Here is a 143,810-nt window from a genome sequence, read left to right as displayed (position 1 = left end):
TGTCCTGTGTGATACTGTCTGCTGAGCCGTGTATCTAATCCTATCCTGTGTGATACTGTCTGCTGAGCCATGTATCTAATCCTATCCTGTGTGATACTGTCTGCTGAGCCAAGTATCTAATCCTATCCTGTGTGATACTGTCTGCTGAGCTGTGTATCTAATCTTCTTCTTTGTGATACTGTCTGCTGAGCCGTGTATCTATTCCTATTCTGTGTGATACTGTCTGCTGTGCCGTGTATCTAATCCTATCCTGTGTGATACTGTCTGCTGAGCCGTGTATCTAATCCTATGCTGTGTGATACTGTCTGCTGAGCCGTGTATCTAATCCTATCCTGTGTGATACTGTCTGCTGAGCCGTGTATCTAATCCTATCCTGTGTGATACTGTCTGCTGAGCCGTGTATCTAATCCTATCCTGTGTGATACTGTCTGCTGAGCCATGTATCTAATCCTATCCTGTGTGATACCGTCTGCTGAACCGTGTATCTAATTCTATTCTGTGTGATACTGTCTGCTGAGCCGTGTGTCTAATCCTATCCTGTGTGATACTGTCTGCTGAGCCATGTATCTAATCCTATCCTGTGTGATACCGTCTGCTGAACCGTGTATCTAATCCTATCCTGTGTGATACTGTGTGCTGAGCCGTGTATCTAATTCTATCCTGTGTGATACCGTCTGCTGAGCAGTGTATCTAATTCTATTCTGTGTGATACTGTCTGCAGAGCTGTGTATCTAATCCTATCCTGTGTGATACCGTCTGCTGAGCCGTGTATCTAATCCTCTCCTGTGTGATACTGTCTGCTGAGCTGTGAATCTAATCCTATCCTATGTGATACTTTCTGCTGAGCCATGTATCTAATCCTATCCTGTGTGATACTATCTGCTGAGCCGTGTATCTAATCCTGCCCTGTGTGATACTGTATGCTGAGCCGTGTATCTAATCCTATCCTGTGTGATATTGTATGTTGAGGCGTGTATCTAATCTTATTCTGTGTGATACCATCTGCTGAGCTGTGTATCTAACCCTTTCATGTGTGATACTGTCTGGTGAGCAGTGTATCTAATTCTATTCTGTGTGATACTGTCTGCAGAGCTGTGTATCTAATCCTATCCTGTGTGATACTGTCTGCTGAGCCGTGTATCTAACCCTCTCCTGTGTGATACTGTCTGCTGAGCCGTGTATCTAATCCTATCCTGTGTGATACTGTCTGCTGAGCCATGTATCTAATCCTATCCTGTGTGATACTGTCTGCTGAGCCGTATATCTAACCCTCTACTGTGTGATACTGTCTGCTGAGCCGTGTATCTAACCCTCTCCTGTGTGATACTGTCTGCTGAGCCGTGTATCTAATCCTATGCTGTGTGATACTGTCTGCTGAGCCTTGTATCTAATCCTCTCCTGTCTGATACTGTCTGCTGAGCCGTGTATCTAATCCTCTCCTGTGTGATACTAACTGCTGAGCCGTGTATCTAATCCTATCCTGTGTGATACTGTATGCTGAGCCATGTATCTAATCCCTTCCTGTGTGATACTGTCTGGTGAGCCGTGTATCTAATCCTATCCTGTCTGATACTGTCTGCTGAGCCGTGTATCTAATCCTATGATGTGTGATACTGTCTGCTCAGCCGTGTATCTAACCCTCTCCTGTGTGATACTATCTGCTGAGCCATGTATCTAACCCTATGCTTTGTGATACCGTCTGCTGAGCTGTGTATCTAATCCTATGCTGTGTGATACTGTCTGCTGAGCTGTGTATCTAATCCTGTCCTGTGTGATACTGTCTGCTGAGCCGTGTATCTAATTCTATCCTGTGTGATACTGTCTGCTGAGCCGTGTATCTAATCCTATCCTGTGTGATACTGTCTGCTGAGCCGTGTATCTAATCTTATCCTGTGTGATACTGTCTGCTGAGCCGTGTATCTAATCCTATCCTGTGTGATACTGTCTGCTGAGCTGTGTATCTAATCCTATCCTGTGTGATACTGTGTGCTGAGTCGTGTATCTAATTCTATCCTGTGTGATACCGTCTGCTGAGCAGTGTATCTAATTCTATTCTGTGTGATACTGTCTGCAGAGCTGTGTATCTAATCCTATCCTGTGTGATACTATCTGCTGGGCCGTGTATCTAATCCTATCCTGTGTGATACTCTCTGCTGAGCCGTGTATCTAATCCTATCCTGTGTGATACTAACTGCTTAGCCGTGTATCTAATCCCTTCCTGTGTGATACTGTCTGCTGAGCCTTGTATCTAATCCCTTCCTGTGTGATACTGTCTGCTGAGCCGTGTATCTAATCCCATCCTGTTTGATACTGTATGCTGAGCCGTGTATCTAATCCTCTTCGGTGTAATACGGTCTGCTGAGCTGTGTATCTAATCCTCTTCTGTGTGATACTGTCTGCTGAGCTGTGTATCTAATCCTCTCCTGTGTGATACTGTCTGCTGAGCTGTGTATCTAATACTATCCTGTGTGATACTGTCTGCTGAGCTGTGTATCTAATCCTCTCCTGTGTGATACTGTCTGCTGAGCCGTGTATCTAATCCTCTCCTGTGTGATACTGTCTGCTGAGCCGTGTATCTAATCCTCTCCTGTGTGATACCGTCTGCTGAGCTGTGTATCTAATCCTATGCTGTGTGATACTGTCTGCTGAGCTGTGTATCTAATCCTCTCCTGTGTGATCCTGTCTGCTGAGCCATGTATCTAATCCTGTCCTGTGTGATACTGTATGCTGAGCAATGTATCTAATCCTCTTCTGTGTGATACTGTCGGCTGAGCCGTGTATCTAACCCTCTCCTGTGTGATACTGTCTGCTGAGCTGTGTATCTAATCCTATCCTGTGTGATACTGTCTGCTGAGCCGTGTATCTAATCCTATCCTGTGTGATACTGTCTGCTGAGCCGTGTATCTAACCCTCTCCTGTGTGATACTGTCTGCTGAGCAATGTATCTAATCCCATGCTGTGTGATACTGTCTGCTGAGCCGTGTATCTAATTCTATTCTGTGTGACTCTATCTGCTGAGCCGTGTATCTAATCCTATACTGTGTGATACCGTCTGCTGAGCTGTGTATCTAATCCTGTCCTTTGTGATACTGTCTGCGGAGCCGTGTATCTAATCCTATCCTGTGTGATACTGTATGCTGAGCCATGTATCTAATCCTCTTCTGTGTGATATTGTCTGCTTAGCTGTGTATCTAATCCTCTTCTGTGTGATACTGTCTGCTCAGCCGTGTATCTAATCCTATCCTGTGTAATACCAACTGCTTAGCCGTGTATCTAATCCTGTCCTGTGTGATACTGTATGCTGAGCCGTGTATCTAATCCAGTCCTGTGTGATACTGTCTGCTGAGCCATGTATCTAATTCTATGCTGTGTGATACTATCTGCTGAGCCGTGTATCTAATCCTGTCCTGTGTGATATTGTATGTTGAGGCGTGTATCTAATCCTATTCTGTGTGATACCATCAGCTGAGCTGTGTATCTAACCCTCTCATGTGTGATACTGTCTGCTGAGCCGTGTATCTAATCCTCTCCTGTGTGATACTAACTGCTGAGCCGTGTATCTAATCCTCTCCTATGTGATACTGTCTGCTGAGCCGTGTATCTAATCCTATCCTGTGTGATACTGTCTGCTGAGCTGTGTATCTAATCCTATCCTGTGTGATACTGTATGCTGAGCCATGTATCTAATCCTATCCTGTGTGATACTATCTGCTGAGCCGTGTATCTAATCCTGCCCTGTGTGATACTGTCTGCTGAGCCGTGTATCTAATCCTGTCCTGTGTGATATTGCATGTTGAGGCGTGTATCTAATCCTATTCTGTGTGATACCATCAGCTGAGCTGTGTATCTAACCCTTTCAGGTGTGATACTGTCTGCTGAGCCTTGTATCTAATCCTATCCTGTGTGATACTGTCTGCTGAGCCGTGTATCTAATTCTATCCTGTGTGATACTGTCTGCTGAGCCGTGTATCTAATCCTATCCTGTGTGATACTGTCTGCTGAGCTGTGTATCTAATCCTATCCTGTGTGATACTGTCTGCTGAGCCGTGTATCTAATCCTCTCCTGTGTGATACTGTCTGCTGAGCTGTGTATCTAATCCTATCCTGTGTGATACTGTCTGCTGAGCCGTGTATCTAATTCTATCCTGTGTGATACTGTCTGCTGAGCCGTGTATCTAATCCTATCCTGTGTGATACTGTCTGCTGAGCCTTGTATCTAATCCTATCCTGTGTGATACTGTCTGCTGAGCCGTGTATCTAATTCTATCCTGTGTGATACTGTCTGCTGAGCCGTGTATCTAATCCTATCCTGTGTGATACTGTCTGCTGAGCCGTGTATTTAATCCTATGCTGTGTGATACCATCTGCTGAGCCGTGTATCTAATCCTATCCTGTGTGATACTGTCTGCTGTGCCATGTATCTAATCCTGTCCTGTGTGATACTGTCTGCTGTGCCATGTATCTAATCCTCTCCTGTGTGATACTATCTGCTGAGCTGTGTATCTAATCCTATGCTGTGTGATACCGTCTGCTGAGCTGTGTATCTAATCCTATGCTGTGTGATACTGTCTGCTGAGCCGTGTATCTAATCCTATCCTGTGTGATACCGTCTGCTGAGCCGTGTATCTAATCCTCTTCTGTGTGATACTGTCAGCTGATCCGTGTATCTAATCCTATTCTGTGTGATACTATCTGCTGAGCCATGTATCTAACCCTATGCTTTGTGATACCGTCTGCTGAGCTGTGTATCTAATCCTATGCCATGTGATACTGTCTGCTGAGCTGTGTATCTAATCCTGTCCTGTGTGATACTGTCTGCTGAGCTGTGTATCTAACCCTCTCCTGTGTGATACTGTCTGCTGAGCCGTGTATCTAATTCTATCCTGTGTGATACTGTCTGCTGAGCCGTGTATCTAATCCTATCCTGTGTGATACTGTCTGCTGAGCTGTGTATCTAATCCTATCCTGTGTGATACTGTCTGCTGAGCCGTGTATCTAATCCTATCCTGTGTGATACTGTATGCTGAGCCGTGTATCTAATCCTATCCTGTGTGATACTGTCTGCTGAGCCGTGTATTTAATCCTATGCTGTGTGATACCATCTGCTGAGCCGTGTATCTAATCCTATCCTGTGTGATACTGTCTGTTGAGCTGTGTATCTAATCCTATGCTGTGTGATACTGTCTGCTGAGCCGTGTATCTAATCCTATGCTGTGTGATACTGTCTGCTGAGCCGTGTATCTAATCCTATCCTGTGTGAAACTAACTGCTGAGCTGTGTATCTAATCCTGTCCTGTGTGATACTGTCTGCTGAGCTGTGTATCTAATCCTATCCTGTGTGATACTGTCTGCTGAGCCGTGTATCTAATCCTATCCTGTGTGATACTGTATGCTGAGCCGTGTATCTAATCCTATCCTGTGTGATACTGTCTGCTGAGCCGTGTATCTAACCCTCTCCTGTGTGATACTGTCTGCTGAGCCGTGTATCTAATCCTATCCTGTGTGATACTGTCTGCTGAGCCATGTATCTAATCCTATCCTGTGTGATACTGTCTGCTGAGCTGTGTATCTAATCCTATGCTGTGATACTATCTGCTGAGCCGTGTATCTAATCATATGCTGTGATACTGTCTGCTGAGCTGTGTATCTAATCCTATGCTGTGATACTATCTGCTGAGCCGTGTATCTAATCATATGTTGTGATGCTGTCTGCTGAGCAGTGTATCTAATCCACTCCTGTGTGATACTGTCTGTTGAGCTGTGTATCTAATCCTATGCTGTGTGATACTATCTGCTGAGCCGTGTATCTAATCCTATGCTGTGATACTGTCTGTTGAGCCGTGTATCTAATCCTATGCTGTGTGATACCATCTGCTGAGCCGTGTATCTAATCCTATGCTGTGATACTGTCTGCTGAGCCGTGTATCTAATCCTATGCTGTGATACTGTCTGCTGAGCTGTGTATCTAATCCTATGCTGTGTGATACCATCTGCTGAGCTGTATCTAATCCTATGCTGTGTGATACCATCTGCTGAGCTGTATCTAATCCTATGATGTGTGATACCATCTGCTGAGCCGTGTATCTAATCCTATGCTGTGTGATACCATCTGCTGAGCCGTGTATCTAATCCTATGCTGTGATACTGTCTGCTGAGCCGTGTATCTAATCCTATGCTGTGTGATACCATCTGCTGAGCTGTATCTAATCCTATGCTGTGTGATACCATCTGCTGAGCTGTATCTAATCCTATGCTGTGTGATACCATCTGCTGAGCTGTATCTAATCCTATGCTGTGTGATACCATATGATAATTCCTGTTAATTATGAGTTGTCATTTATATATTATTCAGTGTTTTTTGTAGGAGGTGAGAAATCTTACAATCATCTTTATGATACAGAAATATTCTCCACAATTTCAATGTCTTTTTGTTATTTTATTGTGGTTATATATTCTTTTTACCCTCGATAATATTTTTACCTTATTTTATTAATTCTTTTAATATTTTTTATGTTTATTTTATTGTGGTGTTTTTGTGATTTTTTTTTTTTTTTACAGAAATAGAGAAACACATCTCGTCTGATAAAATGATCACAGGACCCCAGAGTTTTGCTCCTTAGATTTATTGACTGATGTCTCCGGCCGCATTATGTTGGATTCACTATTGTTTTCGTCCATCTGAAAGCGTTGAGGGGCTTGAGTAGTGGCGTGGATGCGGGGGGACATCGTCTTCACTCCTTTCGTCCTCTGACTTTACTCTGCATGCCGGCGACGTCTGCGTCTGTGACCTGAGAGGAGAATAAGGTGAGCACACGACTGTCCGCGCCTCTGCCTTATCGTGAGTACATACTATTACCTGCCCTGAGGCCGGCATGGTGTTTCAGGGGGCTCACTTTACACTGCATGCCAGCGACGTCTGCGTCTGTGACCTGAGAAGAGAATAAGGTGAGCACACGACTGTCCACGCTTCTGCCTTATCGTGAATACATACTATTACCTGTCCTGCGGCCGGCATGGTGTTTCAGGGGGCTCACTTTACACTGCATTCCGGCGACGTCTGCGTCTGTGACCTGAGAGGAGAATAAGGTGAGCACACGACTGTCCGCGCCTCTGCCTTATCGTGAATACATACTATTACCTGTCCTGCGGCCGACATGGTGTTTCAGGGGGCTCACTTTACACTGCATGCCGGCGACGTTTGCGTCTGTCACCTGGGAGGAGAATAAGGTGAGCACACGACTGTCCGCGCCTCTGCCTTATCATGAATACATACTGTTACCTGTCCTGCGGCCGGCATGGTGTTTCAGGGGGCTCACTTTACTCTGCATGACGTCGACGTCTGCGTCTGTGACCTGAGAGGAGAATAAGGTGAGCACACGACTGTCCGCGCCTCTGCCTTATCGTGAATACATACTATTACCAGTCCTGAGGCCGGCATGGTGCTTCAGGGGGCTCACTTTACACTGTATGCCGGCGACGTCTGAGTCTGTGACCTGAGAGGAGAATAAGGTGAGCACATAACTGTCCGCGCCTCTGCCTTATCTTGAATACATACTATTACCTGTCCTGCGGCCGGCATGGTGTTTCAGGGGACTCACTTTACACTGCATGCCGGCGACGTCTGCGTCTTTGACCTGGGAGGAGAATAAGGTGAGCACACGACTGTCCGCGCCTCTGCCTTATCGTGAATACATACTATTACCTGTCCTGCGGCCAACATGGTGTTTCAGGGGGCTCACTTTACACTGCATGCCAGCGACGTCTGCGTCTGTGACCTGGGAGGAGAATAAGGAGAGTACACGACTGTCCGCGCCTCTGCCTTATCTTGAATACATACTATTACCTGTCCTGCGGCCGGCATGGTGTTTCAGGGGACTCACTTTACTCTGCATGCCGGCGACGTCTGGGCCTGTGACCTGAGAGGAGAATAAGGTGAGCACACGACTGTCCGCGCCTCTGCCTTATCGTGAATACATACTATTACCTGTCCTGAGGCTGGCATGGTGTTTCAGGGGGCTCACTTTACACTGCATGCCAGCGACGTCTGCGTCTGTGACCTGAGAAGAGAATAAGGTGAGCACACGACTGTCCACACCTCTGCCTTATCGTGAATACATACTATTACCTGTCCTGCGGCCGGCATGGTGTTTCAGGGGGCTCACTTTACACTGCATTCCGGCGACGTCTGCGTCTGTGACCTGAGAGGAGAATAAGGTGAGCACACGACTGTCCGCGCCTCTGCCTTATCGTGAATACATACTATTACCTGTCCTGCGGCCGGCATGGTGTTTCAGGGGGCTCACTTTACACTGCATGCCGGCAACGTCTGCGTCTGTGACCTGGGAGGAGAATAAGGTGAGCACACGACTGTCCGCGCCTCTGCCTTATCGCGAATACATATTATTACCTGTCCTGCGGCCGGCATGGTGTTTCAGGCGGCTCACTTTACACTGCATGCCGGCGACATCTGCGTCTGTGACCTGAGAGGAGAATAAGGTGAGCACACGACTGTCCGCGCCTCTGCCTTATCGTGAATACATACTATTACCTGTCCTGCGGCCGGCATGGTGTTTCAGGGGGCTCACTGTACACTGCATGCCGGCAACGTCTGCGTCTGTGACCTGGGAGGAGAATAAGGTGAGCACACGACTGTCCGCGCCTCTGCCTTATCGCGAATACATACTACCACCTGTCCTGCGGCCGGCATGGTGTTTCAGGGGGCTCACTTTACTCTGCATGCCGGCAACGTCTGCGTCTGTGACCTGGGAGGAGAATAAGGTGAGCACACGACTGTCTGCGCCTCTGCCTTATTGCGAATACATACTATTACCTGTGCGGCGACCGGCATGGTGTTTCAGGGGGCTCACTTTACACTGCATGCCAGCGACGTCTGAGTCTGTGACCTGGGAGGAGAATAAGGAGAGTACACGACTGTCCGCGCCTCTGCCTTATCTTGAATACATACTATTACCTGTCCTGCGGCCGGCATGGTGTTTCAGGGGACTCACTTTACTCTGCATGCCGGCGACGTCTGGGCCTGTGACCTGAGAGGAGAATAAGGTGAGCACACGACTGTCCGCGCCTCTGCCTTATCGTGAATACATACTATTACCTGTCCTGAGGCTGGCATGGTGTTTCAGGGGGCTCACTTTACACTGCATGCCAGCGACGTCTGCGTCTGTGACCTGAGAAGAGAATAAGGTGAGCACACGACTGTCCACACCTCTGCCTTATCGTGAATACATACTATTACCTGTCCTGCGGCCGGCATGGTGTTTCAGGGGGCTCACTTTACACTGCATTCCGGCGACGTCTGCGTCTGTGACCTGAGAGGAGAATAAGGTGAGCACACGACTGTCCGCGCCTCTGCCTTATCGTGAATACATACTATTACCTGTCCTGCGGCCGGCATGGTGTTTCAGGGGGCTCACTTTACACTGCATGCCGGCAACGTCTGCGTCTGTGACCTGGGAGGAGAATAAGGTGAGCACACGACTGTCCGCGCCTCTGCCTTATCGCGAATACATATTATTACCTGTCCTGCGGCCGGCATGGTGTTTCAGGCGGCTCACTTTACACTGCATACCGGCGACATCTGCGTCTGTGACCTGAGAGGAGAATAAGGTGAGCACACGACTGTCCGCGCCTCTGCCTTATCGTGAATACATACTATTACCTGTCCTGCGGCTGGCATGGTGTTTCAGGGGGCTCACTGTACACTGCATGCCGGCAACGTCTGCGTCTGTGACCTGGGAGGAGAATAAGGTGAGCACACGACTGTCCGCGCCTCTGCCTGATCGCGAATACATACTATTACCTGTGCGGCGACCGGCATGGTGTTTCAGGGGGCTCACTTTACACTACATGCCGGCGACGTCTGCGTCTGTGACCTGAGAGGAGAATAAGGTGAGCACACGACTGTCCGTGCCTCTGACTTATCGTGAGTACATACTATTACCTGTCCTGAGGCCGGCATGGTGTTTCAGGGCGCTCACTTTACTCTGCATGCCGGCAACGTCTGCGTCTGTGACCTGAGAGGAGAATAAGGTGAGCACACGACTGTCCGCGCCTCTGCCTTATCGCGAATACATACTATTACCTGTCCTGCGGCCGGCATGGTGTTTCAGGGGGCTCATTTCCGGTGACTACCTCTTGAAGCTCATCAAGAGAATGCCAAGAGTGTGCAAAGCAGTCATCAAAGCAAAAGGTGGCTACTGTGAAGAACCTAGAATATAAGACATATTTTCCGTTGTTTCACACTTTTTTGTTAAGTATATAATTCCACATGTGGTAATTCATAGTTTTGATGCCTTCAGTGTGAATGTACAATTTTCATAGTCAATAAAATACAGAAAAATCTTTAAATGAGAAGGTGTGTCCAAACTTTTGGTCGGTACTGTACGTCCGCTGTGTTCCGTCTTTCATGATGGCAATACTTACATCCGGTCCAGGAGCAGGATAAGTGATGGCCCAGGGCTCCAGGGGGGATTTTTATAGCCCCTTACTGTTGTCATGCCATAATTCAATGACATAGCGAGTGGGTTTGGCCCCTTTGTTTAGTCAGAGGGTGTGGTCGGGTGTGGTCTAAGCGATTTGCATATTCCGCTCCGGATTTCGGAAAAGGAACATTGTGATATCAACATGGCGTCTAGAAGGAGATACAGACGCGCCCAGACGTCACCGCAGACTTATGCCATAAACAGAATGGTCTTGTTGCCCATAGCAACCAGCCACAATGCAGCATTCCGAGCCACTTTAGAAGTAAAAGCTGAGCTGTGATTGGTTGCTACGGGCAACAAGTTTATCTTAGTGAACCCACTTTGTCCTGTGTGGAGTCGCCTTTAAGAGACGGCTGAACAGAATGTGTAACATTTCAGGATATTTCTAGATTTTGAGTGGAAATGATCCAGAGGCAGAACCTGATCTCATGTTTATCTGTTCACAGACGCAGGCAGCGCCATTATTAAAGCCGACCGGTGAGAAGGGGACGTCTCCCGCTAGCGATGGCTCCGTACTAACGTCCAGACGTGCACGAGCGTCACCATAAAAAAATAAAACCGTTACAGATAACTAGAGCAGAATCCGGTGTCCTGTGATTACTTGATGACGTGGCGTTTGCTACCTTATATTCAGGCTGAATCCCCCTTATATAATCCTCAGTGACGGACGTGCACCCACCATACACAAGCAGCAATGGATGCCGGGATTAGGGCTCGTACCACGCTGGACATCGCGCCAGAGCTCATGATACCATCAGATCTAGCGCCTAATGCAAGAGTTAAATGTCGCTGTCAGAAATATTTTATGCCACTTGGGATTTCTTTTAGTTTTTCACTTCATTACGTGGTAAAATTAATGGCGTCACAGAAAAAAAATTACAATAAAAATTAAATGCTCGGTCCTTAAGGCGATGGTCACACGTTCAGTATTTTACATCACTTATTTGGAAGCCAAAACCAGGAGTGGGTGAAAAATACAGATGTAAAATACGGACCGTGTGCACATGGCCTGAGGCTTCATTCACACAATGAATTTTCGATGCTGCGTTTTTTCCCCCAAAAAATTCAGGTAACCTGTTTTACTTATTGGGTGCAGAAAATCTGCAACATCAAAAAGCCACCAAAAAACTCATCATGGGAACTTAACCTAAGACGGTTAGGGTCTGTGCACACATTGCAGATTGGTCACAAAACCTGCAGGGTTTCCTGATGCCAGCAAAGTGAATGAGGATTCTGAAGTCTCATGCACACGTTGCATATTTCTGACCTCCAGATTTAAATCTGCAGCATGTCAATCGTTTCAGCACTTTTGATGCAAAAAATCCGCACCAAAAACGCATAAAAAAAGTATTGTACGCTGCGTTTTTCCTGCCAAGAGAAATGGTGCAGAAATTTCTGCACCCAACACTTAACGTGTGCACATACCCTTAAAGAAGATGACAATACACTATACAGATGTGAATGCAGTATAATTAATGTACAAATGATCATATGCTCCAAGGGGAACAATTAACCAGTTTAAAACTTTTTTTAATTAAAAAAAATATATATAATTAATCCTCCCCCTGTATTGGACCAGACCTCCTCCTGTACTGTGCACCCCCCCCTGTACTGGACCAGACCTCCTCCTGTACTGTGCACCCCCCTGTACTGGACCAGACCTCCTCCTGTACTGTGCACCCCCCTGTACTGGACAAGACCTCCCCCTATACTGTGCACCCCCCCCTGTACTGGACCAGACCTCCCCCTGTACTGTGCACCCCCCCCCCTGTACTGGACCAGACCTCCCCCTGTACTGTGCAACCCCCCCCCCCTGTACTGGACCAGACCTCCCCCTGTACTGTGCGCCCCCCCCCCCTGTACTGGACCAGACCTCCCCCTGTACTGAGCAACACCCCCCCCCCCTGTACTGGACCAGACCCCCCCCCTGTACTGTGCATTCCCCCCCCTGTACTGGACCAGACCTCCTCCTGTACTGTGCACCCCCCTGTACTGGACAAGACCTCCCCCTATACTGTGCACCCCCCCCTGTACTGGACCAGACCTCCCCCTGTACTGTGCACCCCCCCCCCCCTGTACTGGACCAGACCTCCCCCTGTACTGTGCACCCCCCCCCTCCCTGTACTGGACCAGACCTCCCCCTGTACTGTGCACCCCCCCCCCTGTACTGGACCAGACCTCCTCCTGTACTGTGAACTCCCCTGACTCCCCTGTACTGTGCACCCCCCTGTACTGGACCAGACCTCCTCCTGTACTGTGCACCCCGCTGTACTGGACAAGACCTCCCCCTATACTGTGCACCCCCCCTGTACTGGACCAGACCTCCCCCTGTACTGTGCAACCCCCCCCCCCTGTACTGGACCAGACCTCCCCCTGTACTGTGCGCCCCCCCCCCTGTACTGGACCAGACCTCCCCCTGTACTGTGCATTTTCCCCCCTGTACTGGACCAGACCTCCTCCTGTACTGTGCACCCCCCTGTACTGGACAAGACCTCCCCCTATACTGTGCACCCCCCCCTGTACTGGACCAGACCTCCCCCTGTACTGTGCACCCCCCCCCCTGTACTGGACCAGACCTCCCCCTGTACTGTGCACCCCCCCCCTGTACTGGACCAGACCTCCCCCTGTACTGTGCACCCCCACCCCCTGTACTGGACCAGACCTCCCCCTGTACTGTGCAACACCCCCCCCCCCTGTACTGGACCAGACCTCCCCCTGTACTGTGCACTCCCCCCCTGTACTGGACAAGACCTCCCCCTGTTCTGTGCACCCTCCCCCCTCCCTGTACTGGACCAGACCTCCCCCTGTACTGTGCACCCCCCTGTACTGGACCAGACCTCCTCCTGTACGGTGCACCCCCCTGTACTGGACAAGACCTCCCCCTGTACTGTGCACCCCCCCCCTGTACTGGACCAGACCTCCCCCTGTACTGTGCACCCCCCTGACCCCCCTGTACTGTGCACCCCCCTGTACTGGACCAGACCTCCTCCTGTACTGTGCACCCCCCTGTACTGGACAAGACCTCCCCCTATACTGTGCACCCCCCCCTGTACTGGACCAGACCTCCCCCTGTACTGTGCACCTCCCCCCCCTGTACTGGACCAGACCTCCCCCTGTACTGTGCACCCCCCCCCCTGTACTGGACCAGACCTCCCCCTGTACTGTGCACCCCCCCCCTGTACTGGACCAGACCTCCCCCTGTACTGTGCAACACCCCCCACCCTGTACTGGACCAGACCTCCCCCTGTACTGTGCATTCCCCCCCCTGTACTGGACCAGACCTCCTCCTGTACTGTGCACCACCCTGTACTGTGAACAGACCTCCTCCTGTACTGTGCACCCCCCTGTACTGGACAAGACCCCCCCCCTTGTACTGTGCACCCCCCCCCATACTGGACCAGACCTCCCCCTGCACTGTGCACCCCACCCCTGTACTGGACCAGACCTCCCACACCTCCCCCTGTACTGGACCAGACCTCCTCCTGTACTGGACCAGACCTCCCTCTGTACTGTGCTCCCCCCTGTACTGTGAACAGACCTCCCCCTGTACTGGACCAGTCATCCTCCTGTTCTGTGCACCCCCCTGTACTGGACCAGACCTCCTCCTGTACTGTGCACCCCCCCTGTACTGTGAACACACCTCCCCCTGTACTGTGCACCCCCCTGTACTGGACCAGACCTCCTCCTGTACTGTGAAACCCCCCTGTACTGTGAACACACCTCCCCCTGTACTGGAACAGACCTCCTCCTGTATTGTGCAACCCCCCTCTACTGTGAACACACCTCCCCCTGTACTGGACCAGACCTCCTCCTGTACTGGACCAGACCTCCCCCTGTACTGTGCACCCCCTTGTACAGGACCATACCTCCTCCTGTACTGTGCACCCCCCTGTACGGGACAAGACCTCCCCCTGTACTGTGCACCCCCCTGTACTGGACCAGACCTACTCCTGCACTGTGCACCCCCCTGTACTGGACCAGACCTCCCCCTGTACTGTGCACCCCCCCCTGTACTGGATCAGACCTCCCCCTGTACTGTGCACCCCCCCCCCCTGTACTGTACCAGACCTCCCCCTGTACTGTGCACCCCCCCTGTACTGGACCAGACCTCCCTCTGTACTGTGAACAGACCTCCTCCTGTACTGTGCACCCCCCTGTACTGTGAACAGACCTCCTCCTGTACTGTGCACCCGACTGTACTGGACAAGACCCCCCCGCCCCCGTACTGGACCAGACCTCCCCCTGCACTGTGCACCCCACCCCTGTACTGGACCAGACCTCCCACACTTCCCCCTGTACTGCACCAGACCTCCTCCTGTACTGGACCAGACCTCCCTCTGTACTGTGCACCCCCCTGTACAGGACCAGACCTCCCCCTGTTCTGTGCACCCCCCTGTACTGGACCAGACCTCCTCCTGTACTGTGCACCCCCCCTGTACTGGACCAGACCTCCCCCTGTACTGTGCACCCCCCTGTACTGGACCAGACCTCCCTCTGTACTGTGCACCCCCTGTACTGTGAACAGACCTCCCCCTGTACTGGACCAGTCATCCTCCTGTTCTGTGCACCCCCCTGTACTGGACCAGACCTCCTCCTGTACTGTGCACCCCCCCTGTACTGTGAACACACCTCCCCCTGTACTGTGCACCCCCCTGTACTGGACCAGACCTCCTCCTGTACTGTCCAACCCCCCTGTACTGTGAACACACCTCCCCCTGTACTGGACCAGACCTCCTCCTGTACTGTGCAACCCCCCTCTACTGTGAACACACCTCCCCCTGTACTGGACCAGACCTCCTCCTGTACTGGACCAGACCTCCCCCTGTACTGTGCACCCCCCTGTACTGGACCAGACCTCCTCCTGTACTGTGCACCCCCCTGTACTGGACCAGACCTCCTCCTGTACTGTGCACCCCCCTGTACTGGACCAGACCTCCTCCTGTACTGTGCACCCCCCTGTACTGGACCAGACCTCCTCCTGTACTGTGCACCCCCCCTGTACTGTGAACACACCTCCCCCTGTACTGTGCACCCCCCTGTACTGGACCAGACCTCCCCCTGTACTGTGCACCCCCTGTACTGTGAACACACCTCCCCCTGTACTGTGCACCCCCCTGTACTGGACCAGACCTCCTCCTGTACTGTGCAACCCCCCTGTACTGTGAACACACCTCCCCCTGTACTGGACCAGACCTCCTCCTGTACTGTGCAACCCCCCTCTACTGTGAACACACCTCCCCCTGTACTGGACCAGACCTCCTCCTGTACTGGACCAGACCTCCCCCTGTACTGTGCACCCCCCTGTACTGGACCAGACCTCCTCCTGTACTGTGCACCCCCTGTACTGGACCAGACCTCCCCCTGTACTGGACAAGACCTCCCCCTGTACTGTGCACCCCCCTGTACTGGACCAGACCTCCCTCTGTTCTGTGCACCCCCCTGTACTGGACCAGACCTCCTCCTGTACTGGACCAGACCACCTCCTGTTCTGTGCACCCCCTGTACTGGACCAGACCTCCTCCTGTACTGGACCAGACCTCCCCCTGTACTGTGCACCCCCCTAATCACTGGAATTCTAACACAAAGTAGAAGTCATTGTACTTTACATTGTCTCAGCTTTATTAGCTCCCTGGTTCATCCTTTTAACAGTCACTGCAGAGATTTAAAGGGGCAGCACATTGTAGATAAAGGAAAAGTTTCATCATTCACAAAAATCTGTAGACTGTGCGGTGTCACATGCACTGAGGTAATGGAAACATAGGGCACTGAAGGGAACAGAAAAGTCTGGAGGAGGACAGAGGAGTCTGGAGGAGGACAAAGAAGTCTGAAAGCGACAGGGGAGTCTAAAGGAGAACAGTGGGGTCTGGAGAGGAATAGAAGAGTTTGGAGGGGAACATAAGAGTCTGGAGGGGAACAGAGGAGTCTGGAGGGGAACAGTGGGGTCTGGAGAAGAAGAGGGGGGTCTTGAGAGGAACAGAGGAGTCTGGAGGGGAACAGACGGGTATGGAGAAGAACACAAGTGTATGGAGGAGAACAGAGGAGTCTGGAGAGGACATAGGAGTCTGAAGGAGAAAGAGGAGTCTAGAGGAGACAGAGGAGTCTGAAGGGGATAGAGGAGTCTGGAGAGGAGCAGAGGAGTCTGGAGGACATCAGAGGAGTCTGGAGAGCACAGGAGGAGTCTGGAGGGGACAGAGGAGTCTGGAGGAGAACAGAAGAGTCTGGAGGGGAACAGAAGAGTCTGGAGGGGAACAGAGGGGTCTGGAGAGGAACAGAGGAGTCTGGAGGGGACACAGGAGTCTGGAGGGGACACAGGAGTCTGGAGGGGACACAGGAGTCTGGAGGGGAAGAGAGAAGTTTGGAGAAGAACAGAGGAGTCTGGAGGAGAAGAGAGGAGTCTGGAGGAGAAGACAGGAGTCTGGAGGAGAAGAGAGGAGTCTGGAGGAGAAGAGAGGAGTCTGGAGGAGAAGAGAGCAGTCTGGAGGGGAACAGAAGAGTCTGGAGGGGAACAGAAGAGTCTGGAGGGGAACAAAAGAGTCTGGAGGGGAACAAAAGAGTCTGGAGGAGGACAGAGAAGTTTGGAGGGGAAGAGAGAAGTTTGGAGGGGAACAGAGGAGTCTGGAGGGCAACAGAGGAGTCTGGAAAGCAACAGAGGAGTCTGGAGGGCAACAGAGGAGTCTGGAGAAGACAGGAGTCTGGAGAAGACAGAGGAGTCTGGAGGAGAAGAGAGGCGTCTGGAGAGGAACAGAGGAGTCTGGAGGGCAACAGAGGAGTCTGGAGGGCAACAGAGGAGTCTGGAGGGCAACAGAGAAGTCTGGAGGAAGACATAGGAGTCTGAAGGAGAACAGTTGGGCCTGGAGAGGAACAGAGGAGTCTGGAGAGGAACAGAGGAGTCTGGAGAGGAAAAGAGGAGTCTGCTGAGCCGTGTATCTAATCCTATGCTGTGTGATACTGTCTGCTGAGCCTTGTATCTAATCCTCTCCTGTCTGATACTGTCTGCTGAGCCGTGTATCTAATCCTCTCCTGTGTGATACTAACTGCTGAGCCGTGTATCTAATCCTATCCTGTGTGATACTGTATGCTGAGCCATGTATCTAATCCTATCCTGTGTGATACTTACTGCTTAGCCTTGTATCTAATCCCTTCCTGTGTGATACTGTCTGCTGAGCCGTGTATCTAATCCTATGATGTGTGATACTGTCTGCTCAGCCGTGTATCTAACCCTCTCCTGTGTGATACTGTCTGCTGAGCCGTGTATCTAATCCTCTCCTGTGTGATACTAACTGCTGAGCCGTGTATCTAATCCTCTCCTGTGTGATACCGTTTGCTGAGCCGTGTATCTAATCCTATCCTGTGTGATACTGTGTGCTGAGCCTTGTATCTAATCCTATCCTGTCTGATACTGTCTGCTGAGCCGTGTATCTAATCCTCTCCTGTGTGATACTAACTGCTGAGCCGTGTATCTAATCCTCTCCTATGTGATACTGTCTGCTGAGCCATGTATCTAATCCTATCCTGTGTGATACTGTATGCTGAGCCATGTATCTAATCCTATCCTGTGTGATACTAACTGCTTAGCCGTGTATCTAATCCCTTCCTGTGTGATACTGTCTGCTGAGCCTTGTATCTAATCCCTTCCTGTGTGATACTGTCTGCTGAGCCGTGTATCTAATCCTCTTCGGTGTGATACTGTCTGCTGAGCTGTGTATCTAATCCTCTTCTGTGTGATACTGTCTGAGGAGCTGTGTATCTAATCCTCTCCTGTGTGATACTGTCTGCTGAGCCGTGTATCTAATCCTTTCCTGTGTGATACTGTCTGCTGATCCGGGTATCTAATACTATCCTGTGTGATACTGTCTGCTGAGCCGTGTATCTAATCCTTTCCTGTGTGATACTGTCTGCTGAGCCATGTATCTAATCCTCTCCTGTGTGATACTGTCTGCTGAGCCGTGTATCTAATCCTCTCCTGTGTGATACTGTCTGCTGAGCTGTGTATCTAATCCTATGCTGTGTGATACCGTCTGCTGAGCCGTGTATCTAATCCTATGCTGTGCGATACTGTCTGCTGAGCCGTGTATCTAATCCCATGCTGTGTGATACTGTCTGCTGAGCCGTGTATCTAATCCTATTCTGTGTGATACTATCTGCTGAGCCATGTATCTAATCCTATGCTTTGTGATACCGCCTGCTGAGCTGTGTATCTAATCCTATGCTGTGTGATACTGTCTGCTGAGCTGTGTATCTAATCCTCTCCTGTGTGATCCTGACTGCTGAGCCATGTATCTAATCCTGTCCTGTGTGATACTGTATGCTGAGCCATGTATCTAATCCTCTTCTGTGTGATACTGTCGGCTGAGCCGTGTATCTAATCCTATCCTGTGTGATACTGTCTGCTGAGCCGTGTATCTAATCCCTTCCTGTGTGATACTGTCTGCTGAGCCGTGTATCTAACCCTCTCCTGTGTGATACTGTCTGCTGAGCAATGTATCTAATCCCATGCTGTGTGATACTGTCTGCTGAGCCGTGTATCTAATTCTATTCTGTGTGACTCTATCTGCTGAGCCATGTATCTAATCCTATACTGTGTGATACCGTCTGCTGAGCTGTGTATCTAATCCTGTCCTTTGTGATACTGTATGCTGAGCCGTGTATCTAATCATATCCTGTGTGATACTGTCTGCTGAGCCGTGTATCTAATCCTATCCTGTGTGATACTGTATGCTGAGCCATGTATCTAATCCTCTTCTGTGTGATATTGTCTGCTGAGCCGTGTATCTAATCCTATCCTGTGTAATACCAACTGCTTAGCCGTGTATCTAATCCTGTCCTGTGTGATACCAACTGCTTAGCCGTGTATCTAATCCTCTTCTGTGTGATACTGTCTGCTGAGCCGTGTATCTAATCCTATCCTGTGTAATACCAACTGCTTAGCCGTGTATCTAATCCTGTCCTGTGTGATAATGTATGCTGAGCCGTGTATCTAATCCAGTCCTGTGTGATACTGCATGCTGAGCCGTGTATCTAATCCTGTCCTGTGTGATATTGTATGTTGAGGCGTGTATCTAATCCTATTCTGTGTGATACCATCAGCTGAGCTGTGTATCTAACCCTCTCATGTGTGATACTGTCTGCTGAGCCGTGTATCTAATCCTCTCCTGTGTGATACTAACTGCTGAGCCGTGTATCTAATCCTCTCCTATGTGATACTGTCTGCTGAGCCATGTATCTAATCCTATCCTGTGTGATACTGTATGCTGAGCCATGTATCTAATCCTATCCTGTGTGATACTAACTGCTTAGCCGTGTATCTAATCCCTTCCTGTGTGATACTGTCTGCTGAGCCTTGTATCTAATCCCTTCCTGTGTGATACTGTCTGCTGAGCCGTGTATCTAATCCTCTTCGGTGTGATACTGTCTGCTGAGCTGTGTATCTAATCCTCTTCTGTGTGATACTGTCTGAGGAGCTGTGTATCTAATCCTCTCCTGTGTGATACTGTCTGCTGAGCCGTGTATCTAATCCTTTCCTGTGTGATACTGTCTGCTGATCCGGGTATCTAATACTATCCTGTGTGATACTGTCTGCTGAGCCGTGTATCTAATCCTTTCCTGTGTGATACTGTCTGCTGAGCCATGTATCTAATCCTCTCCTGTGTGATACTGTCTGCTGAGCCGTGTATCTAATCCTCTCCTGTGTGATACTGTCTGCTGAGCTGTGTATCTAATCCTATGCTGTGTGATACCGTCTGCTGAGCCGTGTATCTAATCCTATGCTGTGCGATACTGTCTGCTGAGCCGTGTATCTAATCCCATGCTGTGTGATACTGTCTGCTGAGCCGTGTATCTAATCCTATTCTGTGTGATACTATCTGCTGAGCCATGTATCTAATCCTATGCTTTGTGATACCGCCTGCTGAGCTGTGTATCTAATCCTATGCTGTGTGATACTGTCTGCTGAGCTGTGTATCTAATCCTCTCCTGTGTGATCCTGACTGCTGAGCCATGTATCTAATCCTGTCCTGTGTGATACTGTATGCTGAGCCATGTATCTAATCCTCTTCTGTGTGATACTGTCGGCTGAGCCGTGTATCTAATCCTATCCTGTGTGATACTGTCTGCTGAGCCGTGTATCTAATCCCTTCCTGTGTGATACTGTCTGCTGAGCCGTGTATCTAACCCTCTCCTGTGTGATACTGTCTGCTGAGCAATGTATCTAATCCCATGCTGTGTGATACTGTCTGCTGAGCCGTGTATCTAATTCTATTCTGTGTGACTCTATCTGCTGAGCTGTGTATCTAATCCTATACTGTGTGATACTGTATGCTGAGCCGTGTATCTAATCATATCCTGTGTGATACTGTCTGCTGAGCCGTGTATCTAATCCTATCCTGTGTGATACTGTATGCTGAGCCATGTATCTAATCCTCTTCTGTGTGATATTGTCTGCTGAGCCGTGTATCTAATCCTATCCTGTGTAATACCAACTGCTTAGCCGTGTATCTAATCCTGTCCTGTGTGATACCAACTGCTTAGCCGTGTATCTAATCCTCTTCTGTGTGATACTGTCTGCTGAGCCGTGTATCTAATCCTATCCTGTGTAATACCAACTGCTTAGCCGTGTATCTAATCCTGTCCTGTGTGATAATGTATGCTGAGCCGTGTATCTAATCCAGTCCTGTGTGATACTGCATGCTGAGCCGTGTATCTAATCCTGTCCTGTGTGATATTGTATGTTGAGGCGTGTATCTAATCCTATTCTGTGTGATACCATCAGCTGAGCTGTGTATCTAACCCTCTCATGTGTGGTACTGTCTGCTGAGCCGTGTATCTAATCCTCTCCTGTGTGATACTAACTGCTGAGCCGTGTATCTAATCCTCTCCTATGTGATACTGTCTGCTGAGCCGTGTATCTAATCCTATCCTGTGTGATACTGTCTGCTGAGCTGTGTATCTAATCCTATCCTGTGTGATACTGTATGCTGAGCCATGTATCTAATCCTATCCTGTGTGATACTATCTGCTGAGCCGTGTATCTAATCCTGCCCTGTGTGATACTGTCTGCTGAGCCGTGTATCTAATCCTGTCCTGTGTGATATTGTATGTTGAGGCGTGTATCTAATCCTTTTCTGTGTGATACCATCAGCTGAGCTGTGTATCTAACCCTTTCATGTGTGATACTGTCTGCTGAGCCATGTATCTAATCGTATCCTGTGTGATACTGTCTGCTGTGCCATGTATCTAATCCTGTCCTGTGTGATACTGTCTGCTGTGCCATGTATCTAATCCTCTCCTGTGTGATACTATCTGCTGAGCTGTGTATCTAATCCTATGCTGTGTGATACCGTCTGCTGAGCCGTGTATCTAATCCTATGCTGTGCGATACTGTCTGCTGAGCCGTGTATCTAATCCCATGCTTTGTGATACTGTCTGCTGAGCCGTGTATCTAATCCTATTCTGTGTGGTACTATCTGCTGAGCCATGTATCTAATCCTATGCTTTGTGATACCGTCTGCTGAGCTGTGTATCTAATCCTCTCCTGTGTGATACTGTCTGTTGAGCCGTGTATCTAATCCTATGCTGTGTGATACTGTCTGCTGAGCCGTGTATCTAATCCTATCCTCTGTGATACCGTCTGCTGAGCCGTGTATCTAATCCTCTTCTGTGTGATACTGTCGGCTGATCCGTGTATCTAATCCTATTCTGTGTGATACTATCTGCTGAGCCATGTATCTAATCCTATGCTTTGTGATACCGTCTGCTGAGCTGTGTATCTAATCCTATGCTGTGTGATACTGTCTGCTGAGCTGTGCATCTAATCCTGTCCTGTGTGATACTGTCTGCTGAGCCGTGTATCTAATTCTATCCTGTGTGATACTGTCTGCTGAGCCGTGTATCTAATCCTATCCTGTGTGATACTGTCTGCTGAGCTGTGTATCTAATCCTCTTCTGTGTGATACTGTCTGCTGAGCCGTGTATCTAATCCTCTCCTGTGTTATACTGTCTGCTGAGCCGTGTATCTAATCCTATCCTGTGTGATACTGTCTGCTGAGCTGTGTATCTAATCCTTTCCTGTGTGATACTGTCTGCTGAGCTGTGTATCTAATCCTGTCCAGTGTGATACTGTCTGCTGAGCCATGTATCTAATCCTGTCCTGTGTGATACTGTCTGCTGAGCCGTGTATCTAATCCTGTCCTGTGTGATACTGTCTGCTGAGCTGTGTATCTAATCCTATCCTGTGTGATACTGTCTGCTGAGCCAAGTATCTAATCCTATCCTGTGTGATACTGTCTGCTGAGCTGTGTATCTAATCCTGTCCTGTGTGATACTTTCTGCTGAGCCGTGTATCTAATCTTATCCTGTGTGATACTGTCTGCTGAGCCGGGTATCTAATCCTATCCTGTGTGATACTGTTTGCTGAGCCGTGTATCTAATCCTCTCCTGTGTGATACTGTCTGCTGAGCCGTGTATCTAATCCTATCCTGTGTGATACTGTCTGCTGAGCTGTGTATCTAATCCTTTCCTGTGTGATACTGTCTGCTGAGCTGTGTATCTAATCCTCTCCTGTGTGATACTGTCTGCTGAGCTGTGTATCTAATCCTATCCTGTGTGATACTGTCTGCTGAGCTGTGTATCTAATCCTCTCCTGTGTGATACTGTCTGCTGAGCCGTGTATCTAATCCTATCCTGTGTGATACTGTCTGCTGAGCTGTGTATCTAATCCTTTCCTGTGTGATACTGTCTGCTGAGCTGTGTATCTAATCCTGTCCTGTGTGATACTGTCTGCTGAGCCGTGTATCTAATCCTATCCTGTGTGATACTGTCTGCTGAGCTGTGTATCTAATCTTCTCCTTTGTGATACTGTCTGCTGAGCCGTGTATCTAATCCTATTCTGTGTGATACTGTCTGCTGTGCCGTGTATCTAATCCTATCCTGTGTGATACTGTCTGCTGAGCCGTGTATCTAATCCTATGCTGTGTGATACTGTCTGCTGAGCCGTGTATCTAATCTTATCCTGTGTGATACTGTCTGCTGAGCCGTGTATCTAATCCTATCCTGTGTGATACTGTCTGCTGAGCCATGTATCTAATCCTATCCTGTGTGATACCGTCTGCTGAACCGTGTATCTAATCCTATCCTGTGTGATACTGTGTGCTGAGTCGTGTATCTAATTCTATCCTGTGTGATACCGTCTGCTGAGCAGTGTATCTAATTCTATTCTGTGTGATACTGTCTGCAGAGCTGTGTATCTAATCCTATCCTGTGTGATACTATCTGCTGGGCCGTGTATCTAATCCTATCCTGTGTGATACTCTCTGCTGAGCCGTGTATCTAATCCTATCCTGTGTGATACTAACTGCTTAGCCGTGTATCTAATCCCTTCCTGTGTGATACTGTCTGCTGAGCCTTGTATCTAATCCCTTCCTGTGTGATACTGTCTGCTGAGCCGTGTATCTAATCCCATCCTGTTTGATACTGTATGCTGAGCCGTGTATCTAATCCTCTTCGGTGTAATACGGTCTGCTGAGCTGTGTATCTAATCCTCTTCTGTGTGATACTGTCTGCTGAGCTGTGTATCTAATCCTCTCCTGTGTGATACTGTCTGCTGAGCTGTGTATCTAATACTATCCTGTGTGATACTGTCTGCTGAGCTGTGTATCTAATCCTCTCCTGTGTGATACTGTCTGCTGAGCCGTGTATCTAATCCTCTCCTGTGTGATACTGTCTGCTGAGCCGGGTATCTAATACTATCCTGTGTGATACTGTCTGCTGAGCCGTGTATCTAATCCTCTCCTGTGTGATACTGTCTGCTGAGCCGTGTATATAATCCTGTCACGTGTGATACTGTCTGCTGAGCCGTGTATCTAATCCTCTCCTGTGTGATACTATCTACTGAGCTGTGTATCTAATCCTATGCTTTGTGATACCGTCTGCTGAGCTGTGTATCTAATCCTATGCTGTGTGATACTGTCTGCTGAGCCGTGTATCTAATCCTGTCCTGTGTGATACTGTATGCTGAGCCATGTATCTAATCCTCTTCTGTGTGATACTGTCGGCTGAGCCGTGTATCTAACCCTCTCCTGTGTGATACTGTCTGCTGAGCTGTGTATCTAATCCTATGCTGTGTGATACTGTCTGCTGAGCCGTGTATCTAATCCTATCCTGTGTGATACTGTCTGCTGAGCCGTGTATCTAATCCTCTCCTGTGTGATACTATCTACTGAGCTGTGTATCTAATCCTATGCTTTGTGATACCGTCTGCTGAGCTGTGTATCTAATCCTATGCTGTGTGATACTGTCTGCTGAGCCGTGTATCTAATCCTGTCCTGTGTGATACTGTATGCTGAGCCATGTATCTAATCCTCTTCTGTGTGATACTGTCGGCTGAGCCGTGTATCTAACCCTCTCCTGTGTGATACTGTCTGCTGAGCTGTGTATCTAATCCTATCCTGTGTGATACTGTCTGCTGAGCCGTGTATCTAATCCTATCCTGTGTGATACTGTCTGCTGAGCCGTGTATCTAACCCTCTCCTGTGTGATACTGTCTGCTGAGCAATGTATCTAATCCCATGCTGTGTGATACTGTCTGCTGAGCCGTGTATCTAATCCTGTCCTGTGTGATACTGTATGCTGAGCCATGTATCTAATCCTCTTCTGTGTGATACTGTCGGCTGAGCCGTGTATCTAACCCTCTCCTGTGTGATACTGTCTGCTGAGCTGTGTATCTAATCCTATCCTGTGTGATACTGTCTGCTGAGCCGTGTATCTAATCCTCTCCTGTGTGATACTGTCTGCTGAGCAATGTATCTAATCCCATGCTGTGTGATACTGTCTGCTGAGCCGTGTATCTAATTCTATTCTGTGTGACTCTATCTGCTGAGCCGTGTATCTAATCCTATACTGTGTGATACCGTCTGCTGAGCTGTGTATCTAATCCTGTCCTTTGTGATACTGTCTGCTGAGCCGTGTATCTAATCCTATCCTGTGTGATACTGTATGCTGAGCCATGTATCTAATCCTCTTCTGTGTGATATTGTCTGCTTAGCTGTGTATCTAATCCTATCCTGTGTAATACCAACTGCTTAGCCGTGTATCTAATCCTGTCCTGTGTGATACTGTATGCTGAGCCGTGTATCTAATCCAGTCCTGTGTGATACTGCATGCTGAGCCGTGTATCTAATCCTGTCCTGTGTGATATTGTATGTTGAGGCGTGTATCTAATCCTATTCTGTGTGATACCATCAGCTGAGCTGTGTATCTAATCCTCTCCTGTGTGATACTAACTGCTGAGCCGTGTATCTAATCCTCTCCTATGTGATACTGTCTGCTGAGCCGTGTATCTAATCCTATCCTGTGTGATACTGTCTGCTGAGCTGTGTATCTAATCCTATCCTGTGTGATACTGTATGCTGAGCCATGTATCTAATCCTATCCTGTGTGATACTATCTGCTGAGCCGTGTATCTAATCCTGCCCTGTGTGATACTGTCTGCTGAGCCGTGTATCTAATCCTGTCCTGTGTGATATTGTATGTTGAGGCGTGTATCTAATCCTATTCTGTGTGATACCATCAGCTGAGCTGTGTATCTAACCCTTTCATGTGTGATACTGTCTGCTGAGCCTTGTATCTAATCCTATCCTGTGTGATACTGTCTGCTGAGCCGTGTATCTAACCCTATCCTGTGTGACACTGTCTGCTGAGCCGTGTATCTAATCCTTTCCTGTGTGATACTGTCTGCTGAGCTGTGTATCTAATCCTGTCCTATGTGATACTGTCTGCTGAGCTGTGTATCTAATCCTGTCCTGTGTGATACTGTCTGCTGAGCCGTGTATCTAATCCTTTCCTGTGTGATACTGTCTGCTGAGCCATGTATCTAATCCTGTCCTGTGTGATACTGTCTGCTGAGCCGTGTATCTAATCCTGTCCTGTGTGATACTGTCTGCTGAGCCGGGTATCTAATTCTATCTTGTGTGATACTGTCTGCTGAGCCATGTATCTAATCGTATCCTGTGTGATACTGTCTGCTGTGCCATGTATCTAATCCTCTCCTGTGTGATACTATCTGCTGAGCTGTGTATCTAATCCTATGCTGTGTGATACCGTCTGCTGAGCCGTGTATCTAATCCTATGCTGTGCGATACTGTCTGCTGAGCCGTGTATCTAATCCCATGCTGTGTGATACTGTCTGCTGAGCCGTGTATCTAATCCTATTCTGTGTGGTACTGTCTGCTGAGCCGTGTATCTAATCCTATCCTGTGTGATACCGTCTGCTGAGCCGTGTATCTAATCCTCTTCTGTGTGATACTGTCAGCTGATCCGTGTATCTAATCCTATCCTGTGTGATACCGTCTGCTGAGCCGTGTATCTAATCCTCTTCTGTGTGATACCGTCTGCTGAGCTGTGTATCTAATCCTATGCTGTGTGATACTGTCTGCTGAGCTGTGTATCTAATCCTGTCCTGTGTGATACTGTCTGCTGAGCCGTGTATCTAATTCTATCCTGTGTGATACTGTCTGCTGAGCCGTGTATCTAATCCTATCCTGAGTGATACTGTCTGCTGAGCCGTGTATCTAATCCTATCCTGTGTGAAACTAACTGCTGAGCTGTGTATCTAATCCTGTCCTGTGTGATACTGTCTGCTGAGCTGTGTATCTAATCCTATCCTGTGTGATACTGTCTGCTGAGCCGTGTATCTAATCCTATCCTGTGTGATACTGTATGCTGAGCCGTGTATCTAATCCTATCCTGAGTGATACTGTCTGCTGAGCCGTGTATCTAATCCTATCCTGTGTGAAACTAACTGCTGAGCCGTGTATCTAATCCTATCCTGTGTGATACTGTCTGCTGAGCTGTGTATCTAATCCTATCCTGTGTGATACTGTCTGCTGAGCCGTGTATCTAATCCTATCCTGTGTGATACTGTATGCTGAGCCGTGTATCTAATCCTATCCTGTGTGATACCATCTGCTGAGCCGTGTATGTAATCCTATCCTGTGTGATACTGTCTGTTGAGCTGTGTATCTAATCCTATGCTGTGTGATACTGTCTGCTGAGCCGTGTATCTAATCCTATGCTGTGTGATACTGTCTGCTGAGCCGTGTATCTAATCCTATCCTGTGTGAAACTAACTGCTGAGCTGTGTATCTAATCCTGTCCTGTGTGATACTGTCTGCTGAGCTGTGTATCTAATCCTATCCTGTGTGATACTGTCTGCTGAGCCGTGTATCTAATCCTATCCTGTGTGATACTGTATGCTGAGCCGTGTATCTAATCCTATCCTGTGTGATACTGTCTGCTGAGCCGTGTATCTAACCCTCTCCTGTGTGATACTGTCTGCTGAGCCATGTATCTAATCCTATCCTGTGTGATACTGTCTGCTGAGCCGTGTATCTAATCCTATCCTGTGTGATACTGTCTGCTGAGCTGTGTATCTAATCCTATGCTGTGATACTATCTGCTGAGCCGTGTATCTAATCATATGCTGTGATACTGTCTGCTGAGCTGTGTATCTAATCCTATGCTGTGTGATACCATCTGCTGAGCTGTGTATCTAATCCTATGCTGTGATACTATCTGCTGAGCCGTGTATCTAATCATATGCTGTGATACTGTCTGCTGAGCAGTGTATCTAATCCTCTCCTGTGTGATACTGTCTGTTGAGCTGTGTATCTAATCCTATGCTGTGTGATACTATCTGCTGAGCCGTGTATCTAATCCTATGCTGTGATACTGTCTGCTGAGCCGTGTATCTAATCCTATGCTGTGTGATACCATCTGCTGAGCCGTGTATCTAATCCTATGCTGTGATACTGTCTGCTGAGCCGTGTATCTAATCCTATGCTGTGATACTGTCTGCTGAGCTGTGTATCTAATCCTATGCTGTGTGATACCATCTGCTGAGCTGTATCTAATCCTATGCTGTGTGATACCATCTGCTGAGCTGTATCTAATCCTATGATGTGTGATACCATCTGCTGAGCCGTGTATCTAATCCTATGCTGTGTGATACCATCTGCTGAGCCGTGTATCTAATCCTATGCTGTGATACTGTCTGCTGAGCCGTGTATCTAATCCTATGCTGTGTGATACCATCTGCTGAGCTGTATCTAATCCTATGCTGTGTGATACCATCTGCTGAGCTGTATCTAATCCTATGCTGTGTGATACCATCTGCTGAGCTGTATCTAATCCTATGCTGTGATACTGTCTGCTGAGCCGTGTATCTAATCCTATGCTGTGTGATACCATCTGCTGAGCTGTATCTAATCCTATGCTGTGTGATACCATATGATAATTCCTGTTAATTATGAGTTGTCATTTATATATTATTCAGTGTTTTTTGTAGGAGGTGAGAAATCTTACAATCATCTCTATGATACAGAAATATTCTCCACAATTTCAATGTCTTTTTGTTATTTTATTGTGGTTATATATTCTTTTTACCCTCGATAATATTTTTACCTTATTTTATTAATTCTTTTTATATTTTTTATGTTTATTTTATTGTGGTGTTTTTGTGATTTTTTTTTTTTTTTACAGAAATAGAGAAACACATCTCGTCTGATAAAATGATCACAGGACCCCAGAGTTTTGCTCCTTAGATTTATTGACTGATGTCTCCGGCCGCATTATGTTGGATTCACTATTGTTTTCGTCCATCTGAAAGCGTTGAGGGGCTTGAGTAGTGGCGTGGATGCGGGGGGACATCGTCTTCACTCCTTTCGTCCTCTGACTTTACTCTGCATGCCGGCGACGTCTGCGTCTGTGACCTGAGAGGAGAATAAGGTGAGCACACGACTGTCCGCGCCTCTGCCTTATCGTGAGTACATACTATTACCTGCCCTGAGGCCGGCATGGTGTTTCAGGGGGCTCACTTTACACTGCATGCCAGCGACGTCTGCGTCTGTGACCTGAGAAGAGAATAAGGTGAGCACACGACTGTCCACGCCTCTGCCTTATCGTGAGTACATACTATTACCTGTCCTGCGGCCGGCATGGTGTTTCAGGGGGCTCACTTTACACTGCATTCCGGCGACGTCTGCGTCTGTGACCTGAGAGGAGAATAAGGTGAGCACACGACTGTCCGCGCCTCTGCCTTATCGTGAATACATACTATTACCTGTCCTGCGGCCGACATGGTGTTTCAGGGGGCTCACTTCACACTGCATGCCGGCGACGTCTGAGTCTGTGACCTGAGAGGAGAATAAGGTGAGCACATAACTGTCCGCGCCTCTGCCTTATCATGAATACATACTATTACCTGTCCTGCGGCCGGCATGGTGTTTCAGGGGACTCACTTTACACTGCATGCCGGCGACGTCTGCGTCTTTGACCTGGGAGGAGAATAAGGTGAGCACACGACTGTCCGCGCCTCTGCCTTATCGTGAATACATACTATTACCTGTCCTGCGGCCGACATGGTGTTTCAGGGGCCTCACTTTACACTGCATGCCAGCGACGTCTGCGTCTGTGACCTGGGAGGAGAATAAGGAGAGTACACGACTGTCCGCGCCTCTGCCTTATCTTGAATACATACTATTACCTGTCCTGCAGCCGGCATGGTGTTTCAGGGGACTCACTTTACTCTGCATGCCGGCGACGTCTGGGCCTGTGACCTGAGAGGAGAATAAGGTGAGCACACGACTGTCCGCGCCTCTGCCTTATCGTGAATACATACTATTACCTGTCCTGCGGCCGGCATGGTGTTTCAGGGGGCTCACTTTACACTGCATTCCGGCGACGTCTGCGTCTGTGACCTGAGAGGAGAATAAGGTGAGCACACGACTGTCCGCGCCTCTGCCTTATCGTGAATACATACTATTACCTGTCCTGCGGCCGGCATGGTGTTTCAGGGGGCTCACTTTACACTGCATGCCGGCAACGTCTGCGTCTGTGACCTGGGAGGAGAATAAGGTGAGCACACGACTGTCCGCGCCTCTGCCTTATCGCGAATACATATTATTACCTGTCCTGCGGCCGGCATGGTGTTTCAGGCGGCTCACTTTACACTGCATGCCGGCGACATCTGCGTCTGTGACCTGAGAGGAGAATAAGGTGAGCACACGACTGTCCGCGCCTCTGCCTTATCGTGAATACATACTATTACCTGTCCTGCGGCCGGCATGGTGTTTCAGGGGGCTCACTTTACACTGCATGCCGGCAACGTCTGCGTCTGTGACCTGGGAGGAGAATAAGGTGAGCAATCGACTGTCCGCGCCTCTGCCTTATCGCGAATACATACTACTACCCGTCCTGCGGCCGGCATGGTGTTTCAAGGGGCTCACTTTACTCTGCATGCCGGCAACGTCTGCGTCTGTGACCTGGGAGGAGAATAAGGTGAGCACACGACTGTCTGCGCCTCTGCCTTATTGCGAATACATACTATTACCTGTGCGGCGACCGGCATGGTGTTTCAGGGGGCTCACTTTACACTGCATGCCAGCGACGTCTGCGTCTGTGACCTGGGAGGAGAATAAGGAGAGTACACGACTGTCCGCGCCTCTGCCTTATCTTGAATACATACTATTACCTGTCCTGCGGCCGGCATGGTGTTTCAGGGGACTCACTTTACTCTGCATGCCGGCGACGTCTGGGCCTGTGACCTGAGAGGAGAATAAGGTGAGCACACGACTGTCCGCGCCTCTGCCTTATCGTGAATACATACTATTACCTGTCCTGAGGCTGGCATGGTGTTTCAGGGGGCTCACTTTACACTGCATGCCAGCGACGTCTGCGTCTGTGACCTGAGAAGAGAATAAGGTGAGCACACGACTGTCCACACCTCTGCCTTATCGTGAATACATACTATTACCTGTCCTGCGGCCGGCATGGTGTTTCAGGGGGCTCACTTTACACTGCATTCCGGCGACGTCTGCGTCTGTGACCTGAGAGGAGAATAAGGTGAGCACACGACTGTCCGCGCCTCTGCCTTATCGTGAATACATACTATTACCTGTCCTGCGGCCGGCATGGTGTTTCAGGGGGCTCACTTTACACTGCATGCCGGCAACGTCTGCGTCTGTGACCTGGGAGGAGAATAAGGTGAGCACACGACTGTCCGCGCCTCTGCCTTATCGCGAATACATATTATTACCTGTCCTGCGGCCGGCATGGTGTTTCAGGCGGCTCACTTTACACTGCATGCCGGCGACATCTGCGTCTGTGACCTGAGAGGAGAATAAGGTGAGCACACGACTGTCCGCACCTCTGCCTTATCGTGAATACATACTATTACCTGTCCTGCGGCCGGCATGGTGTTTCAGGGGGCTCATTTCCGGTGACTACCTCTTGAAGCTCATCAAGAGAATGCCAAGAGTGTGCAAAGCAATCATCAAAGCAAAAGGTGGCTACTGTGAAGAACCTAGAATATAAGACATATTTTCCGTTGTTTCACACTTTTTTGTTAAGTATATAATTCCACATGTGGTAATTCATAGTTTTGATGCCTTCAGTGTGAATGTACAATTTTCATAGTCCTGAAAATACAGAAAAATCTTTAAATGAGAAGGTGTGTCCAAACTTTTGGTCGGTACTGTACGTCCGCTGTGTTCCGTCTTTCATGATGGCAATACTTACATCCGGTCCAGGAGCAGGATAAGTGATGGCCCAGGGCTCCAGGGGGGATTTTTATAGCCCCTTACTGTTGTCATGCCATAATTCAATGACATAGCGAGTGGGTTTGGCCCCTTTGTTTAGTCAGAGGGTGTGGTCGGGTGTGGTCTAAGCGATTTGCATATTTCGCTCCGGATTTCGGAAAAGGAACATTGTGATATCAACATGGCGTCTAGAAGGAGATACAGACGCGCCCAGACGTCACCGCAGACTTATGCCATAAACAGAATGGTCTTGTTGCCCATAGCAACCAGCCACAATGCAGCATTCCGAGCCACTTTAGAAGTAAAAGCTGAGCTGTGATTGGTTGCTACGGGCAACAAGTTTATCTTAGTGAACCCACTTTGTCCTGTGTGGAGTCGCCTTTAAGAGACGGCTGAACAGAATGTGTAACATTTCAGGATATTTCTAGATTTTGAGTGGAAATGATCCAGAGGCAGAACCTGATCTCATGTTTATCTGTTCACAGACGCAGGCAGCGCCATTATTAAAGCCGACCGGTGAGAAGGGGACGTCTCCCGCTAGCGATGGCTCCGTACTAACGTCCAGACGTGCACGAGCGTCACCATAAAAAAATAAAACCGTTACAGATAACTAGAGCAGAATCCGGTGTCCTGTGATTACTTGATGACGTGGCGTTTGCTACCTTATATTCAGGCTGAATCCCCCTTATATAATCCTCAGTGACGGACGTGCACCCACCATACACAAGCAGCAATGGATGCCGGGATTAGGGCTCGTACCACGCTGGACATCGCGCCAGAGCTCATGATACCATCAGATCTAGCGCCTAATGCAAGAGTTAAATGTCGCTGTCAGAAATATTTTATGCCACTTGGGATTTCTTTTAGTTTTTCACTTCATTACGTGGTAAAATTAATGGCGTCACAGAAAAAAAATTACAATAAAAATTAAATGCTCGGTCCTTAAGGCGATGGTCACACGTTCAGTATTTTACATCACTTATTTGGAAGCCAAAACCAGGAGTGGGTGAAAAATACAGATGTAAAATACGGACCGTGTGCACATGGCCTGAGGCTTCATTCACACAATGAATTTTCGATGCTGCGTTTTTTCCCCCAAAAAATTCAGGTAACCTGTTTTACTTATTGGGTGCAGAAAATCTGCAACATCAAAAAGCCACCAAAAAACTCATCATGGGAACTTAACCTAAGACGGTTAGGGTCTGTGCACACATTGCAGATTGGTCACAAAACCTGCAGGGTTTCCTGATGCCAGCAAAGTGAATGAGGATTCTGAAGTCTCATGCACACGTTGCATATTTCTGACCTCCAGATTTAAATCTGCAGCATGTCAATCGTTTCAGCACTTTTGATGCAAAAAATCCGCACCAAAAACGCATAAAAAAAAGTATTGTACGCTGCGTTTTTCCTGCCAAGAGAAATGGTGCAGAAATTTCTGCACCCAACACTTAACGTGTGCACATACCCTTAAAGAAGATGACAATACACTATACAGTTGTGAATGCAGTATAATTAATGTACAAATGATCACATGCTCCAAGGGGAACAATTAACCAGTTTAAAACTTTTTTTAATTAAAAAAAATATATATAATTAATCCTCCCCCTGTATTGGACCAGACCTCCTCCTGTACTGTGCACCCCCCCCTGTACTGGACCAGACCTCCTCCTGTACTGTGCACCCCCCTGTACTGGACCAGACCTCCTCCTGTACTGTGCACCCCCCTGTACTGGACAAGACCTCCCCCTATACTGTGCACCCCCCCCTGTACTGGACCAGACCTCCCCCTGTACTGTGCACCCCCCCCCCTGTACTGGACCAGACCTCCCCCTGTACTGTGCAACCCCCCCCCCTGTACTGGACCAGACCTCCCCCTGTACTGTGCGCCCCCCCCCCCCCTGTACTGGACCAGACCTCCCCCTGTACTGAGCAACACCCCCCCCCCCCTGTACTGGACCAGACCCCCCCCCTGTACTGTGCATTCCCCCCCCTGTACTGGACCAGACCTCCTCCTGTACTGTGCACCCCCCTGTACTGGACAAGACCTCCCCCTATACTGTGCACCCCCCCCTGTACTGGACCAGACCTCCCCCTGTACTGTGCACCCCCCCCCCCTGTACTGGACCAGACCTCCCCCTGTACTGTGCACCCCCCCCCTCCCTGTACTGGACCAGACCTCCCCCTGTACTGTGCACCCCCCCCCCTGTACTGGACCAGACCTCCTCCTGTACTGTGAACTCCCCTGACTCCCCTGTACTGTGCACCCCCCTGTACTGGACCAGACCTCCTCCTGTACTGTGCACCCCGCTGTACTGGACAAGACCTCCCCCTATACTGTGCACCCCCCCTGTACTGGACCAGACCTCCCCCTGTACTGTGCAACCCCCCCCCCCTGTACTGGACCAGACCTCCCCCTGTACTGTGCGCCCCCCCCCCTGTACTGGACCAGACCTCCCCCTGTACTGTGCATTTTCCCCCCTGTACTGGACCAGACCTCCTCCTGTACTGTGCACCCCCCTGTACTGGACAAGACCTCCCCCTATACTGTGCACCCCCCCTGTACTGGACCAGACCTCCCCCTGTACTGTGCACCCCCCCCCCTGTACTGGACCAGACCTCCCCCTGTACTGTGCACCCCCCCCCTGTACTGGACCAGACCTCCCCCTGTACTGTGCACCCCCACCCCCTGTACTGGACCAGACCTCCCCCTGTACTGTGCAACACCCCCCCCCCCTGTACTGGACCAGACCTCCCCCTGTACTGTGCACTCCCCCCCTGTACTGGACAAGACCTCCCCCTGTTCTGTGCACCCTCCCCCCTCCCTGTACTGGACCAGACCTCCCCCTGTACTGTGCACCCCCCTGTACTGGACCAGACCTCCTCCTGTACGGTGCACCCCCCTGTACTGGACAAGACCTCCCCCTGTACTGTGCACCCCCCCCCTGTACTGGACCAGACCTCCCCCTGTACTGTGCACCCCCCTGACCCCCCTGTACTGTGCACCCCCCTGTACTGGACCAGACCTCCTCCTGTACTGTGCACCCCCCTGTACTGGACAAGACCTCCCCCTATACTGTGCACCCCCCCCTGTACTGGACCAGACCTCCCCCTGTACTGTGCACCTCCCCCCCCTGTACTGGACCAGACCTCCCCCTGTACTGTGCACCCCCCCCCCTGTACTGGACCAGACCTCCCCCTGTACTGTGCACCCCCCCCCTGTACTGGACCAGACCTCCCCCTGTACTGTGCAACACCCCCCACCCTGTACTGGACCAGACCTCCCCCTGTACTGTGCATTCCCCCCCCTGTACTGGACCAGACCTCCTCCTGTACTGTGCACCACCCTGTACTGTGAACAGACCTCCTCCTGTACTGTGCACCCCCCTGTACTGGACAAGACCCCCCCCCTTGTACTGTGCACCCCCCCCCATACTGGACCAGACCTCCCCCTGCACTGTGCACCCCACCCCTGTACTGGACCAGACCTCCCACACCTCCCCCTGTACTGGACCAGACCTCCTCCTGTACTGGACCAGACCTCTCTCTGTACTGTGCTCCCCCCTGTACTGTGAACAGACCTCCCCCTGTACTGGACCAGTCATCCTCCTGTTCTGTGCACCCCCCTGTACTGGACCAGACCTCCTCCTGTACTGTGCACCCCCCCTGTACTGTGAACACACCTCCCCCTGTACTGTGCACCCCCCTGTACTGGACCAGACCTCCTCCTGTACTGTGAAACCCCCCTGTACTGTGAACACACCTCCCCCTGTACTGGAACAGACCTCCTCCTGTATTGTGCAACCCCCCTCTACTGTGAACACACCTCCCCCTGTACTGGACCAGACCTCCTCCTGTACTGGACCAGACCTCCCCCTGTACTGTGCACCCCCTTGTACAGGACCATACCTCCTCCTGTACTGTGCACCCCCCTGTACGGGACAAGACCTCCCCCTGTACTGTGCACCCCCCTGTACTGGACCAGACCTACTCCTGCACTGTGCACCCCCCTGTACTGGACCAGACCTCCCCCTGTACTGTGCACCCCCCCCTGTACTGGATCAGACCTCCCCCTGTACTGTGCACCCCCCCCCCCTGTACTGTACCAGACCTCCCCCTGTACTGTGCACCCCCCCTGTACTGGACCAGACCTCCCTCTGTACTGTGAACAGACCTCCTCCTGTACTGTGCACCCCCCTGTACTGTGAACAGACCTCCTCCTGTACTGTGCACCCGACTGTACTGGACAAGACCCCCCCGCCCCCGTACTGGACCAGACCTCCCCCTGCACTGTGCACCCCACCCCTGTACTGGACCAGACCTCCCCCACCTCCCCCTGTACTGCACCAGACCTCCTCCTGTACTGGACCAGACCTCCCTCTGTACTGTGCACCCCCCTGTACAGGACCAGACCTCCCCCTGTTCTGTGCACCCCCCTGTACTGGACCAGACCTCCTCCTGTACTGTGCACCCCCCCTGTACTGGACCAGACCTCCCCCTGTACTGTGCACCCCCCTGTACTGGACCAGACCTCCCTCTGTACTGTGCACCCCCTGTACTGTGAACAGACCTCCCCCTGTACTGGACCAGTCATCCTCCTGTTCTGTGCACCCCCCTGTACTGGACCAGACCTCCTCCTGTACTGTGCACCCCCCCTGTACTGTGAACACACCTCCCCCTGTACTGTGCACCCCCCTGTACTGGACCAGACCTCCTCCTGTACTGTCCAACCCCCCTGTACTGTGAACACACCTCCCCCTGTACTGGACCAGACCTCCTCCTGTACTGTGCAACCCCCCTCTACTGTGAACACACCTCCCCCTGTACTGGACCAGACCTCCTCCTGTACTGGACCAGACCTCCCCCTGTACTGTGCACCCCCCTGTACTGGACCAGACCTCCTCCTGTACTGTGCACCCCCCTGTACTGGACCAGACCTCCTCCTGTACTGTGCACCCCCCTGTACTGGACCAGACCTCCTCCTGTACTGTGCACCCCCCTGTACTGGACCAGACCTCCTCCTGTACTGTGCACCCCCCCTGTACTGTGAACACACCTCCCCCTGTACTGTGCACCCCCCTGTACTGGACCAGACCTCCTCCTGTACTGTGCAACCCCCCTGTACTGTGAACACACCTCCCCCTGTACTGGACCAGACCTCCTCCTGTACTGTGCAACCCCCCTCTACTGTGAACACACCTCCCCCTGTACTGGACCAGACCTCCTCCTGTACTGGACCAGACCTCCCCCTGTACTGTGCACCCCCCTGTACTGGACCAGACCTCCTCCTGTACTGTGCACCCCCTGTACTGGACCAGACCTCCCCCTGTACTGGACAAGACCTCCCCCTGTACTGTGCACCCCCCTGTACTGGACCAGACCTCCCTCTGTTCTGTGCACCCCCCTGTACTGGACCAGACCTCCTCCTGTACTGGACCAGACCACCTCCTGTTCTGTGCACCCCCTGTACTGGACCAGACCTCCTCCTGTACTGGACCAGACCTCCCCCTGTACTGTGCACCCCCCTAATCACTGGAATTCTAACACAAAGTAGAAGTCATTGTACTTTACATTGTCTCAGCTTTATTAGCTCCCTGGTTCATCCTTTTAACAGTCACTGCAGAGATTTAAAGGGGCAGCACATTGTAGATAAAGGAAAAGTTTCATCATTCACAAAAATCTGTAGACTGTGCGGTGTCACATGCACTGAGGTAATGGAAACATAGGGCACTGAAGGGAACAGAAAAGTCTGGAGGAGGACAGAGGAGTCTGGAGGAGGACAAAGAAGTCTGAAAGCGACAGGGGAGTCTAAAGGAGAACAGTGGGGTCTGGAGAGGAATAGAAGAGTTTGGAGGGGAACATAAGAGTCTGGAGGGGAACAGAGGAGTCTGGAGGGGAACAGTGGGGTCTGGAGAAGAAGAGGGGGGTCTTGAGAGGAACAGAGGAGTCTGGAGGGGAACAGACGGGTATGGAGAAGAACACAAGTGTATGGAGGAGAACAGAGGAGTCTGGAGAGGACATAGGAGTCTGAAGGAGAAAGAGGAGTCTAGAGGAGACAGAGGAGTCTGAAGGGGATAGAGGAGTCTGGAGAGGAGCAGAGGAGTCTGGAGGACATCAGAGGAGTCTGGAGAGCACAGGAGGAGTCTGGAGGGGACAGAGGAGTCTGGACGAGAACAGAAGAGTCTGGAGGAGAACAGAGGGGTCTGGAGGAGAACAGAAGAGTCTGGAGGGGAACAGAAGAGTCTGGAGGGGAACAGAGGGGTCTGGAGAGGAACAGAGGAGTCTGGAGGGGACACAGGAGTCTGGAGGGGACACAGGAGTCTGGAGGGGACACAGGAGTCTGGAGGGGAAGAGAGAAGTTTGGAGAAGAACAGAGGAGTCTGGAGGAGAAGAGAGGAGTCTGGAGGAGAAGACAGGAGTCTGGAGGAGAAGAGAGGAGTCTGGAGGAGAAGAGAGGAGTCTGGAGGAGAAGAGAGCAGTCTGGAGGGGAACAGAAGAGTCTGGAGGGGAACAGAAGAGTCTGGAGGGGAACAAAAGAGTCTGGAGGGGAACAAAAGAGTCTGGAGGAGGACAGAGAAGTTTGGAGGGGAAGAGAGAAGTTTGGAGGGGAACAGAGAAGTCTGGAGGGCAACAGAGGAGTCTGGAGAAGACAGGAGTCTGGAGAAGACAGAGGAGTCTGGAGGAGAAGAGAGGCGTCTGGAGAGGAACAGAGGAGTCTGGAGGGCAACAGAGGAGTCTGGAGGGCAACAGAGGAGTCTGGAGGGCAACAGAGAAGTCTGGAGGAAGACATAGGAGTCTGAAGGAGAACAGTTGGGCCTGGAGAGGAACAGAGGAGTCTGGAGAGGAACAGAGGAGTCTGGAGAGGAAAAGAGGAGTCTGGAGAGGAAAAGAGGAGTCTGGAGAGGAAGAAAAGGGTCTGGAGAGGAACAGAGGAGTCTGGAGAGGAACAGAAGAGTCTGGAGGGGAATAGAAGAGTATGGAGGGGAACAGAGGGGTCTGGAGAGGAACAGAGTAGTCTGGAGGAGAACAGAGGAGGCTGGAGGGGACACAGGAGTCTGGAGGGGACACAGGAGTCTGGAGGGGAACAAAAGAGTATGGAGAAGAACAGAGGAGTCTGGAGGAGAAGAGAGGAGTCTGGAGGAGAAGACAGGAGTCTGGAGGAGAAGAGAGGAGTCTGGCGGAGAAGAGAGGAGTCTGGAGGAGAAGAGAGGAGTCTGGAGGAGAAGAGAGGAGTCTGGAGGGGAACAGAGCAGTCTGGAGGGGAACAGAGCAGTGTGGAGGGGAACAGAGCAGTCTGGAGGGGAACAGAAGTGTCTGGAGGGGAACAGAAGTGTCTGGAGGGGAACAGAAGAGTCTGGAGGGGAACAGAAGAGTCTGGAGGGGAACAAAAGAGTCTGGAGGGGAACAGATGAGTCTGGAGGGCGACAGAGGAGTCTGGAGGGGGACAGAGAAGTTTGGAGGGGAAGAGAGAAGTTTGGAGGGGAACAGAGGAGTCTGGAGGGCAACAGAGGAGTCTGGAGGGCAACAGAGGAGTCTGGAAAGCAACAGAGGAGTCTGGAGAAGACAGGAGTCTTGAGATCTGGAGAAGACAGAGGAGTCTGGAGGAGAAGAGAGGCGTCTGGAGAGGAACAGAGGAGTCTGGAGGGCAATAGAGGAGTCTGGATGGCAACAGAGAATTCTGGAGGAAGACATAGGAGTCTGAAGGAGAACAGTTGGGTCTGGAGAGGAACAGAGGAGTCTGGAGAGGAACAGAGGAGTCTGGAGAGGAAGAAAAGGGTCTGGAGAGGAACAGAGGAGTCTGGAGAGGAACAGAAGAGTCTGGAGAGGAACAGAAGAGTATGGAGAGGAACAGAGGAATCTGGAGGGGAATAGGGGTGTATGGAGGGGAACAGAGGAGTATGGTGGGGAACAGAGAAGTCTGGAGGGGACTGCGGAGTCTGGAGAGGAACAGAGGGGTCTGGAGGAAACAGAGGAGACAGAGGAGTCTGGAGGGGAACAGAGGAATCTGGAGAGCACAGAGGAGTCTGGAGGGGACAGAGGAGTCTGAAGGAGAACAGAGGCATCTGAAGGAGAACAGAGGCATCTGAAGGAGAACAGAAAGGTCTGGATGGGAACAAAAAGGTCTGGATGGGAACAGAAGAATATGGAGGAGAACAGGGGAGTATGGAGGGGAACAGGGGAGTATGGAGGGGAACAGAGGAGTCTGGAGGGGAACAGAGGAGTCTGGAGGGGAACAGAGGAGTCGGGGGGGATTAAGGAGTCTGGAGGGGACTAAGGAGTCTGGAGGGGACAGAGGAGTCTGGAGGGGATTAACGAATCTGGAGGGGACAGAAGAGTCTGGAGGAGACAGAGGAATGTGGAGGGGAATAGAGGAGTCTGTAGGGGAAAAGAGGAGTCTGAAGAGGACAGTGGAGTCTGGCGAGGAACAGTGGAGTCTGGAGGAGACAGAGGAGTCTATAGGGGACAGAGGAGTTTGGAGGGGAACAGAAGAGTTTGGAGGGGAACAGAGGAGTCTGGAGGGGAACAGAGGAGTCTGGAGAGGAAAAGAGGAGTCTGGAGAGGAAGAAAAGGGTCTGGAGAGGAACAGAGGAGTCTGGAGAGGAACAGAAGAGTCTGGAGAGGAACAGAAGAGTATGGAGAGGAACAGAGGAATCTGGAGGGGAATAGGGGTGTATGGAGGGGAACAGAGGAGTATGGTGGGGAACAGAGGAGTCTGGAAGAGATTATGGAGTCTGGAGGGGACTGCGGAGTCTGGAGAGGAACAGAGGGGTCTGGAGGAAACAGAGGAGACAGAGGAGTCTGGAGGGGAACAGAGGAATCTGGAGAGCACAGAGGAGTCTGGAGGGGACAGAGGAGTCTGAAGGAGAACAGAGGCATCTGAAGGAGAACAGAAAGGTCTGGATGGGAACAAAAAGGTCTGGATGGGAACAGAAGAATATGGAGGAGAACAGGGGAGTATGGAGGGGAACAGGGGAGTATGGAGGGGAACAGAGGAGTCTGGAGGGGAACAGAAGAGTCTGGAGGGGAACAGAGGAGTCTGGGGGGGATTAAGGAGTCTGGAGGGGACTAAGGAGTCTGGAGGGGACAGAGGAGTCTGGAGGGGATTAACGAATCTGGAGGGGACAGAAGAGTCTGGAGGAGACAGAGGAATGTGGAGGGGAATAGAGGAGTCTGTAGGGGAAAAGAGGAGTCTGAAGAGGACAGTGGAGTCTGGCGAGGAACAGTGGAGTCTGGAGGAGACAGAGGAGTCTATAGGGGACAGAGGAGTTTGGAGGGGAACAGAAGAGTTTGGAGGGGAACAGAGGAGTCTGGAGGGGAACAGAGGAGTCTGGAGGGGAACAGAAGAGTATAGAGGGAAACAGAGGAGTCTGTAGGGGACAGAGGAGTCTGGAGGAGAACAGAGGAGTCTGGAGGAGAACAGAGGAGTATGGAGGAAAACAGAAGAGTTGGAGGGGAACAGAAGAGTATGGAGGGGAACAGAAGAGTCTGGAGGAGAACAGACGGGTCTGAAGAGGAACACAAGTGTATGGAGGAGAACAGAGGAGTCTGGAGAGGACAGAGGAGTCTGGAGGAGACAGAGGAGTCTGGAGGGGAACAGAGAAGTCTGGAGGGGAACAGAGAAGTCTGGAGGGGAACAGAGGAGTCTTGATGAGAACAGAGGAGTCAGGAGGGGACAGAGGAGTCTGAAGGGGACAGAGGAGTCTGGACAGGACAGAGGAGTCTGGAGGAGACAGAGGAGTCTGGAGGGGAACAGAGGATTCTGGAGGGGAACAGAGGAGTCTGGAGGGGAACAGAGGAATCTGTAGGGGACAGAGGAGTCTGTAGGGGACAGAGGAGTCTGGAGGGGAACAGAGGAGTCTGGAGGGGAAAACAGGAGTCTGGAGGGGAAAACAGGAGTGTGGAGAGGACAGAGGAGTGTGGAGAGGACAGAGGAGTCTGAAGGAGGACAGAAGAGTCTGAAGGAGAACAGAGGAGTGCAGAGAGGACAGAGGAGTCTGAGGAACAGAGGAGTCTGAAGAGGAACAGAAGAGTATGGAGGAGAACAGGGGAGTCTGGAGGGGAACAGAGGAGTCTGGAGGGGAACAGAGGATTCTGGAGGGGACAGAGGAATCTGGATGGGACAGAGGAATCTGGAGGGGAATAGAGGAGTCTGGAGGGGACAGAGGAGTCTGGAGGGGACAGAGGAGTCTGGAGGAGGACAGAGAAGTTTGGAGGGGAAGAGAGAAGTTTGGAGGGGAACAGAGAAGTCTGGAGGGCAACAGAGGAGTCTGGAGAAGACAGGAGTCTGGAGAAGACAGAGGAGTCTGGAGGAGAAGAGAGGCGTCTGGAGAGGAACAGAGGAGTCTGGAGGGCAACAGAGGAGTCTGGAGGGCAACAGAGGAGTCTGGAGGGCAACAGAGAAGTCTGGAGGAAGACATAGGAGTCTGAAGGAGAACAGTTGGGCCTGGAGAGGAACAGAGGAGTCTGGAGAGGAACAGAGGAGTCTGGAGAGGAAAAGAGGAGTCTGGAGAGGAAAAGAGGAGTCTGGAGAGGAAGAAAAGGGTCTGGAGAGGAACAGAGGAGTCTGGAGAGGAACAGAAGAGTCTGGAGGGGAATAGAAGAGTATGGAGGGGAACAGAGGGGTCTGGAGAGGAACAGAGTAGTCTGGAGGAGAACAGAGGAGGCTGGAGGGGACACAGGAGTCTGGAGGGGACACAGGAGTCTGGAGGGGAACAAAAGAGTATGGAGAAGAACAGAGGAGTCTGGAGGAGAAGAGAGGAGTCTGGAGGAGAAGACAGGAGTCTGGAGGAGAAGAGAGGAGTCTGGCGGAGAAGAGAGGAGTCTGGAGGAGAAGAGAGGAGTCTGGAGGAGAAGAGAGGAGTCTGGAGGGGAACAGAGCAGTCTGGAGGGGAACAGAGCAGTGTGGAGGGGAACAGAGCAGTCTGGAGGGGAACAGAAGTGTCTGGAGGGGAACAGAAGTGTCTGGAGGGGAACAGAAGAGTCTGGAGGGGAACAGAAGAGTCTGGAGGGGAACAAAAGAGTCTGGAGGGGAACAGATGAGTCTGGAGGGCGACAGAGGAGTCTGGAGGGGGACAGAGAAGTTTGGAGGGGAAGAGAGAAGTTTGGAGGGGAACAGAGGAGTCTGGAGGGCAACAGAGGAGTCTGGAGGGCAACAGAGGAGTCTGGAAAGCAACAGAGGAGTCTGGAGAAGACAGGAGTCTTGAGATCTGGAGAAGACAGAGGAGTCTGGAGGAGAAGAGAGGCGTCTGGAGAGGAACAGAGGAGTCTGGAGGGCAATAGAGGAGTCTGGATGGCAACAGAGAATTCTGGAGGAAGACATAGGAGTCTGAAGGAGAACAGTTGGGTCTGGAGAGGAACAGAGGAGTCTGGAGAGGAACAGAGGAGTCTGGAGAGGAAGAAAAGGGTCTGGAGAGGAACAGAGGAGTCTGGAGAGGAACAGAAGAGTCTGGAGAGGAACAGAAGAGTATGGAGAGGAACAGAGGAATCTGGAGGGGAATAGGGGTGTATGGAGGGGAACAGAGGAGTATGGTGGGGAACAGAGAAGTCTGGAGGGGACTGCGGAGTCTGGAGAGGAACAGAGGGGTCTGGAGGAAACAGAGGAGACAGAGGAGTCTGGAGGGGAACAGAGGAATCTGGAGAGCACAGAGGAGTCTGGAGGGGACAGAGGAGTCTGAAGGAGAACAGAGGCATCTGAAGGAGAACAGAGGCATCTGAAGGAGAACAGAAAGGTCTGGATGGGAACAAAAAGGTCTGGATGGGAACAGAAGAATATGGAGGAGAACAGGGGAGTATGGAGGGGAACAGGGGAGTATGGAGGGGAACAGAGGAGTCTGGAGGGGAACAGAGGAGTCTGGAGGGGAACAGAGGAGTCTGGGGGGGATTAAGGAGTCTGGAGGGGACTAAGGAGTCTGGAGGGGACAGAGGAGTCTGGAGGGGATTAACGAATCTGGAGGGGACAGAAGAGTCTGGAGGAGACAGAGGAATGTGGAGGGGAATAGAGGAGTCTGTAGGGGAAAAGAGGAGTCTGAAGAGGACAGTGGAGTCTGGCGAGGAACAGTGGAGTCTGGAGGAGACAGAGGAGTCTATAGGGGACAGAGGAGTTTGGAGGGGAACAGAAGAGTTTGGAGGGGAACAGAGGAGTCTGGAGGGGAACAGAGGAGTCTGGAGAGGAAAAGAGGAGTCTGGAGAGGAAGAAAAGGGTCTGGAGAGGAACAGAGGAGTCTGGAGAGGAACAGAAGAGTCTGGAGAGGAACAGAAGAGTATGGAGAGGAACAGAGGAATCTGGAGGGGAATAGGGGTGTATGGAGGGGAACAGAGGAGTATGGTGGGGAACAGAGGAGTCTGGAAGAGATTATGGAGTCTGGAGGGGACTGCGGAGTCTGGAGAGGAACAGAGGGGTCTGGAGGAAACAGAGGAGACAGAGGAGTCTGGAGGGGAACAGAGGAATCTGGAGAGCACAGAGGAGTCTGGAGGGGACAGAGGAGTCTGAAGGAGAACAGAGGCATCTGAAGGAGAACAGAAAGGTCTGGATGGGAACAAAAAGGTCTGGATGGGAACAGAAGAATATGGAGGAGAACAGGGGAGTATGGAGGGGAACAGGGGAGTATGGAGGGGAACAGAGGAGTCTGGAGGGGAACAGAAGAGTCTGGAGGGGAACAGAGGAGTCTGGGGGGGATTAAGGAGTCTGGAGGGGACTAAGGAGTCTGGAGGGGACAGAGGAGTCTGGAGGGGATTAACGAATCTGGAGGGGACAGAAGAGTCTGGAGGAGACAGAGGAATGTGGAGGGGAATAGAGGAGTCTGTAGGGGAAAAGAGGAGTCTGAAGAGGACAGTGGAGTCTGGCGAGGAACAGTGGAGTCTGGAGGAGACAGAGGAGTCTATAGGGGACAGAGGAGTTTGGAGGGGAACAGAAGAGTTTGGAGGGGAACAGAGGAGTCTGGAGGGGAACAGAGGAGTCTGGAGGGGAACAGAAGAGTATAGAGGGAAACAGAGGAGTCTGTAGGGGACAGAGGAGTCTGGAGGAGAACAGAGGAGTCTGGAGGAGAACAGAGGAGTATGGAGGAAAACAGAAGAGTTGGAGGGGAACAGAAGAGTATGGAGGGGAACAGAAGAGTCTGGAGGAGAACAGACGGGTCTGAAGAGGAACACAAGTGTATGGAGGAGAACAGAGGAGTCTGGAGAGGACAGAGGAGTCTGGAGGAGACAGAGGAGTCTGGAGGGGAACAGAGAAGTCTGGAGGGGAACAGAGAAGTCTGGAGGGGAACAGAGGAGTCTTGATGAGAACAGAGGAGTCAGGAGGGGACAGAGGAGTCTGAAGGGGACAGAGGAGTCTGGACAGGACAGAGGAGTCTGGAGGAGACAGAGGAGTCTGGAGGGGAACAGAGGATTCTGGAGGGGAACAGAGGAGTCTGGAGGGGAACAGAGGAATCTGTAGGGGACAGAGGAGTCTGTAGGGGACAGAGGAGTCTGGAGGGGAACAGAGGAGTCTGGAGGGGAAAACAGGAGTCTGGAGGGGAAAACAGGAGTGTGGAGAGGACAGAGGAGTGTGGAGAGGACAGAGGAGTCTGAAGGAGGACAGAAGAGTCTGAAGGAGAACAGAGGAGTGCAGAGAGGACAGAGGAGTCTGAGGAACAGAGGAGTCTGGAGAGGAACAGAAGAGTATGGAGGAGAACAGGGGAGTCTGGAGGGGAACAGAGGAGTCTGGAGGGGAACAGAGGATTCTGGAGGGGACAGAGGAATCTGGATGGGACAGAGGAATCTGGAGGGGAATAGAGGAGTCTGGAGGGGACAGAGGAGTCTGGAGGGGACAGAGGAGTCTGGAAGAACAGAGGAATCTGTAAGGGACAGAGGAATCTGGAGGGAAACAGAAGAGTCTGGAGTGACAGAGGGGTCTGGAGAGGACATAGGGGTCTGGAGAGGAACAGAAGTGCATGGAGGAGAACAAAGGAATCTGGAGAGGACAGAGGAGTCTGGAGGAGACAGATGAGTCTGGAGGGAAACAGAAGAGTCTGGAGGGAAACAGAAGAGTCTGGAGCAGAACAGAGGAGTCTGGATGGAAACAGAGGAGTCTGGAGGGAAACAGAGGAGTCTGGAGGGAAATGGAAGAGTCCGGAGGGAAACAGAAGAGTCTTGAGGGAAATAGAAGAGTCCGGAGGGAAACAGAAGAGTCTGGAGGGGAACAGAGGAGTCTGGAGGGGAACAGAGGAGTCTGGAGGGGAACAGAAGAGTATGGAGGGGAACAGCGGAGTCTGTAGGAGACAGAGGAGTCTGGAGGGAAACAGAAGAGTCTGGAGCGGAACAGAGGAGTCTGGAGGGAAACAGAAGAGTCTGGAGGGGACAGAGAAGTCTGGAGGGGAACATAGGAGTCTGGAGGGGAACAGGAGTCTGGAGGGGAACAGAGGAGTCTGGAGGGAAACAGAAGAGTCTGGAGGTTAACAGAGGTGTCTGGAGGAGAAGAGAGACATCTTGTGGAGTAGAGAGACGTCTGGAGAAGGATAGAGGAGTCTGAAGGAGAACAGAGGCATCTGAAGGAGAACAGAAAGGTCTGCATGGCAACAAAAAGGTCTGGATGGGAACAGAAGAATATGGAGGAGAACAGGGGAGTATGGAGGGGAACAGGGGAGTATGGAGGGGAACAGAGGAGTCTGGAGGGGAACAGAAGAGTCTGGAGGGGAACAGAGGAGTCTGGGGGGGGATTAAGGAGTCTGGAGGGGATTAAGGAGTCTGGAGGGGACAGAGGAGTCTGGAGGGGATTAACGAATCTGGAGGGGACAGAAGAGTCTGGAGGAGACAGAGGAATGTGGATTGGAATAGAGGAGTCTGTAGGGGAAAAGAGGAGTCTGAAGAGGACAGTGGAGTCTGGAGAGGAACAGTGGATTCTGGAGGAGACAGAGGAGTCTATAGGGGACAGAGGAGTTTGGAGGGGAACAGAAGAGTTTGGAGGGGAACAGAGGAGTCTGGAGGGGAACAGAAGAGTATTGAGGGAAACAGAGGTGTCTGTAGGGGACAGAGGAGTCTGGAGGAGAACAGAGGAGTCTGGAGGAGAACAGAGGAGTATGGAGGAAAACAGAAGAGTTTGGAGGGGAACAGAAGAGTATGGAGGGGAACAGAAGAGTCTGGAGGAGAACAGACGGGTCTGAAGAGGAACACAAGTGTATGGAGGAGAACAGAGGAGTCTGGAGAGGACAGAGGAGTCTGGAGGAGACAGAGGAGTCTGGAGGGGAACAGAGAAGTCTGGAGGGGAACAGAGAAGTCTGGAGGGGAACAGAGGAGTCTGGATGAGAACAGAGGAGTCAGGAGGGGACAGAGGAGTCTGAAGGGGACAGAGGAGTCTGGACAGGACAGAGGAGTCTGGAGGAGACAGAGGAGTCTGGAGGAGAACAGAGGAGTCTGGAGGGGAACAGAGGAATCTGTAGGGGACAGAGGAGTCTGTAGAGGACAGAGGAGTCTGGAGGGGAACAGAGGAGTCTGGAGGGGAACAGAGGAGTCTGGAGGGGAAAACAGGAGTCTGGAGGGGAAAACAGGAGTGTGGAGAGGACAGAGGAGTGTGGAGAGGACAGAGGAGTCTGAAGGAGGACAGAAGAGTCTGGAGGAGAACAGAGGAGTGCAGAGAGGACAGAGGAGTCTGAGGAACAGAGGAGTCTGGAGAGGAACAGAAGAGTATGGAGGAGAACAGGGGAGTCTGGAGGGGAACAGAGGAGTCTGGAGGGGAACAGAGGATTCTGGAGGGGACAGAGGAATCTGGATGGGACAGAGGAATCTGGGGGGGAATAGAGGAGTCTGGAGGGGACAGAGGAGTCTGGAGGGGACAGAGGAGTCTGGAGGGTAACAGAGAAGTCTGGAGGGGAACAGAGGAGTCTGGAGGGGAACAGAGGAGTCTGGAGGAACAGAGGAATCTGTAGGGGACAGAGGAATCTGGAGGGAAACAGAAGAGTCTGGAGTGACAGAGGGGTCTGGAGAGGACATAGGGTTCTGGAGAGGAACAGAAGTGCATGGAGGAGAACAAAGGAATCTGGAGAGGACAGAGGAGTCTGGAGGAGACAGATGAGTCTGGAGGGAAACAGAAGAGTCTGGAGGGAAACAGAAGAGTCTGGAGGAGAACAGAGGAGTCTGGAGGGAAACAGAGGAGTCTGGAGGGAAACAGAGGAGTCTGGAGGGAAATGGAAGAGTCCGGAGGGAAACAGAAGAGTCTTGAGGGAAATAGAAGAGTCCGGAGGGAAACAGAAGAGTCTGGAGGGGAACAGAGGAGTCTGGAGGGGAACAGAAGAGTCTGGAGGGAAACAGAAGAGTCTGGAGGGAAACAGAAGAGTCTGGAGGGAAACAGAAGAGTCTGGAGGGGACAGAGGAGTCTGGAGGGGAACAGAGGAGTCTGGAGGGGAACAGAGGAGTCTGGAGGGGAACAGAGGAGTCTGGAGGGAAACAGAAGAGTCTGGAGGGGAACAGAGGTGTCTGGAGGAGAAGAAAGACGTCTTGTGGAGTAGAGAGACGTCTGGAGAAGGATAGAGGAGTCTAGAGGAGCACAGAGGAGTCTGGAGGAGGACAGAAGAGTCTGGAGGAGGACAGAAGAGTCTGGAGGAGGACATAAGAGTCTGGAGGAGATAGAGGAGTCTGGAGGGTACAGAGGAGTCTGCAGGGGACAGAGGAGTCTGGATACGACCATGGCTGTATTCTCCGAGTAGAGGTTGTTCTCGCTCATTACTGCTACACTAACAGACAATATTTAGGATGGTCTGAACTATTTTGGATAACCCGGATGAGCTGCAGAAAGTAATCACAAAACAATTACTACTCGGAAGAAAGAGATTTACAGAAGAGAAATGTCATAAAAAAATGTATCAACAAACAAATCAAAAGATAAGAAGAAACAGATGAAAAACACATAAAAAGCAGAATGGAGGCAGCTGCACGGCCCGGAGGGTTAGGAGGTGCAGGGCAGAGATGGCTCCGGAGGGTGAGGAGGTGCAGGGCAGAGACGGCTCCGTATGGTGAGGAGGTGCAGGGCAGAGACGGCTCCGGACGGTGAATAGGAGCAGGGCAGTCAGAATTGGGAGGGTGAGGAAGTGCAGGGCAGTGGCGGCTTCGGAGGGTGAGGAGGTGCAGGGCAGAGACAGCTCCGGAGGGTGAGGAGGTGAAGGACAGAGACGGCTCCGGAGGATGAGGAGGTCCAGGGCAGAGACGGCTCCGGAGGGTGAGGAGGTGCAGGGCAGAGACGACTCCGGAGGGTGAGGAGGTGCAGGGCAGTGACAACTCCGGAGGGTGAGGAGGTGCAGGACAGAGATGGCTTCAGAGGGTGAGGAGGTGCAGGGCAGAGACGACTCCGGAGGGTGAGGAGGTGCAGGACAGAGACGGCTTCAGAGAATGAGGTGGTGCTGGGCAGAGACGGCTCCAGAGGGTGAGGAGGTGCAGGACACAGACGTCTTTGGAGGGTGAGGAGGTGAAGGGCAGATACGGCTCCGGAGGATGAGGAGGTGCAGGGCAGAGACGGCTCCGGAGAGTGAAGAGGTGCATGGTAGAGATGGATCCGGAGGGTGAGGAGGTGCTGGACAGAGACGGCTTCAGAGAATGAGGTGGTGCTGGGCAGAGACGGCTCCGGAGGGTGAGGAGGTGCTGGGCAGAGACGGCTCCGGAGGGTGAGGTGGTGCTGGGCAGAGACGGCTCCGGAGGGTGAGGTGGTGCTGGGCAGAGACGGCTCCGGAGGGTGAGGAGGTGCTGGACAGAGACGGCTCCGGAGGGTGAGGAGGTTCAGGGCAGAGTCGACTCTGGAGGGTGAGGAGGTGACGGACAGGGACGGCTCCGGAGGGTGAGGAGGTGCTGGGCAGAGACGACTTTGAAGGGTGAGGTGGTGCTGGGCAGAGACGGCTTCGGAGGTGCAGGGCAGAGACGACTTCGGAGGGTGAGGAGGTGAAGGGCAGAGTAGGCTCCGGATGGTGAAGAGGTCCAGGGCAGAGAAGGCTCCAGATGGTGAATAGGAGCAGGGTAGAGACGGCATTGGAGGGTGAGGAGGTGCAGGGCAGAGACGGCTCTGGATGGTGAAGAGGTGCAGGGCAGAGACAGCTCCGGAAGGTGAATAGGAGCACGGCAGAGTCAGAATTGGAGGGTAAGGAAGTGCAGGGCAGAGACGGCTTCGGAGGTTGAGCAGGTGCAAGGCAGAGACGGCTCCGGAGGGTGAGGAGGTGAAGGGCAGAGACGACTCCGGAGGGTGAGGAGGTGAAGGGCAGAGAAGGCTCCGGATGGTGAAGAGGTGCAGGGTAGAGAAGGCTGCAGATGGTGAATAGGAGCAGGGTAGAGACGGCATTGGAGGGTGAGGAGGTGCAGGACAGAGACGGCTCTGGATGGTGTAGAGGTGCAGGGCAGAGACGGCTGCGGACGGTGAGGAGGTGTAGGGCAGAGAAGGCTCCGGAGGGTGAGGAGGTGCTGGGCAGAGACGGCTCCGGAGGGTGAGGTGGTGCTGGGCAGAGACGGCTCCGGAGGGTGAGGTGGTGCTGGGCAGAGACGGCTCCGGAGGGTGAGGAGGTGCTGGACAGAGACGGCTCCGGAGGGTGAGGAGGTTCAGGGCAGAGTCGACTCTGGAGGGTGAGGAGGTGACGGACAGGGACGGCTTCAGAGGGTGAGGAGGTGCAGGGCAGAGACGACTCCGGAGGGTGAGGAGGTGCAGGACAGAGACGGCTTCAGAGAATGAGGTGGTGCTGGGCAGAGACGGCTCCGGAGGGTGAGGAGGTGCTGGGCAGAGACGGCTCCGGAGGGTGAGGTGGTGCTGGGCAGAGACGGCTCCGGAGGGTGAGGTGGTGCTGGGCAGAGACGGCTCCGGAGGGTGAGGAGGTGCTGGACAGAGACGGCTCCGGAGGGTGAGGAGGTTCAGGGCAGAGTCGACTCTGGAGGGTGAGGAGGTGACGGACAGGGACGGCTCCGGAGGGTGAGGAGGTGCTGGGCAGAGACGACTTTGAAGGGTGAGGTGGTGCTGGGCAGAGACGGCTTCGGAGGTGCAGGGCAGAGACGACTTCGGAGGGTGAGGAGGTGAAGGGCAGAGTAGGCTCCGGATGGTGAAGAGGTCCAGGGCAGAGAAGGCTCCAGATGGTGAATAGGAGCAGGGTAGAGACGGCATTGGAGGGTGAGGAGGTGCAGGGCAGAGACGGCTCTGGATGGTGAAGAGGTGCAGGGCAGAGACAGCTCCGGAAGGTGAATAGGAGCACGGCAGAGTCAGAATTGGAGGGTAAGGAAGTGCAGGGCAGAGACGGCTTCGGAGGTTGAGCAGGTGCAAGGCAGAGACGGCTCCGGAGGGTGAGGAGGTGAAGGGCAGAGACGACTCCGGAGGGTGAGGAGGTGAAGGGCAGAGAAGGCTCCGGATGGTGAAGAGGTGCAGGGTAGAGAAGGCTGCAGATGGTGAATAGGAGCAGGGTAGAGACGGCATTGGAGGGTGAGGAGGTGCAGGACAGAGACGGCTCTGGATGGTGTAGAGGTGCAGGGCAGAGACGGCTGCGGACGGTGAGGAGGTGTAGGGCAGAGAAGGCTCCGGATGGTGAAGAGGTGCAGGGTAGAGAAGGCTGCAGATGGTGAATAGGAGCAGGGTAGAGACGGCATTGGAGGGTGAGGAGGTGCAGGACAGAGACGGCTCTGGATGGTGTAGACGTGCAGGGCAGGGACGGCTGCAAACGGTGAATAGGAGCACGGCTGAGTCGGAATTGGAGGATGAGGAAGTGTAGGGCAGAGACGGCTTCGGAGGGTGAGGAGGTGCAGGGCTGAGGCAGCTTCGGAGGTTGAGCAGGTGCAGGGCAGAGACAGCTTCGGAGGGTGAGGAGGTGAAGGGCAGATACGGCTCTGTAGAATGAGGAGGTGCAGGGCAGAGACGGCTCCGGAGAGAGAAGAGGTGCAGGGCAGAGATGGCTCCGGAGGGTGAGGAAGTGCACGTGAGAGACGACTCCGGAGGGTGAGGAGGTGCAGGGCAGAGACGGCTTCAGAGGGTGAGGAGGTGCAGGGCAGAGACGACTCCGGAGGGTGAGGAGGTGCAGGGCAGAGACGGCTTCAGAGGGTGAGGAGGTGCTGGGCAGAGACAGCTCCGGGGGGTGAGGTGGTGCTGGGCAGAAACAACTCCGGAGGGTGAGGAGGTGCAGGTCAGAGGCAGCTTCAGAGGTTGAGCAGGTGCAGGGCAGAGACAGCTCCGGAGGATAAGGAGGTGCAGAGCAGAGATGGCTCCGGAGAGTGAAGAGGTGCTGGGCAGAGATGGCTCTGGAGGGTGAGGAGGTGCAGGGCAGAGACGACGCCGGAGGGTGAGGAGGTGCAGGGCAGAGAAGGCTCCGGATGGTGAAGAGGTGCAGAGCAGAGAAGGCTCCGGATGGTGAATAGGAGCAGGGTAGAGACGGCATTGGAGGGTGAGGAGGTGCAGGACAGAGACGGCTCTGGATGGTGTAGAGGTGCAGGGCAGAGAAGGCTCCGGACGGTGAATAGGAGCACGGCAGAGTCGGAAATGGAGGATGAGGAAGTGCAGGGCAGAGACGGCTTTGGAGGGTGAGGAGATGCATGGCAGAGGCAGCTTCGGAAGTTGAGCAGGTGCAGGGCACAGACGGCTTTGGAGGGTGAGGAGGTGAAGGGAAGATACGGCTCCGGAGGATGAGGAGGTGCAGGGCAGAGACGGCTCCGGAGAGTGAAGAGGTGCATGGCAGAGATGGCTCCGGAGGGTGAGGAGGTGCAGGGCAGAGACAACTCCAGAGGGTGAGGAGGTGCAGGGCAGAGACGGCTTCAGAGGGTGAGGAGGTGCAGGACAGAGACGGCACTGGATGGTGTAGAGGTGCACGGCAGAGACGGCTCCGGACGGTGAATAGGAGGACGGCAGAGTCGGAATTGGAGGCTGAGGAAGTGCAGGGCAGAGACGGCTTTGGAGGGTGAGGAGGTGCATGGCAGAGGCAGCTTCGGAGGTTGAGCAGGTGCAGGGCACAGACGGCTTTGGAGGGTGAGGAGGTGAAGGGCAGATTCGGCTCCGGAGGATGAGGAGGTGCAGGGCAGAGACGGCTCCGGAGAGTGAAGAGGTGCATGGTAGAGATGGATCCGGAGGGTGAGGAGGTGCAGGGCAGAGACAACTCCAGAGGGTGAGGAGGTGCAGGGCAGAGACGGCTTCAGAGGGTGAGGAGGTGCAGGACAGAGACGGCTTCAGAGGGTGAGGAGGTGCTGGGCAGAGACGGCTCTGGGGGGTGAGGAGGGGCTGGGCAGAGACGGCTCCGGAGGGTGAGGTGGTGCTGGGCAGAAACAAGCCCGGAGGGTGAGGAGGTGCAAGACAGAGACGGCTCCAGAGGGTGAGGAGGTGAAGGACAGAGATGGCTCCGGAGGGTGAGGAGGTGCAGAGCAGATACGATGCCGGAGGGTGAGGAGGTGCTGGGCAGAGACGACTCCGGAGGGTGAGGAGGTGCAGGGCAGAGAAGGCTCCGGATGGTGAAGAGGTGCAGAGCAGAGAAGGCTCCGGATGGTGAATAGGAGCAGGGTAGAGACGGCATTGGAGGGTGAGGAGGTGCAGGGCAGAGACGACGCCGGAGGGTGAGGAGGTGCAGGGCAGAGAAGGCTCCGGATGGTGAAGAGGTGCAGAGCAGAGAAGGCTCCGGATGGTGAATAGGAGCAGGGTAGAGACGGCATTGGAGGGTGAGGAGGTGCAGGACAGAGACGGCTCTGGATGGTGTAGAGGTGCAGGGCAGAGAAGGCTCCGGACGGTGAATAGGAGCACGGCAGAGTCGGAAATGGAGGATGAGGAAGTGCAGGGCAGAGACGGCTTTGGAGGGTGAGGAGATGCATGGCAGAGGCAGCTTCGGAAGTTGAGCAGGTGCAGGGCACAGACGGCTTTGGAGGGTGAGGAGGTGAAGGGCAGATACGGCTCCGGAGGATGAGGAGGTGCAGGGCAGAGACGGCTCCGGAGAGTGAAGAGGTGCATGGCAGAGATGGCTCCGGAGGGTGAGGAGGTGCAGGGCAGAGACAACTCCAGAGGGTGAGGAGGTGCAGGGCAGAGACGGCTTCAGAGGGTGAGGAGGTGCAGGACAGAGACGGCACTGGATGGTGTAGAGGTGCACGGCAGAGACGGCTCCGGACGGTGAATAGGAGGACGGCAGAGTCGGAATTGGAGGCTGAGGAAGTGCAGGGCAGAGACGGCTTTGGAGGGTGAGGAGGTGCATGGCAGAGGCAGCTTCGGAGGTTGAGCAGGTGCAGGGCACAGACGTCTTTGGAGGGTGAGGAGGTGAAGGGCAGATACGGCTCCGGAGGATGAGGAGGTGCAGGGCAGAGACGGCTCCGGAGAGTGAAGAGGTGCATGGTAGAGATGGATCCGGAGGGTGAGGAGGTGCAGGGCAGAGACAACTCCAGAGGGTGAGGAGGTGCAGGGCAGAGACGGCTTCAGAGGGTGAGGAGGTGCAGGACAGAGACGGCTTCAGAGGGTGAGGAGGTGCTGGGCAGAGACGGCTCTGGGGGGTGAGGAGGGGCTGGGCAGAGACGGCTCCGGAGGGTGAGGTGGTGCTGGGCAGAAACAAGCCCGGAGGGTGAGGAGGTGCAAGACAGAGACGGCTCCAGAGGGTGAGGAGGTGAAGGACAGAGATGGCTCCGGAGGGTGAGGAAGTGCAGAGCAGATACGATGCCGGAGGGTGAGGAGGTGCTGGGCAGAGACGGCTCTGAAGGGTGAGGTGGTGCTGGGCAGAGACAACTCCGGAGGGTGAGGAGGTGCAGGACACAGACGGCTCTGGATGGTGTAGAGGTGCACGGCAGAGACGGCTCCGGACGGTGAATAGGAGGACGGCAGAGTCGGAATTGGAGGATGAGGAAGTGCAGGGCAGAGACGGCTTTGGAGGGTGAGGAGGTGCATGGCAGAGGCAGCTTCGGAGGTTGAGCAGGTGCAGGGCACAGACGGCTTTGGAGGGTGAGGAGGTGAAGGGCAGATACGGCTCCGGAGGATGAGGAGGTGCAGGGCAGAGACGGCTCCGGAGAGTGAAGAGGTGCATGGTAGAGATGGATCCGGAGGGTGAGGAGGTGCAGGGCAGAGACAACTCCAGAGGGTGAGGAGGTGCAGGGCAGAGACGGCTTCAGAGGGTGAGGAGGTGCAGGACAGAGACGGCTTCAGAGGGTGAGGAGGTGCTGGGCAGAGACGGCTCTGGGGGGTGAGGAGGGGCTGGGCAGAGACGGCTCCGGAGGGTGAGGTGGTGCTGGGCAGAAACAAGCCCGGAGGGTGAGGAGGTGCAAGACAGAGACGGCTCCAGAGGGTGAGGAGGTGAAGGACAGAGATGGCTCCGGAGGGTGAGGAGGTGCAGAGCAGATACGATGCCGGAGGGTGAGGTGGTGCTGGGCAGAGACAACTCCGGAGGGTGAGGAGGTGCAGGACACAGACGGCTCCGGAGGGTGAGGAGGTTAAGGTCAGGGACGACTCCGAAGGGTGAGGAGGTTCAGGGCAGAGACGGCTCCGGAGGGTGAGGAGGTGCAGAGCAGAGACGTCTACGGAGGGAGAGGTGCTGGGCAGAGACGGCTCTGAAGGGTGAGGAGGTGCAGGACAGAGACGGCTCCGGAGGGTGAGGAGGTGCAGGACAGAGACAGCTCCGGAGGGTGAGGAGTTGCAGAGCAGAGACGTCTACGGAGGGAGAGGTGCTGGGCAGAGACGGCTCTGAAGGGTGAGGAGGTGCAGGACAGAGACGGCTCCGGAGGGTGAGGAGGTGCAGGACAGAGACAGCTCCGGAGGGTGAGGAGTTGCAGAACAGAGACGGCTCCGGAGGGTGAGGAGGTGCAGGGCAGAGACGACTCCGCAGGGTGAGGAGTTGCTGGGCAGAGACGGCTCCAGAGGGTGAGGTGGTGGTGGGCAGAGACGGCTCCGGAGGGTGAGGTGGTGGTGGGCAGAGACGGCTCCGGAGGGTGAAGAGGTTCAGGGCAGAGACGGCTCCGGAGGGTGAGGAGGTGCAGAGCAGAGACGGCTCCGGAGGGTGAGGAGGTGCTGGGCAGAGACGGCTCTGAAGGGTGAGGTGGTGCTGGGCAGATACGGCTCGGGAGGGTGAGGAGGTGAAGGGCAGATACGGCTCCGGAGGATGAGGAGGTGCAGGGCAGAGACGGCTCCGGAGAGTGAAGAGGTGCATGGTAGAGATGGATCCGGAGGGTGAGGAGGTGCAGGGCAGAGACAACTCCAGAGGGTGAGGAGGTGCAGGGCAGAGACGGCTTCAGAGGGTGAGGAGGTGCAGGACAGAGACGGCTTCAGAGGGTGAGGAGGTGCTGGGCAGAGACGGCTCTGGGGGGTGAGGAGGGGCTGGGCAGAGACGGCTCCGGAGGGTGAGGTGGTGCTGGGCAGAAACAAGCCCGGAGGGTGAGGAGGTGCAAGACAGAGACGGCTCCAGAGGGTGAGGAGGTGAAGGACAGAGATGGCTCCGGAGGGTGAGGAGGTGCAGAGCAGATACGATGCCGGAGGGTGAGGTGGTGCTGGGCAGAGACAACTCCGGAGGGTGAGGAGGTGCAGGACACAGACGGCTCCGGAGGGTGAGGAGGTTAAGGTCAGGGACGACTCCGAAGGGTGAGGAGGTTCAGGGCAGAGACGGCTCCGGAGGGTGAGGAGGTGCAGAGCAGAGACGTCTACGGAGGGAGAGGTGCTGGGCAGAGACGGCTCTGAAGGGTGAGGAGGTGCAGGACAGAGACGGCTCCGGAGGGTGAGGAGGTGCAGGACAGAGACAGCTCCGGAGGGTGAGGAGTTGCAGAGCAGAGACGTCTACGGAGGGAGAGGTGCTGGGCAGAGACGGCTCTGAAGGGTGAGGAGGTGCAGGACAGAGACGGCTCCGGAGGGTGAGGAGGTGCAGGACAGAGACAGCTCCGGAGGGTGAGGAGTTGCAGAACAGAGACGGCTCCGGAGGGTGAGGAGGTGCAGGGCAGAGACGACTCCGGAGGGTGAGGAGTTGCTGGGCAGAGACGGCTCCAGAGGGTGAGGTGGTGGTGGGCAGAGACGGCTCCGGAGGGTGAGGTGGTGGTGGGCAGAGACGGCTCCGGAGGGTGAAGAGGTTCAGGGCAGAGACGGCTCCGGAGGGTGAGGAGGTGCAGAGCAGAGACGGCTCCGGAGGGTGAGGAGGTGCTGGGCAGAGACGGCTCTGAAGGGTGAGGTGGTGCTGGGCAGATACGGCTCGGGAGGGTGAGGAGGTGAAGGGCAGATACGGCTCCGGAGGATGAGGAGGTGAAGGACACAGACGGCTCCAGAGGGTGAGGAGGTGCAGAGCAGAGACGACTCCGGAGGGTGAGGAGGTGAAGGGCAGAAACGACTCCGGAGGGTGAGGAGTTGCTGGGCAGAGACGGCTCCGGAGGGTGAGGAGGTGAAGGGCAGAAAAGACTCCGGAGGGTGAGGAGGTGCAGGGCAGAGAGGGCTCCGAAGGGTGAGGAAGTTCAGGGCAGAGACGGCTCCGGAGGGTGAGGAGGTGAAGGGCAGAGACGACTCCGGAGGGTGAGAAGGTGCAGGACAGAGACGGCTCCAGAGCATGAGGAGGTGCTGGGCAGAGACGGCTCCGGAGGGTGAGGAGTTGCTGGGCAGAGACGGCTCCAGAGGGTGAGGTGGTGCTGGTCAGAGACGGCATCAGACACGTGGATGGGGATGATATAGTTCATGGGAAGATCCCTTTAAGGTGTCCATGATAGAGAGGAGTGGATAGAACCTGTTAATTACAGGGGGGGATCAGACACCATCCAATGAGCAGTATGAGAGCGTGTATCGGGGGTCAGGAGAGTGGTGGATGGCGCCATCTTGTGGCCCCTCAGTGCATTCCTATACTGGGTTACTTTTGGCACCCGGAGACTTGGCGGAGGCCCCGACACTCGTGATTAGGGCTTAGAGGAATTGTTCAGCAGCTCGTCCATCGTGAACCTCCGGAAGACGATCTTTTCGCACACCGCGTCCTTTCCGCATTCAAATAAGCAGGCGAAGGAGTGAGTGTCCTGGCACACCGCCAGGTCCGAGTACCCGCTGGGACCCTCGTTGATGACCCACGGTGGGGTCCAGGTGGACGGCACAAGGGGTGATTTATTCAAGTAGACTCCTAAGTCCACGCGGCCCCGGCTGCTGGTGGGATGGGAGTAGAGGAGCCAGGACGTGACGCTATGCTGAAGGGGCGACTCTTCCCCGCCGTCCGCCTCGTCCTGAGTTGCCTCCGGAGGCCTGTAGCTCACCACACTGCCCTGGCAGCCATGAGGCGGCTCACACAGGCTTTTATTGTAGTGGGCATCTGTGAACTCCATGGACTGGGGGCTGCTGGTCGCCTCCACCCGGTAGCGCTGACCGGTCCTGGCGCTGCAGTACAGGAGGTCGTTGCCGCTGCTGCAGGTCACCTCGGCCACCTCGCACTCCCCTGTCTTCTGCCGCCACAGTCCGCTGCCCTTGTGCCAGCTCTCTCCGCGGTCGTCGCTGTAGAAGATGAATGAGTGGGGCTTGGTCTTCCAGGGGACGGGCAGGCCGCAGACGCGGGAGTGGATGTAGTACAGGTACGCGGGCACGATCAGCCTGCCCGACGGAGAGCAGACGCCGTGACCGGGGCCAACCGTCAAGGTGGCGCAGCTCTTCAGGTCCTCACCCAGGACCTCCTCCGTCACGTCTTTCGGTAGGCTCCACGATTGGCCGTGGTCGCGGCTGGTGACGTAGCAGAGCCGGGCGGCATTTCGGCCGGTTATGATTTGCCGGAACTCGGAGATTTCGCTTTTTACACAGACGAAGAAGAGGAAGACGGTGTCGGTGTCGGGATGGTACAGCGGGCAGGGGTTCATGGTCCGGTGCCCCGGTAACTTGGCGTGGCTCACCGGCATTGCGTCTTCCCACTAAGGAGGCAAAACAGATGGAGACGTTGGAAAGTCACAAGATCAGACGCGGAGAGAGGTGACATGAGGAGTCGGTACCTGCACCTCCCCGCGCTGCACCCGACCGCGCCGCACCACCAGGTACAGGGCGTCCTGATCATCGGGGGACGAGCGCTTCTCCGCCAAGGCCAAGAAGATGGAGGGAAGAAGAGCAGAGCCGGGATACGATACGTCACACCGCCAGGATCCTGCTGGAACAGGGTCACCGAGTCCAGAGAGAGCGCCCCCGACATGTCTGTACCCGAACCTGCAGGACAGCGGATACACGAGACTGACAGCCGAGAGCAACCTGTATCTAATCCTGTGTGATACTGAAATGTGTATCTAATCCTATCCTGTGATACTGAGCCGTGTATCTAATCCTATCCTCTGTGATACTGAGCCGTGTATCTAATCCTATCCTGTGATACGGAGCCGTGTATATAATCCTATCCTGTGTGATACAGAGCTGTGTATCTAATCCTATCCTCTGTGATACAGAGCCGTGTATCTAATCCTATCCTGTGATACGGAGCCGTGTATATAATCCTATCCTGTGTGATACAGAGCTGTGTATCTAATCCTATCCTCTGTGATACTGAGCCGTGTATCTAATCCTATCCTGTGTGATACAAAGCCGTGTATCTAATCCTATCCTGTGATACTGAGCCATGTATCTAATCCTATCCTGTGTGATACAAAGCCGTGTATCTAATCCTATCCTGTGATACTGAGCCGTGTATCTAATCTTATCCTGTGTGATACAAAGCAGTGTATCTAATCCTATCCTGTGATACTGAGCCATGAATCTAATCCTATCCTGTGACACGGAGGCATGTATCTAATCCTATCCTGTGTGATACTGAGCCGTGTATCTAATCCTATCCTGTGATACTGAGTTGTGTATCTAATCCTCTCCTGTGTGATACTGAGCCGTGTATCTAATCCTATCCTGTGTGATACTGTCTGCTGAGCCGTGTATCTAATCCTCTCCTGTGTGATACTGTCTGCTGAGCCGTGTATCTAATCCTCTCCTGTGTGATACTGTCTGCTGAGCCGTGTATCTAATCCTATCCTGTGTGATACTGTCTGCTGAGCCGTGTATCTAATCCTATCCTGTGTGATACCGTCTGCTGAGCCGTGTATCTAATCCTATCCTGTGTGATACCGTCTGCTGAGCCGTGTATCTAATCCTATCCTGTGTGATACCGTCTGCTGAGCCGTGTATCTAATCCTATCCTGTGTGATACCGTCTGCTGAGCCGTGTATCTAATCCTATCCTGTGTGATACTGTCTGCTGAGCCGTGTATCTAATCCTATCCTGTGTGATAACGTCTGCTGAGCCGTGTATCTAATCCTCTCCTGTGTGATACTGTCTGCTGAGCCGTGTATCTAATCCTATCCTGTGTGATACTCTCTGCTGAGCCGTGTATCTAATCCTATCCTGTGTGATACTGTCTGCTGAGCCGTGTATCTAATCCTATCCTGTGTGATACTGTCTGCTGAGCCGTGTATCTAATCCTATCCTGTGTGATACCATCTGCTGAGCCGTGTATCTAATCCTCTCCTGTGTGATACTCTCTGCTGAGCCGTGTATCTAATCCTATCCTGTGTGATACTGTCTGCTGAGCCGTGTATCTAATCCTATCCTGTGTGATACTGTCTGCTGAGCCGTGTATCTAATCCTATCCTGTGTGATACTATCTGCTGAGCTGTGTATCTAATCCTCTCCTGTGTGATACTGTCTGCTGAGCCGTGTATCTAATCCTATCCTGTGTAATACTATCTGCTGAGCTGTGTATCTAATCCTATCCTGTGTGATACTCTCTGCTGAGCCGTGTATCTAATCCTATCCTGTGTGATACTGTCTGCTGAGCCGTGTATCTAATCCTATCCTGTGTGATACTGTCTGCTGAGCCGTGTATCTAATCCTATCCTGTGTGATACTGTCTGCTGAGCCATGTATCTAATCCTATCCTGTGTGATACTGTCTGCTGAGCCGTGTATCTAATCCTATCCTGTGTGATACCGTCTGCTGAGCCGTGTATCTAATCCTATCCTGTGTGATACTCTCTGCTGAGCCGTGTATCTAATCCTATCCTGTGTGATACTGTCTGCTGAGCCGTGTATCTAATCCTAACCTGTGTGATACCGTCTGCTGAGCCATGTATCTAATCCTCTCCTGTGTGATAGTGTCTGTTGAGCCATGTATCTAATCCTCTACTGTGTGATACTGTCTGCTGAGCTGTGTATCTAATCCTCTCCTGTGTGATACTGTCTGCTGAGCTGTATCTAATCCTATCCTGTGTGATACTGTATGCTGAGCCGTGTATCTAATCCTATCCTGTGTGATACTGTCTGCTGAGCCGTGTATCTAACCCTCTCCTGTGTGATACTGTCTGCTGAGCCGTGTATCTAATCCTATCCTGTGTGATACCGTCTGCTGAGCCGTGTATCTAATCCTATCCTGTGTGATACTGTGTGCTGAGCCGGATATCTAATCCTATCCTGTGTGATACTATCTGCTGAGCTGTGTATCTAATCCTCTCCTGTGTGATACTGTCTGCTGAGCCGTGTATCTAATCCTATCCTACGTGATACTGTCTGCTGAGCCGTGTATCTAATCCTATGCTGTGTGATACTGTCTGCTGAACCGTGTATCCAATCCTATCCTGTGTGATACTGTCTGCTGAGCCGTGTATCTAATCCTCTCCTGTGTGATACTGTCTGCTGAGCCGTGTATCTAATCCTATCTTGTGTGATACTGTCTGCCGAGCCGTGTATCTAATCCTATCCTGTGTGATACCGTCTGCTGAGCCGTGTATCTAATCCTATGCTGTGTGATACTGTCTGCTGAGCCGTGTATCTAATCCTATCCTGTGTGATACTGTCTGCTGAGCCGTGTTTCTAATCCTATGCTGTGTGATACTGTCTGCTGAGCCGTGTATCTAATCCTATCCTGTGTGATACTGTCTGCCGAGCCGTGTATCTAATCCTATCCTGTGTGATACCGTCTGCTGAACCGTGTATCTAATCCTATCCTGTGTGATACTGTGTGCTGAGCCGTGTATCTAATTCTATTCTATGTGATACTGTCTGCAGAGCTGTGTATCTAATCCTATCCTGTGTGATACTATCTGCTGGGCAATGTATCTAATCCTATCCTGTGCGATAACGTCTGCTGAGCCGTGTATCTAATCCTATCCTGTGTGATACTGTCTGCTGAGCCGTGTATCTAATCCTATCCTGTGTGATACTCTCAGCTGAGCCATGTATCTAATCCTCTCCTGTGTGATACCGTCTGCTGAGCCGTGTATCTAATCCTATCCTGTGTGATACTGTCTGCTGAGCCGTGTATCTAACCCTCTCCTGGGTGATACTGTCTGCTGAGCCGTGTACCTAATCCTATCCTGTGTGATACTGTCTGCTGAGCCGTGTATCTAATCCTATCCTGTGTGATACTGTATGCTGAGCTGTATCTAATCCTATCCTGTGTGATACTGTCTGCTGAGCCGTGTATCTAATCCTATCCTGTGTGATACTGTCTGCTGAGCCGTGTATCTAATCCTATCCTGTGTGATACTCTCTGCTGAGCCGTGTATCTAATCCTATCCTGTGTGATACTGTCTGCTGAGCCATGTATCTAATCCTCTCCTGTGTGATACCGTCTGCTGAGCCGTGTATCTAATCCTATCCTGTGTGATACTGTCTGCTGAGCCGTGTATCTAATCCTATCCTGTGTGATACTGTATGCTGAGCTGTATCTAATCCTATCCTGTGTGACACTGTCTGCTGAGCTGTGTATCTAAATCTATCCTGTGTGATACTATCTGCTGAGCCGTGTATCTAATCCTATCCTGTGTGATACTGTCTGCTGAGCTGTGTATCTAATCCTATCCTGTGTGATACCGTTTGCTGAGCTGTGTATCTAATCCTATCCTGTGTGATACTGTCTTCTGAGCCATGTATCTAATCCTGTCCTGTGTGATACTGTCTGCTGAGCCGTGTATCTAATCCTATCCTGTGTGATACTGTCTGCTGAGCCGTGTATCTAATCTTATCTTGTGTGATACTGTCTACTGAGCCGTGTATCTAATCCTATCCTGTGTGATACTGTCTGCTGAGCCGTGTATCTAATCCTATCCAGTGTGATACCGTCTGCTGAGCCGTGTATCTAATCCTATCCTGTGTGATACTCTCTGCTGAGCCATGTATCTAATCCTATCCTGTGTGATACCGTCTGCTGAGCCGTGTATCTAATCTTATCCTGTGTGATACTGTCTGCTGAGCCGTGTATCTAATACTATCCTGTGTGATACTGTCTGCTGAGCCGTGTATCTAATCCTATCCAGTGTGATACCGTCTGCTGAGCCGTGTATCTAATCCTATCCTGTGTGATACTGTCTGCTGAGCCGTGTATCTAATCCTCTCCTGTGTGATACTCTCTGCTGAGCCATGTATCTAATCCTATCCTGTGTGATACTGTCTGCTGAGCCGTGTATCTAATCCTATCCTGTGTGATACTGTCTGCTGAGCCGTGTATCTAATCCTATCCTGTGTGATACTATCTGCTGAGCTGTGTATCTAATCCTCTCCTGTGTGATACTGTCTGCTGAGCCGTGTATCTAATCCTCTCCTGTGTGATAGTGTCTGCTGAGCCATGTATCTAATCCTCTCCTGTGTGATACTGTCTGCTGAGCTGTGTATCTAATCCTCTCCTGTGTGATACTGTCTGCTGAGCTGTATCTAATCCTATCCTGTGTGATACTGTCTGCTGAGCTGTATCTAATCCTATCCTGTGTGATACTGTATGCTGAGCCGTGTATCTAATCCTATCCTGTGTGATACTGTCTGCTGAGCCGTGTATCTAACCCTCTCCTGTGTGATACTGTCTGCTGAGCCGTGTATCTAATCCTATCCTGTGTGATACCGTCTGCTGAGCCGTGTATCTAATCCTATCCTGTGTGATACTGTATGCTGAGCTGTATCTAATCCTATCCTGTGTGATACTGTCTGCTGAGCCGTGTATCTAATCCTATCCTGTGTGATACTGTATGCTGAGCTGTATCTAATCCTATCCTGTGTGATACTGTCTGCTGAGCCATGTATCTAATCCTATCCTGTGTGATACTGTCTGCTGAGTCGTGTATCTAATCCTATCCTGTGTGATACTGTCTGCTGAGCTGTGTATCTAATCCTATCCTGTGTGATACCGTCTGCTGAGCTGTGTATCTAATCCTATCCTGTGTGATCCTGTCTGCTGAGCCGTGTATCTACTCCTATCCTGTGTGATACCGTCTGCTGAGCCGTGTATCTAATCCTATCCTGTGTGATACTGTATGCTGAGCTGTATCTAATCCTATCCTGTGTGATACTGTCTGCTGAGCCGTATATCTAATCCTATGCTGTGTGATACTGTCTGCTGAGACGTGTATCTAATCCTATCCTGTGTGATACTGTCTGCTGAGCTGTGTATCTAATCCTATCCTGTGTGATACCGTCTGCTGAGCTGTGTATCTAATCCTATCCTGTGTGATACTGTCTTCTGAGCCATGTATCTAATCCTGTCCTGTGTGATACCGTCTGCTGAGCCGTGTATCTAATCCTATCCTGTGTGATACTGTCTGCTGAGCCGTGTATCTAATCCTATCCTGTGTGATACTGTCTGCTGAGCCGTGTATCTAATCCTATCCAGTGTGATACCGTCTGCTGAGCCGTGTATCTAATCCTATCCTGTGTGATACTGTCTACTGAACCGTGTATCTAATTCTATCCTCTGTGATACTGTCTGCTGAGCCGTGTATCTAATCCTATCCTGTGTGATACTGTCTGCTGAGCCGTGTATCTAATCCTATCCTGTGTGATACTGTCTGCTGAGTCGTGTATCTAATCCTATCCTGTGTGATACCGTCTGCTGAGCCATGTATCTAATCCTATCCTGTGTGATACTGTGTGCTGAGCCGTGTATCTAATCCTATCCTGTGTGATACTATCTGCTAAGCTGTGTATCTAATCCTCTCCTGTGTGATACTGTCTGCTGAGCCGTGTATTTAATCCTCTCCTGTGCGATACTGTCTGCTGAACCGTGTATCTAATCCTCTCCTGTGTGATACTGTCTGCTGAGCTGTGTATCTAATCCTAACCTGTGTGATACCGTCTGCTGAGCCGTGTATCTAATCCTCTCCTGTGTGATACTGTCTGCTGAGCCGTGTATCTAATCCTCTCCTGTGTGATACTGTCTGCTGAGCCGTGTATCTAATCCTCTCCTGTGTGATAGTGTCTGCTGAGCCATGTATCTAATCCTCTCCTGTGTGATACTGTCTGCTGAGCTGTGTATCTAATCCTCTCCTGTGTGATACTGTCTGCTGAGCTGTATCTAATCCTATCCTGTGTGATACTGTCTGCTGAGCTGTATCTAATCCTATCCTGTGTGATACTGTATGCTGAGCCGTGTATCTAATCCTATCCTGTGTGATACTGTCTGCTGAGCCGTGTATCTAACCCTCTCCTGTGTGATACTGTCTGCTGAGCCGTGTATCTAATCCTATCCTGTGTGATACCGTCTGCTGAGCCGTGTATCTAATCCTATCCTGTGTGATACTGTATGCTGAGCTGTATCTAATCCTATCCTGTGTGATACTGTCTGCTGAGCCGTGTATCTAATCCTATCCTGTGTGATACTGTATGCTGAGCTGTATCTAATCCTATCCTGTGTGATACTGTCTGCTGAGCCATGTATCTAATCCTATCCTGTGTGATACTGTCTGCTGAGCCGTATATCTAATCCTATCCTGTGTGATACTGTCTGCTGAGCTGTGTATCTAATCCTATCCTGTGTGATACCGTCTGCTGAGCTGTGTATCTAATCCTATCCTGTGTGATCCTGTCTGCTGAGCCGTGTATCTAATCCTATCCTGTGTGATACCGTCTGCTGAGCCGTGTATCTAATCCTATCCTGTGTGATACTGTATGCTGAGCTGTATCTAATCCTATCCTGTGTGATACTGTCTGCTGAGCCATGTATCTAATCCTATCCTGTGTGATACTGTCTGCTGAGACGTGTATCTAATCCTATCCTGTGTGATACTGTCTGCTGAGCTGTGTATCTAATCCTATCCTGTGTGATACCGTCTGCTGAGCTGTGTATCTAATCCTATCCTGTGTGATACTGTCTTCTGAGCCATGTATCTAATCCTGTCCTGTGTGATACCGTCTGCTGAGCCGTGTATCTAATCCTATCCTGTGTGATACTGTCTGCTGAGCCGTGTATCTAATCCTATCCTGTGTGATACTGTCTGCTGAGCCGTGTATCTAATCCTATCCAGTGTGATACCGTCTGCTGAGCCGTGTATCTAATCCTATCCTGTGTGATACTGTCTACTGAACCGTGTATCTAATTATATCCTGTGTGATACTGTCTGCTGAGCCGTGTATCTAATCCTATCCTGTGTGATACTGTCTGCTGAGCCGTGTATCTAATCCTATCCTGTGTGATACTGTCTGCTGAGTCGTGTATCTAATCCTATCCTGTGTGATACCGTCTGCTGAGCCATGTATCTAATCCTATCCTGTGTGATACTGTGTGCTGAGCCGTGTATCTAATCCTATCCTGTGTGATACTATCTGCTGAGCTGTGTATCTAATCCTCTCCTGTGTGATACTATCTGAGGAGCCGTGTATCTAATCCTCTCCTGTGTGATACTGTCTGCTGAGCCGTGTATCTAATCCTCTCCTGTGTGATACTGTCTGCTGAGCCGTGTATCTAATCCTCTCCTGTGTGATACTGTCTGCTGAGCTGTGTATCTAATCCTGTCCTGTGTGATACTGTCTGCTGAGCTGTGCATCTAATCCTCTCCTGTGTGATACTGTCTGCTGAGCCGTGTATCTAATCCTATCCTGTGTTATACTATCTGCTGAGCTGTGTATCTAATCCTCTCCTGTGTGATACTATCTGCTGAGCTGTGTATCTAATCCTCTCCTGTGTGATACTGTCTGCTGAGCTGTGTATCTAATCCTCTACTGTGTGATACTGTCTGCTGAGCTGTGTATCTAATCCTCTCCTGTGTGATACTGTCTGCTGAGCCGTGTATCTAACCCTCTCCTGTGTGATACTGTCTACTGAGCCGTGTATCTAATCCTATCCTGTGTGATACTGTCTGCTGAGCCGTGTATCTAATCCTATCCTGTGTGATACCGTCTGCTGAGCCGTGTATCTAATCCTATCCTGTGTGATACTGTCTGCTGAGCCATGTATCTAATCCTATCCTGTGTGATACCGTCTGCTGAGCCGTGTATCTAATCCTATCCTGTGTGATACTGTCTCCTGATCCGTGTATCTAATCATATCCTGTGTGATACCGTCTGCTGAGCCGTGTATCTAATCCTATCCTGTGTGATACTGTCTGCTGAGCCGTGTATCTAATCCTATCCTGTGTGATACTGTCTCCTGAGCCGTGTATCTAATCCTATCCTGTGTGATACCGTCTGCTGAGCCGTGTATCTAATCCTATCCTGTGTGATACCGTCTGCTGAGCCGTGTATCTAATCCTATCCTGTGTGATACTGTCTGCTGAGCCGTGTATCTAATCCTATGCTGTGTGATACCGTCTGCTGAGCCGTGTATCTAATCCTATCCTGTGTGATACTCTCTGCTGAGCTGTGTATCTAATCCTATCCTGTGTGATACTGTCTGCTGAGCGGTATCTAATCCTATCCTGTGTGATACTGTCTGCTGAGCCATGTATCTAATCCTATCCTGTGTGATACTGTCTGCTGAGCCGTGTATCTAATCCTCTCCTGTGTGATACTGTCTGCTGAGCCGTGTATCTAACCCTCTCCTGTGTGATACTGTCTGCTGAGCCGTGTATCTAACCCTCTCCTGTGTGATACTGTCTGCTGAGCCGTGTATCTATTCCTATCCTGTGTGATACTGTCTGCTGAGCCGTGTATCTATTCCTATCCTGTGTGATACTGTCTGCTGAGCCGTGTATCTAACCCTCTCCTGTGTGATACTGTCTGCTGAGCCGTGTATCTAATCCTCTCCTGTGTGATACTGTCTGCTGAGCCGTGTATCTAACCCTCTCCTGTGTGATACTGTCTGCTGAGCCGTGTATCTAATCCTCTCCTGTGTGATACTGTCTGCTGAGCCGTGTATCTAATCCTATCCTGTGTGATACTGTCTGCTGAGCCATGTATCTAATCCTATCCTGTGTGATACTGTATGCTGAGCTGTATCTAATCCTATCCTGTGTGACACTGTCTGCTGAGCTGTGTATCTAAACCTATCCTGTGTGATACTGACTGCTGAGCCGTGTATCTAATCCTCTCCTGTGTGATACTGTCTGCTGAGCCGTGTATCTAACCCTCTCCTGTGTGATACTGTCTGCTGAGCCGTGTATCTAATCATATCCTGTGTGATACTGTCTGCTGAGCCGTGTATCTAATCCTATCCTGTGTGATACTGTCTGCTGAGCCGTGTATCTAATCCTCTCCTGTATGATACTGTCTGCTGAGCCGTGTATCTAATCCTATACTGTGTGATACTGTGTGCTGAGCCGTGTATCTAATCCTATACTGTGTGATACTGTGTGCTGAGCAGTGTATCTAACTCTATCCTGTGTGATACCGTCTGCTGAGCCGGGTATCTAATCCTATCCTGTGTGATACCGTCTGCTGAGCCGTGTATCTAATCCTATCCTGTGTGATACTGTCTGCTGAGCCGTGTATCTAATCCTCTCCTGTGTGATACTGTCTGCTGAGCCGTGTATCTAATCCTATACTGTGTGATACTGTCTGCTGAGCCGTGTATCTAATCCTATACTGTGTGATACTGTGTGCTGAGCCGGGTATCTAATCCTATACTGTGTGATACTGTGTGCTGAGCCGTGTATCTAATCCTATACTGTGTGATACTGTGTGCTGAGCCGTGTATCTAATCCTATCCTGTGTGATACTGTCTGCTGAGCCGTGTATCTAATCCTATACTGTGTGATACTGTGTGCTGAGCCGGATATCTAATCCTATCCTGTGTGATACTATCTGCTGAGCTGTGTATCTAATCCTCTCCTGTGTGATACTGTCTGCTGAGCCGTGTTTCTAATCCTATCCTACGTGATACTGTCTGCTGAGCCGTGTATCTAATCCTATCCTACGTGATACTGTCTGCTGAGCCGTGTATCTAATCCTATGCTGTGTGATACTGTCTGCTGAGCCGTGTATCCAATCCTATCCTGTGTGATACTGTCTGCTGAGCCGTGTATCTAATCCTCTCCTGTGTGATACTGTCTGCTGAGCCGTGTATCTAATTCTATTCTATGTGATACTGTCTGCAGAGCTGTGTATCTAATCCTATCCTGTGTGATACTATCTGCTGGGCAATGTATCTAATCCTATCCTGTGCGATAACGTCTGCTGAGCCGTGTATCTAATCCTATCCTGTGTGATACTCTCAGCTGAGCCATGTATCTAATCCTCTCCTGTGTGATACCGTCTGCTGAGCCGTGTATCTAATCCTATCCTGTGTGATACTGTCTGCTGAGCCGTGTATCTAACCCTCTCCTGGGTGATACTGTCTGCTGAGCCGTGTATCTAATCATATCCTGTGTGATACTGTATGCTGAGCTGTATCTAATCCTATCATGTGTGATACTGTCTGCTGAGCCGTGTATCTAATCCTATCCTGTGTGATACTGTCTGCTGAGCCGTGTATCTAATCCTATCCTGTGTGATACTCTCTGCTGAGCCGTGTATCTAATCCTATCCTGTGTGATACTGTCTGCTGAGCCATGTATCTAATCCTCTCCTGTGTGATACCGTCTGCTGAGCCGTGTATCTAATCCTATCCTGTGTGATACTGTCTGCTGAGCCATGTATCTAATCCTATCCTGTGTGATACTGTATGCTGAGCTGTATCTAATCCTATCCTGTGTGACACTGTCTGCTGAGCTGTGTATCTAAACCTATCCTGTGTGATACTGTCTGCTGAGCCATGTATCTAATCCTCTCCTGTGTGATACTATCTGCTGAGCCGTGTATCTAATCCTATCCTGTGTGATACTGTCTGCTGAGCCATGTATCTAATCATATCCTGTGTGATACTGTCTGCTGAGCCGTGTATCTAATCCTATCCTGTGTGATACTGTCTGCTGAGCCGTGTATCTAACCCTCTCCTGTGTGATACTGTCTGCTGAGCCGTGTATCTAACCCTCTCCTGTGTGATACTGTCTGCTGAGCCGTGTATCTAATCCTATCCTGTGTGATACTGTCTGCTGAGCTGTGTATCTAATCCTATCCTGTGTGATACCGTTTGCTGAGCTGTGTATCTAATCCTATCCTGTGTGATACTGTCTTCTGAGCCATGTATCTAATCCTGTCCTGTGTGATACGTCTGCTGAGCCGTGTATCTAATCCTATCCTGTGTGATACTGTCTGCTGAGCCGTGTATCTAATCCTCTCCTGTGTGATACTGTCTGCTGAGCCGTGTATCTAATCTTATCCTGTGTGATACTGTCTACTGAGCCGTGTATCTAATCCTATCCTGTGTGATACTGTCTGCTGAGCCGTGTATCTAATCCTATCCAGTGTGATACCGTCTGCTGAGCCGTGTATCTAATCCTATCCTGTGTGATACTCTCTGCTGAGCCATGTATCTAATCCTATCCTGTGTGATACCGTCTGCTGAGCCGTGTATCTAATCTTATCCTGTGTGATACTGTCTGCTGAGCCGTGTATCTAATACTATCCTGTGTGATACTGTCTGCTGAGCCGTGTATCTAATCCTATCCAGTGTGATACCGTCTGCTGAGCAGTGTATCTAATCCTATCCTGTGTGATACTGTCTGCTGAGCCGTGTATCTAACCCTCTCCTGTGTGATACTCTCTGCTGAGCCATGTATCTAATCCTATCCTGTGTGATACTGTCTGCTGAGCCGTGTATCTAATCCTATCCTGTGTGATACTGTCTGCTGAGCCGTGTATCTAATCCTATCCTGTGTGATACTATCTGCTGAGCTGTGTATCTAATCCTCTCCTGTGTGATACTGTCTGCTGAGCCGTGTATCTAATCCTCTCCTGTGTGATACTGTCTGCTGAGCTGTGTATCTAATCCTCTCCTGTGTGATACTGTCTGCTGAGCTGTATCTAATCCTATCCTGTGTGATACTGTCTGCTGAGCTGTATCTAATCCTATCCTGTGTGATACTGTATGCTGAGCCGTGTATCTAATCCTATCCTGTGTGATACTGTCTGCTGAGCCGTGTATCTAACCCTCTCCTGTGTGATACTGTCTGCTGAGCCGTGTATCTAATCCTATCCTGTGTGATACCGTCTGCTGAGCCGTGTATCTAATCCTATCCTGTGTGATACTGTATGCTGAGCTGTATCTAATCCTATCCTGTGTGATACTGTCTGCTGAGCCGTGTATCTAATCCTATCCTGTGTGATACTGTCTGCTGAGCCATGTATCTAATCCTATCCTGTGTGATACTGTCTGCTGAGCCATGTATCTAATCCTATCCTGTGTGATACTGTCTGCTGAGCCGTGTATCTAATCCTATCCTGTGTGATACTGTCTGCTGAGCTGTGTATCTAATCCTATCCTGTGTGATACCGTCTGCTGAGCTGTGTATCTAATCCTATCCTGTGTGATCCTGTCTGCTGAGCCGTGTATCTAATCCTATCCTGTGTGATACCGTCTGCTGAGCCGTGTATCTAATCCTATCCTGTGTGATACTGTATGCTGAGCTGTATCTAATCCTATCCTGTGTGATACTGTCTGCTGAGCCATGTATCTAATCCTATCCTGTGTGATACTGTCTGCTGAGCCGTATATCTAATCCTATGCTGTGTGATACTGTCTGCTGAGACGTGTATCTAATCCTATCCTGTGTGATACTGTCTGCTGAGCTGTGTATCTAATCCTATCCTGTGTGATACCGTCTGCTGAGCTGTGTATCTAATCCTATCCTGTGTGATACTGTCTTCTGAGCCATGTATCTAATCCTGTCCTGTGTGATACCGTCTGCTGAGCCGTGTATCTAATCCTATCCTGTGTGATACTGTCTGCTGAGCCGTGTATCTAATCCTATCCTGTGTGATACTGTCTGCTGAGCCGTGTATCTAATCCTATCCTGTGTGATACTGTCTACTGAACCGTGTATCTAATTCTATCCTGTGTGATACTGTCTGCTGAGCCGTGTATCTAATCCTATCCTGTGTGATACTGTCTGCTGAGCCGTGTATCTAATCCTATCCTGTGTGATACTGTCTGCTGAGTCGTGTATCTAATCCTATCCTGTGTGATACCGTCTGCTGAGCCATGTATCTAATCCTATCCTGTGTGATACTGTGTGCTGAGCCGTGTATCTAATCCTATCCTGTGTGATACTATCTGCTAAGCTGTGTATCTAATCCTCTCCTGTGTGATACTGTCTGCTGAGCCGTGTATTTAATCCTCTCCTGTGCGATACTGTCTGCTGAGCCGTGTATCTAATCCTCTCCTGTGTGATACTGTCTGCTGAGCCGTGTATCTAATCCTCTCCTGTGTGATACTGTCTGCTGAGCTGTGTATCTAATCCTCTCCTGTGTGATACTGTCTGCTGAGCTGTATCTAATCCTATCCTGTGTGATACTGTCTGCTGAGCTGTATCTAATCATATCCTGTGTGATACTGTATGCTGAGCCGTGTATCTAATCCTATCCTGTGTGATACTGTCTGCTGAGCCGTGTATCTAACCCTCTCCTGTGTGATACTGTCTGCTGAGCCGTGTATCTAATCCTATCCTGTGTGATACCGTCTGCTGAGCCGTGTATCTAATCCTATCCTGTGTGATACTGTATGCTGAGCTGTATCTAATCCTATCCTGTGTGATACTGTCTGCTGAGCCATGTATCTAATCCTATCCTGTGTGATACTGTCTGCTGAGCCGTGTATCTAATCCTATCCTGTGTGATACTGTCTGCTGAGCTGTGTATCTAATCCTATCCTGTGTGATACCGTCTGCTGAGCTGTGTATCTAATCCTATCCTGTGTGATCCTGTCTTCTGAGCCGTGTATCTAATCCTATCCTGTGTGATACCGTCTGCTGAGCCGTGTATCTAATCCTATCCTGTGTGATACTGTATGCTGAGCTGTATCTAATCCTATCCTGTGTGATACTGTCTGCTGAGCCATGTATCTAATCCTATCCTGTGTGATACTGTCTGCTGAGACGTGTATCTAATCCTATCCTGTGTGATACTGTCTGCTGAGCTGTGTATCTAATCCTATCCTGTGTGATACCGTCTGCTGAGCTGTGTATCTAATCCTATCCTGTGTGATACTGTCTTCTGAGCCATGTATCTAATTCTGTCCTGTGTGATACCGTCTGCTGAGCCGTGTATCTAATCCTATCCTGTGTGATACTGTCTGCTGAGCCGTGTATCTAATCCTATCCTGTGTGATACTGTCTGCTGAGCCGTGTATCTAATCCTATCCAGTGTGATACCGTCTGCTGAGCCGTGTATCTAATCCTATCCTGTGTGATACTGTCTACTGAACCGTGTATCTAATTATATCCTGTGTGATACTGTCTGCTGAGCCGTGTATCTAATCCTATCCTGTGTGATACTGTCTGCTGAGCCGTGTATCTAATCCTATCCTGTGTGATACTGTCTGCTGAGTCGTGTATCTAATCCTATCCTGTGTGATACCGTCTGCTGAGCCATGTATCTAATCCTATCCTGTGTGATACTGTGTGCTGAGCCGTGTATCTAATCCTATCCTGTGTGATACTATCTGCTGAGCTGTGTATCTAATCCTCTCCTGTGTGATACTGTCTGCTGAGCCGTGTATCTAATCCTCTCCTGTGTGATACTGTCTGCTGAGCTGTGTATCTAATCCTGTCCTTTGTGATACTGTCTGCTGAGCTGTGTATCTAATCCTCTCCTGTGTGATACTGTCTGCTGAGCCGTGTATCTAATCCTATCCTGTGTGATACTATCTGCTGAGCTGTGTATCTAATCCTCTCCTGTGTGATACTATCTGCTGAGCTGTGTATCTAATCCTCTCCTGTGTGATACTGTCTGCTGAGCTGTGTATCTAATCCTCTACTGTGTGATACTGTCTGCTGAGCTGTGTATCTAATCCTCTCCTGTGTAATACTGTCTGCTGAGCCGTGTATCTAACCCTCTCCTGTGTGATACTGTCTACTGAGCCGTGTATCTAATCCTATCCTGTGTGATACTGTCTGCTGAGCCGTGTATCTAATCCTATCCTGTGTGATACCGTCTGCTGAGCCGTGTATCTAATCCTATCCTGTGTGATACTGTCTGCTGAGCCATGTATCTAATCCTATCCTGTGTGATACCGTCTGCTGAGCCGTGTATCTAATCCTATCCTGTGTGATACTGTCTCCTGATCCGTGTATCTAATCATATCCTGTGTGATACCGTCTGCTGAGCCGTGTATCTAATCCTATCCTGTGTGATACTGTCTGCTGAGCCGTGTATCTAATCCTATCCTGTGTGATACTGTCTCCTGAGCCATGTATCTAATCCTATCCTGTGTGATACCGTCTGCTGAGCCGTGTATCTAATCCTATCCTGTGTGATACCGTCTACTAAGCCGTGTATCTAATCCTATCCTGTGTGATACTGTCTGCTGAGCCGTGTATCTAATCCTATGCTGTGTGATACCGTCTGCTGAGCCGTGTATCTAATCCTATCCTGTGTGATACTCTCTGCTGAGCTGTGTATCTAATCCTATCCTGTGTGATACTGTCTGCTGAGCGGTATCTAATCCTATCCTGTGTGATACTGTCTGCTGAGCCGTGTATCTAATCCTCTCCTGTGTGATACTGTCTGCTGAGCCGTGTATCTAACCCTCTCCTGTGTGATACTGTCTGCTGAGCCGTGTATCTAACCCTCTCCTGTGTGATACTGTCTGCTGAGCCGTGTATCTATTCCTATCCTGTGTGATACTGTCTGCTGAGCCGTGTATCTAATCCTATCCTGTGTGATACTGTCTGCTGAGCCGTGTATCTATTCCTATCCTGTGTGATACTGACTGCTGAGCCGTGTATCTAATCCTCTCCTGTGTGATACTGTCTGCTGAGCCGTGTATCTAACCCTCTCCTGTGTGATACTGTCTGCTGAGCCGTGTAACTAACCCTCTCCTGTGTGATACTGTCTGCTGAGCCGTGTATCTAATCTTATCCTGTGTGATACTGTCTGCTGAGCCGTGTATCTAATCCTGTCCTGTGTGATACTGTCTGCTGAGCCGTGTATCTAATCCTATCCTGTGTGATACTGTCTGCTGAGCCGTGTATCTAATCCTATCCTGTGTGATACTGTCTGCTGAGCCGTGTATCTAATCCTCTCCTGTGTGATACTGTCTGCTGAGCCGTGTATCTAATCCTATCCTGTGTGATACTGTCTGCTGAGCCGTGTATCTAATCCTATCCTGTGTGATACTGTCTGCTGAGCAGTGTATCTAATCTTATCCTGTGTGATACCGTCTGCTGAGCCGTGTATCTAATCCTATCCTGTGTGATACTGTCTGCTGAGCCGTGTATCTAATCCTCTCCTGTATGATACTGTCTGCTGAGCCTGTATCTAATCCTATACTGTGTGATACTGTGTGCTGAGCCGTGTATCTAATCCTATCCTGTGTGATACTGTCTGCTGAGCCGTGTATCTAATCATATCCTGTGTGATACTTTCTGCTGAGCCGTGTATCTAATCCTATCCTGTGTGATACTGTGTGCTGAGCCGTGTATCTAATCCTCTCCTGTGTGATACTGTCTGCCGAGCAGTGTATCTAATCCTCTCCTGTGTGATACCGTCTGCTGAACCGTGTATCTAATCCTATCCTGTGTGATACTGTCTGCTGAGCCGTGCATCTAATCCTCTCCTGTGTGATACTGTCTGCCGAGCCGTGTATCTAATCCTATCCTGTGTGATACCGTCTGCTGAGCCGTGTATCTAATCCTATGCTGTGTGATACTGTCTGCTGAGCCGTGTATCTAATCCTATCCTGTGTGATACCGTCTGCTGAGCCGTGTATCTAATCCTATGCTGTGTGATACTGTCTGCTGAGCCGTGTATCTAATCCTATCCTGTGTGATGCTGTCTGCTGAGCCGTGTATCTAATCCTATCCTGTGTGATACTGTCTGCTGAGCCATGTATCTAATCCTATCCTGTGTGATACCGTCTGCTGACCCGTGTATCTAATCCTATCCTGTGTGATACCGTCTGCTGAGCCGTGTATCTAATCCTATCCTGTGTGATACTGTCTGCTGAGCCGTGTATCTAATCCTATCCTGTGTGATACTGTCTGCTGAGCTGTGTATCTAAACGTATCCTGTGTAATACTGTATGCTGAGCTGTGTATCTAATCCCTTCCTGTGTGATACTGTCTGCTGAGCCGTGTATCTAATCCTATCCTGTGTGATACTGTCTGCTGAGCCGTGTATCTAATCCTATCCTGTGTGATACTGTCTGCTGAGCCGTGTATCTAATCCTATCCTGTGTGATACTGTCTGCTGAGCCGTGTATCTAATCCTCTCCTGTGTGATACTGTCTGCTGAGCCGTGTATCTAATCCTTTCCTGTGTGAAACTGTCTGCTGAGCCGTGTATCTAATCCTATCCTGTGTGATACTGTCTGCTGAGCCGTGTATCTAATCCTATCCTGTATGATACTGTCTGCTGAGCCCTGTATCTAATCCTATTTTGTGTGATAATGTCTGCTGAGCCGTGTATCTAATCCTATGCTGTGTGATATCGTCTGCTGAGCTGTGTATCTAATCCTATGCTGTGCGATACTGTCTGCTGAGCTGTGTATCTAATCCTCTCCTGTGTGATACTATATGCTGAGCTGTGTATCTAATCCTATGCTGTGTGATACCGTCTGCTGAGCTGTGTATCTAATCCTATTCTGTGCGATACTGTCTGCTGAGCCGTGTATCTAATCCTATGCTGTGTGATACTGTCTGCTGAGCCGTGTATCTAATCCTATCCTGTGTGATGCTATCTGCTGGGCCGTGTACCTAATCCTATCCTGTGTGATACTCTCTGCTGAGCCGTGTATCTAATCCTATCCTGTGTGATACTGTCTGCTGAGCCATGTATCTAATCCTATCCTGTGTTATACCGTCTCCTGAGCCGTGAATCTAATCCTATCCTGTGTGATACTGTCTGCTGAGCCGTGTATCTAATCCTATCCTGTGTGATACTGTCTGCTGAGCCATGTATCTAATCCTATCCTGTGTGATACCATCTGCTGACCCGTGTATCTAATCCTATCCTGTGTGATACTGTCTGCTGAGCTGTGTATCTAATCCTATCCTGTGTGATACCGTCTGCTGAGCCGTGTATCTAATCCTATCCTGTGTGATACTGCCTGCTGAGCCATGTATCTAATCCTATCCTGTGTGATACCGTCTGCTGACCCGTGTATCTAATCTTAACCTGTGCGATACTGTCTGCTGAGCCGTGTTTCTAATCTTGTCCTGTGTGATACTGTCTGCTGAGCCGTGTATCTAATCCTGTCCTGTGTGATACTGTCTGCTGAGCCGTGTATCTAATCCTATCCTGTGTGATACTGTCTGCTGAGCCGTGTATCTAATCCTCTCCTGTATGATACTGTCTGCTGAGCCGTGTATCTAATCCTATACTGTGTGATACTGTGTGCTGAGCCGTGTATCTAATCCTATACTGTGTGATACTGTGTGATGAGCAGTGTATCTAATCCTATCCTGTGTGATACCGTCTGCTGAGCCGGGTATCTAATCCTATCGTGTGTGATACCGTCTGCTGAGCCGTGTATCTAATCCTATGCTGTGTGATACTGTCTGCTGAGCCGTGTATCTAATCCTATACTGTGTGATACTGTCTGCTGAGCCGTGTTTCTAATCCTATCCTGTGTGATACTGTGTGCTGAGCCGGGTATCTAATCCTATCCTGTGTGATACCGTCTGCTGAACCGTGTATCTAATCCTATCCTGTGTGATACTGTGTGCTGAGCCGTGTATCTAATTCTATCCTGTGTGATACTGTCTGCAGAGATGTGTATCTAATCCTATCCTGTGTGATAACGTCTGCTGAGCCATGTATCTAATCCTCTCCTGTGTGATACTGTCTGCTGAGCCGTGTATCTAATCCTATCCTGTGTGATACTGTCTGCTAAGCCGTGTATCTAATCCTATCCTGTGTGATACTGTCTGCTGAGCCGTGTATCTAATCCTATTCTGTGTGATGCCGTCTGCTGAGCCGTGTATCTAATCCTATCCTGTGTGATACTGTCTGCTGAGCTGTGTATCTAATCGTATCCTGTGTGATACTGTATGCTGAGCTGTGTATCTAATCCCATCCTGTGTGATACTGTCTGCTGAGCCGTGTATCTAATCCTATCCTGTGTGATACCGTCTGCTGACCCGTTTATCTAATCCTATCCTGTGTGATACCGTCTGCTGACCGCTGTATCTAATCCTGTCCTGTGTGATACTGTCTGCTGAGCTGTGTATCTAATCGTATCCTGTGTGATACTGTATGCTGAGCTGTGTATCTAATCCCATCCTGTGTGATACTGTCTGCTGAGCCGTGTATCTAATCCTATCCTGTGTGATACCGTCTGCTGAGCCGTGTATCTAATCCTATCCTGTGTGATACTGTGTGCTGAGCCGTGTATCTAATCCTATGCTGTGTGATACTGTCTGCTGAGCCGTGTATCTAATCCTCTCACGTGTGATACTGTCTTCTGAGCTATGTATCTAATCCTATCCTGTGTGATACTGTGTGCTGAGCCGTGTATCTAATCCTATGCTGTGTGATGCTGTCTGCTGAGCTGTGTATCTAATCCTATGCTGTGTGATACTGTCTGCTGAGCCGTGTACCTAATCCTATGCTGTGTGATACTGTCTGCTGAGTTGAGTATCTAATCCTCTCCTGTGTGATACTGTCTGCTGAGCTGTGTATCTAATCCTCTCCTGTGTGATACTGTCTGCTGAGCCGTGTATCTAATCCTATCATGTGTGATACCGTCTGCTGAGCCGTATATCTAATCCTATCATGTGTGATACCGTCTGCTGAGCCGTGTATCTAATCCTATCCTGTGTGATACTGTGTGCTGAGCCGTGTATCTAATCCTATCCTGTGTGACACTGTCTGCTGAGCCGTGTATCTAATCCTATGCTGTGTGATACTGTCTGCTGAGCCGTGTATCTAATCCTATCATGTGTGATACCGTCTGCTGAGCCGTGTATCTAATCCTATCCTGTGTGACACTGTCTGCTGAGCTGTGTATCTAATCCTATCCTGTGTGATACTGTCTGCTGAGCCGTGTATCTAATCCTATCATGTGTGATACCGTCTGCTGAGCCGTGTATCTAATCCTATCCTGTGTGATACTGTGTGCTGAGCCGTGTATCTAATCCTATGCTGTGTGATACTGTCTGCTGAGCCGTGCATCTAATCCTATGCTGTGTGATACTGTCTGCTGAGCCGTGTATCTAATCCTATCCTGCGTGATACTGTCTGCTGAGCTGTATCAAATCCTATCCTGTGTGATACTGTCTGCTGAGCCGTGTATCTAATCCTATCCTGTGTGATACTGTCTGCTGAGCTGTATCTAATCCTATCCTGTGTGATACTGTCTGCTGAGCCATGTATCTAATCCTATCCTGTGTGATACTGTCTGCTGAACCGTGTATCTAATCCTATCCTGTGGGATACTGTCTGCTGAGCCGTGTATCTAACCCTCTCCTGTGTGATACTATCTGCTGAGCCGTGTATCTAATCCTATCCTGTGTGATAATGTCTGCTGAGCTGTATCTAATCCTATCCTGTGTGATACTGTCTGCTGAACCGTGTATCTAATCCTATCCTGTGTGATACTGTCTGCTGAACCGTGTATCTAACCCTCTCCTGTGTGATACTGTCTGCTGAGCCGTGTATCTAGCCCTCTCCTGTGTGATACTGTCTGCTGAGCCGTGTATCTAATCCTATCCTGTGTGATACCGTCTGCTGAGCCGTGTATCTAATCCTATCCTGTGTGTTACCGTCTGCTGAGCCGTGTATCTAATCCTATCCTGTGTGATACTGTCTGCTGAGCCGTGTATCTAATCCTATCCTGTGTGATACTGTCTGCTGAGCCGTGTATCTAATCCTATCCTGTGTGTTACTATCTGCTGAGCTGTGTATCTAATCCTCTCCTGTGTGATACTATCTGCTGAGCTGTGTATCTAATCCTCTCCTGTGTGATACTGTCTGCTGAGCTGTGTATCTAACCCTTTCCTGTGTGATACTGTCTGCTGAGCCGTGTATCTAATCCTCTCCTGTGTGATACTGTCTGCTGAGCTGTGTATCTAATCCTCTCCTGTGTGATACTGTCTGCTGAGCCGTGTATCTAATCCTATCCTGTGTGATACTGTCTGCTGAGCCGTGTATCTAATCCTATCCTGTGTGTTACCGTCTGCTGAGCCGTGTATCTAATCCTATCCTGTGTGATACTGTCTGCTGAGCCGTGTATCTAATCCTATCCTGTGTGATACTGTCTGCTGAGCCGTGTATCTAATCCTATCCTGTGTGATACCGTCTGCTGAGCCGTGTATCTAATCCTATCCTGTGTGATACTGTCTGCTGAGCCGTGTATCTAATCCTATCCTGTGTGTTACTATCTGCTGAGCTGTGTATCTAATCCTCTCCTGTGTGATACTATCTGCTGAGCTGTGTATCTAATCCTCTCCTGTGTGATACTGTCTGCTGAGCTGTGTATCTCACCCTTTCCTGTGTGATACTGTCTGCTGAGCCGTGTATCTAATCCTATCTTGTGTGACACTGTCTGCTGAGCCGTGTATCTAATCCTATCCTTTGTGATACCGTCTGCTGAGCCGTGTATCTAATCCTATCCTGTGTGATACAGTCTGCTGAGCCGTGTATCTAATCCTATCCTGTGTGATACTGTCTGCTGAGCTGTGTATCTAACCCTCTCCTGTGTGATACTGTCTGCTGAGCCGTGTATCTAATCCTGTCCTTTGTGATACCGTCTTCTGAGCCGTGTATCTAATCCTATCCTGTGTGATACTGTCTGCTGAGCCGTGTATCTAATCCTATCCTGTGTGATACTGTCTGCTGAGCCGTGTATCTAATCCTATCCTGTGTGATACCGTTTGCTGAGCCGTGTATCTAATCCTATCCTGTGTGATACTGTCTGCTGAGCCGTGTATCTAATCCTATTCTGTGTGATACTGTCTGCTGAGACGTGTATCTAATCCCATCCTGTGTGATACTATCTGCTGAGCCGTGTATCTAATCCCTTCCTGTGCGATACTGTCTGCTGAGCCATGTATCTAATCCCATCCTGTTTGATACTGTATGCTGAGCCGTGTATCTAATCATCTTCGGTGTGATACGGTCTGCTGAGCTGTGTATCTAATCCTCTTCTGTGTGATACTGTCTGCTGAGCCATGTATCTAATCCTCTCCTGTGTTATACTGTATGCTGAGCCGTGTATCTAATCCTATCCTGTGTGATACTGTCTGCTGAGACGTGTATCAAATCCTACCCTGTGTGATACTGTCTGTTGAGCCGTGTATCTAATCCTGTCCAGTGTGATACTGTCTGCTGAGCCATGTATCTAATCCTGTCCTGTGTGATACTGTCTGCTGAGCCGTGTATCTAATCCTATCCTGTGTGATACTGTCTGCTGAGCTGTGTATCTAATCCTATCCTGTGTGATACTGTCTGCTGAGCCATGTATCTAATCCTATTCTGTGTGAATCCGTCTGCAGAGCCGTGTATCTAATCCTATCCTGTGTGATACTGTCTGCTGAGCTGTGTATCTAATCCTATCCTGTGTGATACTGTCTGCTGAGCCATGTATCTAATCCTGTCCTGTGTGATACTGTCTGCTGAGTCATGTATCTAATCCTATTCTGTGTGAATCCGTCTGCTGAGCTGTGTATCTAATCCTATCCTGTGTGATACTGTCTGCTGAGCCGTGTATCTAATCCTATCCTGTGTGATACTGTCTGCTGAGCTGTGTATCTAATCCTGTCCAGTGTGATACCGTCTGCTGAGCCATGTATCTAATCCTATCCTGTGTGATACTGTCTGCTGAGACGTGTATCAAATCCTTTCCTGTGTGATACTGTCTGCTGAGCTGTGTATCTAATCCTGTCCAGTGTGATACTGTCTGCTGAGCCATGTATCTAATCCTGTCCTGTGTGATACTGTCTGCTGAGCCGTGTATCTAATTCTATCCTGTGTGATACTGTCTGCTGAGCCATGTATCTAATCCTATTCTGTGTGAATCCGTCTGCTGAGCCGTGTATCTAATCCTATCCTGTGTGATACCGTCTGCTGACCGCTGTATCTAATCCTGTCCTGTGTGATACTGTCTGCTGAGCTGTGTATCTAATCGTATCCTGTGTGATACTGTATGCTGAGCTGTGTATCTAATCCCATCCTGTGTGATACTGTCTGCTGAGCCTTGTATCTAACCCTATCCTGTGTGATACTGTGTGCTGAGCCGTGTATCTAATCCTATCCTGTGTGATACTGTCTGCTGAGCCGTGTATCTAATCCTATCCTGTGTGATACTGTGTGCTGAGCCGTGTATCTAATCCTATGCTGTGTGATACTGTCTGCTGAGCCGTGTATCTAATCCTCTCACGTGTGATACTGTCTTCTGAGCTATGTATCTAATCCTATCCTGTGTGATACTGTGTGCTGAGCCGTGTATCTAACACTATCCTGTGTGATACCGTCTGCTGAGCCGTGTATCTAATCCTATCCTGTGTGATACTGTCTGCTGAGCCGTGTATCTAATCCTATCCTGTGTGATACTGTCTGCTGAGCCGTGTATCTAATCCTATCCTGTGTGATACTGTCTGCTGAGCCGTGTATCTAATCCTATCCTGTGTGATACTGTCTGCTGAGCCGTGTATCTAATCCTATCCTGTGTGATACTGTCTGCTGAGCCGTGTATCTAATCCTATCCTGTGTGATACTATCTGCTGAGCTGTGTATCTAATCCTCTCCTGTGTGATACTATCTGCTGAGCTGTGTATCTAATCCTCTCCTGTGTGATACTGTCTGCTGAGCTGTGTATCTAACCCTTTCCTGTGTGATACTGTCTGCTGAGCCGTGTATCTAATCCTATCTTGTGTGACACTCTCTGCTGAGCCGTGTATCTAATCCTATCCTGTGTGATACTGTCTGCTGAGCCGTGTATCTAATCCTATCCTGTGTGATACTGTCTGCTGAGCTGTGTATCTAACCCTCTCCTGTGTGATACTGTCTGCTGAGCCGTGTATCTAATCCTGTCCTTTGTGATACCGTCTTCTGAGCCGTGTATCTAATCCTATCCTGTGTGATACTGTCTGCTGAGCCGTGTATCTAATCCTATCCTGTGTGATACTGTCTGCTGAGCCGTGTATCTAATCTTATCCTGTGTGATACTGTCTGCTGAGCCGTGTATCTAATCCTATCCTGTGTGATACTGTGTGCTGAGCCGTGTATCTAATCCTATCCTGTGTGATACTGTCTGCTGAGCCGTGTATCTAATCCTATTCTGTGTGATACTGTCTGCTGAGCCGTGTATCTAATCTTATCCTGTGTGATACTGTCTGCTGAGCCGGGTATCTAATCCTATCCTGTGTGATACTGTTTGCTGAGCCGTGTATCTAATCGTCTCCTGTGTGATACTGTCTGCTGAGCCGTGTATCTAATCCTCTACTGTGTGATACTGTCTGCTGAGCCGTGTATCTAATCCTATCCTGTGTGATACTGTCTGCTGAGCCGTGTATCTAATCCTATCCTGTGTGATACTATCTGCTGAGCTGTGTATCTAATCCTCTCCTGTGTGATACTATCTGCTGAGCTGTGTATCTAATCCTCTCCTGTGTGATACTGTCTGCTCAGCTGTGTATCTAACCCTTTCCTGTGTGATACTGTCTGCTGAGCCGTGTATCTAATCCTATCTTGTGTGACACTGTCTGCTGAGCCGTGTATCTAATCCTATCCTGTGTGATACTGTCTGCTGAGCCGTGTATCTAATCCGATCCTGTGTGATACTGTCTGCTGAGCTGTGTATCTAACCCTCTCCTGTGTGATACTGTCTGCTGAGCCGTGTATCTAATCCTGTCCTTTGTGATACCGTCTTCTGAGCCGTGTATCTAATCCTATCCTGTGTGATACTGTCTGCTGAGTCGTGTATCTAATCCTATCCTGTGTGATACTGTCTGCTGAGCCGTGTATCTAATCCTATCCTGTGTGATACTGTCTGCTGAGCCGTGTATCTAATCTTATCCTGTGTGATACTGTCTGCTGAGCCGTGTATCTAATCCTATCCTGTGTGATACTGTGTGCTGAGCCGTGTATCTAATCCTATCCTGTGTGATACTGTCTGCTGAGCCGTGTATCTAATCCTATTCTGTGTGATACTGTCTGCTGAGCCGTGTATCTAATCTTATCCTGTGTGATACTGTCTGCTGAGCCGGGTATCTAATCCTATCCTGTGTGATACTGTTTGCTGAGCCGTGTATCTAATCGTCTCCTGTGTGATACTGTCTGCTGAGCCGTGTATCTAATCCTCTACTGTGTGATACTGTCTGCTGAGCCGTGTATCTAATCCTTTTCTGTGTGAAACTGTCTGCTGAGCCGTGTATCTAATCCTATTTTGTGTGATAATGTCTGCTGAGCTGTGTATCTAATCCTCTACTGTGTGATACTGTCTGCTGAGCCGTGTATCTAATCCTTTTCTGTGTGAAACTGTCTGCTGAGCCGTGTATCTAATCCTATTTTGTGTGATACTGTCTGCTGAGCTGTGTATCTAATCCTATGCTGTGTGATATCGTCTGCTGAACTGTGTATCTAATCCTATGCTGTGCGATACTGTCTGCTGAGCCGTGTATCTAATCCTATCCTGTGCGATACTGTCTGCTGAGCTGTGTATCTAATCCTCTCCTGTGTGATACTATCTGCTGAGCCGTGTATCTAATCCTATCCTGTGCGATACTGTCTGCTGAGCTGTGTATCTAATCCTATGCTGTGCGATACCGTCTGCTGAGCTGTGTATCTAATCCTATCCTGTGCGATACTGTCTGCTGAGCTGTGTATCTAATCCTATGCTGTGCGATACTGTCTGCTGAGCCGTGTATCTAATCCTATCCTGTGCGATACTGTCTGCTGAGCTGTGTATCTAATCCTATCCTGTGTGATACTATCTGCTGAGCTGTGTATCTAAAAATATCCTGTGTGATACTGTCTGCTGAGCCGTGTATCTAATCCTATGCTGTGTGATACTGTCTTTTGAGCCGTGTATCTAATCCTATCCTGTGCGATACTGTCTGCTGAGCTGTGTATCTAATCCTCTCCTGTGTGATACTATCTGCTGAGCTGTGTATCTAAACCTATCCTGTGTGATACTGTCTGCTGAGCCGTGTATCTAACCCTCTCCTGTGTGATACTGTCTGCTGAGCCGTGTATCTAACCCTTTCCTGTGTGATACTGTCTGCTGAGCCGTGTATCTAACCCTCTCCTGTGTGATACTGTCTGCTGAGCCGTGTATCTAATCCTATCCTGTGTGATACTGTCTGCTGAGCAGTGTATCTAATCCTATCCTGTGTGATACCGTCTGCTGAGCTGTGTATCTAATCCTCTCCTGTGTGATACTGTCTTCTGAGCCATGTATCTAATCCTGTCCTGTGTGATACGTCTGCTGAGCCGTGTATCTAATCCTTTCCTGTGTGATACTGTCTGCTGAGCCGTGTATCTAATCCTATCCTGTGTGAGACCGTCTGCTGAGCCGTGTATCTAATCCTATCCTGTGTGATACTGTCTGCTGAGCCGTGTATCTAATCCTATCCTGTGTGATACTGTCTGCTGAGCCGTGTATCTAATCCTATCCTGTGTGATACTGTCTGCTGAGCCGTGTATCTAATCCTATCCAGTGTGATACCGTCTGCTGAGCCGTGTATCTAATCCTATCCAGTGTGATACCGTCTGCTGAGCCGTGTATCTAACCCTCTCCTGTGTGATACTGTCTGCTGAGCCGTGTATCTAACCCTCTCCTGTGTGATACTGTCTGCTGAGCCGTGTATCTAATCCTATCCTGTGTGATACTGTCTGCTGAGCTGTGTATCTAACCCTCTCCTGTGTGATACGGTCTTCTGAGCCATGTATCTAATCCTGTCCTGTGTGATACTGTCTGCTGAGCCGTGTATCTAATCCTATCCTGTGTGATACCGTCTGCTGAGCCGTGTATCTAATCCTATCCAGTGTGATACCGTCTGCTGTGCCGTGTATCTAATCCTTTCCTGTGTGATACTGTCTGCTGAGCCATGTATCTAATCATATCCTGTGTGATACTGTCTGCTGAGCCGTGTATCTAATTCTATCCTGTGTGATACTGTCTGCTGAGCCGTGTATCTAATCCTATTCTGTGTGATACTGTGTGCTGAGCTGTGTATCTAATCCTCTCCTGTGTGATACTGTCTGCTGAGCCGTGTATATAATCCTATGCTGTGTGATACTTTCTGCTGAGCCGTGTATCTAATCCTATGCTGTGTGATACTATCTGCTGAGCCGTGTATCTAATCCTATCCTGTGTGATACCGTCTGCTGAGCCGTGTATCTAATGCTATCCTGTGTGATACTGTCTGCTGAGCTGTGTATCTAATCCTCTCCTGTGTTATAATGTTTGCTGAGCTGTGTATCTAATCCTCTCCTGTGTGATACTGTGTGCTGAGCCGTGTATCTAATTCTATCCTGTGTGATACCGTCGGCTGAGCAGTGTATCTAATCCTATCCTGTGTGATACCGTCTGCTGAGCCGTGTATCTAATCCTATCCTGTGTGACACTGTCTGCAGAGCTGTGTATCTAATCCTATCCTGTGTGATACTATCTGCTGAGCCGTGTATCTAATCCTCTCCTGTGTGATACCGTCTGCTGAGCCGTGTATCTAATCCTATCCTGTGTGATACTGTCTGCTGAGCTGTGAATCTCATCCTATCCTATGTGATACTGTCTGCTGAGCCGTGTATCTAATCCTCTCCTGTGTGATACTGTCTGCTGAGCCGTGTATCTAATCCTATTCTGTGTGATACTGTCTGCTGAGCTGTGTATCTAATCCTATCCTGTGTGATACTGTCTGCTGATCCATGTATCTAATCCTATCCTGTGTGATACCGTCTGCTGACCCGTGTATCTAATCCTATCCTGAGTGATACCGTCTGCTGACCGCTGTATCTAATCCTGTCCTGTGTGATACTGTCTGCTGAGCCGTGTATCTAATCCTATCCTGTGTGATACTGTCTGCTGAGCCGTGTATCTAATCCTATCCTGTGTGATACCGTCTGCTGAGCCGTGTATCTAATCCTATCCTGTGTGATACTGTCTGCTGAGCTGTGTATCTAATCCTATCCTGTGTGATACTGTCTGCTGAGCCGTGTATCTAATCCTACCCTGTGTGACACTGTCTGCTGAGCCGTGTATCTAATCCTCTCACGTGTGATACTGTCTGCTGAGACGTGTATCTAATCCTCTCCTGTGTGATACTGTCTGCTGAGCCATGTATCTAATCCTATCCTGTGTGATACTGTCTGCTGAGCTGTGTATCTAATCCTATCCTGTGTGATACTGTCTGCTGAGCCGTGTATCTAATCCTACCCTGTGTGACACTGTCTGCTGAGCTGTGTATCTAATCCTATCCTGTGTGATACTGTCTGCTGAGCCGTGTATCTAATCCTATCCTGTGTGATACTGTCTGCTGAGCTGTGTATCTAATCCTCTCCTGTTTGATACTGTCTGCTGAGACGTGTATCTAATCCTGTCCTGTGTGATAGTGTCTGCTGATCCATGTATCTAATCCTCTCCTGTTTGATACTGTCTGCTGAGACGTGTATCTAATCCTGTCCTGTGTGATAGTGTCTGCTGAGCCATGTATCTAATCCTATCCTGTGTGATACTGTCTGCTGAGCCGTGTATCTAATCCTCTCCTGTGTGATAGTGTCTGCTGATCCATGTATCTAATCCTATCCTGTGTGACACTGTCTGCTGAGCTGTATCTAATCCTATCCTTTGTGATACCGTCTGCTGAGCCGTGTATCTAATCCTAACCTGTGTGATACTGTCTGCTGAGCCGTGTATCTAATCCTATCCTGTGTGATACTGTCTGCTGAGCCGTGTATCTAATCCTATCCTGTGTGATACTGTCTGCTGAGCCGTGTATCTAATCCTATCCTGTGTGATACTATCTGCTGAGCTGTGTATCTAATCCTCTCCTGTGTGATACTGTCTGCTGAGCCGTGTATCTAATCCTATCCTGTGTGACACTGTCTGCTGAACCGTGTATCTAATCCTATCCTGTGTGATACTGTCTGCTGAGCCGTGTATCTAATCCTATCCTGTGTGATACTGTCTGCTGAGCCGTGTATCTAATCCTATCCTGTGTGATACTATCTGCTGAGCTGTGTATCTAATCCTCTCCTGTGTGATACTGTCTGCTGAGCCGTGTATCTAATCCTATCCTGTGTGATACTGTCTGCTGAACCGTGTATCTAATCCTATCCTGTGTGATACTGTCTGCTGAGCCGTGTATCTAATCCTATCCTGTGTGATACTGTCTGCTGAGCCGTGTATCTAATCCTATCCTGTGTGATACTATCTGCTGAGCTGTGTATCTAATCCTCTCCTGTGTGATACTGTCTGCTGAGCCGTGTATCTAATCCTATCCTGTGTGATACTATCTGCTGAGCTGTGTATCTAATCCTCTCCTGTGTGATACTGTCTGCTGAGCCATGTATCTAATCCTGTCCTTTGTGATACCGTCTTCTGAGCCGTGTATCTAATCCTATCCTGTGTGATACTGTCTGCTGAGCCGTGTATCTAATCCTATCCTGTGTGATACTGTCTGCTGAGCCGTGTATCTAACCCTCTCCTGTGTGATACTGTCTGCTGAGCCGTGTATCTAATCCTGTCCTTTGTGATACCGTCTTCTGAGCCGTGTATCTAATCCTATCCTGTGTGATACTGTCTGCTGAGCCGTGTATCTAATCCTATCCTGTGTGATACTGTCTGCTGAGCCGTGTATCTAATCCTATCCTGTGTGATACTGTCTGCTGAGCTGTGTATCTAATCCTATCCTGTGTGATACTATCTGCTGAGCTGTGTATCTAAAAATATCCTGTGTGATACTGTCTGCTGAGCCGTGTATCTAATCCTATGCTGTGTGATACTGTCTTTTGAGCCGTGTATCTAATCCTATCCTGTGCGATACTGTCTGCTGAGCTGTGTATCTAATCCTCTCCTGTGTGATACTATCTGCTGAGCTGTGTATCTAAATCTATCCTGTGTGATACTGTCTGCTGAGCCGTGCATCTAATCCTCTCCTGTGTGATACTGTCTGCTGAGCCGTGTATCTAATCCTATCCTGTGTGATACTGTCTGCTGAGCCGTGTATCTAACCCTCTCCTGTGTGATACTGTCTGCTGAGCCGTGTATCTAACCCTTTCCTGTGTGATACTGTCTGCTGAGCCGTGTATCTAACCCTCTCCTGTGTGATACTGTCTGCTGAGCCGTGTATCTAATCCTATCCTGTGTGATACTGTCTGCTGAGCTGTGTATCTAATCCTATCCTGTGTGATACCGTCTGCTGAGCTGTGTATCTAATCCTCTCCTGTGTGATACTGTCTGCTGAGCCGTGTATCTAATCCTTTCCTGTGTGATACTGTCTGCTGAGCCGTGTATCTAATCCTATCCTGTGTGATACCATCTGCTGAGCCGTGTATCTAATCCTATCCTGTGTGATACTGTCTGCTGAGCCGTGTATCTAATCCTATCCTGTGTGATACTGTCTGCTGAGCCGTGTATCTAATCCTATCCAGTGTGATACCGTCTGCTGAGCCGTGTATCTAATCCTATCCTGTGTGATACTGTCTGCTGAGCCGTGTATCTAACCCTCTCCTGTGTGATACTGTCTGCTGAGCCGTGTATCTAATCCTATCCTGTGTGATACTGTCTGCTGAGCTGTGTATCTAACCCTCTCCTGTGTGATACGGTCTTCTGAGCCATGTATCTAATCCTGTCCTGTGTGATACTGTCTGCTGAGCCGTGTATCTAATCCTATCCTGTGTGATACCGTCTGCTGAGCCGTGTATCTAATCCTATCCAGTGTGATACCGTCTGCTGTGCCGTGTATCTAATCCTTTCCTGTGTGATACTGTCTGCTGAGCCATGTATCTAATCATATCCTGTGTGATACCGTCTACTGAGCCGTGTATCTAATTCTATCCTGTGTGATACTGTCTGCTGAGCCGTGTATATAATCCTATGCTGTGTGATACTTTCTGCTGAGCCGTGTATCTAATCCTATCCTGTGTGATACCGTCTGCTGAGCCGTGTATCTAATGCTATCCTGTGTGATACTGTCTGCTGAGCTGTGTATCTAATCCTCTCCTGTGTTATAATGTTTGCTGAGCTGTGTATCTAATCCTCTCCTGTGTGATACTGTCTGCTGAGCTGTGTATCTAATCCTATGCTGTGTGATACTATCTGCTGAGCCGTGTATCTAATCCTATCCTGTGTGATACCGTCTGCTGAGCCGTGTATCTAATGCTATCCTGTGTGATACTGTCTGCTGAGCTGTGTATCTAATCCTCTCCTGTGTTATAATGTTTGCTGAGCTGTGTATCTAATCCTCTCCTGTGTGATACTGTGTGCTGAGCCGTGTATCTAATCCTATCCAGTGTGATACCGTCTGCTGTGCCGTGTATCTAATCCTTTCCTGTGTGATACTGTCTGCTGAGCCATGTATCTAATCATATCCTGTGTGATACCGTCTACTGAGCCGTGTATCTAATTCTATCCTGTGTGATACTGTCTGCTGAGCCGTGTATATAATCCTATGCTGTGTGATACTTTCTGCTGAGCCGTGTATCTAATCCTATCCTGTGTGATACCGTCTGCTGAGCCGTGTATCTAATGCTATCCTGTGTGATACTGTCTGCTGAGCTGTGTATCTAATCCTCTCCTGTGTTATAATGTTTGCTGAGCTGTGTATCTAATCCTCTCCTGTGTGATACTGTCTGCTGAGCTGTGTATCTAATCCTATGCTGTGTGATACTATCTGCTGAGCCGTGTATCTAATCCTATCCTGTGTGATACCGTCTGCTGAGCCGTGTATCTAATGCTATCCTGTGTGATACTGTCTGCTGAGCTGTGTATCTAATCCTCTCCTGTGTTATAATGTTTGCTGAGCTGTGTATCTAATCCTCTCCTGTGTGATACTGTGTGCTGAGCCGTGTATCTAATTCTATCCTGTGTGATACCGTCGGCTGAGCAGTGTATCTAATCCTATCCTGTGTGATACCGTCTGCTGAGCCGTGTATCTAATCCTATCCTGTGTGATACTGTCTGCAGAGCTGTGTATCTAATCCTATCCTGTGTGATACTCTCTGCTGAGCCGTGTATCTAATCCTCTCCTGTGTGATACCGTCTGCTGAGCCGTGTATCTAATCCTCTCCTGTGTGATACTGTGTGCTGAGCCGTGTATCTAATCCTATTCTGTGTGATACTGTCTGCTGAGCTGTGTATCTAATCCTATCCTGTGTGATACTGTCTGCTGAGCCATGTATCTAATCCTATCCTGTGTGATACCGTCTGCTGACCCGTGTATCTAATCCTATCCTGAGTGATACCGTCTGCTGACCGCTGTATCTAATCCTGTCCTGTGTGATACTGTCTGCTGAGCCGTGTATCTAATCCTATCCTGTGTGATACTGTCTGCTGAGCCGTGTATCTAATCCTATCCTGTGTGATACTGTCTGCTGAGCCGTGTATCTAATCCTATGCTGTGTGATACTGTCTGCTGAGCCGTGTATCTAATCCTCTCACGTGTGATACTGTCTGCTGAGACGTGTATCTAATCCTCTCCTGTGTGATACTGTCTGCTGAGCCATGTATCTAATCCTATCCTGTGTGATACTGTCTGCTGAGCTGTGTATCTAATCCTATCCTGTGTGATACTGTCTGCTGAGCCGTGTATCTAATCCTACCCTGTGTGACACTGTCTGCTGAGCTGTGTATCTAATCCTATCCTGTGTGATACTGTCTGCTGAGCCGTGTATCTAATCCTATGCTGTGTGATACTGTCTGCTGAGCTGTGTATCTAATCCTCTCCTGTTTGATACTGTCTGCTGAGACGTGTATCTAATCCTGTCCTGTGTGATAATGTCTGCTGATCCATGTATCTAATCCTCTCCTGTGTGATACTGTCTGCTGAGCCATGTATCTAATCCTATCCTGTGTGATACTGACTGCTGAGCCGTGTATCTAATCCTCTCCTGTGTGATAGTGTCTGCTGATCCATGTATCTAATCCTATCCTGTGTGACACTGTCTGCTGAGCTGTATCTAATCCTATCCTTTGTGATACCGTCTGCTGAGCCGTGTATCTAATCCTAACCTGTGTGATACTGTCTGCTGAGCCGTGTATCTAATCCTATCCTGTGTGACACTGTCTGCTGAACTGTGTATCTAACCCTCTCCTGTGTGATACTATCTGCTGAGCCGTGTATCTAATCCTATCCTGTGTGATACTGTCTGCTGAGCCGTGTATCTAATCCTATCCTGTGTGATACTGTCTGCTGAGCCGTGTATCTAATCCTATCCTGTGTGATACTGTCTGCTGAGCCGTGTATCTAATCCTATCCTGTGTGATACTATCTGCTGAGCTGTGTATCTAATCCTCTCCTGTGTGATACTATCTGCTGAGCTGTGTATCTAATCCTCTCCTGTGTGATACTGTCTGCTGAGCTGTGTATCTAACCCTTTCCTGTGTGATACTGTCTGCTGAGCCGTGTATCTAATCCTATCTTGTGTGACACTGTCTGCTGAGCCGTGTATCTAATCCTATCCTGTGTGATACTGTCTGCTGAGCCGTGTATCTAATCCTATCCTGTGTGATACTGTCTGCTGAGCTGTGTATCTAACCCTCTCCTGTGTGATACTGTCTGCTGAGCCGTGTATCTAATCCTGTCCTTTGTGATACCGTCTTCTGAGCCGTGTATCTAATCCTATCCTGTGTGATACTGTCTGCTGAGCCGTGTATCTAATCCTATCCTGTGTGATACTGTCTGCTGAGCCGTGTATCTAATCCTATCCTGTGTGATACTGTCTGCTGAGCCGTGTATCTAATCCTATTCTGTGTGATACTGTCTGCTGAGCCGTGTATCTAATCTTATCCTGTGTGATACTGTCTGCTGAGCCGGGTATCTAATCCTATCCTGTGTGATACTGTTTGCTGAGCCGTGTATCTAATCGTCTCCTGTGTGATACTGTCTGCTGAGCCGTGTATCTAATCCTCTACTGTGTGATACTGTCTGCTGAGCCGTGTATCTAATCCTTTTCTGTGTGAAACTGTCTGCTGAGCCGTGTATCTAATCCTATCCTGTGTGATACTGTCTGCTGAGCCGTGTATCTAATCCTATTTTGTGTGATAATGTCTGCTGAGCCGTGTATCTAATCCTCTCCTGTGTGATACTATCTGCTGAGCTGTGTATCTAATCCTATGCTGTGTGATATCGTCTGCTGAACTGTGTATCTAATCCTATGCTGTGCGATACTGTCTGCTGAGCCGTGTATCTAATCCTATCCTGTGCGATACTGTCTGCTGAGCTGTGTATCTAATCCTCTCCTGTGTGATACTATCTGCTGAGCTGTGTATCTAATCCTATGCTGTGCGATACCGTCTGCTGAGCTGTGTATCTAATCCTATCCTGTGCGATACTGTCTGCTGAGCTGTGTATCTAATCCTATGCTGTGCGATACTGTCTGCTGAGCCGTGTATCTAATCCTATGCTGTGCGATACTGTCTGCTGAGCTGTGTATCTAATCCTATCCTGTGTGATACTATCTGCTGAGCTGTGTATCTAAAAATATCCTGTGTGATACTGTCTGCTGAGCCGTTTATCTAATCCTATGCTGTGTGATACTGTCTTTTGAGCCGTGTATCTAATCCTATCCTGTGCGATACTGTCTGCTGAGCTGTGTATCTAATCCTCTCCTGTGTGATACTATCTGCTGAGCTGTGTATCTAAACCTATCCTGTGTGATACTGTCTGCTGAGCCGTGCATCTAATCCTCTCCTGTGTGATACTGTCTGCTGAGCCGTGTATCTAATCCTATCCTGTGTGATACTGTCTGCTGAGCCGTGTATCTAACCCTCTCCTGTGTGATACTGTCTGCTGAGCCGTGTATCTAATCCTATCCTGTGTGATACTGTCTGCTGAGCTGTGTATCTAATCCTATCCTGTGTAATACCGTCTGCTGAGCTGTGTATCTAATCCTCTCCTGTGTGATACTGTCTTCTGAGCCATGTATCTAATCCTGTCCTGTGTGATACGTCTGCTGAGCCGTGTATCTAATCCTTTCCTGTGTGATACTGTCTGCTGAGCCGTGTATCTAATCCTATCCTGTGTGATACCATCTGCTGAGCCGTGTATCTAATCCTATCCTGTGTGATACTGTCTGCTGAGCCGTGTATCTAATCCTATCCTGTGTGATACTGTCTGCTGAGCCGTGTATCTAATCCTATCCAGTGTGATACCGTCTGCTGAGCCGTGTATCTAATCCTATCCTGTGTGATACTGTCTGCTGAGCCGTGTATCTAACCCTCTCCTGTGTGATACTGTCTGCTGAGCCGTGTATCTAACCCTCTCCTGTGTGATACTGTCTGCTGAGCCGTGTATCTAATCCTATCCTGTGTGATACTGTCTGCTGAGCTGTGTATCTAACCCTCTCCTGTGTGATACGGTCTTCTGAGCCATGTATCTAATCCTGTCCTGTGTGATACTGTCTGCTGAGCCGTGTATCTAATCCTATCCTGTGTGATACCGTCTGCTGAGCAGTGTATCTAATCCTATCCTGTGTGATACCGTCTGCTGAGCCGTGTATCTAATCCTATCCTGTGTGATACTGTCTGCAGAGCTGTGTATCTAATCCTATCCTGTGTGATACTCTCTGCTGAGCCGTGTATCTAATCCTATCCTGTGTGATACTGTCTGCTGAGCTGTGAATCTCATCCTATCCTATGTGATACTGTCTGCTGAGCCGTGTATCTAATCCTCTCCTGTGTGATACTGTCTGCTGAGCTGTGTATCTAATCCTATCCTGTGTGATACTGTCTGCTGAGCCATGTATCTAATCCTATCCTGTGTGATACCGTCTGCTGACCCGTGTATCTAATCCTATCCTGAGTGATACCGTCTGCTGACCGCTGTATCTAATCCTGTCCTGTGTGATACTGTCTGCTGAGCCGTGTATCTAATCCTATCCTGTGTGATACTGTCTGCTGAGCCGTGTATCTAATCCTATCCTGTGTGATACCGTCTGCTGAGCCGTGTATCTAATCCTATCCTGTGTGATACTGTGTGCTGAGCCGTGTATCTAATCCTATGCTGTGTGATACTGTCTGCTGAGCCGTGTATCTAATCCTCTCACGTGTGATACTGTCTGCTGAGACGTGTATCTAATCCTCTCCTGTGTGATACTGTCTGCTGAGCCATGTATCTAATCCTATCCTGTGTGATACTGTCTGCTGAGCTGTGTATCTAATCCTCTCCTGTGTGATAGTGTCTGCTGATCCATGTATCTAATCCTCTCCTGTGTGATACTGTCTGCTGAGCCGTGTATCTAATCCTACCCTGTGTGACACTGTCTGCTGAGCTGTGTATCTAATCCTATCCTGTGTGATACTGTCTGCTGAGCCGTGTATCTAATCCTACGCTGTGTGATACTGTCTGCTGAGCTGTGTATCTAATCCTCTCCTGTTTGATACTGTCTGCTGAGACGTGTATCTAATCCTGTCCTGTGTGATAGTGTCTGCTGATCCATGTATCTAATCCTCTCCTGTGTGATACTGTCTGCTGAGCCATGTATCTAATCCTATCCTGTGTGATACTGTCTGCTGAGCCGTGTATCTAATCCTCTCCTGTGTGATAATGTCTGCTGAGCTGTATCTAATCCTATCCTTTGTGATACCGTCTGCTGAGCCGTGTATCTAATCCTAACCTGTGTGATACTGTCTGCTGAGCCGTGTATCTAATCCTATCCTGTGTGACACTGTCTGCTGAACTGTGTATCTAATCCTATGCTGTGTGATACTGTCTGCTGAGCCGTGTATCTAATCCTAACCTGTGTGATACTGTCTGCTGAGCCGTGTATCTAATCCTCTCCTGTGTGATACTGTCTGCTGAGCCGTGTATCTAATCCTATGCTGTGTGATACTGTCTGCTGAGCCGTGTATCTAATCCTATCCAGTGTGATACTGTCTGCTGAGCCGTGTATCTAATCCTATCCTGTGTGATACTGTCTGCTGAGCTGTGTATCTAATCCTATCCTGTGTGATACTGTCTGCTGAGCCATGTATCTAATCCTATCCTGTGTGATACTGTCTGCTGAGCCGTGTATCTAATCCTATCCTGTGTAATACTGTGTGCTGAGCCGTGTATCTAATCCTATGCTGTGTGATACTGTCTGCTGAGCCGTGTATCTAATCCTCTCACGTGTGATACTGTCTGCTGAGCCGTGTATCTAATCCTCTCCTGTGTGATACTGTCTGCTGAGCCGTGTATCTAATCCTCTCCTGTGTGATACTGTCTGCTGAGCCGTGTATCTAATCCTATCCTGAGTGATACCGTCTGCTGACCGCTGTATCTAATCCTGTCCTGTGTGATACTGTCTGCTGAGCTGTGTATCTAATCCCATCCTGTGTTATACTGTCTGCTGAGCCGTGTATCTAATCCTATCCTGTGTGATACTGTCTGCTGAGCCGTGTATCTAATCCTATCCTGTGTGATACCGTCTGCTGAGCCATGTATCTAATCCTATCCTGTGTGATACTGTGTGCTGAGCCGTGTATCTAATCCTATGCTGTGTGATACTGTCTGCTGAGCCGTGTATCTAATCCTCTCACGTGTGATACTGTCTGCTGAGACGTGTATCTAATCCTCTCCTGTGTGATAGTGTCTGCTGATCCATGTATCTAATCCTCTCCTGTGTGATACTGTCTGCTGAGCCATGTATCTAATCCTATCCTGTGTGATACTGTCTGCTGAGCTGTGTATCTAATCCTCTCCTGTGTGATACTGTCTGCTGAGCTGTGTATCTAATCCTCTCCTGTGTGACACTGTCTGCTGAGCTGTGTATCTAATCCTCTCCTGTGTGATACTGTCTGCTGAGCCGTGTATCTAATCCTATGCTGTGTGATACTGTCTGCTGAGCTGTGTATCTAATCCTCTCCTGTGTGATACTGTCTGCTGAGACGTGTATCTAATCCTCTCCTGTGTGATACTGTCTGCTGAGCTGTGTATCTAATCCTCTCCTGTGTGATACTGTCTGCTGATCCATGTATCTAATCCTCTCCTGTGTGATACTGTCTGCTGAGCTGTGTATCTAATCCTCTCCTGTGTGATACTGTCTGCTGAGCTGTGTATCTAATCCTCTCCTGTGTGACACTGTCTGCTGAGCTGTGTATCTAATCCTATGCTGTGTGATACTGTCTGCTGAGCTGTGTATCTAATCCTCTCCTGTGTGATACTGTCTGCTGAGACGTGTATCTAATCCTCTCCTGTGTGATACTGTCTGCTGAGCTGTGTATCTAATCCTCTCCTGTGTGATACTGTCTGCTGATCCATGTATCTAATCCTCTCCTGTGTGATACTGTCTGCTGAGCTGTGTATCTAATCCTCTCCTGTGTGATACTGTCTGCTGAGCTGTGTATCTAATCCTATCCTGTGTGATACTGTCTGCTGAGCTGTGTATCTAATCGTATCCTGTGTGATACTGTCTGCTGAGCTGTGTATCTAATCCTATCCTGTGTGATACTGTTTGCTGAGCCATGTATCTAATCCTATCCTGTGTGATACTGTCTGCTGAGCCGTGTATCTAATCCTATTCTGTGTGATACTGTCTGCTGAGCCGTGTATCTAATCCTATTCTGTGTGATACTGTCTGCTGAGCTGTGTATCTAATCCTATCCTGTGTGATACTGTCTGCTGAGCCATGTATCTAATCCTATCCTGTGTGATACCGTCTGCTGACGCGTGTATCTAATCCTATCCTGAGTGATACCGTCTGCTGACCGCTGTATCTAATCCTGTCCTGTGTGATACTGTCTGCTGAGCCGTGTATCTAATCCTATCCTGTGTGATACTGTCTGCTGAGCCGTGTATCTAATCCTATCCTGTGTGATACCGTCTGCTGAGCCGTGTATCTAATCCTATCCTGTGTGATACTGTCTGCTGAGCCGTGTATCTAATCCTATGCTGTGTGATACTGTCTGCTGAGCCGTGTATCTAATCCTCTCACGTGTGATACTGTCTGCTGAGACGTGTATCTAATCCTCTCCTGTGTGATACTGTCTGCTGAGCCATGTATCTAATCCTATCCTGTGTGATACTGTCTGCTGAGCTGTGTATCTAATCCTATCCTGTGTGATACTGTCTGCTGAGCCGTGTATCTAATCCTACCCTGTGTGACACTGTCTGCTGAGCTGTGTATCTAATCCTATCCTGTGTGATACTGTCTGCTGAGCCGTGTATCTAATCCTATGCTGTGTGATACTGTCTGCTGAGCTGTGTATCTAATCCTCTCCTGTTTGATACTGTCTGCTGAGACGTGTATCTAATCCTGTCCTGTGTGATAATGTCTGCTGATCCATGTATCTAATCCTCTCCTGTGTGATACTGTCTGCTGAGCCATGTATCTAATCCTATCCTGTGTGATACTGACTGATGAGCCGTGTATCTAATCCTCTCCTGTGTGATAGTGTCTGCTGATCCATGTATCTAATCCTATCCTGTGTGACACTGTCTGCTGAGCTGTATCTAATCCTATCCTTTGTGATACAGTCTGCTGAGCCGTGTATCTAATCCTAACCTGTGTGATACTGTCTGCTGAGCCGTGTATCTAATCCTATCCTGTGTGACACTGTCTGCTGAACTGTGTATCTAACCCTCTCCTGTGTGATACTGTCTGCTGAGCCGTGTATCTAATCCTATCCTGTGTGATACTGTCTGCTGAGCCGTGTATCTAATCCTATCCTGTGTGATACTGTCTGCTGAGCCGTGTATCTAATCCTATCCTGTGTGATACTATCTGCTGAGCTGTGTATCTAATCCTCTCCTGTGTGATACTATCTGCTGAGCTGTGTATCTAATCCTCTCCTGTGTGATACTGTCTGCTGAGCTGTGTATCTAACCCTTTCCTGTGTGATACTGTCTGCTGAGCCGTGTATCTAATCCTATCTTGTGTGACACTGTCTGCTGAGCCGTGTATCTAATCCTATCCTGTGTGATACTGTCTGCTGAGCCGTGTATCTAATCCTATCCTGTGTGATACTGTCTGCTGAGCTGTGTATCTAACCCTCTCCTGTGTGATACTGTCTGCTGAGCCGTGTATCTAATCCTGTCCTTTGTGATACCGTCTTCTGAGCCGTGTATCTAATCCTATCCTGTGTGATACTGTCTGCTGAGCCGTGTATCTAATCCTATCCTGTGTGATACTGTCTGCTGAGCCGTGTATCTAATCCTATCCTGTGTGATACTGTCTGCTGAGCCGTGTATCTAATCCTATCCTGTGTGATACTGTCTGCTGAGCCGTGTATCTAATCCTATTCTGTGTGATACTGTCTGCTAAGCCGTGTATCTAATCTTATCCTGTGTGATACTGTCTGCTGAGCCGGGTATCTAATCCTATCCTGTGTGATACTGTTTGCTGAGCCGTGTATCTAATCGTCTCCTGTGTGATACTGTCTGCTGAGCCGTGTATCTAATCCTCTACTGTGTGATACTGTCTGCTGAGCCGTGTATCTAATCCTTTTCTGTGTGAAACTGTCTGCTGAGCCGTGTATCTAATCCTATCCTGTGTGATACTGTCTGCTGAGCCGTGTATCTAATCCTATTTTGTGTGATAATGTCTGCTGAGCCGTGTATCTAATCCTCTCCTGTGTGATACTATCTGCTGAGCTGTGTATCTAATCCTATGCTGTGTGATATCGTCTGCTGAACTGTGTATCTAATCCTATCCTGTGCGATACTGTCTGCTGAGCTGTGTATCTAATCCTCTCCTGTGTGATACTATCTGCTGAGCTGTGTATCTAATCCTATGCTGTGCGATACTGTCTGCTGAGCTGTGTATCTAATCCTATGTTGTGCGATACTGTCTGCTGAGCCGTGTATCTAATCCTATCCTGTGCGATACTGACTGCTGAGCTGTGTATCTAATCCTATCCTGTGTGATACTATCTGCTGAGCTGTGTATCTAAAAATATCCTGTGTGATACTGTCTGCTGAGCCGTGTATCTAATCCTATGCTGTGTGATACTGTCTTTTGAGCCGTGTATCTAATCCTATCCTGTGCGATACTGTCTGCTGAGCTGTGTATCTAATCCTATCCTGTGTGATACTGTCTGCTGAGCCGTGCATCTAATCCTCTCCTGTGTGATACTGTCTGCTGAGCCGTGTATCTAATCCTATCCTGTGTGATACTGTCTGCTGAGCCATGTATCTAACCCTCTCCTGTGTGATACTGTCTGCTGAGCCGTGTATCTAACCCTTTCCTGTGTGATACTGTCTGCTGAGCCGTGTATCTAACCCTCTCCTGTGTGATACTGTCTGCTGAGCCGTGTATCTAATCCTATCCTGTGTGATACTGTCTGCTGAGCTGTGTATCTAATCCTATCCTGTGTGATACCGTCTGCTGAGCTGTGTATCTAATCCTCTCCTGTGTGATACTGTCTTCTGAGCCATGTATCTAATCCTGTCCTGTGTGATACGTCTGCTGAGCCGTGTATCTAATCCTTTCCTGTGTGATACTGTCTGCTGAGCCGTGTATCTAATCCTATCCTGTGTGATACCGTCTGCTGAGCCGTGTATCTAATCCTATCCTGTGTGATACTGTCTGCTGAGCCGTGTATCTAATCCTATCCTGTGTGATACTGTCTGCTGAGCCGTGTATCTAATCCTATCCAGTGTGATACCGTCTGCTGAGCCGTGTATCTAATCCTATCCTGTGTGATACTGTCTGCTGAGCCGTGTATCTAACCCTCTCCTGTGTGATACTGTCTGCTGAGCCGTGTATCTAACCCTCTCCTGTGTGATACTGTCTGCTGAGCCGTGTATCTAATCCTATCCTGTGTGATACTGTCTGCTGAGCTGTGTATCTAACCCTGTCCTGTGTGATACGGTCTTCTGAGCCATGTATCTAATCCTGTCCTGTGTGATACTGTCTGCTGAGCCGTGTATCTAATCCTATCCTGTGTGATACCGTCTGCTGAGCAGTGTATCTAATCCTATCCTGTGTGATACCGTCTGCTGAGCAGTGTATCTAATCCTATCCTGTGTGATACCGTCTGCTGAGCCGTGTATCTAATCCTATCCTGTGTGATACTGTCTGCAGAGCTGTGTATCTAATCCTATCCTGTGTGATACTCTCTGCTGAGCCGTGTATCTAATCCTCTCCTGTGTGATACCGTCTGCTGAGCCGTGTATCTAATCCTATCCTGTGTGATACTGTCTGCTGAGCTGTGAATCTCATCCTATCCTATGTGATACTGTCTGCTGAGCCGTGTATCTAATCCTCTCCTGTGTGATACTGTCTGCTGAGCCGTGTATCTAATCCTATTCTGTGTGATACTGTCTGCTGAGCTGTGTATCTAATCCTATCCTGTGTGATACTGTCTGCTGAGCCATGTATCTAATCCTATCCTGTGTGATACCGTCTGCTGACCCGTGTATCTAATCCTATCCTGAGTGATACCGTCTGCTGACCGCTGTATCTAATCCTGTCCTGTGTGATACTGTCTGCTGAGCCGTGTATCTAATCCTATCCTGTGTGATACTGTGTGCTGAGCCGTGTATCTAATCCCATGCTGTGTGATACTGTCTGCTGAGCCGTGTATCTAATCCTCTCACGTGTGATACTGTCTGCTGAGACGTGTATCTAATCCTCTCCTGTGTGATAGTGTCTGCTGATCCATGTATCTAATCCTCTCCTGTGTGATACTGTTTTCTGAGCCATGTATCTAATCCTATCCTGTGTGATACTGTCTGCTGAGCTGTGTATCTAATCCTCTCCTGTGTGATACTGTCTGCTGAGCTGTGTATCTAATCCTCTCCTGTGTGACACTGTCTGCTGAGCTGTGTATCTAATCCTCTCCTGTGTGATACTGTCTGCTGAGCCGTGTATCTAATCCTATGCTGTGTGATACTGTCTGCTGAGCTGTGTATCTAATCCTCTCCTGTGTGATACTGTCTGCTGAGACGTGTATCTAATCCTCTCCTGTGTGATACTGTCTGCTGAGCTGTGTATCTAATCCTCTCCTGTGTGATACTGTCTGCTGATCCATGTATCTAATCCTCTCCTGTGTGATACTGTCTGCTGAGCTGTGTATCTAATCCTCTCCTGTGTGATACTGTCTGCTGAGCTGTGTATCTAATCCTCTCCTGTGTGACACTGTCTGCTGAGCTGTGTATCTAATCCTATGCTGTGTGATACTGTCTGCTGAGCTGTGTATCTAATCCTCTCCTGTGTGATACTGTCTGCTGAGACGTGTATCTAATCCTCTCCTGTGTGATACTGTCTGCTGAGCTGTGTATCTAATCCTCTCCTGTGTGATACTGTCTGCTGATCCATGTATCTAATCCTCTCCTGTGTGATACTGTCTGCTGAGCTGTGTATCTAATCCTCTCCTGTGTGATACTGTCTGCTGAGCTGTGTATCTAATCCTATCCTGTGTGATACTGTCTGCTGAGCTGTGTATCTAATCGTATCCTGTGTGATACTGTCTGCTGAGCTGTGTATCTAATCCTATCCTGTGTGATACTGTCTGCTGAGCCATGTATCTAATCCTATCCTGTGTGATACTGTCTGCTGAGCTGTGAATCTCATCCTATCCTATGTGATACTGTCTGCTGAGCCGTGTATCTAATCCTATCCTGTGTGATACCGTCTGCTGAGCAGTGTATCTAATCCTATCCTGTGTGATACCGTCTGCTGAGCAGTGTATCTAATCCTATCCTGTGTGATACCGTCTGCTGAGCCGTGTATCTAATCCTATCCTGTGTGATACTGTCTGCAGAGCTGTGTATCTAATCCTATCCTGTGTGATACTCTCTGCTGAGCCGTGTATCTAATCCTCTCCTGTGTGATACCGTCTGCTGAGCCGTGTATCTAATCCTATCCTGTGTGATACTGTCTGCTGAGCTGTGAATCTCATCCTATCCTATGTGATACTGTCTGCTGAGCCGTGTATCTAATCCTCTCCTGTGTGATACTGTCTGCTGAGCCGTGTATCTAATCCTATTCTGTGTGATACTGTCTGCTGAGCTGTGTATCTAATCCTATCCTGTGTGATACTGTCTGCTGAGCCATGTATCTAATCCTATCCTGTGTGATACCGTCTGCTGACCCGTGTATCTAATCCTATCCTGAGTGATACCGTCTGCTGACCGCTGTATCTAATCCTGTCCTGTGTGATACTGTCTGCTGAGCCGTGTATCTAATCCTATCCTGTGTGATACTGTGTGCTGAGCCGTGTATCTAATCCTATGCTGTGTGATACTGTCTGCTGAGCCGTGTATCTAATCCTCTCACGTGTGATACTGTCTGCTGAGACGTGTATCTAATCCTCTCCTGTGTGATAGTGTCTGCTGATCCATGTATCTAATCCTCTCCTGTGTGATACTGTCTGCTGAGCCATGTATCTAATCCTATCCTGTGTGATACTGTCTGCTGAGCTGTGTATCTAATCCTCTCCTGTGTGATACTGTCTGCTGAGCTGTGTATCTAATCCTCTCCTGTGTGACACTGTCTGCTGAGCTGTGTATCTAATCCTCTCCTGTGTGATACTGTCTGCTGAGCCGTGTATCTAATCCTATGCTGTGTGATACTGTCTGCTGAGCTGTGTATCTAATCCTCTCCTGTGTGATACTGTCTGCTGAGACGTGTATCTAATCCTCTCCTGTGTGATACTGTCTGCTGAGCTGTGTATCTAATCCTCTCCTGTGTGATACTGTCTGCTGATCCATGTATCTAATCCTCTCCTGTGTGATACTGTCTGCTGATCCATGTATCTAATCCTCTCCTGTGTGATACTGTCTGCTGAGCTGTGTATCTAATCCTCTCCTGTGTGATACTGTCTGCTGAGCTGTGTATCTAATCCTCTCCTGTGTGACACTGTCTGCTGAGCTGTGTATCTAATCCTATGCTGTGTGATACTGTCTGCTGAGCTGTGTATCTAATCCTCTCCTGTGTGATACTGTCTGCTGAGACGTGTATCTAATCCTCTCCTGTGTGATACTGTCTGCTGAGCTGTGTATCTAATCCTCTCCTGTGTGATACTGTCTGCTGATCCATGTATCTAATCCTCTCCTGTGTGATACTGTCTGCTGAGCTGTGTATCTAATCCTCTCCTGTGTGATACTGTCTGCTGAGCTGTGTATCTAATCCTATCCTGTGTGATACTGTCTGCTGAGCTGTGTATCTAATCGTATCCTGTGTGATACTGTCTGCTGAGCTGTGTATCTAATCCTATCCTGTGTGATACTGTCTGCTGAGCCATGTATCTAATCCTATCCTGTGTGATACTGTCTGCTGAGCTGTGAATCTCATCCTATCCTATGTGATACTGTCTGCTGAGCCGTGTATCTAATCCTCTCCTGTGTGATACTGTCTGCTGAGCCGTGTATCTAATCCTATTCTGTGTGATACTGTCTGCTGAGCTGTGTATCTAATCCTATCCTGTGTGATACTGTCTGCTGAGCCATGTATCTAATCCTATCCTGTGTGATACCGTCTGCTGACCCGTGTATCTAATCCTATCCTGAGTGATACCGTCTGCTGACCGCTGTATCTAATCCTGTCCTGTGTGATACTGTCTGCTGAGCCGTGTATCTAATCCTATCCTGTGTGATACTGTCTGCTGAGCCGTGTATCTAATCCTATCCTGTGTGATACCGTCTGCTGAGCCGTGTATCTAATCCTATCCTGTGTGATACTGTCTGCTGAGCCGTGTATCTAATCCTATGCTGTGTGATACTGTCTGCTGAGCCGTGTATCTAATCCTCTCACGTGTGATACTGTCTGCTGAGACGTGTATCTAATCCTCTCCTGTGTGATACTGTCTGCTGAGCCATGTATCTAATCCTATCCTGTGTGATACTGTCTGCTGAGCTGTGTATCTAATCCTATCCTGTGTGATACTGTCTGCTGAGCCGTGTATCTAATCCTACCCTGTGTGACACTGTCTGCTGAGCTGTGTATCTAATCCTATCCTGTGTGATACTGTCTGCTGAGCCGTGTATCTAATCCTATGCTGTGTGATACTGTCTGCTGAGCTGTGTATCTAATCCTCTCCTGTTTGATACTGTCTGCTGAGACGTGTATCTAATCCTGTCCTGTGTGATAGTGTCTGCTGATCCATGTATCTAATCCTCTCCTGTGTGATACTGTCTGCTGAGCCATGTATCTAATCCTATCCTGTGTGATACTGTCTGCTGAGCCGTGTATCTAATCCTCTCCTGTGTGATAATGTCTGCTGAGCTGTATCTAATCCTATCCTTTGTGATACCGTCTGCTGAGCCGTGTATCTAATCCTAACCTGTGTGATACTGTCTGCTGAGCCGTGTATCTAATCCTATCCTGTGTGACACTGTCTGCTGAACTGTGTATCTAACCCTCTCCTGTGTGATACTGTCTGCTGAGCCGTGTATCTAATCCTATGCTGTGTGATACTGTCTGCTGAGCCGTGTATCTAATCCTATCCTGTGTGATACTGTCTGCTGAGCCGTGTATCTAATCCTATCCTGTGCGATACTGTCTGCTGAGCTGTGTATCTAATCCTATCCTGTGTGATACTATCTGCTGAGCTGTGTATCTAAAAATATCCTGTGTGATACTGTCTGCTGAGCCGTGTATCTAATCCTATGCTGTGTGATACTGTCTTTTGAGCCGTGTATCTAATCCTATCCTGTGCGATACTGTCTGCTGAGCTGTGTATCTAATCCTATCCTGTGTGATACTGTCTGCTGAGCCGTGCATCTAATCCTCTCCTGTGTGATACTGTCTGCTGAGCCGTGTATCTAATCCTATCCTGTGTGATACTGTCTGCTGAGCCATGTATCTAACCCTCTCCTGTGTGATACTGTCTGCTGAGCCGTGTATCTAACCCTTTCCTGTGTGATACTGTCTGCTGAGCCGTGTATCTAACCCTCTCCTGTGTGATACTGTCTGCTGAGCCGTGTATCTAATCCTATCCTGTGTGATACTGTCTGCTGAGCTGTGTATCTAATCCTATCCTGTGTGATACCGTCTGCTGAGCTGTGTATCTAATCCTCTCCTGTGTGATACTGTCTTCTGAGCCATGTATCTAATCCTGTCCTGTGTGATACGTCTGCTGAGCCGTGTATCTAATCCTTTCCTGTGTGATACTGTCTGCTGAGCCGTGTATCTAATCCTATCCTGTGTGATACCGTCTGCTGAGCCGTGTATCTAATCCTATCCTGTGTGATACTGTCTGCTGAGCCGTGTATCTAATCCTATCCTGTGTGATACTGTCTGCTGAGCCGTGTATCTAATCCTATCCAGTGTGATACCGTCTGCTGAGCCGTGTATCTAATCCTATCCTGTGTGATACTGTCTGCTGAGCCATGTATCTAACCCTCTCCTGTGTGATACTGTCTGCTGAGCCGTGTATCTAACCCTCTCCTGTGTGATACTGTCTGCTGAGCCGTGTATCTAATCCTATCCTGTGTGATACTGTCTGCTGAGCTGTGTATCTAACCCTCTCCTGTGTGATACGGTCTTCTGAGCCATGTATCTAATCCTGTCCTGTGTGATACTGTCTGCTGAGCCGTGTATCTAATCCTATCCTGTGTGATACCGTCTGCTGAGCAGTGTATCTAATCCTATCCTGTGTGATACCGTCTGCTGAGCAGTGTATCTAATCCTATCCTGTGTGATACCGTCTGCTGAGCCGTGTATCTAATCCTATCCTGTGTGATACTGTCTGCAGAGCTGTGTATCTAATCCTATCCTGTGTGATACTCTCTGCTGAGCCGTGTATCTAATCCTCTCCTGTGTGATACCGTCTGCTGAGCCGTGTATCTAATCCTATCCTGTGTGATACTGTCTGCTGAGCTGTGAATCTCATCCTATCCTATGTGATACTGTCTGCTGAGCCGTGTATCTAATCCTCTCCTGTGTGATACTGTCTGCTGAGCCGTGTATCTAATCCTATTCTGTGTGATACTGTCTGCTGAGCTGTGTATCTAATCCTATCCTGTGTGATACTGTCTGCTGAGCCATGTATCTAATCCTATCCTGTGTGATACCGTCTGCTGACCCGTGTATCTAATCCTATCCTGAGTGATACCGTCTGCTGACCGCTGTATCTAATCCTGTCCTGTGTGATACTGTCTGCTGAGCCGTGTATCTAATCCTATCCTGTGTGATACTGTGTGCTGAGCCGTGTATCTAATCCTATGCTGTGTGATACTGTCTGCTGAGCCGTGTATCTAATCCTCTCACGTGTGATACTGTCTGCTGAGACGTGTATCTAATCCTCTCCTGTGTGATACTGTCTGCTGAGCCATGTATCTAATCCTATCCTGTGTGATACTGTCTGCTGAGCTGTGTATCTAATCCTCTCCTGTGTGATAGTGTCTGCTGATCCATGTATCTAATCCTCTCCTGTGTGATACTGTCTGCTGAGCCGTGTATCTAATCCTACCCTGTGTGACACTGTCTGCTGAGCTGTGTATCTAATCCTATCCTGTGTGATACTGTCTGCTGAGCCGTGTATCTAATCCTATGCTGTGTGATACTGTCTGCTGAGCTGTGTATCTAATCCTCTCCTGTTTGATACTGTCTGCTGAGACGTGTATCTAATCCTGTCCTGTGTGATAGTGTCTGCTGATCCATGTATCTAATCCTCTCCTGTGTGATACTGTCTGCTGAGCCATGTATCTAATCCTATCCTGTGTGATACTGTCTGCTGAGCCGTGTATCTAATCCTCTCCTGTGTGATAATGTCTGCTGAGCTGTATCTAATCCTATCCTTTGTGATACCGTCTGCTGAGCCGTGTATCTAATCCTAACCTGTGTGATACTGTCTGCTGAGCCGTGTATCTAATCCTATCCTGTGTGACACTGTCTGCTGAACTGTGTATCTAACCCTCTCCTGTGTGATACTGTCTGCTGAGCCGTGTATCTAATCCTATGCTGTGTGATACTGTCTGCTGAGCCGTGTATCTAATCCTATCCTGTGTGATACTGTCTGCTGAGCTGTGTATCTAATCCTATCCTGTGTGATACTGTCTGCTGAGCCATGTATCTAATCCTATCCTGTGTGATACTGTCTGCTGAGCCGTGTATCTAATCCTATCCTGTGTAATACTGTGTGCTGAGCCGTGTATCTAATCCTATGCTGTGTGATACTGTCTGCTGAGCCGTGTATCTAATCCTCTCACGTGTGATACTGTCTGCTGAGCCGTGTATCTAATCCTCTCCTGTGTGATACTGTCTGCTGAGCCGTGTATCTAATCCTCTCCTGTGTGATACTGTCTGCTGAGCCGTGTATCTAATCCTATCCTGAGTGATACCGTCTGCTGACCGCTGTATCTAATCCTGTCCTGTGTGATACTGTCTGCTGAGCTGTGTATCTAATCGTATCCTGTGTGATACTGTATGCTGAGCTGTGTATCTAATCCCATCCTGTGTTATACTGTCTGCTGAGCCGTGTATCTAATCGTATCCTGTGTGATACTGTATGCTGAGCTGTGTATCTAATCCCATCCTGTGTTATACTGTCTGCTGAGCCGTGTATCTAATCCTATCCTGTGTGATACTGTCTGCTGAGCCGTGTATCTAATCCTATCCTGTGTGATACCGTCTGCTGAGCCATGTATCTAATCCTATCCTGTGTGATACTGTGTGCTGAGCCGTGTATCTAATCCTATGCTGTGTGATACTGTCTGCTGAGCCGTGTATCTAATCCTCTCACGTGTGATACTGTCTGCTGAGACGTGTATCTAATCCTCTCCTGTGTGATAGTGTCTGCTGATCCATGTATCTAATCCTCTCCTGTGTGATACTGTCTGCTGAGCCATGTATCTAATCCTATCCTGTGTGATACTGTCTGCTGAGCTGTGTATCTAATCCTCTCCTGTGTGATACTGTCTGCTGAGCTGTGTATCTAATCCTCTCCTGTGTGACACTGTCTGCTGAGCTGTGTATCTAATCCTATCCTGTGTGATACTGTCTGCTGAGCCGTGTATCTAATCCTATGCTGTGTGATACTGTCTGCTGAGCTGTGTATCTAATCCTCTCCTGTGTGATACTGTCTGCTGAGACGTGTATCTAATCCTCTCCTGTGTGATACTGTCTGCTGATCCATGTATCTAATCCTCTCCTGTGTGATACTGTCTGCTGAGCTGTGTATCTAATCCTCTCCTGTGTGATACTGTCTGCTGATCCATGTATCTAATCCTCTCCTGTGTGATACTGTCTGCTGAGCTGTGTATCTAATCCTCTCCTGTGTGATACTGTCTGCTGAGCTGTGTATCTAATCCTATCCTGTGTGACACTGTCTGCTGAGCAGTGTATCTAATCCTACCCTGTGTGACACTGTCTGCTGAGCTGTGTATCTAATCCTATCCTGTGTGATACTGTCTGCTGAGCTGTGTATCTAATCCTATCCTGTGTGATACTGTCTGCTGAGCCATGTATCTAATCCTATCCTGTGTGATACTGTCTGCTGAGCTGTGTATCTAATCCTATCCTGTGTGATACTGTCTGCTGAACCGTGTATCTAATCCTATCCTGTGTGATACTGTCTGCTGAGCCGTGTATCTAACCCTCTCCTGTGTGATACTATCTGCTGAGCCGTGTATCTAATCCTATCCTGTGTGATAATGTCTGCTGAGCTGTATCTAATCCTATCCTTTGTGATACTGTCTGCTGAGACGTGTATCTAATCCTCTCCTGTGTGATACTGTCTGCTGAGCTGTGTATCCAACCCTCTCCTGTGTGATACTGTCTGCTGAGCCGTGTATCTAATCCTAACCTGTGTGATACTGTCTGCTGAGCCGTGTATCTAATCCTATGCTGTGTGATACTGTCTGCTGAGCCGTGTATCTAATCCTCTCACGTGTGATACTGTCTGCTGAGCCGTGTATCTAACCCTCTCCTGTGTGATACTATCTGCTGAGCCGTGTATCTAATCCTATCCTGTGTGATAATGTCTGCTGAGCTGTATCTAATCCTATCCTTTGTGATACCGTCTGCTGAGCCGTGTATCTAACCCTAACCTGTGTGATACTGTCTGCTGAGCCGTGTATCTAATCCTATCCTGTGTGATACTGTCTGCTGAGCCGTGTATCTAATCCTATGCTGTGTGATACTGTGTGCTGAGCCGTGTATCTAATCCTCTCCTGTGTGATACTGTCTGCTGAGCCGTGTATCTAATCCTATCCTGTGTGATACTGTCTGCTGAGCTGTGTATCTAACCCTATCCTGTGTGATACTGTCTGCTGTGCCATGTATCTAATCCTATCCTGTGTGATACCGTCTGCTGAGCCGTGTATCTAATCCTATCCTGTGTGATACTGTGTGCTGAGCCGTGTATCTAATCCTATGCTGTGTGATACTGTCTGCTGAGCCGTGTATCTAATCCTCTCACGTGTGATACTGTCTGCTGAGCCGTGTGTCTAATCCTCTCCTGTGTGATACTGTCTGCTGAGCTGTGTATCTAATCCTCTCCTGTGTTATAATGTTTGCTGAGCTGTGTATCTAATCCTCTCCTGTGTGATACTGTGTGCTGAGCCGTGTATCTAATTCTATCCTGTGTGATACCGTCGGCTGAGCAGTGTATCTAATCCTATCCTGTGTGATACCGTCTGCTGAGCCGTGTATCTAATCCTATCCTGTGTGATACTGTCTGCAGAGCTGTGTATCTAATCCTATCCTGTGTGATACTCTCTGCTGAGCCGTGTATCAAATCCTCTCCTGTGTGATACCGTCTGCTGAGCCGTGTATCTAATCCTATCCTGTGTGATACTGTCTGCTGAGCTGTGAATCTCATCCTATCCTATGTGATACTGTCTGCTGAGCCGTGTATCTAATCCTCTCCTGTGTGATACTGTCTGCTGAGCCGTGTATCTAATCCTATTCTGTGTGATACTGTCTGCTGAGCTGTGTATCTAATCCTATCCTGTGTGATACTGTCTGCTGAGCCATGTATCTAATCCTATCCTGTGTGATACCGTCTGCTGACCCGTGTATCTAATCCTATCCTGAGTGATACCGTCTGCTGACCGCTGTATCTAATCCTGTCCTGTGTGATACTGTCTGCTGAGCCGTGTATCTAATCCTATCCTGTGTGATACCGTCTGCTGAGCCGTGTATCTAATCCTATCCTGTGTGATACTGTCTGCTGAGCCGTGTATCTAATCCTATGCTGTGTGATACTGTCTGCTGAGCCGTGTATCTAATCCTCTCACGTGTGATACTGTCTGCTGAGACGTGTATCTAATCCTCTCCTGTGTGATACTGTCTGCTGAGCCATGTATCTAATCCTATCCTGTGTGATACTGTCTGCTGAGCTGTGTATCTAATCCTATCCTGTGTGATACTGTCTGCTGAGCCGTGTATCTAATCCTACCCTGTGTGACACTGTCTGCTGAGCTGTGTATCTAATCCTATCCTGTGTGATACTGTCTGCTGAGCCGTGTATCTAATCCTATGCTGTGTGATACTGTCTGCTGAGCTGTGTATCTAATCCTCTCCTGTTTGATACTGTCTGCTGAGACGTGTATCTAATCCTGTCCTGTGTGATAATGTCTGCTGATCCATGTATCTAATCCTCTCCTGTGTGATACTGTCTGCTGAGCCATGTATCTAATCCTATCCTGTGTGATACTGACTGCTGAGCCGTGTATCTAATCCTCTCCTGTGTGATAGTGTCTGCTGATCCATGTATCTAATCCTATCCTGTGTGACACTGTCTGCTGAGCTGTATCTAATCCTATCCTTTGTGATACCGTCTGCTGAGCCGTGTATCTAATCCTAACCTGTGTGATACTGTCTGCTGAGCCGTGTATCTAATCCTATCCTGTGTGACACTGTCTGCTGAACTGTGTATCTAACCCTCTCCTGTGTGATACTGTCTGCTGAGCCGTGTATCTAATCCTATCCTGTGTGATACTGTCTGCTGAGCCGTGTATCTAATCCTATCCTGTGTGATACTGTCTGCTGAGCCGTGTATCTAATCCTATCCTGTGTGATACTGTCTGCTGAGCCGTGTATCTAATCCTATCCTGTGTGATACTATCTGCTGAGCTGTGTATCTAATCCTCTCCTGTGTAATACTATCTGCTGAGCTGTGTATCTAATCCTCTCCTGTGTGATACTGTCTGCTGAGCTGTGTATCTAACCCTTTCCTGTGTGATACTGTCTGCTGAGCCGTGTATCTAATCCTATCTTGTGTGACACTGTCTGCTGAGCCGTGTATCTAATCCTATCCTGTGTGATACTGTCTGCTGAGCCGTGTATCTAATCCTATCCTGTGTGATACTGTCTGCTGAGCTGTGTATCTAACCCTCTCCTGTGTGATACTGTCTGCTGAGCCGTGTATCTAATCCTGTCCTTTGTGATACCGTCTTCTGAGCCGTGTATCTAATCCTATCCTGTGTGATACTGTCTGCTGAGCCGTGTATCTAATCCTATCCTGTGTGATACTGTCTGCTGAGCCGTGTATCTAATCCTATCCTGTGTGATACTGTCTGCTGAGCCGTGTATCTAATCCTATCCTGTGTGATACTGTCTGCTGAGCCGTGTATCTAATCCTATTCTGTGTGATACTGTCTGCTGAGCCGTGTATCTAATCTTATCCTGTGTGATACTGTCTGCTGAGCCGGGTATCTAATCCTATCCTGTGTGATACTGTTTGCTGAGCCGTGTATCTAATCGTCTCCTGTGTGATACTGTCTGCTGAGCCGTGTATCTAATCCTCTACTGTGTGATACTGTCTGCTGAGCCGTGTATCTAATCCTTTTCTGTGTGAAACTGTCTGCTGAGCCGTGTATCTAATCCTATCCTATGTGATACTGTCTGCTGAGCCGTGTATCTAATCCTATTTTGTGTGATAATGTCTGCTGAGCCGTGTATCTAATCCTCTCCTGTGTGATACTATCTGCTGAGCTGTGTATCTAATCCTATGCTGTGTGATATCGTCTGCTGAACTGTGTATCTAATCCTATGCTGTGCGATACTGTCTGCTGAGCCGTGTATCTAATCCTATCCTGTGCGATACTGTCTGCTGAGCCGTGTATCTAATCCTATCCTGTGTGATACTGTCTGCTGAGCTGTGTATCTAATCCTCTCCTGTGTGATACTATCTGCTGAGCTGTGTATCTAATCCTATGCTGTGCGATACCGTCTGCTGAGCTGTGTATCTAATCCTATCCTGTGCGATACTGTCTGCTGAGCTGTGTATCTAATCCTATGCTGTGCGATACTGTCTGCTGAGCCGTGTATCTAATCCTATCCTGTGCGATACTGTCTGCTGAGCTGTGTATCTAATCCTATCCTGTGTGATACTATCTGCTGAGCTGTGTATCTAAAAATATCCTGTGTGATACTGTCTGCTGAGCCGTGTATCTAATCCTATGCTGTGTGATACTGTCTTTTGAGCCGTGTATCTAATCCTATCCTGTGCGATACTGTCTGCTGAGCTGTGTATCTAATCCTCTCCTGTGTGATACTGTCTGCTGAGCTGTGTATCTAAAAATATCCTGTGTGATACTGTCTGCTGAGCTGTGTATCTAATCCTATCCTGTGTGATACTATCTGCTGAGCTGTGTATCTAAAAATATCCTGTGTGATACTGTCTGCTGAGCCGTGTATCTAATCCTATGCTGTGTGATACTGTCTTTTGAGCCGTGTATCTAATCCTATCCTGTGCGATACTATCTGCTGAGCTGTGTATCTAAACCTATCCTGTGTGATACTGTCTGCTGAGCCGTGCATCTAATCCTCTCCTGTGTGATACTGTCTGCTGAGCCGTGTATCTAATCCTATCCTGTGTGATACTGTCTGCTGAGCCGTGTATCTAACCCTCTCCTGTGTGATACTGTCTGCTGAGCCGTGTATCTAACCCTTTCCTGTGTGATACTGTCTGCTGAGCCGTGTATCTAACCCTCTCCTGTGTGATACTGTCTGCTGAGCCGTGTATCTAATCCTATCCTGTGTGATACTGTCTGCTGAGCTGTGTATCTAATCCTATCCTGTGTGATACCGTCTGCTGAGCTGTGTATCTAATCCTCTCCTGTGTGATACTGTCTTCTGAGCCATGTATCTAATCCTGTCCTGTGTGATACGTCTGCTGAGCCGTGTATCTAATCCTTTCCTGTGTGATACTGTCTGCTGAGCCGTGTATCTAATCCTATCCTGTGTGATACCGTCTGCTGAGCTGTGTATCTAATCCTCTCCTGTGTGATACTGTCTTCTGAGCCATGTATCTAATCCTGTCCTGTGTGATACGTCTGCTGAGCCGTGTATCTAATCCTTTCCTGTGTGATACTGTCTGCTGAGCCGTGTATCTAATCCTATCCTGTGTGATACCGTCTGCTGAGCCGTGTATCTAATCCTATCCTGTGTGATACTGTCTGCTGAGCCGTGTATCTAACCCTCTCCTGTGTGATACTGTCTGCTGAGCCGTGTATCTAACCCTCTCCTGTGTGATACTGTCTGCTGAGCCGTGTATCTAATCCTATCCTGTGTGATACTGTCTGCTGAGCTGTGTATCTAACCCTCTCCTGTGTGATACGGTCTTCTGAGCCATGTATCTAATCCTGTCCTGTGTGATACTGTCTGCTGAGCCATGTATCTAATCCTATCCTGTGTGATACCGTCTGCTGAGCAGTGTATCTAATCCTATCCTGTGTGATACCGTCTGCTGAGCCGTGTATCTAATCCTATCCTGTGTGATACTGTCTGCAGAGCTGTGTATCTAATCCTATCCTGTGTGATACTCTCTGCACTTTACTCACTTTACTCTGCATGCCGGCGACGTCTGGGCCTGTGACCTGAGAGGAGAATAAGGTGAGCACACGACTGTCCGCGCCTCTGCCTTATCGTGAATACATACTATTACCTGTCCTGAGGCTGGCATGGTGTTTCAGGGGGCTCACTTTACACTGCATGCCAGCGACGTCTGCGTCTGTGACCTGAGAAGAGAATAAGGTGAGCACACGACTGTCCACACCTCTGCCTTATCGTGAATACATACTATTACCTGTCCTGCGGCCGGCATGGTGTTTCAGGGGGCTCACTTTACACTGCATTCCGGCGACGTCTGCGTCTGTGACCTGAGAGGAGAATAAGGTGAGCACACGACTGTCCGCGCCTCTGCCTTATCGTGAATACATACTATTACCTGTCCTGCGGCCGGCATGGTGTTTCAGGGGGCTCACTTTACACTGCATGCCGGCAACGTCTGCGTCTGTGACCTGGGAGGAGAATAAGGTGAGCACACGACTGTCCGCGCCTCTGCCTTATCGCGAATACATATTATTACCTGTCCTGCGGCCGGCATGGTGTTTCAGGCGGCTCACTTTACACTGCATGCCGGCGACATCTGCGTCTGTGACCTGAGAGGAGAATAAGGTGAGCACACGACTGTCCGCACCTCTGCCTTATCGTGAATACATACTATTACCTGTCCTGCGGCCGGCATGGTGTTTCAGGGGGCTCACTGTACACTGCATGCCGGCAACGTCTGCGTCTGTGACCTGGGAGGAGAATAAGGTGAGCACACGACTGTCCGCGCCTCTGCCTTATCGCGAATACATACTACTACCTGTCCTGCGGCCGGCATGGTGTTTCAGGGGGCTCACTTTACTCTGCATGCCGGCAACGTCTGCGTCTGTGACCTGGGAGGAGAATAAGGTGAGCACACGACTGTCTGCGCCTCTGCCTTATTGCGAATACATACTATTACCTGTGCGGCGACCGGCATGGTGTTTCAGGGGGCTCACTTTACACTACATGCCGGCGACGTCTGCGTCTGTGACCTGAGAGGAGAATAAGGTGAGCACACGACTGTCCGTGCCTCTGACTTATCGTGAGTACATACTATTACCTGTCCTGAGGCCGGCATGGTGTTTCAGGGCGCTCACTTTACTCTGCATGCCGGCAACGTCTGCGTCTGTGACCTGAGAGGAGAATAAGGTGAGCACACGACTGTCCGCGCCTCTGCCTTATCGCGAATACATACTATTACCTGTCCTGCGGCCGGCATGGTGTTTCAGGGGGCTCATTTCCGGTGACTACCTCTTGAAGCTCATCAAGAGAATGCCAAGAGTGTGCAAAGCAGTCATCAAAGCAAAAGGTGGCTACTGTGAAGAACCTAGAATATAAGACATATTTTCCGTTGTTTCACACTTTTTTGTTAAGTATATAATTCCACATGTGGTAATTCATAGTTTTGATGCCTTCAGTGTGAATGTACAATTTTCATAGTCAATAAAATACAGAAAAATCTTTAAATGAGAAGGTGTGTCCAAACTTTTGGTCAGTACTGTACGTCCGCTGTGTTCCGTCTTTCATGATGGCAATACTTACATCCGGTCCAGGAGCAGGATAAGTGATGGCCCAGGGCTCCAGGGGGGATTTTTATAGCCCCTTACTGTTGTCATGCCATAATTCAATGACATAGCGAGTGGGTTTGGCCCCTTTGTTTAGTCAGAGGGTGTGGTCGGGTGTGGTCTAAGCGATTTGCATATTTCGCTCCGGATTTCGGAAAAGGAACATTGTGATATCAACATGGCGTCTAGAAGGAGATACAGACGCGCCCAGACGTCACCGCAGACTTATGCCATAAACAGAATGGTCTTGTTGCCCATAGCAACCAGCCACAATGCAGCATTCCGAGCCACTTTAGAAGTAAAAGCTGAGCTGTGATTGGTTGCTACGGGCAACAAGTTTATCTTAGTGAACCCACTTTGTCCTGTGTGGAGTCGCCTTTAAGAGACGGCTGAACAGAATGTGTAACATTTCAGGATATTTCTAGATTTTGAGTGGAAATGATCCAGAGGCAGAACCTGATCTCATGTTTATCTGTTCACAGACGCAGGCAGCGCCATTATTAAAGCCGACCGGTGAGAAGGGGACGTCTCCCGCTAGCGATGGCTCCGTACTAACGTCCAGACGTGCACGAGCGTCACCATAAAAAAATAAAACCGTTACAGATAACTAGAGCAGAATCCGGTGTCCTGTGATTACTTGATGACGTGGCGTTTGCTACCTTATATTCAGGCTGAATCCCCCTTATATAATCCTCAGTGACGGACGTGCACCCACCATACACAAGCAGCAATGGATGCCGGGATTAGGGCTCGTACCACGCTGGACATCGCGCCAGAGCTCATGATACCATCAGATCTAGCGCCTAATGCAAGAGTTAAATGTCGCTGTCAGAAATATTTTATGCCACTTGGGATTTCTTTTAGTTTTTCACTTCATTACGTGGTAAAATTAATGGCGTCACAGAAAAAAAATTACAATAAAAATTAAATGCTCGGTCCTTAAGGCGATGGTCACACGTTCAGTATTTTACATCACTTATTTGGAAGCCAAAACCAGGAGTGGGTGAAAAATACAGATGTAAAATACGGACCGTGTGCACATGGCCTGAGGCTTCATTCACACAATGAATTTTCGATGCTGCGTTTTTTCCCCCAAAAAATTCAGGTAACCTGTTTTACTTATTGGGTGCAGAAAATCTGCAACATCAAAAAGCCACCAAAAAACTCATCATGGGAACTTAACCTAAGACGGTTAGGGTCTGTGCACACATTGCAGATTGGTCACAAAACCTGCAGGGTTTCCTGATGCCAGCAAAGTGAATGAGGATTCTGAAGTCTCATGCACACGTTGCATATTTCTGACCTCCAGATTTAAATCTGCAGCATGTCAATCGTTTCAGCACTTTTGATGCAAAAAATCCGCACCAAAAACGCATAAAAAAAAGTATTGTACGCTGCGTTTTTCCTGCCAAGAGAAATGGTGCAGAAATTTCTGCACCCAACACTTAACGTGTGCACATACCCTTAAAGAAGATGACAATACACTATACAGTTGTGAATGCAGTATAATTAATGTACAAATGATCACATGCTCCAAGGGGAACAATTAACCAGTTTAAAACTTTTTTTAATTAAAAAAAATATATATAATTAATCCTCCCCCTGTATTGGACCAGACCTCCTCCTGTACTGTGCACCCCCCCCTGTACTGGACCAGACCTCCTCCTGTACTGTGCACCCCCCTGTACTGGACCAGACCTCCTCCTGTACTGTGCACCCCCCTGTACTGGACAAGACCTCCCCCTATACTGTGCACCCCCCCCTGTACTGGACCAGACCTCCCCCTGTACTGTGCACCCCCCCCCCTGTACTGGACCAGACCTCCCCCTGTACTGTGCAACCCCCCCCCCTGTACTGGACCAGACCTCCCCCTGTACTGTGCGCCCCCCCCCCCCCTGTACTGGACCAGACCTCCCCCTGTACTGAGCAACACCCCCCCCCCCCTGTACTGGACCAGACCCCCCCCCTGTACTGTGCATTCCCCCCCCTGTACTGGACCAGACCTCCTCCTGTACTGTGCACCCCCCTGTACTGGACAAGACCTCCCCCTATACTGTGCACCCCCCCCTGTACTGGACCAGACCTCCCCCTGTACTGTGCACCCCCCCCCCCTGTACTGGACCAGACCTCCCCCTGTACTGTGCACCCCCCCCCTCCCTGTACTGGACCAGACCTCCCCCTGTACTGTGCACCCCCCCCCCTGTACTGGACCAGACCTCCTCCTGTACTGTGAACTCCCCTGACTCCCCTGTACTGTGCACCCCCCTGTACTGGACCAGACCTCCTCCTGTACTGTGCACCCCGCTGTACTGGACAAGACCTCCCCCTATACTGTGCACCCCCCCTGTACTGGACCAGACCTCCCCCTGTACTGTGCAACCCCCCCCCCCTGTACTGGACCAGACCTCCCCCTGTACTGTGCGCCCCCCCCCCTGTACTGGACCAGACCTCCCCCTGTACTGTGCATTTTCCCCCCTGTACTGGACCAGACCTCCTCCTGTACTGTGCACCCCCCTGTACTGGACAAGACCTCCCCCTATACTGTGCACCCCCCCTGTACTGGACCAGACCTCCCCCTGTACTGTGCACCCCCCCCCCTGTACTGGACCAGACCTCCCCCTGTACTGTGCACCCCCCCCCTGTACTGGACCAGACCTCCCCCTGTACTGTGCACCCCCACCCCCTGTACTGGACCAGACCTCCCCCTGTACTGTGCAACACCCCCCCCCCCTGTACTGGACCAGACCTCCCCCTGTACTGTGCACTCCCCCCCTGTACTGGACAAGACCTCCCCCTGTTCTGTGCACCCTCCCCCCTCCCTGTACTGGACCAGACCTCCCCCTGTACTGTGCACCCCCCTGTACTGGACCAGACCTCCTCCTGTACGGTGCACCCCCCTGTACTGGACAAGACCTCCCCCTGTACTGTGCACCCCCCCCCTGTACTGGACCAGACCTCCCCCTGTACTGTGCACCCCCCTGACCCCCCTGTACTGTGCACCCCCCTGTACTGGACCAGACCTCCTCCTGTACTGTGCACCCCCCTGTACTGGACAAGACCTCCCCCTATACTGTGCACCCCCCCCTGTACTGGACCAGACCTCCCCCTGTACTGTGCACCTCCCCCCCCTGTACTGGACCAGACCTCCCCCTGTACTGTGCACCCCCCCCCCTGTACTGGACCAGACCTCCCCCTGTACTGTGCACCCCCCCCCTGTACTGGACCAGACCTCCCCCTGTACTGTGCAACACCCCCCACCCTGTACTGGACCAGACCTCCCCCTGTACTGTGCATTCCCCCCCCTGTACTGGACCAGACCTCCTCCTGTACTGTGCACCACCCTGTACTGTGAACAGACCTCCTCCTGTACTGTGCACCCCCCTGTACTGGACAAGACCCCCCCCCTTGTACTGTGCACCCCCCCCCATACTGGACCAGACCTCCCCCTGCACTGTGCACCCCACCCCTGTACTGGACCAGACCTCCCACACCTCCCCCTGTACTGGACCAGACCTCCTCCTGTACTGGACCAGACCTCTCTCTGTACTGTGCTCCCCCCTGTACTGTGAACAGACCTCCCCCTGTACTGGACCAGTCATCCTCCTGTTCTGTGCACCCCCCTGTACTGGACCAGACCTCCTCCTGTACTGTGCACCCCCCCTGTACTGTGAACACACCTCCCCCTGTACTGTGCACCCCCCTGTACTGGACCAGACCTCCTCCTGTACTGTGAAACCCCCCTGTACTGTGAACACACCTCCCCCTGTACTGGAACAGACCTCCTCCTGTATTGTGCAACCCCCCTCTACTGTGAACACACCTCCCCCTGTACTGGACCAGACCTCCTCCTGTACTGGACCAGACCTCCCCCTGTACTGTGCACCCCCTTGTACAGGACCATACCTCCTCCTGTACTGTGCACCCCCCTGTACGGGACAAGACCTCCCCCTGTACTGTGCACCCCCCTGTACTGGACCAGACCTACTCCTGCACTGTGCACCCCCCTGTACTGGACCAGACCTCCCCCTGTACTGTGCACCCCCCCCTGTACTGGATCAGACCTCCCCCTGTACTGTGCACCCCCCCCCCCTGTACTGTACCAGACCTCCCCCTGTACTGTGCACCCCCCCTGTACTGGACCAGACCTCCCTCTGTACTGTGAACAGACCTCCTCCTGTACTGTGCACCCCCCTGTACTGTGAACAGACCTCCTCCTGTACTGTGCACCCGACTGTACTGGACAAGACCCCCCCGCCCCCGTACTGGACCAGACCTCCCCCTGCACTGTGCACCCCACCCCTGTACTGGACCAGACCTCCCCCACCTCCCCCTGTACTGCACCAGACCTCCTCCTGTACTGGACCAGACCTCCCTCTGTACTGTGCACCCCCCTGTACAGGACCAGACCTCCCCCTGTTCTGTGCACCCCCCTGTACTGGACCAGACCTCCTCCTGTACTGTGCACCCCCCCTGTACTGGACCAGACCTCCCCCTGTACTGTGCACCCCCCTGTACTGGACCAGACCTCCCTCTGTACTGTGCACCCCCTGTACTGTGAACAGACCTCCCCCTGTACTGGACCAGTCATCCTCCTGTTCTGTGCACCCCCCTGTACTGGACCAGACCTCCTCCTGTACTGTGCACCCCCCCTGTACTGTGAACACACCTCCCCCTGTACTGTGCACCCCCCTGTACTGGACCAGACCTCCTCCTGTACTGTCCAACCCCCCTGTACTGTGAACACACCTCCCCCTGTACTGGACCAGACCTCCTCCTGTACTGTGCAACCCCCCTCTACTGTGAACACACCTCCCCCTGTACTGGACCAGACCTCCTCCTGTACTGGACCAGACCTCCCCCTGTACTGTGCACCCCCCTGTACTGGACCAGACCTCCTCCTGTACTGTGCACCCCCCTGTACTGGACCAGACCTCCTCCTGTACTGTGCACCCCCCTGTACTGGACCAGACCTCCTCCTGTACTGTGCACCCCCCTGTACTGGACCAGACCTCCTCCTGTACTGTGCACCCCCCCTGTACTGTGAACACACCTCCCCCTGTACTGTGCACCCCCCTGTACTGGACCAGACCTCCTCCTGTACTGTGCAACCCCCCTGTACTGTGAACACACCTCCCCCTGTACTGGACCAGACCTCCTCCTGTACTGTGCAACCCCCCTCTACTGTGAACACACCTCCCCCTGTACTGGACCAGACCTCCTCCTGTACTGGACCAGACCTCCCCCTGTACTGTGCACCCCCCTGTACTGGACCAGACCTCCTCCTGTACTGTGCACCCCCTGTACTGGACCAGACCTCCCCCTGTACTGGACAAGACCTCCCCCTGTACTGTGCACCCCCCTGTACTGGACCAGACCTCCCTCTGTTCTGTGCACCCCCCTGTACTGGACCAGACCTCCTCCTGTACTGGACCAGACCACCTCCTGTTCTGTGCACCCCCTGTACTGGACCAGACCTCCTCCTGTACTGGACCAGACCTCCCCCTGTACTGTGCACCCCCCTAATCACTGGAATTCTAACACAAAGTAGAAGTCATTGTACTTTACATTGTCTCAGCTTTATTAGCTCCCTGGTTCATCCTTTTAACAGTCACTGCAGAGATTTAAAGGGGCAGCACATTGTAGATAAAGGAAAAGTTTCATCATTCACAAAAATCTGTAGACTGTGCGGTGTCACATGCACTGAGGTAATGGAAACATAGGGCACTGAAGGGAACAGAAAAGTCTGGAGGAGGACAGAGGAGTCTGGAGGAGGACAAAGAAGTCTGAAAGCGACAGGGGAGTCTAAAGGAGAACAGTGGGGTCTGGAGAGGAATAGAAGAGTTTGGAGGGGAACATAAGAGTCTGGAGGGGAACAGAGGAGTCTGGAGGGGAACAGTGGGGTCTGGAGAAGAAGAGGGGGGTCTTGAGAGGAACAGAGGAGTCTGGAGGGGAACAGACGGGTATGGAGAAGAACACAAGTGTATGGAGGAGAACAGAGGAGTCTGGAGAGGACATAGGAGTCTGAAGGAGAAAGAGGAGTCTAGAGGAGACAGAGGAGTCTGAAGGGGATAGAGGAGTCTGGAGAGGAGCAGAGGAGTCTGGAGGACATCAGAGGAGTCTGGAGAGCACAGGAGGAGTCTGGAGGGGACAGAGGAGTCTGGACGAGAACAGAAGAGTCTGGAGGAGAACAGAGGGGTCTGGAGGAGAACAGAAGAGTCTGGAGGGGAACAGAAGAGTCTGGAGGGGAACAGAGGGGTCTGGAGAGGAACAGAGGAGTCTGGAGGGGACACAGGAGTCTGGAGGGGACACAGGAGTCTGGAGGGGACACAGGAGTCTGGAGGGGAAGAGAGAAGTTTGGAGAAGAACAGAGGAGTCTGGAGGAGAAGAGAGGAGTCTGGAGGAGAAGACAGGAGTCTGGAGGAGAAGAGAGGAGTCTGGAGGAGAAGAGAGGAGTCTGGAGGAGAAGAGAGCAGTCTGGAGGGGAACAGAAGAGTCTGGAGGGGAACAGAAGAGTCTGGAGGGGAACAAAAGAGTCTGGAGGGGAACAAAAGAGTCTGGAGGAGGACAGAGAAGTTTGGAGGGGAAGAGAGAAGTTTGGAGGGGAACAGAGAAGTCTGGAGGGCAACAGAGGAGTCTGGAGAAGACAGGAGTCTGGAGAAGACAGAGGAGTCTGGAGGAGAAGAGAGGCGTCTGGAGAGGAACAGAGGAGTCTGGAGGGCAACAGAGGAGTCTGGAGGGCAACAGAGGAGTCTGGAGGGCAACAGAGAAGTCTGGAGGAAGACATAGGAGTCTGAAGGAGAACAGTTGGGCCTGGAGAGGAACAGAGGAGTCTGGAGAGGAACAGAGGAGTCTGGAGAGGAAAAGAGGAGTCTGGAGAGGAAAAGAGGAGTCTGGAGAGGAAGAAAAGGGTCTGGAGAGGAACAGAGGAGTCTGGAGAGGAACAGAAGAGTCTGGAGGGGAATAGAAGAGTATGGAGGGGAACAGAGGGGTCTGGAGAGGAACAGAGTAGTCTGGAGGAGAACAGAGGAGGCTGGAGGGGACACAGGAGTCTGGAGGGGACACAGGAGTCTGGAGGGGAACAAAAGAGTATGGAGAAGAACAGAGGAGTCTGGAGGAGAAGAGAGGAGTCTGGAGGAGAAGACAGGAGTCTGGAGGAGAAGAGAGGAGTCTGGCGGAGAAGAGAGGAGTCTGGAGGAGAAGAGAGGAGTCTGGAGGAGAAGAGAGGAGTCTGGAGGGGAACAGAGCAGTCTGGAGGGGAACAGAGCAGTGTGGAGGGGAACAGAGCAGTCTGGAGGGGAACAGAAGTGTCTGGAGGGGAACAGAAGTGTCTGGAGGGGAACAGAAGAGTCTGGAGGGGAACAGAAGAGTCTGGAGGGGAACAAAAGAGTCTGGAGGGGAACAGATGAGTCTGGAGGGCGACAGAGGAGTCTGGAGGGGGACAGAGAAGTTTGGAGGGGAAGAGAGAAGTTTGGAGGGGAACAGAGGAGTCTGGAGGGCAACAGAGGAGTCTGGAGGGCAACAGAGGAGTCTGGAAAGCAACAGAGGAGTCTGGAGAAGACAGGAGTCTTGAGATCTGGAGAAGACAGAGGAGTCTGGAGGAGAAGAGAGGCGTCTGGAGAGGAACAGAGGAGTCTGGAGGGCAATAGAGGAGTCTGGATGGCAACAGAGAATTCTGGAGGAAGACATAGGAGTCTGAAGGAGAACAGTTGGGTCTGGAGAGGAACAGAGGAGTCTGGAGAGGAACAGAGGAGTCTGGAGAGGAAGAAAAGGGTCTGGAGAGGAACAGAGGAGTCTGGAGAGGAACAGAAGAGTCTGGAGAGGAACAGAAGAGTATGGAGAGGAACAGAGGAATCTGGAGGGGAATAGGGGTGTATGGAGGGGAACAGAGGAGTATGGTGGGGAACAGAGAAGTCTGGAGGGGACTGCGGAGTCTGGAGAGGAACAGAGGGGTCTGGAGGAAACAGAGGAGACAGAGGAGTCTGGAGGGGAACAGAGGAATCTGGAGAGCACAGAGGAGTCTGGAGGGGACAGAGGAGTCTGAAGGAGAACAGAGGCATCTGAAGGAGAACAGAGGCATCTGAAGGAGAACAGAAAGGTCTGGATGGGAACAAAAAGGTCTGGATGGGAACAGAAGAATATGGAGGAGAACAGGGGAGTATGGAGGGGAACAGGGGAGTATGGAGGGGAACAGAGGAGTCTGGAGGGGAACAGAGGAGTCTGGAGGGGAACAGAGGAGTCTGGGGGGGATTAAGGAGTCTGGAGGGGACTAAGGAGTCTGGAGGGGACAGAGGAGTCTGGAGGGGATTAACGAATCTGGAGGGGACAGAAGAGTCTGGAGGAGACAGAGGAATGTGGAGGGGAATAGAGGAATGTGGAGGGGAATAGAGGAGTCTGTAGGGGAAAAGAGGAGTCTGAAGAGGACAGTGGAGTCTGGCGAGGAACAGTGGAGTCTGGAGGAGACAGAGGAGTCTATAGGGGACAGAGGAGTTTGGAGGGGAACAGAAGAGTTTGGAGGGGAACAGAGGAGTCTGGAGGGGAACAGAGGAGTCTGGAGAGGAAAAGAGGAGTCTGGAGAGGAAGAAAAGGGTCTGGAGAGGAACAGAGGAGTCTGGAGAGGAACAGAAGAGTCTGGAGAGGAACAGAAGAGTATGGAGAGGAACAGAGGAATCTGGAGGGGAATAGGGGTGTATGGAGGGGAACAGAGGAGTATGGTGGGGAACAGAGGAGTCTGGAAGAGATTATGGAGTCTGGAGGGGACTGCGGAGTCTGGAGAGGAACAGAGGGGTCTGGAGGAAACAGAGGAGACAGAGGAGTCTGGAGGGGAACAGAGGAATCTGGAGAGCACAGAGGAGTCTGGAGGGGACAGAGGAGTCTGAAGGAGAACAGAGGCATCTGAAGGAGAACAGAAAGGTCTGGATGGGAACAAAAAGGTCTGGATGGGAACAGAAGAATATGGAGGAGAACAGGGGAGTATGGAGGGGAACAGGGGAGTATGGAGGGGAACAGAGGAGTCTGGAGGGGAACAGAAGAGTCTGGAGGGGAACAGAGGAGTCTGGGGGGGATTAAGGAGTCTGGAGGGGACTAAGGAGTCTGGAGGGGACAGAGGAGTCTGGAGGGGATTAACGAATCTGGAGGGGACAGAAGAGTCTGGAGGAGACAGAGGAATGTGGAGGGGAATAGAGGAGTCTGTAGGGGAAAAGAGGAGTCTGAAGAGGACAGTGGAGTCTGGCGAGGAACAGTGGAGTCTGGAGGAGACAGAGGAGTCTATAGGGGACAGAGGAGTTTGGAGGGGAACAGAAGAGTTTGGAGGGGAACAGAGGAGTCTGGAGGGGAACAGAGGAGTCTGGAGGGGAACAGAAGAGTATAGAGGGAAACAGAGGAGTCTGTAGGGGACAGAGGAGTCTGGAGGAGAACAGAGGAGTCTGGAGGAGAACAGAGGAGTATGGAGGAAAACAGAAGAGTTGGAGGGGAACAGAAGAGTATGGAGGGGAACAGAAGAGTCTGGAGGAGAACAGACGGGTCTGAAGAGGAACACAAGTGTATGGAGGAGAACAGAGGAGTCTGGAGAGGACAGAGGAGTCTGGAGGAGACAGAGGAGTCTGGAGGGGAACAGAGAAGTCTGGAGGGGAACAGAGAAGTCTGGAGGGGAACAGAGGAGTCTTGATGAGAACAGAGGAGTCAGGAGGGGACAGAGGAGTCTGAAGGGGACAGAGGAGTCTGGACAGGACAGAGGAGTCTGGAGGAGACAGAGGAGTCTGGAGGGGAACAGAGGATTCTGGAGGGGAACAGAGGAGTCTGGAGGGGAACAGAGGAATCTGTAGGGGACAGAGGAGTCTGTAGGGGACAGAGGAGTCTGGAGGGGAACAGAGGAGTCTGGAGGGGAAAACAGGAGTCTGGAGGGGAAAACAGGAGTGTGGAGAGGACAGAGGAGTGTGGAGAGGACAGAGGAGTCTGAAGGAGGACAGAAGAGTCTGAAGGAGAACAGAGGAGTGCAGAGAGGACAGAGGAGTCTGAGGAACAGAGGAGTCTGGAGAGGAACAGAAGAGTATGGAGGAGAACAGGGGAGTCTGGAGGGGAACAGAGGAGTCTGGAGGGGAACAGAGGATTCTGGAGGGGACAGAGGAATCTGGATGGGACAGAGGAATCTGGAGGGGAATAGAGGAGTCTGGAGGGGACAGAGGAGTCTGGAGGAGGACAGAGAAGTTTGGAGGGGAAGAGAGAAGTTTGGAGGGGAACAGAGAAGTCTGGAGGGCAACAGAGGAGTCTGGAGAAGACAGGAGTCTGGAGAAGACAGAGGAGTCTGGAGGAGAAGAGAGGCGTCTGGAGAGGAACAGAGGAGTCTGGAGGGCAACAGAGGAGTCTGGAGGGCAACAGAGGAGTCTGGAGGGCAACAGAGAAGTCTGGAGGAAGACATAGGAGTCTGAAGGAGAACAGTTGGGCCTGGAGAGGAACAGAGGAGTCTGGAGAGGAACAGAGGAGTCTGGAGAGGAAAAGAGGAGTCTGGAGAGGAAAAGAGGAGTCTGGAGAGGAAGAAAAGGGTCTGGAGAGGAACAGAGGAGTCTGGAGAGGAACAGAAGAGTCTGGAGGGGAATAGAAGAGTATGGAGGGGAACAGAGGGGTCTGGAGAGGAACAGAGTAGTCTGGAGGAGAACAGAGGAGGCTGGAGGGGACACAGGAGTCTGGAGGGGACACAGGAGTCTGGAGGGGAACAAAAGAGTATGGAGAAGAACAGAGGAGTCTGGAGGAGAAGAGAGGAGTCTGGAGGAGAAGACAGGAGTCTGGAGGAGAAGAGAGGAGTCTGGCGGAGAAGAGAGGAGTCTGGAGGAGAAGAGAGGAGTCTGGAGGAGAAGAGAGGAGTCTGGAGGGGAACAGAGCAGTCTGGAGGGGAACAGAGCAGTGTGGAGGGGAACAGAGCAGTCTGGAGGGGAACAGAAGTGTCTGGAGGGGAACAGAAGTGTCTGGAGGGGAACAGAAGAGTCTGGAGGGGAACAGAAGAGTCTGGAGGGGAACAAAAGAGTCTGGAGGGGAACAGATGAGTCTGGAGGGCGACAGAGGAGTCTGGAGGGGGACAGAGAAGTTTGGAGGGGAAGAGAGAAGTTTGGAGGGGAACAGAGGAGTCTGGAGGGCAACAGAGGAGTCTGGAGGGCAACAGAGGAGTCTGGAAAGCAACAGAGGAGTCTGGAGAAGACAGGAGTCTTGAGATCTGGAGAAGACAGAGGAGTCTGGAGGAGAAGAGAGGCGTCTGGAGAGGAACAGAGGAGTCTGGAGGGCAATAGAGGAGTCTGGATGGCAACAGAGAATTCTGGAGGAAGACATAGGAGTCTGAAGGAGAACAGTTGGGTCTGGAGAGGAACAGAGGAGTCTGGAGAGGAACAGAGGAGTCTGGAGAGGAAGAAAAGGGTCTGGAGAGGAACAGAGGAGTCTGGAGAGGAACAGAAGAGTCTGGAGAGGAACAGAAGAGTATGGAGAGGAACAGAGGAATCTGGAGGGGAATAGGGGTGTATGGAGGGGAACAGAGGAGTATGGTGGGGAACAGAGAAGTCTGGAGGGGACTGCGGAGTCTGGAGAGGAACAGAGGGGTCTGGAGGAAACAGAGGAGACAGAGGAGTCTGGAGGGGAACAGAGGAATCTGGAGAGCACAGAGGAGTCTGGAGGGGACAGAGGAGTCTGAAGGAGAACAGAGGCATCTGAAGGAGAACAGAGGCATCTGAAGGAGAACAGAAAGGTCTGGATGGGAACAAAAAGGTCTGGATGGGAACAGAAGAATATGGAGGAGAACAGGGGAGTATGGAGGGGAACAGGGGAGTATGGAGGGGAACAGAGGAGTCTGGAGGGGAACAGAGGAGTCTGGAGGGGAACAGAGGAGTCTGGGGGGGATTAAGGAGTCTGGAGGGGACTAAGGAGTCTGGAGGGGACAGAGGAGTCTGGAGGGGATTAACGAATCTGGAGGGGACAGAAGAGTCTGGAGGAGACAGAGGAATGTGGAGGGGAATAGAGGAGTCTGTAGGGGAAAAGAGGAGTCTGAAGAGGACAGTGGAGTCTGGCGAGGAACAGTGGAGTCTGGAGGAGACAGAGGAGTCTATAGGGGACAGAGGAGTTTGGAGGGGAACAGAAGAGTTTGGAGGGGAACAGAGGAGTCTGGAGGGGAACAGAGGAGTCTGGAGAGGAAAAGAGGAGTCTGGAGAGGAAGAAAAGGGTCTGGAGAGGAACAGAGGAGTCTGGAGAGGAACAGAAGAGTCTGGAGAGGAACAGAAGAGTATGGAGAGGAACAGAGGAATCTGGAGGGGAATAGGGGTGTATGGAGGGGAACAGAGGAGTATGGTGGGGAACAGAGGAGTCTGGAAGAGATTATGGAGTCTGGAGGGGACTGCGGAGTCTGGAGAGGAACAGAGGGGTCTGGAGGAAACAGAGGAGACAGAGGAGTCTGGAGGGGAACAGAGGAATCTGGAGAGCACAGAGGAGTCTGGAGGGGACAGAGGAGTCTGAAGGAGAACAGAGGCATCTGAAGGAGAACAGAAAGGTCTGGATGGGAACAAAAAGGTCTGGATGGGAACAGAAGAATATGGAGGAGAACAGGGGAGTATGGAGGGGAACAGGGGAGTATGGAGGGGAACAGAGGAGTCTGGAGGGGAACAGAAGAGTCTGGAGGGGAACAGAGGAGTCTGGGGGGGATTAAGGAGTCTGGAGGGGACTAAGGAGTCTGGAGGGGACAGAGGAGTCTGGAGGGGATTAACGAATCTGGAGGGGACAGAAGAGTCTGGAGGAGACAGAGGAATGTGGAGGGGAATAGAGGAGTCTGTAGGGGAAAAGAGGAGTCTGAAGAGGACAGTGGAGTCTGGCGAGGAACAGTGGAGTCTGGAGGAGACAGAGGAGTCTATAGGGGACAGAGGAGTTTGGAGGGGAACAGAAGAGTTTGGAGGGGAACAGAGGAGTCTGGAGGGGAACAGAGGAGTCTGGAGGGGAACAGAAGAGTATAGAGGGAAACAGAGGAGTCTGTAGGGGACAGAGGAGTCTGGAGGAGAACAGAGGAGTCTGGAGGAGAACAGAGGAGTATGGAGGAAAACAGAAGAGTTGGAGGGGAACAGAAGAGTATGGAGGGGAACAGAAGAGTCTGGAGGAGAACAGACGGGTCTGAAGAGGAACACAAGTGTATGGAGGAGAACAGAGGAGTCTGGAGAGGACAGAGGAGTCTGGAGGAGACAGAGGAGTCTGGAGGGGAACAGAGAAGTCTGGAGGGGAACAGAGAAGTCTGGAGGGGAACAGAGGAGTCTTGATGAGAACAGAGGAGTCAGGAGGGGACAGAGGAGTCTGAAGGGGACAGAGGAGTCTGGACAGGACAGAGGAGTCTGGAGGAGACAGAGGAGTCTGGAGGGGAACAGAGGATTCTGGAGGGGAACAGAGGAGTCTGGAGGGGAACAGAGGAATCTGTAGGGGACAGAGGAGTCTGTAGGGGACAGAGGAGTCTGGAGGGGAACAGAGGAGTCTGGAGGGGAAAACAGGAGTCTGGAGGGGAAAACAGGAGTGTGGAGAGGACAGAGGAGTGTGGAGAGGACAGAGGAGTCTGAAGGAGGACAGAAGAGTCTGAAGGAGAACAGAGGAGTGCAGAGAGGACAGAGGAGTCTGAGGAACAGAGGAGTCTGGAGAGGAACAGAAGAGTATGGAGGAGAACAGGGGAGTCTGGAGGGGAACAGAGGAGTCTGGAGGGGAACAGAGGATTCTGGAGGGGACAGAGGAATCTGGATGGGACAGAGGAATCTGGAGGGGAATAGAGGAGTCTGGAGGGGACAGAGGAGTCTGGAGGGGACAGAGGAGTCTGGAAGAACAGAGGAATCTGTAGGGGACAGAGGAATCTGGAGGGAAACAGAAGAGTCTGGAGTGACAGAGGGGTCTGGAGAGGACATAGGGGTCTGGAGAGGAACAGAAGTGCATGGAGGAGAACAAAGGAATCTGGAGAGGACAGAGGAGTCTGGAGGAGACAGATGAGTCTGGAGGGAAACAGAAGAGTCTGGAGGGAAACAGAAGAGTCTGGAGCAGAACAGAGGAGTCTGGATGGAAACAGAGGAGTCTGGAGGGAAACAGAGGAGTCTGGAGGGAAATGGAAGAGTCCGGAGGGAAACAGAAGAGTCTTGAGGGAAATAGAAGAGTCCGGAGGGAAACAGAAGAGTCTGGAGGGGAACAGAGGAGTCTGGAGGGGAACAGAGGAGTCTGGAGGGGAACAGAAGAGTATGGAGGGGAACAGCGGAGTCTGTAGGAGACAGAGGAGTCTGGAGGGAAACAGAAGAGTCTGGAGCGGAACAGAGGAGTCTGGAGGGAAACAGAAGAGTCTGGAGGGGACAGAGAAGTCTGGAGGGGAACATAGGAGTCTGGAGGGGAACAGGAGTCTGGAGGGGAACAGAGGAGTCTGGAGGGAAACAGAAGAGTCTGGAGGTTAACAGAGGTGTCTGGAGGAGAAGAGAGACATCTTGTGGAGTAGAGAGACGTCTGGAGAAGGATAGAGGAGTCTGAAGGAGAACAGAGGCATCTGAAGGAGAACAGAAAGGTCTGCATGGCAACAAAAAGGTCTGGATGGGAACAGAAGAATATGGAGGAGAACAGGGGAGTATGGAGGGGAACAGGGGAGTATGGAGGGGAACAGAGGAGTCTGGAGGGGAACAGAAGAGTCTGGAGGGGAACAGAGGAGTCTGGGGGGGGATTAAGGAGTCTGGAGGGGATTAAGGAGTCTGGAGGGGACAGAGGAGTCTGGAGGGGATTAACGAATCTGGAGGGGACAGAAGAGTCTGGAGGAGACAGAGGAATGTGGATTGGAATAGAGGAGTCTGTAGGGGAAAAGAGGAGTCTGAAGAGGACAGTGGAGTCTGGAGAGGAACAGTGGATTCTGGAGGAGACAGAGGAGTCTATAGGGGACAGAGGAGTTTGGAGGGGAACAGAAGAGTTTGGAGGGGAACAGAGGAGTCTGGAGGGGAACAGAAGAGTATTGAGGGAAACAGAGGTGTCTGTAGGGGACAGAGGAGTCTGGAGGAGAACAGAGGAGTCTGGAGGAGAACAGAGGAGTATGGAGGAAAACAGAAGAGTTTGGAGGGGAACAGAAGAGTATGGAGGGGAACAGAAGAGTCTGGAGGAGAACAGACGGGTCTGAAGACTAACACAAGTGTATGGAGGAGAACAGAGGAGTCTGGAGAGGACAGAGGAGTCTGGAGGAGACAGAGGAGTCTGGAGGGGAACAGAGAAGTCTGGAGGGGAACAGAGAAGTCTGGAGGGGAACAGAGGAGTCTGGATGAGAACAGAGGAGTCAGGAGGGGACAGAGGAGTCTGAAGGGGACAGAGGAGTCTGGACAGGACAGAGGAGTCTGGAGGAGACAGAGGAGTCTGGAGGAGAACAGAGGAGTCTGGAGGGGAACAGAGGAATCTGTAGGGGACAGAGGAGTCTGTAGAGGACAGAGGAGTCTGGAGGGGAACAGAGGAGTCTGGAGGGGAACAGAGGAGTCTGGAGGGGAAAACAGGAGTCTGGAGGGGAAAACAGGAGTGTGGAGAGGACAGAGGAGTGTGGAGAGGACAGAGGAGTCTGAAGGAGGACAGAAGAGTCTGGAGGAGAACAGAGGAGTGCAGAGAGGACAGAGGAGTCTGAGGAACAGAGGAGTCTGGAGAGGAACAGAAGAGTATGGAGGAGAACAGGGGAGTCTGGAGGGGAACAGAGGAGTCTGGAGGGGAACAGAGGATTCTGGAGGGGACAGAGGAATCTGGATGGGACAGAGGAATCTGGGGGGGAATAGAGGAGTCTGGAGGGGACAGAGGAGTCTGGAGGGGACAGAGGAGTCTGGAGGGTAACAGAGAAGTCTGGAGGGGAACAGAGGAGTCTGGAGGGGAACAGAGGAGTCTGGAGGAACAGAGGAATCTGTAGGGGACAGAGGAATCTGGAGGGAAACAGAAGAGTCTGGAGTGACAGAGGGGTCTGGAGAGGACATAGGGTTCTGGAGAGGAACAGAAGTGCATGGAGGAGAACAAAGGAATCTGGAGAGGACAGAGGAGTCTGGAGGAGACAGATGAGTCTGGAGGGAAACAGAAGAGTCTGGAGGGAAACAGAAGAGTCTGGAGGAGAACAGAGGAGTCTGGAGGGAAACAGAGGAGTCTGGAGGGAAACAGAGGAGTCTGGAGGGAAATGGAAGAGTCCGGAGGGAAACAGAAGAGTCTTGAGGGAAATAGAAGAGTCCGGAGGGAAACAGAAGAGTCTGGAGGGGAACAGAGGAGTCTGGAGGGGAACAGAAGAGTCTGGAGGGAAACAGAAGAGTCTGGAGGGAAACAGAAGAGTCTGGAGGGAAACAGAAGAGTCTGGAGGGGACAGAGGAGTCTGGAGGGGAACAGAGGAGTCTGGAGGGGAACAGAGGAGTCTGGAGGGGAACAGAGGAGTCTGGAGGGAAACAGAAGAGTCTGGAGGGGAACAGAGGTGTCTGGAGGAGAAGAAAGACGTCTTGTGGAGTAGAGAGACGTCTGGAGAAGGATAGAGGAGTCTAGAGGAGCACAGAGGAGTCTGGAGGAGGACAGAAGAGTCTGGAGGAGGACAGAAGAGTCTGGAGGAGGACATAAGAGTCTGGAGGAGATAGAGGAGTCTGGAGGGTACAGAGGAGTCTGCAGGGGACAGAGGAGTCTGGATACGACCATGGCTGTATTCTCCGAGTAGAGGTCGTTCTCGCTCATTACTGCTACACTAACAGACAATATTTAGGATGGTCTGAACTATTTTGGATAACCCGGATGAGCTGCAGAAAGTAATCACAAAACAATTACTACTCGGAAGAAAGAGATTTACAGAAGAGAAATGTCATAAAAAAATGTATCAACAAACAAATCAAAAGATAAGAAGAAACAGATGAAAAACACATAAAAAGCAGAATGGAGGCAGCTGCACGGCCCGGAGGGTTAGGAGGTGCAGGGCAGAGATGGCTCCGGAGGGTGAGGAGGTGCAGGGCAGAGACGGCTCCGTATGGTGAGGAGGTGCAGGGCAGAGACGGCTCCGGACGGTGAATAGGAGCAGGGCAGTCAGAATTGGGAGGGTGAGGAAGTGCAGGGCAGTGGCGGCTTCGGAGGGTGAGGAGGTGCAGGGCAGAGACAGCTCCGGAGGGTGAGGAGGTGAAGGACAGAGACGGCTCCGGAGGATGAGGAGGTCCAGGGCAGAGACGGCTCCGGAGGGTGAGGAGGTGCAGGGCAGAGACGACTCCGGAGGGTGAGGAGGTGCAGGGCAGTGACAACTCCGGAGGGTGAGGAGGTGCAGGACAGAGATGGCTTCAGAGGGTGAGGAGGTGCAGGGCAGAGACGACTCCGGAGGGTGAGGAGGTGCAGGACAGAGACGGCTTCAGAGAATGAGGTGGTGCTGGGCAGAGACGGCTCCAGAGGGTGAGGAGGTGCAGGACACAGACGTCTTTGGAGGGTGAGGAGGTGAAGGGCAGATACGGCTCCGGAGGATGAGGAGGTGCAGGGCAGAGACGGCTCCGGAGAGTGAAGAGGTGCATGGTAGAGATGGATCCGGAGGGTGAGGAGGTGCTGGACAGAGACGGCTTCAGAGAATGAGGTGGTGCTGGGCAGAGACGGCTCCGGAGGGTGAGGAGGTGCTGGGCAGAGACGGCTCCGGAGGGTGAGGTGGTGCTGGGCAGAGACGGCTCCGGAGGGTGAGGTGGTGCTGGGCAGAGACGGCTCCGGAGGGTGAGGAGGTGCTGGACAGAGACGGCTCCGGAGGGTGAGGAGGTTCAGGGCAGAGTCGACTCTGGAGGGTGAGGAGGTGACGGACAGGGACGGCTCCGGAGGGTGAGGAGGTGCTGGGCAGAGACGACTTTGAAGGGTGAGGTGGTGCTGGGCAGAGACGGCTTCGGAGGTGCAGGGCAGAGACGACTTCGGAGGGTGAGGAGGTGAAGGGCAGAGTAGGCTCCGGATGGTGAAGAGGTCCAGGGCAGAGAAGGCTCCAGATGGTGAATAGGAGCAGGGTAGAGACGGCATTGGAGGGTGAGGAGGTGCAGGGCAGAGACGGCTCTGGATGGTGAAGAGGTGCAGGGCAGAGACAGCTCCGGAAGGTGAATAGGAGCACGGCAGAGTCAGAATTGGAGGGTAAGGAAGTGCAGGGCAGAGACGGCTTCGGAGGTTGAGCAGGTGCAAGGCAGAGACGGCTCCGGAGGGTGAGGAGGTGAAGGGCAGAGACGACTCCGGAGGGTGAGGAGGTGAAGGGCAGAGAAGGCTCCGGATGGTGAAGAGGTGCAGGGTAGAGAAGGCTGCAGATGGTGAATAGGAGCAGGGTAGAGACGGCATTGGAGGGTGAGGAGGTGCAGGACAGAGACGGCTCTGGATGGTGTAGAGGTGCAGGGCAGAGACGGCTGCGGACGGTGAGGAGGTGTAGGGCAGAGAAGGCTCCGGAGGGTGAGGAGGTGCTGGGCAGAGACGGCTCCGGAGGGTGAGGTGGTGCTGGGCAGAGACGGCTCCGGAGGGTGAGGTGGTGCTGGGCAGAGACGGCTCCGGAGGGTGAGGAGGTGCTGGACAGAGACGGCTCCGGAGGGTGAGGAGGTTCAGGGCAGAGTCGACTCTGGAGGGTGAGGAGGTGACGGACAGGGACGGCTTCAGAGGGTGAGGAGGTGCAGGGCAGAGACGACTCCGGAGGGTGAGGAGGTGCAGGACAGAGACGGCTTCAGAGAATGAGGTGGTGCTGGGCAGAGACGGCTCCGGAGGGTGAGGAGGTGCTGGGCAGAGACGGCTCCGGAGGGTGAGGTGGTGCTGGGCAGAGACGGCTCCGGAGGGTGAGGTGGTGCTGGGCAGAGACGGCTCCGGAGGGTGAGGAGGTGCTGGACAGAGACGGCTCCGGAGGGTGAGGAGGTTCAGGGCAGAGTCGACTCTGGAGGGTGAGGAGGTGACGGACAGGGACGGCTCCGGAGGGTGAGGAGGTGCTGGGCAGAGACGACTTTGAAGGGTGAGGTGGTGCTGGGCAGAGACGGCTTCGGAGGTGCAGGGCAGAGACGACTTCGGAGGGTGAGGAGGTGAAGGGCAGAGTAGGCTCCGGATGGTGAAGAGGTCCAGGGCAGAGAAGGCTCCAGATGGTGAATAGGAGCAGGGTAGAGACGGCATTGGAGGGTGAGGAGGTGCAGGGCAGAGACGGCTCTGGATGGTGAAGAGGTGCAGGGCAGAGACAGCTCCGGAAGGTGAATAGGAGCACGGCAGAGTCAGAATTGGAGGGAAAGGAAGTGCAGGGCAGAGACGGCTTCGGAGGTTGAGCAGGTGCAAGGCAGAGACGGCTCCGGAGGGTGAGGAGGTGAAGGGCAGAGACGACTCCGGAGGGTGAGGAGGTGAAGGGCAGAGAAGGCTCCGGATGGTGAAGAGGTGCAGGGTAGAGAAGGCTGCAGATGGTGAATAGGAGCAGGGTAGAGACGGCATTGGAGGGTGAGGAGGTGCAGGACAGAGACGGCTCTGGATGGTGTAGAGGTGCAGGGCAGAGACGGCTGCGGACGGTGAGGAGGTGTAGGGCAGAGAAGGCTCCGGATGGTGAAGAGGTGCAGGGTAGAGAAGGCTGCAGATGGTGAATAGGAGCAGGGTAGAGACGGCATTGGAGGGTGAGGAGGTGCAGGACAGAGACGGCACTGGATGGTGTAGACGTGCAGGGCAGGGACGGCTGCAAACGGTGAATAGGAGCACGGCTGAGTCGGAATTGGAGGATGAGGAAGTGTAGGGCAGAGACGGCTTCGGAGGGTGAGGAGGTGCAGGGCTGAGGCAGCTTCGGAGGTTGAGCAGGTGCAGGGCAGAGACGGCTTCGGAGGGTGAGGAGGTGAAGGGCAGATACGGCTCTGTAGAATGAGGAGGTGCAGGGCAGAGACGGCTCCGGAGAGAGAAGAGGTGCAGGGCAGAGATGGCTCCGGAGGGTGAGGAAGTGCACGTGAGAGACGACTCCGGAGGGTGAGGAGGTGCAGGGCAGAGACGGCTTCAGAGGGTGAGGAGGTGCAGGGCAGAGACGACTCCGGAGGGTGAGGAGGTGCAGGGCAGAGACGGCTTCAGAGGGTGAGGAGGTGCTGGGCAGAGACAGCTCCGGGGGGTGAGGTGGTGCTGGGCAGAAACAACTCCGGAGGGTGAGGAGGTGCAGGTCAGAGGCAGCTTCAGAGGTTGAGCAGGTGCAGGGCAGAGACAGCTCCGGAGGATAAGGAGGTGCAGAGCAGAGATGGCTCCGGAGAGTGAAGAGGTGCTGGGCAGAGATGGCTCTGGAGGGTGAGGAGGTGCAGGGCAGAGACGACGCCGGAGGGTGAGGAGGTGCAGGGCAGAGAAGGCTCCGGATGGTGAAGAGGTGCAGAGCAGAGAAGGCTCCGGATGGTGAATAGGAGCAGGGTAGAGACGGCATTGGAGGGTGAGGAGGTGCAGGACAGAGACGGCTCTGGATGGTGTAGAGGTGCAGGGCAGAGAAGGCTCCGGACGGTGAATAGGAGCACGGCAGAGTCGGAAATGGAGGATGAGGAAGTGCAGGGCAGAGACGGCTTTGGAGGGTGAGGAGATGCATGGCAGAGGCAGCTTCGGAAGTTGAGCAGGTGCAGGGCACAGACGGCTTTGGAGGGTGAGGAGGTGAAGGGAAGATACGGCTCCGGAGGATGAGGAGGTGCAGGGCAGAGACGGCTCCGGAGAGTGAAGAGGTGCATGGCAGAGATGGCTCCGGAGGGTGAGGAGGTGCAGGGCAGAGACAACTCCAGAGGGTGAGGAGGTGCAGGGCAGAGACGGCTTCAGAGGGTGAGGAGGTGCAGGACAGAGACGGCACTGGATGGTGTAGAGGTGCACGGCAGAGACGGCTCCGGACGGTGAATAGGAGGACGGCAGAGTCGGAATTGGAGGCTGAGGAAGTGCAGGGCAGAGACGGCTTTGGAGGGTGAGGAGGTGCATGGCAGAGGCAGCTTCGGAGGTTGAGCAGGTGCAGGGCACAGACGGCTTTGGAGGGTGAGGAGGTGAAGGGCAGATTCGGCTCCGGAGGATGAGGAGGTGCAGGGCAGAGACGGCTCCGGAGAGTGAAGAGGTGCATGGTAGAGATGGATCCGGAGGGTGAGGAGGTGCAGGGCAGAGACAACTCCAGAGGGTGAGGAGGTGCAGGGCAGAGACGGCTTCAGAGGGTGAGGAGGTGCAGGACAGAGACGGCTTCAGAGGGTGAGGAGGTGCTGGGCAGAGACGGCTCTGGGGGGTGAGGAGGGGCTGGGCAGAGACGGCTCCGGAGGGTGAGGTGGTGCTGGGCAGAAACAAGCCCGGAGGGTGAGGAGGTGCAAGACAGAGACGGCTCCAGAGGGTGAGGAGGTGAAGGACAGAGATGGCTCCGGAGGGTGAGGAGGTGCAGAGCAGATACGATGCCGGAGGGTGAGGAGGTGCTGGGCAGAGACGACTCCGGAGGGTGAGGAGGTGCAGGGCAGAGAAGGCTCCGGATGGTGAAGAGGTGCAGAGCAGAGAAGGCTCCGGATGGTGAATAGGAGCAGGGTAGAGACGGCATTGGAGGGTGAGGAGGTGCAGGGCAGAGACGACGCCGGAGGGTGAGGAGGTGCAGGGCAGAGAAGGCTCCGGATGGTGAAGAGGTGCAGAGCAGAGAAGGCTCCGGATGGTGAATAGGAGCAGGGTAGAGACGGCATTGGAGGGTGAGGAGGTGCAGGACAGAGACGGCTCTGGATGGTGTAGAGGTGCAGGGCAGAGAAGGCTCCGGACGGTGAATAGGAGCACGGCAGAGTCGGAAATGGAGGATGAGGAAGTGCAGGGCAGAGACGGCTTTGGAGGGTGAGGAGATGCATGGCAGAGGCAGCTTCGGAAGTTGAGCAGGTGCAGGGCACAGACGGCTTTGGAGGGTGAGGAGGTGAAGGGCAGATACGGCTCCGGAGGATGAGGAGGTGCAGGGCAGAGACGGCTCCGGAGAGTGAAGAGGTGCATGGCAGAGATGGCTCCGGAGGGTGAGGAGGTGCAGGGCAGAGACAACTCCAGAGGGTGAGGAGGTGCAGGGCAGAGACGGCTTCAGAGGGTGAGGAGGTGCAGGACAGAGACGGCACTGGATGGTGTAGAGGTGCACGGCAGAGACGGCTCCGGACGGTGAATAGGAGGACGGCAGAGTCGGAATTGGAGGCTGAGGAAGTGCAGGGCAGAGACGGCTTTGGAGGGTGAGGAGGTGCATGGCAGAGGCAGCTTCGGAGGTTGAGCAGGTGCAGGGCACAGACGTCTTTGGAGGGTGAGGAGGTGAAGGGCAGATACGGCTCCGGAGGATGAGGAGGTGCAGGGCAGAGACGGCTCCGGAGAGTGAAGAGGTGCATGGTAGAGATGGATCCGGAGGGTGAGGAGGTGCAGGGCAGAGACAACTCCAGAGGGTGAGGAGGTGCAGGGCAGAGACGGCTTCAGAGGGTGAGGAGGTGCAGGACAGAGACGGCTTCAGAGGGTGAGGAGGTGCTGGGCAGAGACGGCTCTGGGGGGTGAGGAGGGGCTGGGCAGAGACGGCTCCGGAGGGTGAGGTGGTGCTGGGCAGAAACAAGCCCGGAGGGTGAGGAGGTGCAAGACAGAGACGGCTCCAGAGGGTGAGGAGGTGAAGGACAGAGATGGCTCCGGAGGGTGAGGAAGTGCAGAGCAGATACGATGCCGGAGGGTGAGGAGGTGCTGGGCAGAGACGGCTCTGAAGGGTGAGGTGGTGCTGGGCAGAGACAACTCCGGAGGGTGAGGAGGTGCAGGACACAGACGGCTCTGGATGGTGTAGAGGTGCACGGCAGAGACGGCTCCGGACGGTGAATAGGAGGACGGCAGAGTCGGAATTGGAGGATGAGGAAGTGCAGGGCAGAGACGGCTTTGGAGGGTGAGGAGGTGCATGGCAGAGGCAGCTTCGGAGGTTGAGCAGGTGCAGGGCACAGACGGCTTTGGAGGGTGAGGAGGTGAAGGGCAGATACGGCTCCGGAGGATGAGGAGGTGCAGGGCAGAGACGGCTCCGGAGAGTGAAGAGGTGCATGGTAGAGATGGATCCGGAGGGTGAGGAGGTGCAGGGCAGAGACAACTCCAGAGGGTGAGGAGGTGCAGGGCAGAGACGGCTTCAGAGGGTGAGGAGGTGCAGGACAGAGACGGCTTCAGAGGGTGAGGAGGTGCTGGGCAGAGACGGCTCTGGGGGGTGAGGAGGGGCTGGGCAGAGACGGCTCCGGAGGGTGAGGTGGTGCTGGGCAGAAACAAGCCCGGAGGGTGAGGAGGTGCAAGACAGAGACGGCTCCAGAGGGTGAGGAGGTGAAGGACAGAGATGGCTCCGGAGGGTGAGGAGGTGCAGAGCAGATACGATGCCGGAGGGTGAGGTGGTGCTGGGCAGAGACAACTCCGGAGGGTGAGGAGGTGCAGGACACAGACGGCTCCGGAGGGTGAGGAGGTTAAGGTCAGGGACGACTCCGAAGGGTGAGGAGGTTCAGGGCAGAGACGGCTCCGGAGGGTGAGGAGGTGCAGAGCAGAGACGTCTACGGAGGGAGAGGTGCTGGGCAGAGACGGCTCTGAAGGGTGAGGAGGTGCAGGACAGAGACGGCTCCGGAGGGTGAGGAGGTGCAGGACAGAGACAGCTCCGGAGGGTGAGGAGTTGCAGAGCAGAGACGTCTACGGAGGGAGAGGTGCTGGGCAGAGACGGCTCTGAAGGGTGAGGAGGTGCAGGACAGAGACGGCTCCGGAGGGTGAGGAGGTGCAGGACAGAGACAGCTCCGGAGGGTGAGGAGTTGCAGAACAGAGACGGCTCCGGAGGGTGAGGAGGTGCAGGGCAGAGACGACTCCGGAGGGTGAGGAGTTGCTGGGCAGAGACGGCTCCAGAGGGTGAGGTGGTGGTGGGCAGAGACGGCTCCGGAGGGTGAGGTGGTGGTGGGCAGAGACGGCTCCGGAGGGTGAAGAGGTTCAGGGCAGAGACGGCTCCGGAGGGTGAGGAGGTGCAGAGCAGAGACGGCTCCGGAGGGTGAGGAGGTGCTGGGCAGAGACGGCTCTGAAGGGTGAGGTGGTGCTGGGCAGATACGGCTCGGGAGGGTGAGGAGGTGAAGGGCAGATACGGCTCCGGAGGATGAGGAGGTGAAGGACACAGACGGCTCCAGAGGGTGAGGAGGTGCAGAGCAGAGACGACTCCGGAGGGTGAGGAGGTGAAGGGCAGAAACGACTCCGGAGGGTGAGGAGTTGCTGGGCAGAGACGGCTCCGGAGGGTGAGGAGGTGAAGGGCAGAAAAGACTCCGGAGGGTGAGGAGGTGCAGGGCAGAGAGGGCTCCGAAGGGTGAGGAAGTTCAGGCCAGAGACGGCTCCGGAGGGTGAGGAGGTGAAGGGCAGAGACGACTCCGGAGGGTGAGAAGGTGCAGGACAGAGACGGCTCCAGAGCATGAGGAGGTGCTGGGCAGAGACGGCTCCGGAGGGTGAGGAGTTGCTGGGCAGAGACGGCTCCAGAGGGTGAGGTGGTGCTGGTCAGAGACGGCATCAGACACGTGGATGGGGATGATATAGTTCATGGGAAGATCCCTTTAAGGTGTCCATGATAGAGAGGAGTGGATAGAACCTGTTAATTACAGGGGGGGATCAGACACCATCCAATGAGCAGTATGAGAGCGTGTATCGGGGGTCAGGAGAGTGGTGGATGGCGCCATCTTGTGGCCCCTCAGTGCATTCCTATACTGGGTTACTTTTGGCACCCGGAGACTTGGCGGAGGCCCCGACACTCGTGATTAGGGCTTAGAGGAATTGTTCAGCAGCTCGTCCATCGTGAACCTCCGGAAGACGATCTTTTCGCACACCGCGTCCTTTCCGCATTCAAATAAGCAGGCGAAGGAGTGAGTGTACTGGCACACCGCCAGGTCCGAGTACCCGCTGGGACCCTCGTTGATGACCCACGGTGGGGTCCAGGTGGACGGCACAAGGGGTGATTTATTCAAGTAGACTCCTAAGTCCACGCGGCCCCGGCTGCTGGTGGGATGGGAGTAGAGGAGCCAGGACGTGACGCTATGCTGAAGGGGCGACTCTTCCCCGCCGTCCGCCTCGTCCTGAGTTGCCTCCGGAGGCCTGTAGCTCACCACACTGCCCTGGCAGCCATGAGGCGGCTCACACAGGCTTTTATTGTAGTGGGCATCTGTGAACTCCATGGACTGGGGGCTGCTGGTCGCCTCCACCCGGTAGCGCTGACCGGTCCTGGCGCTGCAGTACAGGAGGTCGTTGCCGCTGCTGCAGGTCACCTCGGCCACCTCGCACTCCCCTGTCTTCTGCCGCCACAGTCCGCTGCCCTTGTGCCAGCTCTCTCCGCGGTCGTCGCTGTAGAAGATGAATGAGTGGGGCTTGGTCTTCCAGGGGACGGGCAGGCCGCAGACGCGGGAGTGGATGTAGTACAGGTACGCGGGCACGATCAGCCTGCCCGACGGAGAGCAGACGCCGTGACCGGGGCCAACCGTCAAGGTGGCGCAGCTCTTCAGGTCCTCACCCAGGACCTCCTCCGTCACGTCTTTCGGTAGGCTCCACGATTGGCCGTGGTCGCGGCTGGTGACGTAGCAGAGCCGGGCGGCATTTCGGCCGGTTATGATTTGCCGGAACTCGGAGATTTCGCTTTTTACACAGACGAAGAAGAGGAAGACGGTGTCGGTGTCGGGATGGTACAGCGGGCAGGGGTTCATGGTCCGGTGCCCCGGTAACTTGGCGTGGCTCACCGGCATTGCGTCTTCCCACTAAGGAGGCAAAACAGATGGAGACGTTGGAAAGTCACAAGATCAGACGCGGAGAGAGGTGACATGAGGAGTCGGTACCTGCACCTCCCCGCGCTGCACCCGACCGCGCCGCACCACCAGGTACAGGGCGTCCTGATCATCGGGGGACGAGCGCTTCTCCGCCAAGGCCAAGAAGATGGAGGGAAGAAGAGCAGAGCCGGGATACGATACGTCACACCGCCAGGATCCTGCTGGAACAGGGTCACCGAGTCCAGAGAGAGCGCCCCCGACATGTCTGTACCCGAACCTGCAGGACAGCGGATACACGAGACTGACAGCCGAGAGCAACCTGTATCTAATCCTGTGTGATACTGAAATGTGTATCTAATCCTATCCTGTGATACTGAGCCGTGTATCTAATCCTATCCTCTGTGATACTGAGCCGTGTATCTAATCCTATCCTGTGATACGGAGCCGTGTATATAATCCTATCCTGTGTGATACAGAGCTGTGTATCTAATCCTATCCTCTGTGATACAGAGCCGTGTATCTAATCCTATCCTGTGATACGGAGCCGTGTATATAATCCTATCCTGTGTGATACAGAGCTGTGTATCTAATCCTATCCTCTGTGATACTGAGCCGTGTATCTAATCCTATCCTGTGTGATACAAAGCCGTGTATCTAATCCTATCCTGTGATACTGAGCCATGTATCTAATCCTATCCTGTGTGATACAAAGCCGTGTATCTAATCCTATCCTGTGATACTGAGCCGTGTATCTAATCTTATCCTGTGTGATACAAAGCAGTGTATCTAATCCTATCCTGTGATACTGAGCCATGAATCTAATCCTATCCTGTGACACGGAGGCATGTATCTAATCCTATCCTGTGTGATACTGAGCCGTGTATCTAATCCTATCCTGTGATACTGAGTTGTGTATCTAATCCTCTCCTGTGTGATACTGAGCCGTGTATCTAATCCTATCCTGTGTGATACTGTCTGCTGAGCCGTGTATCTAATCCTCTCCTGTGTGATACTGTCTGCTGAGCCGTGTATCTAATCCTCTCCTGTGTGATACTGTCTGCTGAGCCGTGTATCTAATCCTATCCTGTGTGATACTGTCTGCTGAGCCGTGTATCTAATCCTATCCTGTGTGATACCGTCTGCTGAGCCGTGTATCTAATCCTATCCTGTGTGATACCGTCTGCTGAGCCGTGTATCTAATCCTATCCTGTGTGATACCGTCTGCTGAGCCGTGTATCTAATCCTATCCAGTGTGATACCGTCTGCTGAGCCGTGTATCTAATCCTATCCTGTGTGATACTGTCTGCTGAGCCGTGTATCTAATCCTATCCTGTGTGATAACGTCTGCTGAGCCGTGTATCTAATCCTCTCCTGTGTGATACTGTCTGCTGAGCCGTGTATCTAATCCTATCCTGTGTGATACTCTCTGCTGAGCCGTGTATCTAATCCTATCCTGTGTGATACTGTCTGCTGAGCCGTGTATCTAATCCTATCCTGTGTGATACTGTCTGCTGAGCCGTGTATCTAATCCTATCCTGTGTGATACCATCTGCTGAGCCGTGTATCTAATCCTCTCCTG

The 143,810-nt window shown here is 51.0% G+C and overlaps 1 protein-coding gene and 1 pseudogene across 1 annotated transcript; both read right to left on the bottom strand.

The window, feature by feature from the left end:
- Positions 1-57,877: 57,877 nt before the first annotated feature.
- LOC141243918 (sialidase-3-like) lies at positions 57,878-117,329 on the bottom strand. Its single transcript, XM_073668961.1, has 3 exons — positions 117,277-117,329; positions 58,943-59,150; positions 57,878-58,864 (listed from the first exon to the last, which is right to left on the bottom strand). Exons 1-3 carry the CDS (start codon positions 117,327-117,329, stop codon positions 57,878-57,880), a joined length of 1,248 nt encoding a protein of 415 aa, XP_073525062.1.
- A 23,906-nt stretch (positions 117,330-141,235) lies between these two features.
- On the bottom strand, positions 141,236-142,494 carry LOC141249287 (sialidase-3-like; annotated as a pseudogene).
- Between the last annotated feature and the right edge of the window lie 1,316 nt (positions 142,495-143,810).

This window comes from Phyllobates terribilis, unplaced genomic scaffold (genome assembly GCF_046119375.1).
Source record: "Phyllobates terribilis strain yellow unplaced genomic scaffold, ASM4611937v1 Scaffold_2__4_contigs__length_985480577, whole genome shotgun sequence".
NCBI lineage: Eukaryota > Metazoa > Chordata > Amphibia > Anura > Dendrobatidae > Phyllobates > Phyllobates terribilis.
Note: the sequence above shows the minus strand (reverse complement) of the source record. Positions and strands in the feature narration are given on the sequence as shown.

What these genes read in the sequence shown, in the direction of transcription:
- LOC141243918 (XM_073668961.1), bottom strand. Translation starts at nt 117,329, where the DNA reads ATGTCCAGCGTGGTACGAGCCCTAATCCCGGCATCCATTGCTGCTTGT. An exon ending in TCCATTGCTGCTTGTGTATG is followed by an intron (nt 59,151 to 117,276) that starts GTGGGTGCACGT and finishes GCTGTCCTGCAG; the next exon opens with GTTCGGGTACAGACATGTCG. An exon ending in TGCAGCGCGGGGAGGTGCAG is followed by an intron (nt 58,865 to 58,942) that starts GTACCGACTCCT and finishes TTGCCTCCTTAG; the next exon opens with TGGGAAGACGCAATGCCGGT.